This window comes from Passer domesticus, chromosome 4, assembly GCF_036417665.1.
Source record: "Passer domesticus isolate bPasDom1 chromosome 4, bPasDom1.hap1, whole genome shotgun sequence".
Classification (NCBI taxonomy): Eukaryota; Metazoa; Chordata; class Aves; order Passeriformes; family Passeridae; genus Passer; species Passer domesticus.
The window spans coordinates 69,117,664-69,219,695 of record NC_087477.1 but is presented as its reverse complement, the minus strand read 5'-3'; the positions used below and the strand labels follow the sequence as shown (position 1 = coordinate 69,219,695).

Genomic DNA, 102,032 nt, shown 5'->3' with positions numbered 1-102,032 from the left:
TAATCAAAGTCAATTATATGAAATGAAGTGAGTCACATCATTAAAGCAGAAGTTATATTTCAATATGGCCAAATGCAATGAAATAAATGTAGGTCACACACAAGATGAATAACTGCATTCAGCAGATCAGTAAACTTAGAAAAGGTACATGGGACCTCATGGATCATCGTCAAAATAGGAGTGATAAAAGTAGGCTGTTGCTACCATCCTTTGGATGTATAATAAATGGAATTGAAATTAGAGATGAATAGTGGTTATGTAGGAATCAATTACTTTGGTCAGTGTTTCAAAAATGTGAAAGTTGACAAAAAATGTTCATGCTTCTATTCATGGGTCTTACACAAGACATGTAACAAGGTCAATTTACTTTTCTTGTCAATGAGGTTAAGAGGTGATTTAATCACCACCTGCACCCATCTGGAGATAAAATATCTGGTAGCACCTGGCACTTCCCTCTATCAGATAGGAGCACAGCAAGGTCCATTGGTGAGAAACCATAACAATCCCCAGTGGAAATGAGGAATCCATTTTACCAGGGGCAGCAACCAATCATTGTAAAAATATCTAGGAACAATCATGAGTTCTCCAGCATTCAACACCAGTCAAGACTGGCAATCTTCCAATGGGTCCTTTTGCTTTCCAACAATTTAAAATCTTTTATTCATCCCAGATCTACAGAGACCTGCTATTTCTAACAGTTATTCAGATAATGTTAAATGTTAGTGGTCTGTGTAGCACAGCTCTGGAACCCACTTTAGCTATGACCAAGGCAGATGGAAATTTCTAGGTTTTTTCTGTGTACTTCATGGATTAAGAAAGTTACAATGGATTAAGAAAGTTGCAAGCAGACCAATTGACACAAAGATGCTGCTGAGGTTGCAGAACCAGCAGGATGGTGATGTATGGAACATCAGCCTGTGCACTGTGTACCCTTGCCCCCTCTTCCTCCCACATCAGCATTCATGGCTGGGAGTGCACAACTGCTGCTTTATGCAGTGAACAGGTGCCAAGCCCTGACCACAAATCAAACTGGCAATGCTTGTACAACCATTATGACACTGAGAGATGTCTGATAGAAGACAATAGTACATTATTTTTCTAACTAGACACCTAATTTATTACTGTCACACAAGGGCTGCTTTCTGTGAAAAATATGGAAAAGAACACGTGGAGATTCGGTTTATCACCCTGCTGTACAATCATTTATGCATCTGCAAATTAAGGACAATATGAGTGCAAAATGCAGTCCAATCATAATTTACAGTTATGATTGATGGCAATGCCTCACAGCCATCAGTGCCTCTCTGAGGCACAAAGACCATCAGTATTTCCCAGTGCTGCCTGCACTGAATTCCACAGGACAGAACAAGGATCATATCTAGCCCATGACTACCAGGAAACGTAATTCAATAAATGCAGGACTGGACCCAGAATATGTATCATGCAGAAAAAGCAACTAAAATAAATGTTTAATTATATGATTACCTTACAAACTATGGAAATAGGTTTATGACATTTGAATCAGTATAAAGTTAGGAGTAACATATTAGTTTTATTAGAATTAGAAAATCTGATAAACCCAGCCTTAAAGAAAGAGTATGACTGATTTTCTCCAGACTCCACAGAAATGTATTGTAGTTATAATACATCTGGAAATTTTCAGACAAAACTATTTTTTCTCAATTAAACAAAGAAAATATACAGCTTTATAGTGAAATATTGCTGGTTGCAATCCTAACTATAAGCAAAGTGCTCCCATGTAAAAATCTGTAAAAATGAGTCCAATATAAAAGAGGTATTTCAACCACACCCATGCTGAAAATGACACCATGGGAATAAGTAAACCAAGAGTTATTGCTTTCCTTTTCTTAGCAATTTTAGATTTATGTTTGTATAATTATAGAAAAGTAACATTAATTTCCCAAGGTTTTCCCATTTGGATTCTACACTTTTCTGAACAGTTTGATATTTTGGCATGAAGAGTTAAAAATAAGTCATTCTGCTGGATTATTTCTATAGGTTTTGGCAAGAAGGATACTTCTACTACACATATGGACAACATATGTATGCAAGTACCATGTGTCCCTGCCCTCATTAAGGGTCTCAAGACACTATCTTAAAGTAAATAATTGCAAAATAGTTGCTAGTGTATTATTTGAAAATATATCAATTTTGACAACATGATAGTGCATTTGGGGTATTTATCTGTCTAAATTTGAATTTATATGGAAAATACCTTGGGCTGATGTCTTCCCACAATTCATACCAGTACATGGGAAGGTCTGGTTGGTTTCAAAACATTGTGGGAGCAAAAGAGCAAAATTTCTTTGTGATCAAATTTGAAATTAATCAATGATTTCTACACAATATATTGGTCATTCTGCACATCCATAATGACATATAAAATTAGGCATCCAGAACAAATTTGTCACCTACACTCGGCCTACAGTCCCCAGAGAGCAATAAGTGTCACCAGGAGAAGCTGCCAGGAGGAAGCATGTCTTTACTGCAGTACCAACTCTTGGGCTTCCTCATCAAGGCTGCAAGAACTCATACAAACCTCAAACCATCAGGAAACCATCAAACAATATTAAGAACATCGGTATTCCTGAGATTCTTAAGTAAGAGTATATATATACTTACTTGGGATATGTGTATGTAAAGATAAATAAGCAAAAATAAAGTTATTTGAAAGAAAACAGTTCTCCACAGTCTTCTACTCTTTCAGACTTTCTTTATACTTGGTGGAATGTCATTAGGAAGAAGTTAGTCACATGTTCCACTGCTGAATATTTTTAACCTAGATAATTATTTAAACATTTATATAAATTTTCAAATTTTTATGAGTATGTCACATAGAATAAATACTTTCACTTTTTTGACTACTAGTATTCATGTTCATATGGTTAGGCTGTTATACAATTTCTTCAGGAGCAATAGGTCCTCAATGTTTTACAATGCTGAGACAATATAGAGGAAATAATTACTGATGGACAGTAATGTTCTCAGTGCTGAGAACATTATCTACATTCTTCAAATCTTTTTAAATCTACCTAACACCATTTAGGTATTATTAGGATAAGTAAAAAATGTACAAAACTGGAAGCAATTTATTTCATTTCCTACCAAGTATGTTACATTGGTTGTTGCAGTTCATTTAATACTCTATTTACCTTCCACACTCACCCACTAGGTTCTGTTCATATTCATACACCAAGATATTTGCTGAATAAATTAGTTTTCACTGATTGGTTTATTTATTGATTTATTTACCCATTGGCAGGTAATTAATACTCAGAATAATTATACTAATGCTGTACTAAGCAGCTTGGTCAGCAGGAACTTCAGCTGTGTGTGGAAATGGGGCTTGCTTTGGATATGTCATTCAGTAGCTGATGAGTCCCATCCAAGACATAATACATGAAAGTAAAGAGGAAAAAATAGAGTTGAGAAAGCAATATACCACTGTCTTTACCAATGAGTAATGCTTTCAATAAGCAAATTAATCCTTTCAGCATAAACTACCCAGACTTCAGCTCAGAGAGCATTTAGGGGTCTTATACATTTTTCTGTAATTCCTTAGGTCAACACTCCCAACAGAGATTATACCAGCATTTCTGAATTTCAGAGCATAATTCTTCCTCACATCCACAGGAAGAAATTTCAAAGTACTGTCACAAAATCCTTGGTCACTGATACCTGGTTTTGTCCTAGCTGCATACATCAGATCAATTAATGAAACTTACTACCTAAGGGAAAAGGGAAAAATCTATATATTATACAGATATATTTTAATAGCAAATATTCACAAAGAGAAAATGTCTTAGATTATTTGGCTCATATTCCTCAATTTTGAGTATAATTCTGGTATAATTTTGGCAGCTACCTGCTGGAAGAGGTAGAGATTTTTCCTCCATGCAGATTGCTCATGCAGCAGCTAGTATTAGTGCAAAATTTCTCTTACCTGACTTTAATTTCTAAAAGTTTGAATAACACTGGGTTAAATTATTTGTTGGCTCTCCTGTTACCAGTGCAAAGAAATAGGTGGGGCAAATCTCTGCTTGGGTGACCTTGTAATTTGACCTCGCAAATCTCTTGTATTAGAGACTTCTATTAAGAAAGAAGGAATCAGGAGGTACCCATGTATTCACCTGCATCTAAGTTACTAACTTAGGGTAGCCTCTAACTTGAGATGGCAACAGTTAAATAAGATGTCTGCTCCTCAAGAACAATCTGCTAAATGGAAAAAGTGGCATAATATAATTTGGCAATTTATATGTCTCAAAATTAGAAAGAAGATGTGGATTGATGAGAAGTACCCTGATAATGATGGAAGTGTCCTCTTGGCAGAACTACCATGAAGTATTGCTCAGGTTCCTCCTGGGACAACTTCAACTGAAGTAACCTGAACCTGGCTGGTCTCCAGAAAATTTTGCAATATATTAGGATGGGCTACTCATCCTCTCATACCTCCAAATTCAATACACATAAGTATATAAAAAATATTTACATTTTTAAGGATACTTAAGTGAATCCTGGAGTGATTCTGCTTACGCCAAAGTAAAAAATAATAAATTTGTTCCTTTTCAGCTTTAAAGAGTCTGTCTTAAATCCTAAGTCAAATAAAAAATATAAGGCAGAATTTGTAAAATCATCTCTGTGGTAGAATAACCTTGTTTATTACATCTTAACAAAGGGACAAAAATACTGAATTCTTAAAAAACACAAATGAACCATGGTTCTCAGTGGGCTCTTAAGTGATTTTTTTGCAAGAAAAATGTGTGATTTTTTAGAAATGAGTGAGTTGCATGAAGGAAATGTACCAGCAGTGATTTTTATTTCACTACTTCTAATGAAGTGTTATCTCTAGGCTCAGAAGAAAGTGAAGAGGACTTAAAACTTTTGAGCTGAACAACAATCGCTTTCATCATCTGAAAACTTTCCTACCACTGATGTTGATTTCCCTTCCATGCTCCACCTGCCTTCATGCACATTTTGTCAGACGTTCGGATGTGTGAACACAGACTTCTAAACTGCATGTGACAAATTACAAGAAATGCTGAGATTTCTGTCATGTTGGAATAAGGTGTTGTAAGTAAGTAAGTTTAAAAATAATTAAGATGAGCAGAGTTTGTTCTTTCTTGTTTGTAACCTCCCTGAAACTGGGATCACTGTAGGGTAGCACACAATACCTAAATTCCTACTCTAAGAATACAGCAACATGTACTCGTATTCTATAGATGCTGTATGTGGCTGGTAACACTTGCTGTTTCCCTTCTGGTTTTTTTTACAAATTTTGACTTTGATTCTAGGCAGGCAATAAGAGATGTGTATGGCAAAGCAAACGTTAGATTACCCTCAAAGCCTGAGAAATAACTCCATGGCTCATTGTCCCCTGTTGAGTTTTAAAATGTTTGAACTCTGAACTCTTGAACTTATGATGCCACTGCCCTCTCTGGAGCATCCTGCACCGTGGGCACTCCAAGCTGCCATCTACTGTGCCTGTTCTAAAAGCCAAAACAGCAATTAATGGCCAAGTGTGACATGTCACACCTAACACAGCAGAGCAGCTCACAGCACCTCAGTGCAGCACTAAGTCTGCTGCCCAGTGTGATCAATGGCATCAGGCTGGCCATTTTTCATAAAGCTGACCAAGATAAATGACTTGTTCTCCACCCCAGGAAACACATGTGGTTCAGATTGGGTATGTCTCCTGTGAGCAGAGTCACTGTACTGACATGTGTTTTTAAGCAGCTTTCCATCCTGTTAACCAAAGGACTGACTACTCCTTTAGGGTCCCATACTAATGTTCTTCAGATAAATGCTGCTCATGTTTGTCCACTATTTAAGCTGTTTGTACAACTGTTTCTGATACTGGAGTATATTGCTGGGACACAGACTTATTAGCAAAACAAGATCTTGAACCTGAGTTCTTGCCAAAATTTTGTATGAAGTTTCACCCACTGGATCATTTCCACAGTCCCACATGCAGTGATTCTTAGCAGATAAAAGAGATGTGTGCTGTGCATGTTGCCCTAAGAAACCTGTCCCCCTACTACATATCTTTCCCTTTTCTGAAAGCTTTTCTCATATCAGATTTTTCTAGCTATGACAGCTCCTCTTTTTACAAATAAAAATGCATACTCCTAATCTTTTTTAACTACTATGTTTACTTCTTCCCATGGTTTCCTTCTTAGTATAGTATTCAGAAAGGAGAAGCTATTTATCCATCTCTTTTCAAGTGACTCCAGCTACTAAAATTTCACAGTAATAGACCTTCAGATGTCATAGGGACTGTTTATATACAGACAATTATAAATAGGTCTAGTAACTCCATTTAGTAGTCTCAATTTTGTTTACTCTGATCATACTAGAGATATTAATACACATGTTAAAATAAGAAATTATTTTATTAATAATCCAGTGCAGCAGAAAATACTCTCCTCCAGACTTGACAGGAAAGCTACAAAAATTGTAGCTACAAAAATTAGGGATGGTATATAAGATAATCCACATTTTTACAAAGCATCTCACAGTGCTGACATTTCTGCCATTCCTAGTATCAATATATGCTGGTTGTGAGCATTTAACAAGCAGATAATCCATCTCTCCTCTGTTTCTCCAACAAGGGCTTCAAGACTGTGATTCCCTTTAAGCAGGCTCTAGAACAACTATCATAGACTTCATATCCTTTTTTTTTTCTGCTACAGGATTATTAAAGCATATTGATAACTCTAGAAAGTTATGATTTGTCTTCTTACTCTGAGAATTTACTAATAAATTTTTTAATCCTGGAGTGGCAAAAAGCCTGTTAGCCAATAACAGCTTCTGAGAGATGATATCTTTTTAACTCTGCCATGTTTCCTGTAATTTTTCCCCCAAATGACAAGCTAAGAAGTTTGCTGAGGCTGATGCTGATTTGTAAAGGTTCCCTGTAAAGAATAATGGCATCTGCAGTAGTTACTCCAAGTACTTTAATGCACTGGAACAAAGAGAGCACTAGGAAAACAACTGGCTACAAACCATCAACTTCAAGGATTCATCCTTAATGAAGTTTCCAGGGATTTTTTTTCAGAGTGAAAATAAGGGTTTCTAAACTAACCTAAAAAATATTTACTTGCTGGAATGCTGTCACATAGTCTGAATCAGAGATTTGACACCTCTCTGTAGTCAACAGCGTGAACTGGTCTCTTCCATAAATGATTGGTATTTAGGAATCACTGCTCTGGTTCACACAAGTCCCAAGAAGGTCTGTGCCACTCTTGCACTTACTTTAGAAGCAGTACACAGAAATTAAGGCAGATAATTTAACAAAGTTAGATGCTTAAAGTTAGGCTGAGTGACTATTTTATTTTATTTCAGCCTGAAATAACCATCCTTGACCGTGTAAAAATATACTGTGGATATTTGCTTTTTAAAATCACTGCAGTAACTGAAAAGGTCTGTTGGAGCTGCATCCTCTCCATATTTTTTTTATGATTTTCCTTTTACCATAGATGAAATTGTTTACAAAAAGAAGTTTGCCAGAAGTATTTTAGTGGTTTAAGCAGGAAATCTGACTCTCTCTCTTTAAAAGCACAGCTGGGGCATTGCTTTTAGGGGGAGTGTGGTGTTTGGCTCTTGTGTGTGATCCAAGAGCTGCTATACAAGAAAACCCAGGTAGGAAGCAAACATTTTCCTAAGCTCTGTTTCAGTGTCACTGCATTTAGTGTACTTTCATGAATGAGACAGATTTAAGTAACACAAAATCCTCAAAATCGTTTTCTAGGTACTTTTGATGCAATAATTTTTTTAAAGAGCAGTGTGAGAAACCTCTGTGTTACTGTTGTTAGTTTTCAGTACTAGGAAACCACCTCTGAGCTACTGGAGAGCTTTATAGTTCTTGCATCCAGTTGTTTATTACATTTTAAAGTGTCTGTTATAGTACTTAACTTCAAGAAACGCTACCAAATTGTTAAAGAAAGCTGCCATAAAGCACTTCTTCAACATTGTCAGTGTGCTACATTTACATGTGCCTTTAGGAAAGACTCTTTAAATTTGATACATAAAGCTTGATATGAAAAAGAGATTTATGTGCCAAGTGATAAAAAGGCTGCTGCTCCTTGCAGTGCTGTACTTTTTGTGCCGTGAAGAGGGTGTTTAATGAACCTCGCCAGCAGCAAGGAAATGTGGCCATTTTTAGATACATAACCCTTAGCTTGGTGAGAGACACTGAGGGAAGTGGTGCTGAGGCAAATGCACAGCTGGTTTGGGAGGGAGTTTCATTTGTCTGGGAAAGCCACTTGCTTAGGGTGAGTTCAGCTCCCTGTGCTAGTTGAGATATATTAGGAACTCTGATAATACTTGAGGCCAGCAGCTGCTGAAGCTGAGCCTCAGGCAGGAGAAAACTTCTACTTTTTCATTTGGTCCCTCCTGAGAGATAAGGAGGGATATGAAGATCACTGCATCTTCTAGGCTGGGCTGGAAGCACTTTCTGAAACAAGGATGTGTGAGCCTGTACACACCCAGTACAAAGAAGTGACAAGGAGACCACAGGTGACCTGTGTCAGCCTCACTTAGCCCTCTTGCCAAAGAACATTTAGCCAGGTACACAAAAAGGCCCCACATTTCACTCCCACAAGTTGTTTCATGGGGATTTTCATATCCAGAATAAACGATGCTGTTGTGATTTACTCAATCCGTGAGCACAGCACACCGGCCCTTGGGTTTTGCAGGGGTGCAGCCAGGCTGGCACAAGCTTTGTGCCAGGAACAAGTTACTGCCATGGATGGTTTTCCATCTGGGAAAGGCAAAGCAGGACAGGATCCTGCAGGAAGGGCAGCAACAAACTGAGTTGTGTAGATATAAATGTAAAACTTCCCCCAATGCTTGTAACCAAATACAGCTACTTTGCAGTGCAAACAAAACCAAAGTAATTTGGTGGGTAGAAGTGATTTCAGTCCAATGCTGAAAGCTGAGAGAAAAGGGATTGAACACATCCCTGTGATCTGAATATCTGAATATTGCAGTGGGCTTTATGGATGGGTTGTTTATGTAAAAAAAAAATAAAACAAAAACAAAAGTGTTCATACAGCAGATACTGGCCCACATTATTCATTATTATATGGAATTATATGTAATTCTCTATTATATAGAAATGGATACATATATTTTTAATCATTCCTTTATTAAAAAATAAAGTTTTATTAACATACTACACCTGTATGTTAAATAGTGTAATTTAAGTGGCTGGGGGAAAAACGTCAGGTGGAATGTCTCTCGTGATCATTATGCACATATTAAAGCTCATGTGTTATGAGTAACTCCTGTGTTGCTTGTGATAGTCAGGAATCAGCCACTGCCCAGGCGAACTGCAGTGAAGAATCCCTGTGATAATCATGGAGGTTAGTGTCCAGTTCATAGCGACATATATGTTATGTGATCATTTTTCACTGAGGATAATAGGAATATTTATATATATAGCTGTGAAAAGTGAAATAAGTAAGCCAAGACTTTCTTTTAAGCTATTCCCACCTGTCAGTACCATTCTAGTTCTTTCAGATCGGCACAATTAATTTCTGTGCAAATACGCTGCAACTCTTAAGTACCACTGCTGGAACTAGGTACCCTTAACGTGTTCTGGATTTGTGGGGTTTTTGGGGGTTTTTTTAAGGTTTTTTTGTGGGTTTTTTTGTTGTTGTTGTTGTTGGTTTTGGGGGGTTTTTTGTTTGTTTTGTTTTTGTTTTGTTTTAATTCTATTTCGTATTGATCCACACTTAGTTTAAATTACCTTCAAATTATTGGTTAAATATATTTAGCCGTGCGTAGATTTGCAAAACCACGAAGTTACTTTGTTTTCTCACACGCAGAGCAGCTTTTGAGGTAATCACGCTTAAACGGTAAAATGTCAGCAGGGGAAAAGAAAGCCCAAACCCCTATGCTGTGAGGAGATTACTGTAAAGATAAGGCAGATATATATAAAATATATCGGTGTGCAGCCCGGTGTCTCTCTGTCTGTCTGTCCCTCAGTCGGTCTGTCCCGGCCGGGGCCCCGCCGCGCGCTCCCGGCCCCGCGCACGCGCAGCCCCGCGCAGGCGCGCTCGCTCTGCCCCGCTCCGCGCCGGGTCCCGCTCCGCGCCGGGCCGGGCCGGGCCGCGCTGCCGCCGCCATCGCCTTTCCCTCCCCGCTGCCGCCGCCGGAGGCTGCGGGTCCCGGCGGGCCGCGGGCGGAGCGCAGCAGCACCATGGCAGCACGGCCCAGCGACGCCCCCGAGACGGTGCGCGGTGAGTGACTCCCAGCGGCGGGGCGCGGCTCCGGCTGCCGGCCCCTCGCTGTGGAGCCCCCGCGCTGCTCTCGGGCCGCGGCTCCGCTCCGAGGCTCCCCCCGGCCGCACAGGGCAGCGCTGCTGCGGTCTGCTCCTCGCAGGGCTGGGGTCTGTGCTTGTCACCGCCGGGCCAGCTCGGGCTTCGAGCGGACGGGCAGCGCTGCACTCAAACGACGTGCTCCTGTCGCGTTCAAATATGGTTAGGTTATAAAAAGCCCTTGCGGTTTTTACATACGAGGGGAGAGCAATGGGTGCTGTCTGTCTTGACTTGACAAGGGTTTTGCACTGTCTCCCATGGTGTCCTTGCAGGTAAGCTCAGGAAGTGTGGGTGAGGTGAATGGACAGTGAGGTGGGTCAAGAGCTGGCTGAATGGCAGAGCTCAGAGGGTCATGGTCAGCAGAGTAGGAGGCCTCTGGTCTGTGGCATTCCCTGGGAATCAATAGTGAGTCCAGTCTTACTCAGTTTGTTTCTCAACGACCTGGACAGTGGGATAGAATGTACCCTCAGCAGATTCCTGGTGGTACAAACTGGGGGAGTGGCTGCTGCTCCTGAGAGCTGGGCTGCCATTCAGTGGGACCTTGATAGGCTGGAGCTGGGCAGAGGGAAACTTAGTGAGGTTGAACAAGGGCAAGTGTAGGGTCCTGCACGTGGGGAGGAATGACCCCAAGTGCCAGCACAGGCTGGGGACTGACCTACTAAAGAGCAGCTCTGCTGAAAAGGACCTGGGAGCCTTGGTGGATGACTAACTGTCCATGAGCCAGCAGTGCTCTTGTGCCAGGAGGGCCAGTGGTATCCTGGGGTGCATCAGGAATAGTGTGGCCAGCAGGTCCAGGGGGTGACCTTCTCCCTCTACTCAGCCCTAGTGAAGCCACTTCTGGAGTTCCGTGTCCAGCTGTGGGCTCCTCTGTACTAGGAAAGACATGGAGCTACTGGAGAAGGTCCAGTGGAGGGCCATGAAGATGCTGAGGGGTCTGGCCTATTTCTCTCACACAAAGAGACTCTGGGAGCTGTGCCTGTTTAGTCTGGAGAGGACCAAGAAGGGATCTCATTAGTGCAGGTGCCCGGAGGATGGTGCCAGGCTTTACAGTGGAGCCTAGCGACAGGACACAGAGCTGTGGTCATAAACTGAAAAGTTTCACTTCAACATGAGAAGGACTTTTTTTACATAGAGGGTGGCAGAGCACTGGAGAATGCTGCCTAGGGAGGTCGTGGAGTCTCCCGTTCTGGAGATATTCAAAACCCACCAGGACACATTCCTGTGGAAGCTGCTCTAGGTGACTGCCTTGCCATGGGGGTTGGACTGGTTGATCTCCAGAGGTGCCTTCCAGTCCTAATGGTACTGTAAACCACATAATTTGTGCTTGAAGTGTTTCTCATGGGTATGAAGATGTCTGGATTTATTGGCAGGTATTTTAATGTCGCACATTAAATACTCCTACAACATAAGAGGGTGTAAGAGAGTGATGTGGTGGTGGGAAACTGCTAGAACTGGGTGTCTAATCTTTCTGCATGGGTTTATGGTTTACCTAAATAGAATGCATAAAAGGTCTAAATAAGAGCAGAATATTTCAGTGGAATAAAAATCTAATGAAGTCTAAATATACTTGGTTTTTCATCAATGTCAAGTTTTACCAAAATAAAATGTCCTTAAACACATTTTACTGTCCTTAAACACATTTTAACAAAATATGGTACAGACAAATTTTTAAAGACATTTACAATTTAGGGGTGTTTCCAGCTCTTCAGTGTCTGCCTACATTTCTTTAGTAAGTTTTTTGAGTCTCACTGTACCAGCTTGTGCTAGGAAGTGCTATGCTGTTGACAGATAGAGTCCAAACAATTTTCAGAGTTGATTGCATGGGGAAATGGAGGCACCCTCTAGTGATGGTTATTTTCTTTTACAGAAGCATATTTTCCAAGAATAAACAGAACAGCTCAGCAGTACTCTTCAGAAAAAAAACTAGTCGCTAGTTTCCATATGTGATAAATGTTTTGTTTTCCTAAGTATTTTGCTCTGTTACTTCTGCTTCCAAAATACCTGTGATTTTGCAAGCTTCCTATGATCAAGGGAAAAGTACAGCATGTGATATTCTGGATAGACTGTGGCATTGGTTTACTTAATTGCAGTATAATTTGTCCACCTATTTGGTTGGGTTTTTTGAAGTTGCATCTCACATTTTGAGAGAGACTACACTTTGAGCTGAAGCCTTCATGTATCTATTCAAAACTTATTTCACTTCCCCTCACCTCTCGAGGATTCAGTTTCACAGATTTATAAATAAATGTCCATGCTTTACATGTTATAGTTTTGAATATGCTGACAACTGCTGTTAGCTGTTGTGTTGCCCAGTTATCAAGTGAAAGTAGATTTGAGATTCTCACTCCTTTGTTGGAGTGATGATCTGTGTATGAATTTCTGATTCTCATCTTCTTGCCAAGTGATAACTAACAATTCAAAAGTAAAATAATAATTTCACCTTGCAGTTTTCCAGGTGTCATTGAAAAGTTCTACATTGTCTGTTTGCTCCACTATCTGGTTTTGCTTTTATTTTAGTGCCTGTGATAATACATCACTTCTATTCTGAGGCCTTTTTAGTTTGTCATAGTTGTCACCATATTATGTTAAATTTGTGGTGTTAAAAGTATATACACCCCCACACTGCCTTTTTCAGGAAAAGAGAACTGTATTTTAAAACAAGTGGGAAGTAGATAATTTTTCTGGAATCATCAATTTGTCATGTCCATCAAATAGGTGGTTTATTTTCTTCTAGCATGGAATGATTATTATTCTTGGCCCACCATGGCAAGCTTTTCTTTAAACATGTCCGTCAGCTACTTCTTCACTTACTATTCAGCATGATTTCTGTATTAGTCTTTCAAACATTCAGTCAGTCTCTACTGTTTTTTTACTGCAATCTGTTTTCAGAAATTCAGTATTTTACTCTTAATTCAATTATATGTGTGCTTAATGCCTTTATATCTTTCTTAAATGGAATGACATGGCTGTATGTCAGTCCACTAGTTAGACTAGTAAATAAGAATTTCAAAAGAAGAATTGCTTTAAATAAAAAGTCTGTGTCTGGCAGTTATTGCCTTGTGAAGCCAGCACAGCTGCAGAGTTGCTGTAAATTTTTCTTCGTTTTTGGGCTTGTGTCTTACTATGCATTTATGCAGTTGCATCCATGAAAAATGCAGCAGTTTTTCTAGGATCTGTTCTGGAAGTTGCCATCCCCTGTTTTCATTCAGGTAACTGATGCTCGGTCACAGCATTGACATCTGTCTTGTAGTTGAGACACTCCCAGAAGTTCGAGTGCAGAGTCAGTGCAGAGAGCTTTGAAGCCACACTGACATCCAATGGCTTTGGCCCCCTCTGAGTGCAGATGAAATCAAGGGAAAACACTAGATGGCATTTTCAGGTTCTCAGGTTTAATTCCAGTTTGACTATCCAGCAAACTTGTTAGATCTGCCTGATGTAAAATACAGAGCCACTGTAGGAGCCAAAACATGGTGTGGATTTTTTTCAGCCTTCTGATGGTGATCCTGCAAAGTAATGTGTTCAGGGATATCAGTTTTACTTTCTTCACTTCCAAGATATATTTTGAAGTTGAGCACAACTTGGTTGGCTGTAGAGCCCGCTGTTCACAACAGAGCAAAAGTGTATGTCCAGAGAAATAAAGTAACTAAACCATTTTTTAATGTGGTTAAAATTTTTAATGTGGTAATTTTTTTTCAATGACAGTATCTCACAGTATTTGATGCAACAACCAAAGCCTTAAAATGGTTTTCATTATGTATAGAAAAGACCCTGTTGTCTCAAGGAACAGGTGAACTGTAAAGAATTCTGCATACAGAGCATAAGTTCTGATGCTTTATGAGGTGCTTGAAGTAGCAGCAGATTTTTTCTGCCCTAATTTTGTATGTTTACACTGTTCATCTAGCTTGTCTGGAAATGTTTACAGACAATTGTAAAGGATTTCAGATCATCTGATCTGTTGCTTTCTAGTTTGCATGTATCAGAATGGAATTGAAATGACACATTTGTTGCAATGAAATAGAATATGTTTTTGCATGCTAACTGAACAGAATTAAATGGTAGAAAAAATTCACATGAGGAAAATCTAAAGGTAACTCTAGACCAGCTTCTTCCTTGAAATATTTTTTTCTAAGTCTTGATACCTGAGTTTGGTGGGGTTTTTAGCTTGATTGAGTTTCTTTGAGGGTTGAAGTTTATCTGTTTGTTTGTTTTTGTTTTTTTAACTTAAAAGCTTGTGCTGGTGAAGGTTCCATAACTGTTTAAGGGACTCAGTTCCAGTGCTAGAATAAAAAGTTATATTTTTTTCCAGTGTATACCCACCTTTCATACTACAATTAAAGTTCATCATTTCCATCTCCAGCAGACAGAGCCTTTTTTATGTGTACTGCAATCTTTCATGAGCCTGAAGTTTCAGAAATTGCTAGTTTTTTCTCAATTCCAAAAACTTTCAAAGGCCATCTTTGAGAAACATGTGACTTCCTGAGAATTCTTGCTTGTGTTTTCTGTACACAGATAAACACTATTGCACCATTCAAATTATTAATAAATCTTTTAAAGGTGTTAGATTGAAGCAGATGCTAAAAATTTGTGCAAAAAAGGGGGTTAGCACTTTGTTCATTCCTTTGAAAGTTTCCAAATACAATGAAATTTTCTTTTCAACAAATACAGGTAATAAATTGTATAATTTGGAAATACTAGAATTCCCCCAAATCTCTTGGTGATTCTGAGTACAATCAGTGGTGGTGAGGTTTATCTTAATGTATTTTTCTTTTCTGAATGTTAGTGGACTAAAAGTTGCTTAAGCATTTCTCACAGTGGTTCATAGTATATAATGAAAGATAGATCTGTTATAGTTTCAAGACATTTAAATTATACTTTGTAAAGACTGGATTCCAAAAAAATGTTTCATTCATTCATATTTTCTCATCCAAATTCTTTCTGTTGGAATGTGGGACTCCAGTATAAATGGTTTTATTTTCCATAAATTTCTTTCAGAAAATACTTAATTTAAACACCTTACCATATTTTCTCTGTTTCAGAGTTGCCACCTGTTCCTTCTACATCAAGAACAAGCTTTGCAGAGCTTTCTGTTAGACAGCGAATGAGAGAGAAACTGAAAGCAGCAAGGGTGAGAATCCTTCAGAAATCCTGTTTGGTTGACCTCAGTCTTATAAGGAACACCCACTTCATTTTACTTGCCTTATGCTATGTGGATTTGAGTTGGGATATTTGCTTTTTATTTCTGAAGCTGAAAGAGTCCTCAGTTCATCAGTACAGTTACATTCTGTATTGCTGTTTTCTAAAGTCTATATTTAATTTGTTGATAGTAACATAAAAGGTATCATTGTTTTGTAATTCAGATGATACAATAATTACAAGTTCCTTCTGTGTTGTCAAAAATTTTCTTACACTATTTTGAAAGCAGTGAATTTCTTTGTGTGCTTGCTGTACAATTTAATAAGGTGCATTAATATATGGATCTGGAAAATCACTTAAGCTGATTTTATAATTAGAGATTCTGTCCCTAACACAAATACAAGTAAGTGTTGAGTTCCTGGGAATCATTGTAGCTTTGATCTATTTCTGTTTCTGTTACAGCTAAACATTTTTTTCATTTGTTTGCTTAGACAAAAGCTGAAATTTCTTTATCACAAGAAGACCCCAGTCCACAACCAAGGCGCTTAAAAGGCATCAGAGAAAAAAAAACAGGAGTCAGACTGGATAAAACGGTAAAAATGTGCATTCTATCTTGCTATTATTATCAAAAGAAAGTGAGTGTGAAACATGTAAAAAATCAAAGTCTGCACACTCTTGAAGATCAGTTTCATTTAACAAAATTATGCTGCTGTTTGAATTAGTAAGCAGAAGGGAACCATTCTGATTATTGTTTTTGTTGTATGTATTTAACAGTAATAAGTTGCTTACATTATAGTATGGACATCATGGGAAAATTCTGTCATTTAGAGGTTTATGACTTCTGTTGCTTAAGATGCCTTGAAGTATTTGAAATTTACTATAACAGGAGCTTTATATAAATAAAACTCCCACTGTAATAGAGCTTTATATAAATTTGAACAGTGCAATTGCTAAATGCTGGGTATTAACTTTGTCATTGTATTTTATTGTATTTCCTTGTTACCATTTTATATTGATTGGTTTTTTTGTATAAGCTTTTTTTTTTGTTATGAAATTAATTTTGTATTAAAAAAAACAAGAAAAGCTCTGCCTGTGCAGAATCACCACTCATGTTCTTCAGAATTCACAGAAAGATTGTGTGCCTGTAGAAAATGTGTTCCAAAGAATGCGTTATTCCCAGGAAATAACAGCATATAGCAGTAACACCTTTATATGGAATTCCAAACAATATGATTTAGCCTGGCTAAATCACTTGTCTAGGGGAGAATTGCCATTTCATGTATGTTGTGGGAAGACTCTTGGCAATGTTATCTTATAATAAGTAATTATGACAGCTTTCAGTTAAGTAGTGCTGTTTTAATATATTTGTATTAGGAAAATGCAGAAGTGATATTCTTTAATTATAGTTGTTTATTAATTTTATATCAAGTATATGTGAAACCTACATGTTGGTTTTGTCTCTTGTACTTATTTATACACAAGGCATTGTTTTTAAACAATGGCCATCAGATTGACAGAGTCTGACATTTTATTTTGATATTACTATTTTGAAATATAGGTGTAATACAGGTATACTTAAGAATTGTCTTCCTTTAATCTAACAATTCCAGCCACAAAGAGGAAGAACAGATAGAATGGAAGAACTGATAGAGTGGTAGATGTGTTTTTGTTGGTTAAGCCTGATGAAAATCACTTTGAAGCACTTAAATGAACTTGCTGAAGCAACCTCAGAGCCAGTGACCTTTCCAGTGATCTTAGTGTAGGACGCATAAGCCTGGAGAGGACTGGGAGTGGATAAACATGATACCTCTTTTCTTGTAAAGGCAGGGGTGTGTCACCCATGGAGTTAGAGAGTAGCCTAGCAATAATTGTTTGAAAGAATAAAATAAATAATCAAGTGTGTATTTCAGCACCCAAGCAACGACCACACGTGTTTTAAACAATACCAGAGAGGTTTTTCCTGAGTGCAGCAGGGGTTGTCTGAGAAGTGCCCTGATTCCCTTACCTGGGCTGCAGTCCCTGGCAGCAGCTCCCCTGGCATTGCTGCCCTGCTGGGGCTGTGTGCCCGAGGGCAGGGCTTCCATTGCTGCCTCCCCACTCTCCCTTTGGACATCAGCATGTGATTGTTCAGGAGTGCAGAAACAATGATCCCATCAGCAGTGAGGACAGCTACTGTCATTTATGCAGTGAACCATTTCTTCATACTCTACAGTCTATTTCTTGACCCAAAGGAATTAAGTAATAGTAAGATGTACCCTTGTAAAATAAATATGGAATCCATTTGTTAGCACAGTGGTGATGGTTTTTTTGTTGGGTTTTTTTTTCTGTAAAAATGCAATACCCAATAAATGTAGTCAATTGTTTGTATTTTTTATGGTTCACTGAATGTATGCTAAAACTTATGTATATGTTTTTATGCAGTCTGATGATGATAATTTCAGGGAGATGCCAGAGGGTGAATCACACTTACCATCAAAAGTAAAGTTTCGTGATTCTGTAAAAAAGCTTAAGCAAAAGTCAACAGTAAGTACCAATTCCTCCATTTCAATAATGAATATTAATTTAATTTAGCATTTATATGGCTTCACGATTCTGTTTGAAGAAGGAGACAGAATTCAGTCGTAAGCAGTGGAGCTTTTATTTAATTTAAAAATTCACAAGCAGTATATGCCAATAATTGATGTATATAAAAGGAACCGTCATCAAATGTAAGAATGGTTTTGGGTCATTTGATTAAAAAACCCAAAAAGCTCTAGTAAATCCTTCTGGACACTACAGGAGTTTCCAGGAAAAATGTGTCTTCTGTTTAAATCCTTTTTATTGAGTGCCACCAGTTGGCAGTTAAAGCATTTTACCAACTAGTATATTGATAGTTATTAGCAACAAAGTAGTAATGTTAATTCTTTTCTTAGGGGATTCTTCCTAATGCTGAAGGGTCTGGGATCCTTTAGAGGCAAAAGGCCATTAGAAATTTCTCTTCATATAATTTACCTGGGTATCTGCAGTGTGGCCAGAACTTAAACTTTGGTGTTCTGATTCACAAATGGTTTATATTTAAAACAATAAGAATGTTGAAATTCTTATTGTTTTAAATATAAAAACTTTTAAATATATTTAATATTGTTTGAAATTAATATTGTTTTTAATTTTAATTAAATTTAATATTGTTTTAAATATAAAAACTTTTTTAAACAAAACTTTGCAAGAAATATTGAATGAATATATAGAAATAGGGAAAGTTTCATGAATTGTTTACAAATTTCAGTTAACTTCAGTATTTGAATGAGTTATGTTTGAGATACAATAACAATTACCTTGTTATAAATGTTTGCTATTTCATATTATTAATAGGAACATTTATTCAATTTATTCACTTGCTCTAATTTTCTTAAAATACCATCATGCAGTATCTTTGTCTTCTTTTTTTAGTTCCAGAATGATTTTCCTTCTGAGGAAGAAGCATATAATTTCTTTACCTTCAATTTTGATGCTGTACCAGAGAAAATGAAAGCTGGAGCCAGGAAAAAGAATGGATTAAGTGAAGAAGAAGAGGTGGAGGAGGAATGTGTCGAAACTCATGAAGATGAACAAGAGGAGGATGAAATGGTGAGAACTATAGGATAAATGTTAATATTTTTTATTCAGACTTTGTTAATTTTATTAGTCTATATAAAACAGCATCTTTGCTTTCCTTAAAAATTTTCAAAGTGTACTTTCTTAAGAAACTTTCTTAAGAAACAGACAAACTAACAGAGATGTTTGCACTTAAACTATAGGATGACGACGTACGCCTAGTGAAAGATGATGATTTATTCATAGGGCAGACAGATGAAGACCTTGTAGTAGTGAAACCTGTTGATTGTGAAAACTACACTGAGCAAGTGAAAAGGGAAAAAGAATTTCTCTTCATTCCCAGCATGTTAGCAGGTATGAAGATTGTGCTTATCCATCTAGTTCCTGGATTTTTGCATAGCATGGCACCCTGTGATCTGCTGAGTAAATCTTGTGTTGACTACCTCTGGCAGCAGAGAGAGATGTTTAATTGCAGCTCTCTGACACTGCTCATCCAGTTGAGTCTGAAAAAGGCTGACAGATGGATTAACTGGAGGCATGCACACCTCAGCAGGTCATCACCTGCTGCACTGGCAAGTGTACTCAGGGCCCCTCAGTTGGTTTGGGGTAATTTCCTCACTGCTGTCTGTAGGAAGTGCAAGGTGCTAGCCCCTCTTCTGCTGTTATTTAATGTATACAGCATAGATCATATCTTTGACTTTTTTGCTTTATTCCCACAGTAATTCAAAGTCCCAAAAAATTGCTTTATAGTATCACTTGCTATTTGATATTTGAACTGGAAGAAATAGAAACAAGTCTCCCAGTGTATACTGGAATGGTACCAGTACAGCATGCAGTGCAATGTCATAACATTTGACATTGTATGCCTCTGTTTTTTCATGTCTTGTACTTTAGTTCTGACTACTTCCTGTGTGATCCAGTGTGTTCTGATTTAAGGGAAAACTTTTGTTGTAACCCTCAGTACAATCCTTCCCTGTTTTGAGATTGCTTCTTGAAAAGTGCTGAATCCATACGCACAATGAAACAGCCTTGCAGGCAGGTCTTCAGAACAAATTCCACCTGCTGTCATTTGGCTAACATAACTCTTTTATGCATGTTTTATATTTTGTATGAGACTAGCTTAAGCAAAGTATTTATTAACTGAAGGTCTGATTAGTCTGAAAGTTTCATTTTCCATTGGAAAGGCTTAGAAATGCTTCTCTAGTCAGTTGCTGCTCGAGGTTTTTTACACTGTTCTGCAAGTAACCATTAACACTAAAGTAACTTGAAGTATTTTTTGTAAAGAAATTTTTAGTTATTGGTTTGTTAGAATTGTGACACTTGATGGTACTAATATGAGAGATCTGTCTTGATTATGATAAGGACCTGTTTCAATTCTATATTTATTTCTTTTTTTCCTATTAGTAAAATACTTCTGACAGCATACTTAATATACAGTGCCGATCATTTCAAGAATTAACAAACTAAAACTACAGTTACAAGATATTTTACATGATTTTCTTCTTAATGTCTCATTAGTGCCTGCTTCTGAGAAGATGCCTAGAAATATGCAGCCCAGGTACCTTGAGGATGAAGGTCTTTACACTGGAGAAAGGCCCATTGTATCACAGTCTAATCAAAATATTTTAGAAAACAGAATACTCAGACAGGACCAAGTAAGTCACTGCTACCTTTTTAGTTGTAACTTTTATCAGTATATTTTTATATCTTTATAAGTATCTTATTTTTGTTATAGTTAAGTAAGTGGATGGTCATGCTAATATGGAGCTTTCATCTTCAAAATGTTTAGCAGCATCAGATGTTGGGAAATACATATTTTTTTAGGAGTCTGTTTTTAGTGTAAGCTAAAGTCAGAACATCAGAGTGGATCTTACAAAACTGTTGTCTTTTCTTGGCTCTGCTTGTAGCCTGCTGGGGAACAGATCACTGATCAGGCTGTAAGGCTGATTAAATATTGGTATATATTATCAGAGAGGTTTTAGAATCCTTTCAGATTTTTAAGTATTTCTTGAAGACTTGGAATAGACTTGGGAAAGTAGCTTGGATATATTTTGTCCACCTGTATTATCATCCTATACATGGTAAGATGTGTATTCAGTATAGACTTAAACTCCTGAGCAGTAGCTGCCCTTTATTTTTTTTTGTGTGATTCTGTGTATTCTTCATGTGCTTTTGCTAATCAGATTGGGAACATTTGGATCTAAAATTTTTGAATGGGCAGTTGGAACCCAGTTAGTTTTCTGCTTGACTTCATGGTGTTACCACATCAACATTTGGCTCAATGATCTGATATTGAAAGTAATAATAAATATAAATACAAGGTATCTAAAACAGGAATGGAACTAACAGGGTAGGGCAGCATCCTTGGACAGCTGCACTAATTTAAGCTGTATTTGAATCCAGGTAAAGGGAGGAGAGGGATGAATGAGGGCAATGGTGAACATGTGAAGCCGTGGATAGCAATTGCTGTGTCAAATACTTACTGGTCTGCTTTTATAGGTGTTGTTTAAGTAGTTCAGGTTTTGGTCTAGAAGATTTGAGAGGTGCTTTGATGAATCATCTGAGCTGCCATTTAGCTCTTGTGTAAAACAAGACTTAAAATTATTTCCATTTTAGTGATTTAAGAAAATAACATTTAAATAAGTGACGTATTGATTTTTTTTTTCAAATCTATCAAACTGAATGTTGAAGGAAAAATAAATCAATATAATCAAAGTTTGAGCAACATCTTGGTCTTTTAATTTCAAAACTTACCTCTGGTATATTTGCAGATTTCATTTTGGTGTATTAGGAAAGTTTTGGTTATTTCAGTCACAAACAATCCATAGTCACTTTTTATTCTGCATTTTTTGCAAGAATTATAATTTTTCAAGAAATTCCTTTATAAAGTAATAAACAATATATAATTTTGTTTTCTTTTGTAGGGGAAAGAATGGTTTGGTGATGATGGCAAAATCATAGCATTACCCAATCCAATTAAAAAGTATTCTACTAGGCCTCCAATCTTCTCACTTGAAGAGGGCATTGCACCAGAACTTGAAACAGTATATAGAAAGGTAAGCATATTTCATATATGTGATTCCTGAGATTCAGTGTCCCAGTTCTTCTGCACCAGAAACCCTGGTGACCTGAAGGGTTTTGTGCTAAGAACCATGACTATTGACTGTTTTTTGTGATTTCATATCTGTTCTTTAAATCAGTTCTACTTTATTAAGTTTCATTAAAACCATTCAGCAATCTTGAAGCAAGCTTTATTGTTCTGCTTGTTAGAAGTCTATTACTCTTTGGAAAAGCTGACTTTTAAGACTTTTAAATAGAGTGCTCATTTGGGACACACAAATGTTTCTGACTGTTGTTGTTGATACAAATTTAAATGTGGCCTTTCATTTGATGTTGGTGATAAATATGCAACCCACAGGCTGCATCCAGTAGCACAGATCTGTGCAGGATGCTTCTGCAGGCAGGAAAAATTTACTGTTTAGATCATGTAAAGATAGGCCAAGAGAGCTCATGTTTCAGGAACACCATGTTGACATGGACAGTAACATGGAAATACCTAAGTCACAGTGGTAAGACACTGAGCTTGTCCTTTATGGGCAGAAAAATGGTTGAAGCATAAGGAATTCAAAGTTGCCATTTTTATGATACATGGTATCTTTTGATGAGAAGCTGAATGTGGAAGGATCAGGTGGATTCAAGTGTGTTTCATGGCCATTTATATCAGTCCTATAAAAGAGTTAAATAACTCCTAAATAAGTTCCTATGCAGCAGCTAAATTTCCTCCAAATCCCACTTTTTCCTGTTCTCAGGAAGGGACTACAACAAACACTACATAGCTAACAATCTTTTACAGTACCATAATACCTCTGGTGAATGTCTTCTGAAGGATCCTAATAAGGGAGGGAGCAGGAGTAGCCAAGCTGGAAGCAGTGTTAATTCTCTTCTGATTTCATTAACTTGAGGCTGTAAGCCATGGGTGTCTTTTTGTTGCATGGATTGAATTAGGTTTTTTAAGCTTTGTTTCTGAAAGCTTTCATTTGCCTTCATTGCTCTGAGTTGCCCTGGTATTTGAATGGGGAAGCAATATATAAAATATTAGGAAATATAATATATTTCCTAATCTACACAATCTACAAGGAGAGCTCCTTGTGTTCCTAATCTACAAGGAGAACTGTTCTGTGAGAGTTGGACTCTATCTTAGAGCTCAGTTCTAAGAGGAAACAAAGCAGTACTAAACCAGTGTGTCAAAAGAGAACTAGCAGGCTCTGCTTTTTCTAATCCAGTGTCATTCTCTTCATTGCTTAGCAAAACCTTCAGTACAGGAAGATGACTTCTTATTTCAGCCTCACGTGGGCTATAAAAATTCTGTTGTGTAGAGTATCCATGGTGATTTGGTACCACCCACTTGTCAATAAAGCAAGAGGTTAAAACAGTTTAAGACTCAGCATTTAAATGTAGGTAATGCTAAATGGGTCCTTTCTGACAAAGAAAATACTTGAAAGATACTGTTATAAGAATCTCTAAATCCATTTTATTCTTTTTTTTTCTTTCAGGCAATAAAAATGACATCTACCAATCAGTATTTTGTTGGACCTGGAGATTTTCAGGGACTGTTTCAATTGGATATTGATATTTCTGGACTGATATTCACCCATCATCCCTGTTTTAGCCGTGAGCATGTGTTAGCAGCTAAACTGGCTCAGTTATATGATCAGTATTTAGCAAGAAAACAGAAGAATCTTACCAAACTTCTCACAGACAAGGTATTTCTGTTCTGTCTTTATACTTTGTTGAGACAATGACATGACAGTTTAAGGTAAAAACTGAACTTGTCAGAAGTTAAAAACCCAAATATTTGACTGAGTTGCTGTGTGTTCAGTGCAGAATTGCATTTTTTTAGATAAAGAATTTCTTTGGTCTTTGAATTTGAATTAACTCTGAAGTAAAAGGAATACAATAACATTTGCATAGTATTCCTTAGAGTATCCAAAATGTTTCCCAGTGAGTGACAGATTAGACATTACAGGATTGTGTACAGCAGCTCTGACAGGGAGACAGCAAAAGACATTATTCAGTGATGGAGGGAAGTTAGTGAAGTTTAGTTTCAGTTATCAAATCAAAGTAAAAGGAAGCAGTTTAATTTCACCAGATTGTACAAAAGTGGAACCTGTTTCCAGGTGTGTATCTGTGGCAGATGCTGTGTTGTGAATGCATACTGCTGCCACATTTACTGTGGGACTCTTGTGACATGGCAAAACCCAAGGCTGGATGCAGGCTCCTCTGTTGCTGTCTTGCTGGGTGAGCTTGACAGGGCTGCTCATCCCCTGTGTACCACCACTCTTCCTCTGTCTCTACATTGAAAGTAATGGCAGTGGTTTCCTCTGGTGTAAGCATGCACATGAACATTAGGCATTGTCAACACAATTCTGATGTCATCAGGGCACACAAGAACACTTGTCTGTCAAAAATTAGTTGGATTATTAAATATATATACATTCAGATTTCCATAAACTGAAGGTCATTATTTTATACATTAAAGAATTGTTATAAGGGAAAAATAATCATTGACAAGCTCATTTTTAGATTAATGTAATGAGGGTCAGTAGGTGGTGTACAGATATTTCTGAATTTTTATATAAAGCATTAGATAATAGTTCTGATGATGGACAGATGTTTCATATGGTGTCTCAAAATAATTCCTTGGTATACTTTGTTCTGTTAGTACTTTTGAAGGGTTTGCCTTAGTGCTGTGTGTAGCAGAATATTTGAGTTATCCATGTCTTCATTATAGGAACCTATAAAGCCATAGAATCATTAAGGTTGGAAAAGACCTCTAATACCATCAAGTTCAGCCATTAACCCAGCACTGCCACATCCATCACTAACCCACGAACCCCCAAGTGCCAGTCTGCACATCTTTTAAATACCTCCAGGGATGGTGGGTGTCTCTGCACAGCCTGTTGCAGCTTCACAAAACTTTCAGTGAAGAAACTTTTTTCCCCAAGATCCAATCTAACCTCCCTGGGATGTGAAGCCATTTCCTCTTGTCCTGTCACTCGTTACTTGACGGAAGAGACCAAGATCTGTCTACACCCTCCTTTCAGGGATGGTTTAACCTGGAGATGCTCATGGGGGACCCTACTGCTCTCTACAACTGCCTGAAAGGAGGCTGTAGCCAGGTGAGGGTCAGTCTCTTATCCCAGGCAACCAGAGGCAAGTCAAGAGGATTGACTGGCCAAAAGCTGTGCCATTTTCAACCTTAATGATTCTGTGATTCTATTCTATGATTCTGAGATTTTCTAATCCACCAAGGATTACCTTTAGTAGCCCTTCATAGTCCCAAGAAAGGCTTTTGTGAAAGTTGGGGGTTTTTGCTGACTTTAGGTCTTTTTCCACTTACAGCTTTGATTCCTGAGTTTTCAGAATGCTCCCTAGATCTGTCTTCCCCTGATTAGATCTGCTGCAGTGATAAAAGTTAGTAAATCTCCCTCCTGTATCCAGGGATCCTAATTAAATTGTCACGCTGAGGAATCACCTCAAACATGGCAAAACCCTGTAAATGCCGAATCAGGATAGTTCGGGTTTTTCTGTCATTAGTAATTAGTTCTTTCCTTTCAAAGTGCAGTGCTCTGCATACCTTGTTAAGCCATCTGTTAAATGCTTTTTTCTTTGTTCAAGCTGCATGCTTTGAGGAGTGCAGTGCACTCTAGTATGGAAGGTGCTGGTGATGGTGTTCCTGTGGCTCAACAAAGCATACCTGAATACAAAATGGAGATCAGGTGAGTATAAATTCATTAAATTGTTGGTTTTTAAAATTGTATTCCTTTTTTCCTTTACATGTTGGTATAGAATATGATTCATATTAGACATTTAAATTCTACTATAAACAGCTCTAGAAGAATTTTGAGGATTTAAGAGTTTTCATTGAGAAGTTGCATAAAACATTATGAAGAAAATACAGTTTAGGCTGAAATTTTCATTCAAAAGTGGTCTAATTTGATTATGTTTATTAATTTCTTAGTAGCTATTTACTGGTATGTTTTGTGTAATTAAATATAATTGAAGTTTCAGCAGACTTCAGCTGGATGCACAAAGTTTTTACAATGCAATAAGGTAATTTTTTGAACAGACAAACCCCGTAGTTTTTTCCATCCTCTTCTTCATTACATGAATGTTCTTGATTTCCTTCCCATTCTAAGGTATTTTGGCCATGCTTTTGACATTGGGTTAATACAAATAAAGTGGTAGAATTTTGTTTTACAAGATTACAGTTATTGTTCTTGGAGAAAAGCTGGGTAGTAAAAATATACTACAGTTTTTGGCTCGGTAGTAACAGTTTGTATTATTTTTGGCAAATGGACAGTGATGAACTGTAAGTGTTAGCAGTATGATAAAAACGAAGTTATTTTGGATATCCATGCTGAACAGCCTTTTAACTAGTAGATAACAAAAGTCTGAAAGTTTTCCACAATCTAAGACTAGGCAGTAAGGTATTCATTGAAGGAAACAGAACTATAAATTGATATGATGGGTCATATTACACACAATATGAAGAAGAAAAATGTTTTTAATAACAACTCTACTTTCAGCCTTGAAATTTACATCTGCTAAACTTACACATCTACACACTCCTCTTAGAGAGAACATAAAGTAGTCTATAATTTATTATTTTATGCTGAAAGAAAAAGAATTCCTTCAATTGAAAATGGAATGGCTTTTATCAGTATCTTATTAACATATCTGCTAGGGGACGAGGAGCAGGAGGTGTGCAGTTACCATACTGTACCTTGGAGACAGGAGCTCTCACTAGGGAAAGCATGGGAATGGTGATGGGAAAATTCACTGTGGGAATGAGATTCTTGGGTTTTGGCACCTGAGGCTTGCTTGATGGTGAACTCCAGTAAGAAAGAATACATCTTCTGTGTATATGATGTGTTTTTCTATATCTTGAGTGCTTTAGTTTTATGCTATTGTGAATCTGGAGAAACTCAGCTGAAATCATTGAGATCAGTGTTGCTTAAGTAACATGAGATGAGTTTGGCTGGTATTATTCTAGAGCTTTTCATATCTGTAATTCATTTTGGCTACAGCTTTGTTACTGGAAGCTGTTACACATGTGAAGCTCAGATGGGCTCAGGAATTTTTGCTGTCATGGTATTCAGTACTAACTTGGACTACTTGTGTTGGTAAAATCATCTGAGCTGCCTTGTCTCTCTTTTAATGTTGCATTTCCCTGATGGTCAATGTAGAACACTCGAGAGAAGTTACAGACATGTAGCATGGAAAATAATCTAATTGTTTTCTCCACCCTGCAATAACATAACAGATGTATACCCTTTGCTTTCTGGAGATCAAAGCTGTAATTTTCCATTGGCTTGAGGAAGAAACGTCACCTGAATACAGAAAACCTTTTCAGATTAGGAAATTCATCTTCACTTCCTGAAGTAGGAATGCTGTGGATTCTATGTTTCAGGTTCATGTGGGTAATGTATTTTAGCAGAGATGATTCTCTGCTGAAAGGTCCTGCTTCCAAATCCCATACATTAGATAAGTGTGGTTACTGATCTCTATGTTCCTCATGCCTTTAAGTTTCAACTTCTGGCATCATCTGGTAGACAAAAAAGAAAAAGTTGCTACATGGATAAGTAATATGCAGACTGCTAGCTAATGAAGTGGAGAAGTTACTCATATGACTTTCTGAAGTCTGCATTTCTTCTTTGTTTATTGTTTTCCCTAAATTGGCTTATGCTGTTAAATGATGTATTATGTCTTTCTTCTCTCAGCTCTAACTCCATCTGTTTTCCACATTCTCTGAATATTACAAGTAGCAATGTGTTAGTTTATATTGGTTTATTTTTTAATCACAGACTTCGTTTTGTACCAGGATAATAGTGAAACAGCTTGTGCTTGTGCTGCATGGACATTTACATTGGAAGTGTGTGGTGGTCATTAAAAGTGCTAATGAATAGCCTTTTTCCAAAGAGATCAGAGGGTGGAAATGTGAAATACCAATTCTGAGACCAAAAAAAAGGCTATGTTAATTTTGTTTGTATTAAGAATCTTGAAGGTCTGTCAAAGGACTTATTACGTTACTTCATCTCTTCAGGTCCTTCTTAATGAAACTAGAAGCATATGAATTTTAAAACATCTTTCATAATGTACACATGTAATGAGCATTACTTCATAGCAGCAGTGTAGATTTCCCGGGCTGATGTTTACATGAATTTACTTTAAAATGTTTTTAATTATGTACAGCTGTAATAAGCATTTCCGAAAACTGTGAGATCTGTAAAGAACAGACTTAATTGAAGTCAGATTGTTCCAAATGAAAGAGACTGGAATATAGGAGGAAATAAAATCCTGCAATCTTCAAGTCTAGGTTTTATGTTCCTTGGATGTAAACCACTGCAGCCATCAATCACCCTGAAACCCCTATCACTTGGCTTTTGGTATCCCAAGTTTTCAATCTGTTCCACTGAGTGAGACAGTTCTGATTGATCTCGTGCTATGCATGTATATTTCTAGACAAACCAGAAGACTTCGTGATGCTGAACAAGAAAAAGACAGAATACTGCTTAAGACCATTATCAAAGTTTGGAAACAAATTAAATCCCTCCGGGACTTTCAGAAGTTTACTAACACACCCATGAAACTTTATTTGAGGAAGTATGTCTTGATAATTTGATACTTTTTGTACTTTATTTGCTAGCAGTGGGGTTGTAATAAGATTAGTTAATTTAGAAACTTAGAATTTTGGTATGCAGAAGTAAGACTTTGAGCAGTTGCAGGCACTTTTAGCCAGCCACTATTCCTTTTGAGTTTGGGAAAGAGGGAAGGTTTAAATAAGTAATAACTTAAAAACTAGCAGAAAGGAATTTCTACAGACTAATGAGTAAATAAAGTTACTATCTGGAATTGATATAATTATCTGCTATCAACACTTAAGAGTATCTATGCTAGTCTTTTTAAATAAAACATACTTTTGATATAATGAAGTTAATTCATGGAGAAGTAGATTTCTGTTATGTGTTACAGACTTAATTGAAACTCTTATGTAATTTTATGCAACGTGCTGCTAATGGTTGTTTTGAAGGGAAGAGGTTGATCAGAAATCAGATGAAAAAGCATATGAAGCAGAAATTCAGGCCGAGATAAAGGAATTGCTAGAAGAATATATGGAAGAATACGAAAAGAAAATGGAGGAGTATAAAACTGAGCTACATGACTGGAAATCCTGGAAGAAGAAGCAGGTTTGTTTAAATCATTCAATTTCACAGAAAAAAAATTACTAGTAAATGTGTCAAAAATTTCTCCTTCTAATAAGAAAAAAAATTCAGTTATGTATATGTTCTGATATGTTCTATCTACTTAGAATTTGTTAGGCAAGTAGTTGTTAATTAAAAAATTAGAATGTATTAGGTTTTTGTGAGGCATTGTTTTTCTGCTACTGATTTTCAGCACTTCAGTTCTTTCTTTCAGTTTGGTATTTGTGCAGCATTCCTGTTAAATTAATTTATTTCTTGCAAAGAAAAAACATGGATGAACTTTGTGCCTATGAGTGACAAAGCAGGATAATTAAGTTGTGTTTCTAATGAACTCGCAGTTAATGTCATCTCATGTAAATATATGTTTGAGAATGTCTCGCTATATTCAGGAATGTCTGGAAGATTTAATTAATATTCTAGCCTTTCACCTTTGCAAAGCTTTATTGCTAAATCTGTGCTGTAGTTAAGGTCTCGGTTGTGCTTCAGAGGGATATTGGGAAGTACAGCTGCTTCAGCAACACACTGCAAAAGGTTATCTTTGAAATCAACTGTGGCAAAATCAGGTTTGCTTTCACAGTTACATGGCAATATACTGGATTCCTTGGGGTAATGGTGATTATACTTTAATGTGATTATTGCTCAGCTTGAGCACCCTGGGTTTTTGGATATCAAAGAAAAATAAAGCTTAAGAAAATGCTTCAAATGCAGTTTTCAAGAATCTAGTGTGTCTGCTGATACTTTTATGGAGAGTCTTTTCCTGTACATGTAGCCTCTATGGAAGGCATTTAAATTATTTGAGAGGAAGCCAATATGCAGGAATTGGAAATTCCTGTTATCAAAACACAAGTGTGCACATGACTCATTAGCATCATGTAGGTTCACTTGTAGGATAAGGTAAGTGTAAACCTTGAAATGAAGGCAGGCAGTAATGAACATTGATCCTAATGCAAACTGTTCATCCATGCCTTCACAAATACCATTGTGGCATCTTTTTATTGTGCTAGTCACAAACTATATTGAGACTGAGAGGATTGTGGTTCTTTCCTTTTGGAGTGAAATTACCTTTCTTTCATATCCAGAAGTGCTTTATTTTATTTTACTCAAAGTACTTTTTAACTTAATCACTCCTCTTGGTTTCTTCCTAGTACAGGTCACCTGAGTCAAACACACTAGAGCAAGGTGAGACTAAATAAATTTAAAAGCAAATACAAGAGCAGGAAGGATAACACAAAATTCGGCAAAGAAAGAATATTTTTTGAGAAAAATATGTGAACAAGTTGTTTGGCTTACTACTTTAGTTAATGAGCAGAATCTGTTTGCTCTCCTTCCTCTTCTTTTGCTTATGATGTGTTAAGTTGTGAAGTGGCTTGTTGCTTCCAAGCAAGCTGTACTTCCAAGTAATTTAGAAATCTGTGGAAGGAGGAAGTGTTTTGCAGCTGTTTAAAACTGAGTATGCACTTAAACACTGGAGTTCTGTAGCTCAAGCGATGCTGAAAGGCATGTGTTGATCTGTATGTTTATTCTTGTTTGGCATGAGGAAGGGAAAGGATCATTCTGCTCATGGTAAGGATACTGCTAAGCCAAAAACACTTGTGCTCCATAGTTTGTGGCACATGTGCATTTGTTTTGTCAGTGTATGTGCAGACAGTGCTTCTCAAACAACTGTGTCTACTGGCTGAGCAGTCTTCCTTCAATCCTAACAGAATGTACGTGGTAGCTCAGGCAAATGAGAATGCAGCATCTAGCCAAAATGTTGAAGAAACATGCTGATTTTGAAAGTTGGTAGAGAAGATTAAGTAAATGTTTTGCTTGGAGCACATCATGATTTTGAAGCCATATGAATGGAATGAATTGCTGAATTCTGAAACTGCTGCAGTCCTTTACAATGAGAGAAATCTTTTATGTGTTTGTGTGTAGTACTGAAATTATACTGTCATTTTACTGTACATACACCATCTGTTTAGCACTTGTGAATCAAGAGAACAAGAGAAAAAATGGCAGAGATTGAAACACAATCAGAAACAATGTTATTGTTTTTATATGCAGAAGTCCAAGAAGAAAAAGAAAAAAGATACTCATGTAGATGAAGAATCAGAAGATGATGATTTTGGTGAGGAACGTATAAAACCCATCCCACCTAAAATGGCCAATAGCCTGGAAATAGAGCAGCAGGTTAGAGAAAAAGCTGACAACTGCAGAAGGAAACCTGGAGAGCCTATTCTAGTTCCTGAGCTGACCCTCTCAGGAAGCATAACTCCAACTGAGCAATGTCCTCGGTAAGACAAATGTTGGCCAGAAAATTACCTTACTTGTGAATTTCTGTAATTTATTAATTGCTTGTTTATACAATTTCAGATGCATGTTTAGCCTAGTGATGAAACCTCTGCTTTTGAAGGTGATACAGCTTAATTCATTTTCAAGTCACATCTAACCTTGTACATAGTGCACTTAAAAATGCATGTCTGCACAATTCCTTTGAACCCTCTGCTATTTCTCGAGCATCTGCACAGAACAGGGTGCAGATGTAAAAAATCTGGTTTCACTGTAGAGTCTGGGTTGCTGTGATAGTACCACTTTCACTAGCTGGTCCTGTACACAAGGTCTGTGCTGTACTCAACAAAGGGAACAGAAAAATTTTGTACTAAACCAGAGATTGCACTGTAAGAAATGAATGTACTTGTTTTCTGTTACTTTCCATATTTGCACATACAATTTAACATACATCTGCTGTATTTCAGTAATTTGAATACTGCTTTGTTTTGTACTTAGATCACAAATAGCATCACCAGGGAATGCTGCTTGGCTGTTGTACTCCCAATGACTGAAAACTTCAAAATTTTAGCTCGATATAATTTTTGTGCTTTGAAGGAACAGGGTGGAAAAGAATTTTTTTTTCCTAGATAACTTCTTTTGTATGGAGTTAACTTTTGTGGATCCAAAATTCAACTTGATAGTTTTAAAATAATTTTATATTCACAAAAAGATAAAACGCCTGTTAAGTAAAGGTTCTAAAGTCATTCCTGTATAGTGACATTTTTGGATGAATACCATCTATTTTTAGGTGGGTTCTGTCTCCCCATGAGAAATCAGATTTGCATTAAAAATAAATAATGAAAATGTTATTATAAATGATATGATAGCTTGTTTGACATATTTACAGAGGAGAAGTTTTGCGACGAGAGGATGTGAAGAAACGCTCAGCATTTATTAAAGTCCTTTTCAACTCCAAAGAAGTGTCAAGGACTGTTACCCGACCAATAAGTTCCGATTTTAGAGTTCACTTTGGACAGATTTTCAATTTACAAATAATCAATTGGCCAGAGAGTTTGAAACTACAGGTAGATGTTAATTTATTGCAATAACTTTTAAAAGATTATATAAAATGTAATTACTCCTGCAATGCTTGTGTTTTTCTCTATGATAGTGTCATAAAGACTGAAAAACCTGTGAAAGACCTTTTGTAAATCATCAATCTTATGCCCCTTCCTTGCTTCTGCAGTCTTTAACTTTTAACTTTGCTGCTATGTTTTTTATAGTTATGCTTTCTAGAAATATGTAGAAAAAAATAGTTTGGATGGGAAAAATTAAATAATTGGGACTTGTGATTAAATATGTTAGTGAATTGGCCTCTTGATTTGGAAAAATTGATTTGTGTTGCAGATCAGGTTGCTGACATGGTCTTCTTAAAACATTGTTTACTACACAGTAAAACCCTCATAATGTTTACTGGAGGGAATGAGAAAAAAAAATTCTTGTAATGTCCATAACTGCACTTGACTTGATCAGCAGTGCAGTTAAATCAAGCCACTACCACTCCCCCTTCCAAATATGAATTAATAAATGGTTCACATGAATACTTTTCAGTGTTAATCTGAAATACATTTAGAGGAAAGAGGATCAGGATCCTACTTTAGAAGACTCCTCTGGTTAGGCAAGACTGGTAGTTCAGGGAAAGCTGTAAAAACTCCTTGTCTGCTTATTTATTTAACATGTAAATTGAAAAGGAGAAGGAATACCATTTTCCTGGATTCAAAACATTTGCATGGAGAAACCACTGACATCGCTCTGAGCCTGCAGCTGGCTAGGAAGGAGAGAAGCAACCTGCAGTGCTGCCAGAATGGGGACTGTGTGCCATACCCTGCCTTTCATGTCTAGGGAGAATTAGTCAGGCAGAATCCTTCCAGAATCTTCAGCTGATCCAAGGGAATGTCACAAGAAGTTGCACATTGTACAGTGATGCACTTAAAAGCCTGGATTTGTCATACTTGTCTCAGGTGCATTAGAAAAGTGAAGAAGATGGACTTGTAGGAAGAATTCATATCAAGTAAGCTGCTGATAGCTGCTGAAATGTCTGCTAATTGGATATTTTAGAAAGTGAATTAATATAATTGCCTTAAATTATTTATTTCATGCTTAAGCCATAGTAAAACCTTTTCTCTAAATACCCTGCAATACATTTTCAACTTCTCAAGAATGCACATGTAAATTTTTTTTTTCTGTCCCTCATCATATATTTTTCCTAGATTTATGAAACTACAGGTATCAGCAGTACCACCTTGTTAGCTGAAGTGTTCTTGCCTGTTCCTGAGACTGCAGTTCTGACAGGCAGTGCTCCTCTGGAAGAAGTAGAGTTCAGCAGTGATCAGCGTGTGGTGTTGGATCATGAAGGAGTTGGGAGTGGTAAGGACTCTTGTTTTCCTTAGCTCAGTGTTTCTTGTTTTGCTGGAACCATGTAGCAGTAAGAGGCTGGAGGGGTTTCAGAGTAAATCCTGATAAGAGCCTTTACAGCTTCTGTAACTGAGTCTTCCAGAATAGTCATGATTCTTATTATTGAAGTTCGTTGCAGAATTTTTGTCTCTTAATAATTTTAAGCTCTGCATAATAAAAATTTGTCTGTTTATTATCTGTCTTGTTGTATTAGTGGAGTTTTACTAGCTATAGAAGATGTTTGGGATTTTTTGAGCAATCTGACACTGCAGAGCAAGCAGATATCAATCATTATGGCTCCAGTGATTTTAATGTTGTAAACCACTGAAAAACTGTCTGTAAAAGTGTATATGCAGAGTAATTTTTTTGTCCTCCTATGTGCTCTGTTGACAGCCTGCACACATCTTTTCCCTGGAGCTTTAGGCTAAAGATAAAACAAGGAGAGATAGGAAAAGGGGAAACAAGAAGAATACATAGTAGCATATGGAACTTGCAAGTGTGTGTAATGAATTTGAACCGCAGAGAGACTGACTTGCATAAATTTGCCATATATAAATACAGATAAAGCTAGAGCAGAATAGATAAAAAATGAGGGAAAAAATAGGGTAAAAAATCATTACAGTAAATGTGTGTGTAAATGTCACTGACTATGATGACCATATGTACAATTGTGTGTCAAAAGTTTTAGGACTGACTTTTCAATCATACATAATCCTTTTGACTCTGAATTTCTGGTTTGTTAATAACAGTATGCTGAATCTGAAAAGTACCAGAAATATTAAATGCTGTGCATCTGTGGAGGAAAAAATTGAGCCTTTGGCACAGCCTTTCCTTGCAGCTCAAATGGAAACCCTTCCTGTAGGTGTGAAGGAATCTTTCACTCGTTATTGTAGAACAGAGTTCTTCCCCACAGCACACAGCAGAATCATTCTTTCACATTAAACTTTTTATATAAAGGCACAGGTTATTTGACTACTCATTTTCTGTAAGTATTTTTTTAAATGCTAAGATATTGTGTTTGAATGCATAAATACATTACTTTGGATTTTTTTCTCCTTGATAGGTGTGTCCTTTTCATTTGAAGCTGATGGTAGCAACAGAATGACTTTCATGACCTCTGGGAAAGTATCCAGTAGTGTTTCTTGGGCAGTTGGAGAAAAAGGAATCCCCTTAATTCCTCCAGTATCTCAGCAAAACACAAGTATTTCAAGGTAATGAGACAGGAATTTTCAGTGATTCATGGGAAACTGATTGTACTATTATTTTAAAAAAATATTTCATAATCAAGACTTTTCATAATCTTTTTCCTTAAATTTATATGTTTTACTTTGTGCTGTAACCCTCTGCATGTATGTCAGGATACATGTTTTTGGTAAATGTATTTTAGTTAGAAATTTTATCTTTTAGCATATTATTTCTAGAAAATTCAAGCTAATTAATTCAATTTTATGGTTTTCTAATAGAAAGTGAATATATTGTCAGGGTACCTTCCTGTAATTATTTTGCTAAGAGCAGAATCTCCAGTTCTTTCTTATATGAAGTGCATTTGGAGAGGCTATGTCTAATTTGCCTTGAGGCTGCAAGTTGGTTATTGTAGATTATTTGTCCATTCTGTTGCTTTTATTTAATTCCATAAAGTCAAAGAGATGGTACATAAAGGCTGCTTTTGTAACATCCTTAGGTACCTTTGCTATAAACCCTTAAAACTTTTCCCATAGTTATTAATTCTGAACAAGTATGAATACTTCTTCCGGCTGATTCATTTGTCAGGTTTTTATTTATTTAGAAGCTAGACATTGGCTTACAAATCATTCTGTTACTATTGTTAACCAAGCTGCAGCCATTCAAGTACTTTGCTGATCAACATATCAGTACTCTGCTGACTTCAGTGAGAGTAGAATAGGTGAGATTAAAATGTACAGATCGATTCCCAACAGCTAACTTTAACTCTGGAGACTAATCACTGTAATAAATGGACAACTGAAGAATTTCAGAAGGAAGTTTTCTGTGAAACACTCTTCTTTGAAACACTGTGGAGATGAACAGCTCCCTGTGACTTTGCATTGTCTGTTGGGAAGGTCAGAGACAGGATTTTCATGACTAATGTTAGCTTTTGCTGCCCATGAGCTTTTCAGAACAATTGTGATTCAGTTGGCATTTGTTCAGGACTGATGCCTAAAGATAAGCTTGATGTTCCTGCTTTATCTGCTGCTCCAGTAACTGCTGGATATTTGGCTGATTCTAACCAAGCACAAGACAGACCTGTAAGTTTCAAAGCTTTTTGAAAATACTCAAGTAGAGATCAAGGACTGAAACTAGCACCCCTAACATGAGAAGGGGCAACATCCACTCCAGTGGTATTTGGCTAATAAATAACACACATGTCCTGGTGTATTGGCCTTCTGTGTCAAGATTTGAGTAGCAGTGGGCCTTCAGAGGTGGCTTCTGTGAGAAGATGCACATGGTGAGCAAGGCAGTGTACAAATGGCCTCCAGACTACCTACCATACTTCTTGCCTACTGTGAATACAAGAAGGGGAGTAGGAGCACCCAGAGGATAAAGGCTTGGAACTTGTAGTTACAGGAAGATCATAAGCAGTGCTGCATCACAAGAGAGAAGGCTGCAAGGGTTTCCCAAGCACAGGCAGTGTTCTCTCCAGCCAGCATGCAGTCTGGACATGGCAGGCAGAGCAGAGTGCTGGCAGCAGTCCCAGACATGGTGAGGGGATGATTCAGGCCCAGGGTCTATGCAGAAACAGCAAGGAGGAGGCAGAGACGAGGGCTGAAATGCAGGGCTGAAAGCACCATCCAGGACAGGTCAAAGACAGGAGCTAGGATACAACACAGGCAAGGACTGTATGTCTGAGAAGTTCTTTGTCAAAACTTAACCTTTCACACTGTGAGGCAATTTATCTTCTTACTTGCAGCAATGTGGAATAGCATATGAGGAATATATCAAAAAGCAGTTTATTAGCTGTATAAAAGTTCCACCAGTTCCTTCATGTTTCCCATTTACTTTGCTTTGCAACTGATCATTCCCTCGGTTCCATAGCTACAACTAAGAACTGCGAACTGGAATTTACTGTTCAGGTTGTGGGGAGCTTTTTGGGCTTTTCTAAGATTGTTTTAAATACTTTTTTTTAATATTACTAAATCAAATGTGCTTTAGGTGTAAGTCATGTCAATTCTGTCTTTTTAGTGCTTTAAAAAATATTGATGCTATTGCATCCATTGGCACATCAGGCCTAACTGATATGAAGAAACTAGCTAAATGGGCAGCTGAAGCAAAGCTTGATCCAAATGACCCAAACAATGCAGCTCTAATGCAGCTGATCATGGTAAGTGGTGTTTTCAGAGCTGAAGGGCTACTGCAGCTGTGCAACTCCTAGTCACCAGAACCTCCCCAGGCAATCTGCATGCATGCCAGGGAGGTAGCAGCGTTTGAATTCATGGTGGACATACTTGTGTGAATGTTAAGAAGCAAAATATCTACTAAAAATGTGATTAATGCATTTAGTAGTGTGTTGTTTACATATTAATGAATATGATTTATTAATCCATTCAGTAGTGGCAAAAAATAGGTGTAAGGGAATGCACATACAGATCAGATTTAATTAATAAATTAAAAACAAAATATGGATTTTTGAGTTTGTTTCTTTAAAGCGCAAGGGAATTTCCAGTGTACTTGTATGGTACTACATAAGAAGCTGCTCTTTAATGAGGATTGCACAGAGATCTTGGGTGTTGTAAAGGCTTCAGCTTTTCTGAACAACAAATTGAGGAGCTGTTTACATAGCTATTTAATTTACATGGCTGTTTATTTACATAGCTGTTTAATTTACATAGCTATTTACAAAGCTGAAGTTCTGTAAATGGATCTCCTTTACCATACAGTTTCCTAGGTTACTCTGACATGTTGTAGTTTTCATGCTCTCTGATCTTTTGTTTATGATACAAGGAAATAGAATTTTATTATATTCTGTAATGTATAATCTCATATGCTTTGCTCAGCAAAACACTGATACAAAATACTTGGTGTTTCAGTCTGTGTGATCCATCTTTATTGCTTTTGCTTAAAATGGACATCCTTGCAATATGCATGTACAATTTATAAAAGCTATTTTATGGATTTTTGTCACTTTGTATGAAAAAGTTAATATTTTTGTTACTAATTTAGATTGCTACAAATGGAGAGGCACACGTTCCTGATTTCTTCAGATTGGAACAGTTGCAGCAAGAATTTAATTTTGTTTCTGATGAGGAGTTTAATAGATCAAAGAGATTCCGACTGTTGCAGCTCAGAAATGAGGAGGTGGCAGAGTTCCGAAACTACAAACAAGTCCCTTTACATGAACGAGAAATCAGTGAGAAAATCTTCCAGGTAGAATGTTATCTAAAATACTTCTTTTCTACTTTAAATGTTTATAATATTTGACTTGCAGTTAAGTGAAGTGGTTCTTTAAAGAATATAAAGCTATGATGACATGAAAAACACAAGAATTTTATTTCTTCAGTCTTTTCTAGCATTACTTCCATCTAATTAAACTAGCTTCCTTCCAAGGCAGTATTTCCACAGCCATACTTTGTTAAGAGTTAAATAAAACAGTTTAAAAAAACTGCTGTAGACAAAACTGTTATAAGTTAGTAGTTTTCATTAAAGTTGAGATACTTTTTTAAAAAGTGATTTTAGATATGAAAAGGTAATTCAGAGATAATTCAAGCTTCGGCCTATTAGCTTTTGAGCCCTTTTTGGGGGGGGGGGGGACTGTTAGAAGCAATAACTCTAGCAAGAATTAAAACCTTTTTTTTGTTTTGTTAGAGCCTGTGTTACAGATATTCCTGTTATACTACATTGCTCCAATTAGCTTATCCTGTCCTTGCCTGTCTGTTAATTACCTTATTGAAATGCAATGTATCCATTTTTTTTTAAATTTGGGATATACTTCAGTTATTTTTATCTCAACTCTCCTGTTAGTGTTAAGTCATGCATTTTTTTTTTTCTTAGCAATTCATATAACTAAGGAGCATTTTAGTGTGTTTTTGGCTTAGGAGAATCAGAGTCACCTCATATTCTGGCAAATTCTCTTTCATCCCTACTTCTTCTGACATAGATTTATTTGAAAAATTACTTTTTTCCTTTCTATTGGATGACATATTTTTTAAAAGATATTTATTAATTCAGATGTATCTGTCTCTTTGCAAATTTTAGGTTAGTTTTGTATCTTTTATTTAAAGATGTACCACATGTTTGATGTACCTTTCTAAAGCAGTTCATTTTATGGGCTATTTTCATTCATTTTATGTTATCATTCAAAATTTGAAAGTCATAGTTTAAGAATTATTTCAATTGAGTGTTCTTGGTTTTTTTCCATTAAGGATAAATTGGATAAACCCATGATTGCCCATTCCAAGTTTATTTTATATGCTGTGATCTTCAAAACTAAGTTTCAAGTGATTTGTTCCTAGTTGATTTACTAGCTATTTGGCAAAAAGGTCTGGAAGTTTGTAGAATCATGGAAATACTATTTGGAAAATACTCTCTGGAGATCATCTGGTCCTGCTTTCCACTGAAGTGGTGGCACTGTTGCCAGCACTAGATGAGGTCAGCTGTTTATTTGTCTAGCCAAGTCTTGAAAACCTCTAAGTGGGAGACTCCAATGCCTTTTTGAATAACCTGTTCCAGTGCTTTGCTATCCTTCCAGAGCTTGTTCAAAAAAAAAAAAAAAAGAAAATAAGTCATGTCCAACCTGAGCTTTCCAGGTTGTGTTTAATGGCTGCTTTCCCTTGTTGTATTGTCTGGAGCTAGAGAGATGATTTTGGCACCCTGTCCTTTGTAACTGCCCCTCAAAGAGTTGTGGGCAGATACTGCATCACTCATTAATCTCTTCCTCACCAGACTGATGAATCTGAACACCTTGCCCAGTGCAAGAACAGCTCTGAAACACTGGAGTAAGTCCAGTACAGAGCTACCAGAATATGTGCAGTGCTGAAGCACATGACCTGCAAGAGAGGCAGAAAGGACTAAGCTTGTTTGTACCTAAGCAGGCAAGGCTTGAGGGGGTTTCTTACTGCATCCTTCAGGTACCAGTGGTGCAGAGCAAACAGAGAGACTCATCTTAGAGGTGAGATGATGATAGACACAAGTTACTCCCAGTGACTTTGCAGTTAAATATAATAAAAACATCTTTCACTAAGAACATGTTTAAGTTCTTGAATACATTGTCCATCAAGTTTATAAAATTATCAATTTATAAAATTTCCATCTCTGGAGATGCTGAAAATTCAACTGTCCAAAGCCCTGAGCATTCTGATTGGAGTTGTTCCAACTCAGAGTTCAGATCAGATGACCACCAGAGGTCTCTTCAAATTTACATTATTCTAGGATTCTGACCTCTTCTTGTAGTCATGTCCTCTAGGCCTCTTGCTGTCTTAGTAGCCCTTCAGTGGATCCCATCCATTGTCTCCACATGCTTCTTGAACTGGCAGCTGCAAACTGGCTGTAGTATTTCAGGTATGCCCCCTGGTGTCAGGCTGGAGAGGCTCGTAGTTTCCCTTTGTCTGTAGGACATGCTGATCCTTATGTATCCTGTGGTTTGCCTTTTGCCAAGAACATGTCACTGGTTGTCATTAAACCCACACTTATTTCAATATGGCTGTTATTCTTCTGTTTATTTCCAGTCTGTGCCAGTGCAAATTTTTCAACCCTCAATACAGAATTTTCCCTTTTTATAACTGAGGCTTCACTTGTCATAGTTTTAAGTCATAAAGAGCCCTCTGAACTATGGTTCATTCACTCTTATTAACCATTCTTCCTAATCAAGTATCCTTGGCTAAATTGCTGTCAGTGCATTGAGTTTCCTCATCCAGGTCACTTGTGAAGAAACTGAATATAATCAATCCCAGAGGCCCTTTGCCTTTTAGAGGACACTACTTAGACATTGAGCTGTTTGTCCCTACTGTTGGAGCTCAGACCTGAGGATTAATTTTACTGAGTACTTTTACATAACTAGCTGTGGTTCTGAAGCCAGTATGATTCTCAGATCCTGGGAGAGCCTCTTGGCTTGTAAGCTCTGGTTTTTGCTTGAAAGCTGAGTGTTAGCTCTAGCCTTTCTTAATTTATGAGTCACTTTCCAAAACTTGTGAATAGAAGTCGAATCACTCAGTAGAGCTTTCACTGTTAGCCCATCTATCTCTCACAGCCCTGAGAGATATCCCATCAATATACTTCTTCCTAAGAACCAAGTGCAGTTCTACTCACTGAGTTTTACACCCTGTGAAAAGTAATTACTAATTATTTGGGAAAGTTCTTACTAGTATTAAAACACAGTTCAGATTTCTGACCATCTTCCAAGAATCCTGCATTATTTCTGCGTGTAAAGGACTCTTCCTGTTAAAGCTGCAATAGGTAAAGCCACTTCCAGTTCAAATGGAATTTCAGTTTGTAACAGCAAGTCAAAATTCAGCTTTAAAAAAGGAGAAGGAAATTGTCAAGTAGTTGATTGTAATTTAAATCACATAAATCTTGTAACTGAATGGTATTCTTGTCTCTATTCATGAAAGTTTAGCATACATTGTATACACTAGTACTAAAAATAGCTTTACAAACTTCTCACATCTGCTATAGTTCACTGTGGTCCATACATTATTGTTAATGAAATATTTAGCATTTTTTCTTACATGTGATAAAGTACTGAATATATATTGAAGCACAAACTGTAATAAATATCTTTAGGACTATGAGAAGAGAGTGCAAGAGAGGGATGTGATTGACAGCAAAAATTACCTAGATGCACGCAGAGCAGTTGTTGCCAACTATCTCCAGAAGGTAAGATGCTAAATACGTGCTTCACCATATTCCTGTAGTCCCTATGTTGCTTCTGTACCTGGAGACTTTATTTCCCTAAATACTAAAACCTGATTCATCTCTAAAAATTACCTACAGACATCTTTAAAATTCCAAGTTAGGCCTGAAACTGGTGTAATTGAACAAGTGGAGGTCTGTGTTATTTAATGGTATTGAGAATGATGCAATATACAAAATTACAAGCCATTCTGGATATTTCTGTCAGTTCTGAAAATTCTTCTTTGCTTCAGTGCCCCAGAGATTTGTACTGTTGAGTCCCAGGAATTCAGTGATTTCCTTCCTCCCTGTTTTCCTTGTTGTGAGCTGTCATGCTAAGAGCTTAATTATCTCCATGAAAGTGGCCCTAATCACTTCTAAGAAATCATTTAATGTAATACACAGTGTCCTTTCCTGCAGCCTAAGGCAGAGAGCATATTTTCTGTCACATTTACCTTCATTGTGGTATTAGAGTAACTCTTCCCCTTATATTGATTTAATTATTTTTTCTAGTTTTCATTATATTAAGATGACATTCTCTTCAATCCTTAGGGGAAAAGAAAGAAAACATTCATCATCTTACCAAGAAAAGTTTACAATTTCAGACTGACAAAAAAAGCAAGAGTGAAACATGGCTACCAGTTTCTTACCAGTTGTGTAAATATCAAAAAGTGTATCAAATCCTAGCCTGCCAGCAAAACATGAAAGATGATGATAAGGTTTAATTAAAGCAGGACAAAATAAATTATTGGTTAGAAAGAAAACGCTTCATGAAAGAAGCGTAGAGAAAAAAGTGTTTAAATCTTCCAGGCAAGTGCCAAAGTCCAGATTCAGTATGAGTATAAAAATTATTTTTGACAAAGCTGTCATGTCTGTGTCAGCCCCATATGTTTAGCGTGGCATTGAACATATGGGTTTTGCAGCACACTGAATGGTAATGGAGTACTACAGAATAGCATATATTGTAGTACCTTTGTTTGCCTCTTTCTTAGGTTAAATACAAGTAGCCTTTTTTAAAACAGTACTTGGATACTTTGCACCTCAGTAAACTGTCAGATGGGCTAGAAAAGTAGGTTTCTTGTACCAGAACTGAAATTCAGTTCACTCTGAAATGTGATCTCTGTATGTGTATCACTTCTGATGTTGTACTAGCCCAGAAGATAAAGCCTCTCACTACTAGCATTAGTGCTAAGAGAAAAGGACAAAGGCAATATTCTTTCAGACTGCTTCCACATAGTGGTTAGGAGATGAGGGAAGACTTTTATCTCTGTGCTTCACTCTATGACATCAGCAAAGATGTCATATGGAACTAAGAATTTTAAACATTTATTTGAAATCACATTAAAATGTATTTTTAATACATTTTAATACAGGCTTCACCAGTTTTGTAGTCCAAAGTATTTCTTTTGATCCACATAACCAGTACCATAACTATTTCTCTACAGCCTTTTTTGCAACTTTATTTAGATGTGGAAAATTATGTCTGTTGGTGTCATTTGTTTTTGTAATTGTTTCTGATGGTGAGCTGCAAACAGATAAAGACATAATCTTTTGATTGTATGTTTTCATATCTTCTTCTTTCAATCTAGCCAGTATGTTTCTAGAGAAGCATTGTATTGGTAAAATGAGCTGCTCTTGCATTCTAAAGAAATAGCTGGTGGAAAGAAATTCTTCTTTCAACTGTGACCCTTGTAAAATTTGGAAAAAACAAAGAGTATGTATGTGGATGTTTTGTTTGTGTGAAGCAATCAGAATACAAACATTGGCAGTGGGTTTGGATTAGAAATGCACTTCTGTCTCTTCTCCCTCCCCGTTCACAGGTGCGAGAATCAGTAATCAACCGTTTCCTCACAGCAAAGCACCATTTCATCCTCTCTGACCTTGTCAATGAAGAGGAGATTCCAGGCCTGGGGTAAGAGAGCTATCTTTATTTGTTCCAAATAAAAAAACTAATGTAAAACCACCTGCTTTTTAAATTTCTATTTTGCAAAGTGTGTTGATCTGACTAACTAATGTGACTTTTCTATTATGTGTGTAATATAATAGATAAACTTCCAGTCACTGTGTACACCTCTTCCAGTACAGTGTATTGATAAACAAAGTGTAATCAAAACTTTTTTAAGAAAAAGTCTGTTTTTGATGGAAATAAAGTTACAGTGTGTAAATAGGATATATCAGGATGTGATGCATTTCTGATGAGCTGAGCATAGTCCTGCTGGTGTGAGATTGAATATTTCCAATTTTCAGGCAAGTATCAGAGTTAGTAACACTATTACTGACTGGTTCTGTAGGTGATGCCTCCATACAGTCAGTGCCTATACCCTGTAAATAATGTGCAGTAGATTTTTAACTGTAATTTTCTTTGTTTTACTTCCCATATACTTCTGATGCTGAATGTTCTCATATGCTGCTTATGTTCAAAAAATATACTGAGTTTGGAAATTACTGCTATTCTCTTCTTAAATATTTTTTTTTAATACTTGAATACGTTCTTTGGATTTTTGTTTCAAATCCCATACCTATCAATTTTAATATGTATCAGTCATCATAGCATAGATGGATCTTAGTGTTGCTCATTTAAAATCTGTGTACGTAAACAAGTCATAAAACTTATTTTTTTCTTTCATGTAGAAGTTGCTTCTGTTCACTCAAAACACAACACCCTTATACAGTCTAAGTGTTTTTCAACCAGCTGTATAAATCTAAACAGTCCCATCTGCTGGAGACACAGAGACTTGCTCTCTTACAAAAGACTTCATGCTTGGTTTTAGTTGATGTTTTCACATCACAGTAGAAAAAAATATGAACAAGACTACAATTAGCTTTTGTTTAGAATCAAATGTTTCATTTATATTTTCTCATCATGAATCCTAATTCATAATGTATTCTATTTGCAAAGATTATGGTTACTGAATTTAAAATACACCGTGGCTTTTTTAATATTCACATAGTGAGATATTTCAGTGACTCATGATTGTGTGTTATTTTAACAGTAAGTACTGTGGGGGCTTTATTACATATAAGAAAGAAATGCCATTAGCTATCAGTTTTTAAATGTGTTTTTTAAATGTCTGCAGTTGATATCAATGATGTAAACATTGCATATATCTGCATAAATGAAACACACATCTTCATTTTATTGTTTTCCTGTTTTTCTTTTCTGCTTTGCCTTGGGTTATAAGTTCTGAGGGTCCAGGGTATGTTGTGGTTTACTGATTCTGCTTCCTGTCTGTAGCCCATTACTCAGTGTACATAGCTATGTAGATAGATGCCTTGCCTCTTTTATACAGTGGTTATCATCATCTGCTAGATCCCTTGTTTATAGCACTGTAGTTTAGATCTGTCTTGAAGTAATTGTCTTTTTTGCACCTTACATAGTTTTGGGGAAAAAAAAAAAACCTCAAACAACCAAACTTTTTGCACATTGAAGTTATAATTCCTGAAATATAAGACAGAATTGGATTAGTGCAGTACTAAACAACTGCAGCATTTTGACATTTCAGGGAGTTTTGTTTGGCACTAGCAGGAGCAAATATTTCCTTTTTGTGTTAGTGCATAATTTTCATGTGGGTCATGATAACACTGGAATCCTGGATTCTATGCAAAACTGACTAAATACCTGGTTTATGATTATTAGCATTTTGGGACTCGGCCTCTTTAAACTGGCAGAGGCAAAACGACCATTAAGGCCAAGAAGAAAAGAAAGGAAGAAGGTCACAGCACAGAATTTATCAGATGGAGACATAAAACTGTTAGTGAACATCATCAGAGCCTATGATATTCCAGTGAGAAAGCCAGGGATGAGGTATGTTTAAAAGCTTGTTTCCAGTACAGATTCATTTTCTGGCTTCTTCTGTTTTGAGGACAGATGAAGCAACAGATGTTACAATTCAGCCATGTGTGTTTTGATTCTCATGATAAAAACATATATATATACATTTATCTTTTTACAAAGATGATAAAGGACTGATATTTTGTAAGTTTGTAGATTAATATAATAATTTTTCAGTAGCTGTGAAATTCAAGACATGCTTTACCAGAAACTGTCAGAAAGATCAGTTACAGCTTTGACAGCATTAAAACTCTCATAATACCAGATGAATTATCCCTTAAGGAAACCTCTTGATAATACTCAGGGAAATTTTAATTCATAATATCTTAATTAAATACCAAAAACAAATATTAAAAAATCCAGTTCTTCACTGTGGGATACTATATTTGTCTCCTGAGTGCAGCATGTTGATCTTCTCCTTGATGAACCATTTAAGTTAATAGACTGAGCCTAATGTGGCTCTAATTTTAAAGGTGACCTTTACACTCAGGCACATTAAGACAATGCCTGCACTGTGTGATGGTGTGTCATGTAGAGACACTGAACAGTCTGCTTCAGCTCCAGAAGCAATGTATTAATGCAGTGTTCACTCTCTCTCCCTCCCCCCCCCAAATTAATACACCTTGCATTTAACTCATTTAACTTTATTTCCAAGCTGGCCAGTTACAGAATTTAGCATTGTCGGCTGTTCTTTCTCTCACTCTGTTAGAGGTTGTGTTGCAGTCTGTAAATAAATTGACACTGAGAAAAGCAAATCATTGACAGGAAAAAGAAGATGAAAAATTCAGTTCATTACCAGAATTACAACAATAATTAAAACCCCATCCAGTCTTTTTGCATTATATGATATTTTATTTTGAGCTGCTTTATACGTTAATAGGTACTCTTATGGTCTATAACGTGGTCTTACCACAAAATGTTACGTGGAAGTGCTGTAAAAATAAATGTTTTTACATATATTGTTTTCTACTTCACTCATGGGTTGACAAATCTGTAATATTCATATGAATTCTTTTTTGCCGTAGAGGCCTTGCCTGAATACCATGAGATCTACACTGTTCATGAATTCTGCAGGGATTCAACTACTTGAATTTAAAAACTTGTAGCTCAAAGAGATTGTGTGGAGTAGGCAACAAAAAAGTCTGCTTTTTTAAAGTTAAAAAGTTAATAAACTCTCAGAAAAGAGAGCCTCCGGGCACAAAGTACTCTTTTGCAATGAGGCTTGTAAGAAGTATATTCTCAATACCCCTTTCTAGCATTTTATTTGTGTTATTTGAGCTAATAAATATCTTCCCAAGGTTAAAATTGCAACAAAAACCATCAGGAGTACTTCCAGTATTCTGTATGGCTAATAGACAATGCGAGGGATTAATATTTAGTAATGAATTCTCTGTCTTCCCTGATTGTTGTTGTCTGTTTCCTCTTGTAGCAAACTTCAGCAGCCATCGAAATCTTCAAGGTCCTTTAACGAGATGTTTGCAGCCTCCCCATCAGCTCAGAGCTCACCTAACAGCCCAGACTGGGCATTCAACCAGGTATGTTACAAAACTGACATTTTCTGTGAAGCTGTGAGCATTTTCCACAGACAGTAGCATTCACCCTCAGAAAGATACCTTATTGGCAAGGCTTCCTTGCCCACTCCTTTGTCTCCAAAAGGAGAGTAAAGCTGCAAAAGATTTGGAGAAGAATATACGGAATGGCTCCTGCCCAGTGAAAAATGGTGGGACTTTGAGCCAGAACACCCATAACTGTGAGTAGAGAAGGAGAAATATGGTAGAAAGGCACAAAATCACAAGTCATTGACACTGGATAAGGATTGACTATTTCCTGGCATTGTAAGTACAAATGTGATGGGCAAATGAAGCTGGTAGGAGTTAGGTTCAAAACAAACCTTCAAAGAAAGTTGTGATTCTTCATTCAGCAGTTGGTCAGTGCCCAGAGAAGTTGCTTACATGTATTGTGGATGGAAGAGGTTGGTTTGTGCTGAAGTGGGTATTGGGCAAGTATGGGAAGAGTGATCCATTGGGAGTTACTTAACAGAAAAATCATTACGGACTTAGGAAAGTCTTTCATCTGAAAATGTTTGAAGTCTGGAAGAGTAATAGGAGAAAATACCATCTATGCCTGCTCAGTTCTTACTTTTCTGTGTGTCTTGGCTGCTGGCTGTTTTCATAGGCTGCACTTTGGGTCCAGTACACTCCTAGTTTAAACCAGCACAGCATTCTTATGGCTGACACTGAAATTACAATTTCTTGCTATTTAAAACTAAATTCAGCATCCTTCTGAATGTAGATGAAAGACCTTCAGGGTTTTTACTGTTTTCCTTGTGATTTTCCTTCAAAATTACAGCTTTTTGAAATGTAGAAAAGCTTTTGCCATATGCATTTGAATGTTAAATAAGGCATTTTTAATCACATTAGGGGTTTGTTTTGTCTAGATGAAGTTGCTTATCTGTTATAGGAGCCAGTTTCAGGGACAACTGGGATTGTAGCTGGAGGCTTCTTGGATTACAGATAAGAGGATACAAGTGCACTGTTTTTCCACTGGTGACTGGATCACATGTTCTCATTCAGTTACTTTCCTTGATTAGATAGCCTGTAACTTTTCCACTCTCAGGAGAAAATGTGGTTTTGCCAGTGTATATAAATACATCAAGTATTTTGAATGCACATAAATTTTTGGAAATCCTAGTGTATAAAATATTTTTAAAAGCTCTATAAATACTTAGAAACCCATGAAGTGCAATATTTAAGGTCTATTAAATTTGTATCTGGGCTGAACCAGCCTGATTGCCCCAATGTATGTTTTTCTAAATGCATGAAATGTGTAATTTACTGTGCTCTGATGAATTTCCACAGAGGTGTGTTTCCTTTGTTTTGCTGTCTATTTCTAGGTTTTGGTCCGTCCTTTTGTAGAAGTTTCTTTTCAGCGAGCAGTCTGCCGGACAACAACAGCAGAAGGTCCAAGCCCCTGCTGGAATGAGGAACTTGAGCTTCCATTTAGGTATGGCAAAACAAAACCAAATTATTTCTGCATAATAATAGTTTAATTTGAGCATGTGAATTTTTCCTCATTTTCCTGTATTGTTCAAATCACTTTTTTGATTTATTTAACCTCTTCAGAGCTCCTAATGGTGACTACAGCAGCCACAGTTTGCAGTCAGTAAAAGATGAAGTCTTCATTAATGTTTTTGATGAAGTACTTCATGATGCTGTAGAGGTGAGTTCATAATTGAAGGACATTGTACACTAGAGAGCATTGTGAGCTTTTTGAAGTTGTCAGAACAAGACTTTTCCATGTAATAACTTCTCCCATCCTGTGCCCCTCTTTTCTCTATTTTGTCATTCCTTATGATTTTATATCTAGTCAACACTGCAAGGCTGTCAGAGGGAGCAATCTTTACAGTGTTAACCTTTGTAAAAATTCAGCCTGTGCCACATAAAATGCTGCTAGAGTTGAACACATCACATGTGTGTAATGTTTTACTGATACTTAGTGAAGTTGAAGATCCTAAAATTGAGAGGCATCATGAATTGTAATCTGAGTTCTGTTCTTAACCTTAATCAGAGCTTTTTACTTCATTCCAGAGGAGTGATCCCAATTCTTGTATTTTTTGCTAACTATCTTGTTATGCTTTAACTCATCTTGTTTTACATCTTTTTGGTGAAATAATTAAAAAAAAAAAAAAAAAGCCCAAACCATCTATTGGTTGTTTGTAGTAATTTTGAGCAAGAAATTTTTGTAAGCTCTCAGTGTTGGCATAACTCCTTCCCCTGTTGAATCCAATGAAAGCTTTCCTAATCAATTCAGCAGACACAAAAATAGCAACACTCAACATTCTTGAAAACATAACCCAGAAATAAATAATTCACACACTTCACTGGGAACAGAATTCTGTCCTCAAAACTGAAATGATACTTGATGAAACAGAAGGAAGAAAGCTACACACTGAAACTTGGATGTCATGCTAGAGGTTTTTTTAAAAATAATTCTAGGTTGATCATTAGAGATTTGAAAATATGATAGGCAGCACACATGAAAACAGTTTTTCCATTTCACAGGGTTTACTTAGATTTTTATACAATTTTAACTTCAAAAAGCTCTTCTAAATACTAATAGAATATTTCATTACAGGACCAGAGCTTCATTTACTTTGTCTGAGATGAGTGTTGTGGACTCCTTAATCAGTTTTAAGTTCTCCATCTTATGTTATACAGGACTTAAACCCTAGGGTGCAAGCACATTCTATCATGGACTGTAATATGGGTTTTCAGCATCTGGTGTGCTTGAAACTTGTGCAGAATTATTACTGCTGCACAAGTAATGGAGCTGATCAGAAAATGAATACAGAATTCTTTATTAATGCCTCGATTCAGTTGTTGATTGAATGAAAGGAAATGAAACTGTCTTACAAAGTGTTTTATTGGGCAACTTTTTAATAGGATGATCGTGAAAGAGGAAGTGGAATCCACACTCGTATTGAGAGGCACTGGCTGGGATGTGTTAAGATTCCATTTACTACCATATATTTTCAAGCAAGGGTAAGTGATTTTATTTGAAGTAAAATACAGAACTGAGAATGGAAAAGGGCTGGAAATGGAATGTCAGATTTAATTATATTCTTTGTAATTGTTAGTTTATTTTTATGGGATTGTTTGAAGATGTCTTTGAAACCACTGGGATTTTTTTGACTGATTTGAGTATTTCCCAGGAAGTTCAAGGTTTTGAAGGGAGCTGAGATAAAATATACTCAACAGTGGCAATGCAGCCTGACTTCCTTCAGTAGCAAGGTTAAAAGCACAGATTTTTTTGGGTGGTTTTCTCAGTGGCTTTTGAGGGCTCTGGTATTGCACAGCCTAGATGGATGAACTAGGAATAGAATCACCTAGATACATGAGGAAATTTGAACTTTTTTCCACCCTTTCCACGAATCACAAGATTTTGATCTTTGCCTCTCCCAATCCCTTCTTTCTTCCAATTCTAGAACTTTTCAAGAGACGCTTTCTTCAAGAAATAGCCACAGTTAGTCATGGGAGTAGTAGTAAAATATGCTCTTCTTCAGAGGAAATACTTTTTTTTGTCCAGCCATTCATCCTGGACTTAGTTTAAGGAAACTACTTCTTTCCATTGACAGTCCTATCATATTGTAATACAGTTTTAATGCATACTTCTACATGGCAGTTGCTTTTTCCTGTAGATCAAATCATCTGATCACAAAAGTCAGAATCTTCATGAAGTGAGAAACTCAGACATGAGTTGCATTCTTAATGACACATTCATTTAGTATTCTCTGGCCATATGGGGCACTTTTCAGAACATTAATGACTTCAAGGCATACTCTGAGCCTCCCAGATTCTTTGGGTGGAGGGAAAGTCTGTAGGAGTCTCATTTGTGTGCAGTGCTTGGTGATCAAAGTGGTTTTCCTGGGCTGTCTGCAAAGCGTTACAGAATGTGATTGTCATGGGATTCAGGAAAGCATGGGATACGTTTCATTGCTGAGGAATCTTGGACAGAGTATGTCTAACCAGGCTTAGTCTACCTGTTTCTGCTAGATATTAACAATATGCACTCTTCAACTTGAGAGGTTAATCAGTTAATTTACCTCTGAGAGCTGTGGTGCCCTGTAGCATGAAGCTTTCACTGATTTTGAAGAACATGTGAGTAGTAAGAGGATCTGACCTTCTTTTCATGAGTCTCTGGCCATCCTGTGCAGAAAATGTCACATAATGTGATCACCATTGCTATATGTCAACAAACAGGAAACAACATGATCCAGTGCTCATTTTTAGGGAATTGTTCCATGTTGAATGAATGAAATCCACCTGAGAAGTGTGTCTGCTCACAGAGGAACCTAATGGTCAGGCTTGACATTTTAACAGACTGCTTACCAATACAGCCACCATCCACAATCCATCTTTAAGGATTTCCCATACCGATGTCAACCTCTGCTCTTCAGCTTCTTGGTCTTTCTGCTGTAGAACCAGAGGAGCTCCAGAATTCCTGTCAGATACTTCCGAGTCTCTTTGAGGAGGTTGTGATTGCCTAAGCAGAGTGTGAGTGCTTGTATAGATCTTTCCAGCAGTAGAAATTCTTTGAATAGAATTTCATATGGAATTTGAAAAAGCCTGATCAGCAAAGGTGCATCTAGCAACTAAATTTCAGTAGCAAATGAAGCATTTCATCATCCTGTTCTAATACACTGGAGCAGAAATTTTGAGTGATATATTCAGTTTTCTCCTCATCAAAACTTAATTTTGTTCTTAAATGTTTGATGAGCCATGCCAGTGAGTCATCTGTTCATTTTCCTCATCCACTGAAGATACCCTTTCTGGTGGAAGTTGCCTCAATTGTGTCCAAATCAGGAGCTTACTCTTTTTGCTTTTCTTTTAAAGCTGGGTACTTCCACTATTGAAACCTGCCCAAGCAAGTGTGGGCCTGCCATCTCTTGTGTCACCCAGCCCTTCAGAAAGACCTTATTCTCTGTTTGTGGTAACAAAGGGAGCTGCCAAGGGCTGGAGGGTTTGGCAGAGCCATTCCATACAGAACTGGATAAATGGGCCCAGTTCCAGTTTCACCCAAGGAGCATCTTGTGCTGTGCATGGAAGAGGGTCCATCTCTGAGATGCTGGAGCATCCTTCCCACATCACTCATAGGCAAAGGCCTGTTAGGCTGCTGCTGCCTTGAGAAGCATAGTTGTGCAACCTGTATTTTGCCATTTTTTTCATTTTTCCAGGTAAAGAGGCATGTAGTTTGAAATAAAAGTAGTGAAATGCCAGCAGTCTTTCTTTGTGAACTAGTGTGTATGATTTCTATTTCATTAAATATTAGTGTTCATAATATGCAAGAGAGGCTGAAATCGAGTTGTGATTAATATATTTAACAATGAGATACCTCGTGGTTTCCCCACAGTTAATCAACATAAATGTTATATTCTCTCTTTTTATTATTTTGTAAATTAAACTAACAATCAAAAGAAGAAAATATGCAGACACAAGTAGCAAATTTATGTGAGAGAGAACTTTTGCTTTTTTGCTTTTAATGAGAAGTATTTCTCAGTGTTTTCTGTATCTGTTGTAGATTGATGGTACATTTAAGATCAATATTCCTCCAGTCCTCCTTGGTTACAGCAAAGAAAAGAGCGTGGGCATGGATAGAGGTTATGATTCCGTGAGAAATCTGAGTGAGGGCTCATATATAACACTGTTCATTACCATTGAACCACAGCTCATCCCTGGAGAGTCTGTCAGAGAGAAGGTAACTAATCACTAATTCATCATACTCTTGCTCTTTGTTTCCAGTGGTGCAGTTCTTCAGATGCATATTAATAGCTCTCCTTAGTGTACCAAAGGACATGAATGCAAGTACAGAAGGACATTCATACAAATTTGGGGTAGTTTATTTTAAATTTTTTATCTCAGTTCAGTTTAATTAGATGCACCATTAAGTGAGATGTGCACTTAATGCAGGAGAAATAACTTTGCCCAGGTATCTAATTTTAGTCCTACGAGAAAGCAAATTGGCATTCCTCTCTGTGAGCATGTAGTTTTTCCATGTATTTGTGTAAACAATAAAGCATTTGTGTGAGTATTTGTGAACAGTGGATGAAAAGGAGGTGGCAGGTGCAAAGAGTATTTTCTTGCTTCTGTGTTTATACTGTTCAAATGAGCATTTATTATTTATAGCTTCATGCATGCCTCGAGATCTTGAAGATAATAATTCCTAAACAGCAGCTGCTATTTTTTTCAGTTTCATTAGTAAACCAGAAGTGCCTTAGACTAACAACAATAGTCATTACAATTCTTGCTGCAACTCTCCAGCTGCAACACATACACCTATTATAGAAAGAGTTTGGCATATTATGAAAAAAAACAACCTAAATAATTTGCCATACTTTCTTCCTATTCCTGACCTGCACCTAATTTGAAATGCTTGTGTAGTGCTTTAGGATGCTAAGCATAATTTTAGTTTAATTTTATGAAACCTTTTTTGTTTCTGTACTTATTTTTTCTCTCTTTCCTGCTGTCCTTCCTGAACCTCTATTAGATGAATGAAATGCTTAAGAAGGTACAACATTAATAAATCAGTTGAGATACTCCTGTTGTTCCCAGTTTAAGATTTAGCTTGGGTTTTTGCCATTCAGCAGCCTTTTTGCAGATTGTGTTACTTGACTGTGACATAGTAATTGTTTATTTGCCAGAAATATTTGCAGTAAATTGCTACATTTAAGTTTACAACATGCCAGAGGCTCTACTTTCTGCTCTTAATTGTGGTGGAGAAGAATCACCACTGTGTGCCTTCTAACTTGGAGGTCTAGCTGCAGGGCAGTGCCCAGCTGTTCCACCTCAGGTTAGTTTAAGAGTAACAAATTACAAAAGTGGCTTATTTTAAATGAAAATATTAAAAAGGATGAACTTTAATTCTCAGCACCACTAGAAGTATACAAGGAATTCTAAATAGATAATTTTGACCAATCTTAATACCTTTTAAAAATGACATCTTAGGTATCATCATGAAATAATTGTCATTGTTATATAATTAATATGTGCTTTTAAGTCCTACATTTGCTTCTGAAAAATCCCATTTAACCATGTGGAAATTTTAGACACCTCTGAATTATAAGGATTCGTCTAAAATTCACTTGAACCTTCTCTGCAAATATTTTGGCATTGAGCAGTGTTGTTGCAGTATTATTTATATAAAAATCATTGAGATTTTATGCATAGTGTCAATTGTGGTTTTAATAGAGTGCTGTGGGAATAGCACATAGGATTAGTACCTAACCATAATTGTTTACTTTTGAATTAATATGTGGTGTTACATCCTCATGAACCCTAGTGTTACTTGGCCATAATTTTCACTACATTTTTCAGTGCTTTAATAAAGCCAGCTTATCTGTATAGATCCTTATGGGCATTTATATTAAGTGCAAATTACCTGATTTTCCATTGCCTTGACCTTCCTTTTATGTCTGTAAGCAAAACTTTATGCTACAAGGCAAGTTCAAAGTGCTGTTAGAAAAGAATTTAACAATCATTTTATTGTCCTCTAAATGATGAAATATAGCCAAATATGGTAAAGACTTAAGTCCAAACTATAAATAAAACTGGTTGTGTATAAATTCTACTGTCTTTTGAAGTTTGATACCCAAGAAGATGAGAAACTGCTCCAGGCAGCAGAAAAATATGAAGCTGAATGTACATCAAAGTTTCCAAGCCGCCAGTGCCTAACTACTGTAATTGACCTTGATGGAAAAACAGTTTTTATTACCAGATATATCAAACCTCTGAATCCGCCACAGGAGCTTCTTGATGCTGTCACAGATAGATCTCAAACAGCAGCAGTAAGTACTTAGAAAATATAGTGAAGTCTCTGGGATACAGATTTTAAGATGTTTGTTTGCCTTGGCTCATGCACATAAGCTTTTGTGTCTCTGCTGTACAGCTACACCATTTGCAAAGGAAAAACTACAGATACAAAATAAAAGTAGTAATGACTATGAATGACTGTGTAATACACAGTAAGTCCAACTGTAATGAGACTGTAAAATAGTACTTGTTTTCTCTGGGGAAAAAATAAGTGTATTAATGAGTATTGTCCTTTAAAAGACAAAGAATTATGGCAAATCTTAATGGCAGTAGATCATATCAGTCTTCTATACAAATTCTAAAATGAGCTAGCTGCTACTGTACTGAGGTTTCTCAGTGTTTTGTCATTGAGTAGAAACAGCAATATTCTTCACATCTGGTATAATAACACTAGAGCATTTTGAATTAAAAGGGGTGACCTGCTCTGTTTTGTTTTCTTGCAGGAACTGGTGGCTCGATATGTTGCTTTGATTCCTTTTTTGCCAGATAGTGTTTCATTTGCTGGAATTTGTGATTTATGGAGCACATCAGATGTAAGCAATGTATTAAGAAGAAGTTCTTTATCCTCTTGAATGTGATGGAACATCCTAGTGGACATGTTTTTGGAGGGAGGTTGTACTAGATTAGGTCTTGAAGTTCCTTCAGACCTAAATTATTCTGTGATTCTGTTATTGTGAGAAATATTTTTGAGACATTTATTTGAAAGAATAAGGACCCAAGCTTGAAAGAAGTTGCTTATTCTGATCTGAGACAAAATTTTATCCTTGGTAGGTTGCAATAATACATTAGGGCTTCAAACCATCTCCCTTTCTTTCTCAGTTATAAACCAGTCCATGTCATAGACATGCACAAGAGAAGGGATGCTGACTGATGGAGACTTTACATCTAGACTTAAAATGGGTCATTGTCATTCCAAGGAACTACAGAAAAGACATTACATTTAGTGTAAGCAGTAATGGGATATTTAGTATTCTGTCACACAAATGCTGTAATTTAGAGAATAACAGCAGACATTGTTTATCATAGATGAAGTTTTTATCATCTCAGAACTTTTCTGAAAAATGGTCTTTCTAAAAAAGACAAAGACCCTGGTTCTTGTGATATCAGATCTCATGTATTCTCACACTCTTCGTCCTGTGTGTTGAAGCAGTGACCAATAAACAGTAAAGACCAATTGCAAAGATCTGAGAGGACTCCTTGCTTCAGATGTGTTAAGAAACATTATAAAATATTCTAAGTTGATAACTGCCTAGAAAACCTTTTTTTTTTTTTAATACCTCAATTAGCAATTTCTTTATCTTCTGGCGGGAGATGAGGAAGAACACGCCGTGCTCTTGTGTAATTATTTTCTTGGTATGGGGAAAAAAGCCTGGCTTATCATTGGAAATGCCATTCCTGAGGTAAGAGGATTCTTTCATTTGGCCTAAGTATTAACTTTTATTTTGTGAAGTCTTTGGCCCCCAACAATGGATAATTGTTTCTTGCTGGGATGTTTTATCTAAAGATTGGTGCTGGGCACTGATTCTTTTCAGAGAAGTAAATAAAAAATTGAAAGTACATCTTAGTGTATGTCTGGGTTTTTTTCCTGGACCTCATGCTTAAACTGGTAGTAGTTGTCATCATAATACAGGACCAAGCGTCTGTAACCCTTCATTTGACTTTAGCTTGTATAAATGGTGTATCCAGAACCAATTGATGGAGACAGGCCCTTCACAGCATCTCAGTCATGGATACACGGGGTCTGACTGAGTTTGTGTGGGATTTGGTACAGGTTCAGAGGTGATAGGAGAGGCCTAGGGGCATGCCAGGGGTTCTTACTGGTCACACACATCTGCTGATTCTCTGGCTGATGGCAGAGCTGCAGCAATAGTAAAGATAGATTGGTTCAGGCTGGACGAGGGCCTCTCCCCCTGCCCACTGTAATGCAGGCAGGTGAGGTGTCTGCTCTGCCTTGGGCTGCTGGGAGCCACTGTGGCAGCAGCTGGGCTCAGACTGGCCCAGAACTGAAACACTGAGCTTGTTTTGCTGCTTGGGAGGTGCCTTTGTTCTCAGGGAAGCACTCAGATTTCCAACTAACCAATACTGCTCTTTTCAAAAAGGTGGTAACTGTTTATAATGCATATAATGCATATGAAAGGCTTTTTTGGTAAAAATTTCTGTCAAAGCTACTTTCTTAATCACATTCTGAGATACTGCAGTGACAGGAACAAGTACTCAGATATATTCCTTCCCCTCAAAATCTGATTGAGATGCTAGTCATTAATAAAATGTTTGTAAGGAGGGAATTTACTCCAGGTATTTCAAGATACCTGGAAAATATAAGGGATGACAAGAACACAGGAGAGCAGTTTAGGAATTCCTGATTGAGAATATAAAGAGAAATTCCTTACATGCCAGGGAGGGAGGCTGATGGCTGAGACACAGAGTGTGCTGCCTGGATGGGAATCCTTCAGCTCTGAGGTTGCCCCTGGATGAGAGCTGTGGCAGTAGCCAAGCAGGATGTGTTGAAACTGAAGTGGCATCTGGTAAACATCCCTGTATGTGGAATTTCACATCTGTTTGTAGTGAGACAAGACCTTTCAGACTCGATATGTTAAGAATGGCTCGGAGCTCTGCATGTCTGACATTTCTCTGCCACATTATTATATAAGTCTTGAACTGTAATGAACCTGTAAATTCTTCCAAACAGTTTGCCCTAAAAAGCACTATCAACCTCAACAGTAAAAATTTAGTATTGCAAAGAATACCAAGCATACTGTCCTTGTAGCCAGTTTTCAAACATCTTTCTCATACTTTTTTTTTTTCCTTCCTAGGGACCAACTGCATATGTATTGACTTTGGAACAAAGTCAGTATGTAATTTGGAATCCCAGTACTGGATGTTTTTATGGGCAGTATGATACTTTCTGCCCCTTACAAAATGTGTACTGTCTGATCAGTTGTGATAATGTAAGTGTGCCCAGTCTTGTCATATTTCTATACACTTGATTTTCTTTGTTGGCATCATTTGTTTTTATTGTAAACATGTTTAGGATATAATTTATTATAAATATAATCAAATTTTAAGTAGGTTTTTCACCTACTTTAAGTAAGAAAGATTTTTTTAATCAGCATTTAAGTGGATCAAGAGATTTGTTAATGTAATTTTCATTACTGAGTTTTACTTACATGTTTCTCAGAGTGGATGGGCTAAGATTACAACTGCTTAGGTTAGGAGTAGTCATTCCTCAAAGATAATAGTTTGCAGGTGAAACATGACTGAAAAATGAGAAAAAAAGTGTAAAGAGTCACTTGAGTTGCCCATGTGACATTATGCACAGCCTGAATGGTTCAATGTGCACAACACAGGGCACAAAAACAATACTGATTTTCTCTTGGCATCAAGTCCTCCCATTTATTTGAAAAGAGGCAAGTAATACTGGTGCATGTTCATAATGTATTATTCATTGTGTGGCTGCAAAATCTCTGAGGTGGGGTGAGAGAGGAGAGACTGTAGAGCTGTGCAGCTCTGGGCAGGTGAAGGAGCAGCCACAAGCTGGGGGCTGAGTCTGGGCTGGGAGGATCAGAAACCCTGGGAAGTGTCCTGCCAGCAGCATTCCCTGACTTGGTTGGAAGCCAGACCTCCCACGTTCTGGGGACACAAACAAGGAAATGATAACAGGGTAGAAAGATGTGTGAAAGTCTGAAAATGAGAAAATAGAAGGCAAACTTAAAAGAAGAACCCTAGGGCTTATTTGAATGGAAACTGGAAGTTGACTTTAAAAGTTTGCTCCTCAGTTTTTTGGAATGCCACGCATTATGAGTTTTGTTTTGTTATTTAATCTCCTATGTTCTATTTTAAACACAGATCCTAACTTTAGATGAAAATTTGATATTCTAAAGTACATTTATTTTAAAAGTGTCACTTCTTTCTCTGAAAGCATTTTGGGGAGTGGTAGAGTTGTTTGGTTTGGTGTTTTTGTAAGCAGTACTAGACCTACAGTTAAGAAAAATGAAACTTAGTTGTTAATTGCTGGCAGAAGCAAGGAAGGACTTGAGCACTGACTTGAACTTCAGAACACAACAACAGCTTCCAAGGCACCTAATTCTTGTCTCAGTGAGACTGAGCAGTCCCAGCCAGGAGAGCCACACCACCTCACACCCAGCTGGGGCAGAACCAGCTGTCCTAGAAGGCTCTACAGAGCCTCAGTTACAAAGGGTCACACACATTACTTAGTAAGTTGTGGTACATTTTGCAGCCTTAGAAATAGTTATTTAAAGGTTGCTAGAACAAGAATCCTACAGTGCCTGCATACTCCAGGCTAGGCACAGAAGCCAAAATGAATGTCTGTAAAGAAGGGGAGTGCAAGATACGGGTTCCACTTGCTGACCAAATGTGCACAGAAGCTGTGACTCGTGTCTGCAGTCTCTGCTTGTCTTCTGCAAGGTACACTTAGAAGAGCAGTAGTGTTGGGGTGCAGCAGCTACCAGGCATCACAGCCACAGCAGCACTGGGGTGGGCTCTTGGAGGAATTTAATCAGAATTCAGAAGGAATTGTGCAGCAGGCTACAGGAGGCTAACATTGTATAGTATTTTATTGCTGTGTAAGTGGAATGTGTTCCATAGGTGTTGATTATATGCTGAAAGCTAAACCAAATTTGCTTTCCTGTAGATTTGGTTTAATATGCAAGAATATGATTCCCCAGGAAGGATATATTTTGATATCAGCAAACCAAAACTTTGGAAGCCTTTCTTTTCAAGAAGTTTGCCATTCCCTGGTCTCCGCAGCATTCAGGTATTGATGGATCTATTGCCAACTCCAAAAGAGGGATTAGGACATCACAGACTTGGTATAAAGAAACAGATATTAAGTTATTTGGAATTCTTTGGTTAAGTATATTTATGTAATAGCATTGGTTTTTAAAAATATTTATTGGTTACTCCCTTAAAAAAATGAAAGCAGGAATACTGAAAAAAGTTGATTTTATAGAGAATTAATGTTTTTGCACTCTATCTAAGATCTCAGGGCAACAGTGAAGTAAATTGAATAAATCTTTAACACAAACATATCTAAAGTAGTAACTCAGTATTATAAAGAAAAAGTCAACTTTTGTCTCATTGCTAAAAGGCATTTTTTTCAAGCTGTATGAACATCACTAGTAAAAAGCCAGAAATTTCTGTACAGTGATGAAAGGTGTAAACAGTTCAAATTTACTGGGGGGGAGGAAACCCCAGAATTACACACAAATATCTAGTTAAATTTTAGATTCTTTTTGCATAAATGCAAACTTCTGTGAGCATCATCAAGGCAGAAAGTCCTGAAGTTACATTGTTATATGTTTAGAAGAGATTGCATGTTTTAATATTTATTTCTTTATTGCTAGCCTGAAGAACTAACTTATGAGCATTCAGATAAGGCTGCTGCACTGGAACTGCAGAGCAGGTAATGCTACCTCCAGAACAAGTGCCATCAGTGCTAATACCAGAGCATTCCCAGGTATTCATTCCTAGCTCCTAAAAATCTGATTTCAATGCCATGAGAATGGACTAAAAAATCAGAAGCTATTTTTTCAGGGCTTTTTAAAATTCTCTTTCTTCAATAGAGATTGCGAGGTAAAAAGAACTAATCAGTCATTGCTCCGCCATTTCACAAAGAACAAAATGCTGTGGGGGGATGAGAGGAGAGGGTGTAAATTAAAAGGGGTTGTAATTCCATGGCTTTCCATGCAGACATTGACAATGCAGACATTACTACACAGCTCTGTTGGCTTTTCTGCACTTCTAGTGAGCAGTAAGTTTAACTGAGGTCATTGTGGTTCTCAGAATCTGTACTGTCTGCCAAGGGAGATCAGTTCAGATGTCCAATACTAGAATTGTAATAATCAGTCTATCTTACTGCAGGATTGAAAAAATATTAAAGGATAAGATTATGGAATGGAGACCAACGCGCCCAACACGTTGGAACAGATACTGCACCTCCACCCTCCGAAACTTTTTGCCGCTGCTGGAACAAAATCAAGGCAAAGATGTAGAAGATGACCATCAGGCAGAGCTGCAAAAACAGCTGGGAGATTACAGGGTACACTTGTGAACATTAATGGCTTGTGCATAGAAGCAGGAAGTTAAATCCCTAGGTTTTAGAATCACCACTCTGTGGTGTAGAAGAGTGTCCATGGCTAGTTCTGTCTTCTACTACCAAAATTCACAAGAGATTTTATACAAAGAGAAACCATTATAATATTAATAGAGTGAAGGAGTGATGATCTGGTTTATTTCATTTGTATGTTGAAGATAAAACAACAATGCACCGAATTAACTTTATATTGTTATGTTCAGCAGAAACATGTATTGCTGCACAACAGCCACTCCTGCAGTACATCAGCACCAGTGCAGTCTCCCAGCAGCAGCTGCTAGGGGCTGATTGCTGCAGCAGCTCTCAGGGTCAGTAGGAATCAGCTGCTGGTGCTGAGTAGTGCTACACACAGTCTGCTTACAGGCACAGGAGCCCACACAACAAGCTTTTCTTCAGGTTTCTAGCCTTTGCTTCACTCTCTAAAATTGACTGATGTGTTCATGTGCAGCCACTGGTGTGCCTGTGCATTATTCCTCCAGGCTGGTTGGAAGGGCCTTTTGCTGTCCACATGGAACACCTGTGACAGTACTGGCAGCTCTGGCCAGCTCCAAAATGAGTTGAGGTTTTGCTTCCCGTTGAGCAGGAGACATTTGCTCAAATCCCAAGCCAGAAGAAGAGAGTGATTTAAAACCAGCTGCAAGGCAAAAAAGCAATGAAGCTCTACTATATGTGTTCATTAATGTAACTGTATTCTAGTGGATTCTAAAGAACTTCACTTTGAACTTAACCCAAATTAAAGAGGAAAAATGGCATAAGCTTGCCTGGAGTATGTGAAAAAGGGAGGTGTTATCAAAATACAAACATAGGTTCTTCTATTGCATCACCTCAGGCTGGCAATAGAGAAGATAATTTGTTTTACTCAGCATGTAAATTTTTTTAACTATGTATTTATTCAGGTGCCTCCATCTTTTCTTCTTACATGTTTTCTTTCTTTTCCCAGGTCTCTGGATTTCCTATTCATATGCCCTATTCTGAAGTGAGACCTTTAATAGAAGCTGTACACAGCACAAGAGTTCACACCATTGATGTTTCCAATGTTGAATTTGCTCTGGCTGTGTATGTTCATGCTTATCCCCAAAATGTTCTCTCTGTATGGATTTATGTTGCTTCACTTGTGCGAAATAGGTAGTACAGACCAGTCTGACTACTGCAGGAAATTTGCTTATATAGGTGTAAATATATGATTTCTTTCACTGCTGAACTATTCCAAGTATTTTAAAAATGAAATGACAACATGATTTTTAGTAGTTATTTGCCCTAAAACCACTAATTACTAAGGAAGAGACTGACAGCATAAATTTCCAGTACTAATAGGTGATTTTTATGTAGTGTTTTGTAGCTCCCTGTGGGACCTCACACTCTTAAAGCATTACACGTTCACATATAAGTGACAGTGCAGAGTAAAATGTTTCCTTGGTATCCCTGTAGTGAGGCAGTTCATCTACAGATGATCTTCCTCTTCAAAAGACACTTGTAAATAAAAAAAATTCCTGTATCTCAGTTTCTGAATTTTTAGCTATGAATAAATTTCATATACCTAAGAGCCATCAATGAAGAGACCATACCTCAGTTTTTGAGAGGCTGCTTCATATCCTGCTCTGTATTTTATGTCTGTATCATGTCAGCATCATTTAAAGGTGGAAGACATTTTCTTAAGAAGTTAAAGATGAAGGATTTAATAAATATTTTTATTAAACCTTAAGAAGCTCATTCCTTTTATACATGAATTACTTAGGAGTATGAAATCCTTGTCTGCAAGTTAGCAAACTTGTGAGTAGAGGATTATCAAAAGAATAGTTAACTAAAAATCAAATTCACTTACTAGTATGCAAGTAGTTGTGCTGTTAATACGGATATCCATATCCTTTTCCTGCTGTTATCTTGCTAATCAAACTCTTCAAGTAAAAATGACAGTGGGCTGAGTTTAGGAAGTGTTCAGCAGGACCTTGAACTTGCCTTTGTTGATTTCCAGATGGTTCCTTTCTGCCCATCTCTCCAACCTGCCCAGGGCCTTCTGAAGGGCTGCACAGCACTCAGGGGGACCAGCCCAAAGCTCCTCACAGCCTTGTGCTGTTAGTGAACCTGCTGAGGACGTGTCTGGACCTTCAGCCCAGTCTGGATTTATTCATGGATAAGTCTGAACTTATCCATGAATAAGTTAGCCCAGACTTGGACCTTGGGGGACACCACCACTGGCCTCCAACCAGACCTTGTGCCCCTAACTACAAACCTCTGGGATCTGTGTTCAGCACTTCACTGTCCACTCATCCAGACCACAATTCCTGACCCTGTGAGGAGGTTTGGGAGACAGTGTTGAAAGCCTTGCTGAAGTCAGGGTTGACAATGCCCACTGCTCTCCCCTCATCTGGCCAGGAACTTGTTCCATCATAGAGAAAGTGGGTTGGTTAAACAGTGAATCCATGCTGACTATTGCTGATCACCTTTGTCATCCATGCAAGAGATGCCTCCAGAGTGAGACACTCCATTGCCTTTCCAGGCATAGAGGTCATGCTGACTGGACAGTAGTTCCTTGGATCCTTCTTGTCCTTTTTGAAGACCAAGGTGACACTTGCTTTCCTGCAGTCCTCAGCCACCTCTCCTGATCTCCATGACCTTTCAAAGATGAGTGGCCTCACTATAGTGTCTGCCAGCTCTCTCAGCACTCATGGACTTGCTTAGAGTCAGGGGTTGTTGCCACCCTTCTACAGGCCCCACTAGAAAGTACATTGTCATCACATGATGCTGTGCTGAACACTGATGGCATCTCCCAAGCTTATTCCATGGTGTACCTGCAGCTCATTCCATCCTCAGCTGTGTCTACACTCACTAGTGTTTTTCTTACCTTACTCTTCAGTTTAGTATAACCAAGATGGTGGCAAAACTTGCCGTTTCCTCCAGCTCTGCCTGCACACTGACTTCCCAGACACCTTTCCCTAGAATCTTGAAAGCTACCAGGTCACCATGACTAGTGTTCTAAATAAATACTACTCAAAAGAATTTATCCAATTAGGAAAACAGGTAAAAATTACTAACTTTGTATTGTCAGTCCTAAAAATTAGGCACAATAGGAAAAAGAAAACAACCTGTTTGCCTTCTGCAAAAGCAGACACCTGCCCCTCCTCTGCTGCAGAAAAAAAACAGCCTGCAATTGTGCCAACCACAAGCAGGTGGCCACTGAAGTTTACAACTTGCCATGGGCTACAGTACTCATCCCTCACACAGTGTGCTCTCCTCATACCACCACACACACACACCACTCATCTCTCTTCCTAGCACATTTCACTAATCACAACAGAATTTCTGCTCCCTGCCAGTCTCTACTGTTCAGAGAGGAATCTTTTCAACTATGAAAGCAAGGGGGAAAATGTATTGCTGTCCTTCACACAGTTCAGATTAATGAAAAATTACTTCCCTGGAAGCTGTTTCAAAAATGCAACTTAGCAGAGTCATAGGAACCATAAAACCAAACCAAAACCCCCATACATACTGTACAGCTAACAGCTCTGCAACCATGACAACACCCTCCCACCTGCCCAACCTCTGCAGCTTCTGGCATGGCACTCTCAAAGCACAGATATTCAACCACTGCACATATTTTTTAATTGGTGGGAATGTTTTATTTATGTCTTTCAAGCCCAAATACAAAACCAAATGCAAAAGGAAGTTGGCAATTTCCCTAATTTTGCAATATAAAGAACAACTTCAGGATGAGAGGAAAGGGGAAGAAACCAGGCTCCTAAAGATGTATAATTGTTACCCAAATGCAAACAGTAAAATTCAAGTTCTCTGCGGAGGTTTATATTGTACTTGCGGATTCAAAATTAAAAAAAGAAAGTCACCTAACACAAAATAATTCAGTAAAGTACAGTTAAGTGCCAAAATTGGAATAAAGTGGCATTAAAAAAAAAACTGAAGATTTTCCCATCTTCCCCAAATTATGTAAAATAAAACCCAACACCCTTCAAGCCAAATGAGGTTGTGAGATTGTTACAACACTGTACAGTACACTCATAATTAAGATTCTGAAGTTGTGGGCAGGGTCAGGCTAGTATAACAAGTCTCACTCCAAGGATTGTTAACACAAGATGCGAGCTGTAAGTAAAGTGCATGAGAGGAAGCCTGCTCAGCTAAATGAAGTAGACCGAAAGATGAGACGTCAGCGGTCATTCGCCAGAGCGGCAGCAGGCCCGAAAACCACACTGCAAATTCTGGCATCCACTGGCGGTTTCAGCATGAGGACCTGCACAAAAACAACAGCAACGTGAAAAGAAGGAAGGGCCACTCATTTAGATTCATAACTGTCAATCTGGTAATTCAGAAAACATCTCATTTTTTACAATGCACTACACTTCATTCAGTACCGTGAAGTCCGAAACACTGCCGGTACTATCACAGTGTAAAAAACCTCACCTGGAACAGGTATTTTTCAAGAATTTTTGCTCCATAGCTTAGTCCCATGAAGATAACACATCCCAGATTACACAGAAGTACCATAAGCAACACTAAATGAGCAACTTACACAAGCTGCCACAGCTTCAGAACTGAGTGGTTTTGACAATGTATTTTTTAATTCCCATTTTTCAAATTCAGATGATCATTACCAAAGAAACCATAACCTCCAAAACTATGTCTGTGGTAATGGAAACAGCTTTTTAGCCAGGAAGTTGGGTTTTTTTTCCTCCATGAACTCTTCATGGTTGGCCAGTCTCTCACATACTCTTGACTGGAAATTCAAAAGCTAAAGACAATCACCTTAGCACCGCTGCAGTCATCAGAAGTCATAAGGCTAAATATGAGCCATTCAGAAAAAAGAATGAGTTGCAAGCACAGAAAACACAAACCAACATTGTAACTCTACCCACCTCCACTTACCTTCACTTACTCCTTTCATGTAAAATGTTAAAGTGACCATGAGATAAGAAATTACTGTATTTATTCAAATGGGGTTTTATTTCCTGCAGCCATAAGCCTGCTTTGAGACCCATTTACACTCAGGCTGGCTGAACTCTGGCACCCAACAAACACTGGAAGTGGATTGCTGAGCCAACTCAAACAAGCTGGTAACCAGGACAACACAAATTTTCCCCATTTGTATGAGAAACAAATCAACAAATATTTCAGGTGTTTTTAATGTATATAGAAATTCTAACAGCACCTTTAAATGAACTAGGGCACCATGCCATATCTGGCTTTTTTTACCTCCTTGAACAGTAAAGCCATAATTAAATTAAATTTCCAAGAATCTGGGGCCTTGAAAACAGCTTCCTACTTCATGTCGCAGACCAATAAGCAATACTTAAGATACATGAGACTGAAAAAAACTTGAAACTGTAAGGAAAGATTAGTTAAGTGAACTTTTCATTGGTCAATAATCTCATTTTCCTTTTCAAATCTTTTTATTCACCTGAACTAAATTTTGATCCTCCACGTCACTTACGAGCTAGTTTGAAAGCTTCTTCATAAATCCTTTAGAAAGGAGACTCAGTGCTTCTGAACAGCTGGTTCAGCAGAGCATGTTCTGTGCAGCAGCATTTTCCAAGTCGTAGCTGACCTTCCCCAGCACTGCCACAACTACACAGCACAGCAGTGATGCCGAAGCAACTGTCACATTTCCAGCAAAATGCTTGTTGACAAACCATAAAAGCCCAAGGAAAGGAATTCTCAGTATTATTCAATATTGTTTTCCATCCTTTTCTTGCTCATTTTGTGTTCCTCATGCTCCTAGCTGGAACATACCAATTTCAAGGTCTGACCAATGCTCCATCTAACACTAACTTCAGCACTGGTGACAGCAAGTGGTGTCTAGGGACATGATATAAAAGCCTATCATGCACACCTTTGGTGTTTTTCCAGCAACTCTAACTGTTGCATCAGGGACACTGAAGTCCATTTCCTTCAGTACTTGTTTATGGCTCAGTTGTGCATGCAGGTTTTTAACCTCTTTTTGAACCTCCTTTCACAATTCTCCACAGGACCAAGTTCCAAAAGTTCACTACACAGTGCATCTGTGTAAAATTCACCCAGTGCCCCTGAGCTCTAACACTGCAAAATCTGGAGAATTACCACTGCACATTGACCTCATCTACTGCTTTCCATTTCTGTAACAGTCATGCCCCCTTTTCAGCCATCTCATTCCCAGATTGAACATCCAGCCTTTTGCGTGTTCAGTTCCCTAACTTTTTGGAAGGCCTCTTCTGTATCTTCTGTAACTCCAGTGTATACTCCCCTCAGGATGGGGAGACCAAACCCATCATGCAGTGCTCCACATGTGAGTGCCCCAAGGCTTCCAGGACCATGCACAGCACCCTCTATCTTGCTGTCACCACCCTGACGATGGTAACATTGGTGGCTTTTTTGGCTGCTGCTGCAAATAGGAAAGATCTCAGAATTAGCACCAACAGCTCTCTGAAATCATTATCTCCACACTGCACCTGCCAGCTCTGAATTCTGTTTCATGCAATCACAGTTTGATTATTCCCAGCCACCCAGACCTTTAACCACACATACAGCTAACAGTGACACTTCTGGAAATCATCATCAGTATTATCATTACTTGAAGACCGCACAGCACCACTCAAAAACATGGAAATTACTGTGTGCATTTCTCACACCACAACACAAGGCAAATGCTGAGTAAGACTGATCTCAGCACAGAACTCCTGGGAGGGGAACAGGGAGAAAGCTGTCACGTCCCAGGTTCCCCTCCTGAACAATGACCATTAAGCCCTTCCTTCCTATCCTTTAGTTAGCTTCCAGTTTTTAAATTTAAACCACTCTAACAGCAACTTAAGATCTGAAAAACTTGGATACTTCTAAGTAAATTGGACCATCTGAAAAGCTTTTATATTTGTTTCCCAATTTATCAGGCACTGACTTACAAATTACATTAAGCATATCACATTGAAATTTCACCCTTCTTCCCACACTGCATTTCTTGTCCCATGTCTAATCCTCATACCACCACTAACTTTCCTTTATAGCCTGTAATAAAGAATTCTGATAAAATGAAACATTCAGGGTTCAACCACATCTGAAATCTGCCCTCCCAGTACTCTTTCTTAGCATATATGGGCAATTCCCATCATTTGGAGGGTATTTTATGCTCTTATTATAACAAGGTAGTATCATTGATGGTTGTCTTAACAGTAAGGCCATCTGGGTTTGTTATTTAAGGTTTGACATGTCAGTTGATCTCCTCCACCACAAGTCATTTACCTCCTCTATAAAATCCCTAGTGCTTCGCTTGTTCTTTTTTACATTTGGCACAGACAGCAAAATTCAAATACCTTTACTTTTGATAGCCACGGACACTGGGTTTGTTTCCCTGGCTTTATTTATGACCACTGACCTTTGGCTACATCACTTTGGCTTCATAACCTCTGACTTCCCCAGTTTTTGCTACCGACCTCATTCAGATTAGACTCTGCTTTAGAATTCTGTTTAAATTCAAATGGCCTCTCTAATCTTGCCAAAAGAATACTGTCTTCTGTTTCCTCTGTATATGAGGTGTCCAACTCCTCTCACCTCACTGATGTATTAGGTTAAGTAATATGGTAACTGCATATATTCCTCTCAGATTGTCCAGTGTGATGGTCATTTCAACCTAACAGTGGAGATGAATCCCTTCCATAGAATCACAGAATAGTTTGGGTTGAAGGGACTTTTAAAAGTCATCTAGTTCCAACCACCTTGAAATAATCTGGCACATCTTCAACTAGATAAAGTTGCTCACACACCCCTTTCAGCCTAACCCCAAATGTGCCCAGAGATAAGTCTAGCACCACCTTTCCAGGCAACCTGTTCCACCATCTCCCATCTTCATTTGCCCATTATTGCTTTCAGCACAGCCCAGTTAGCAATGCACTGTGTATCTAGGAGGACACTGCTCCATACAGCAATTTCACACACTGCATGCACACTTTGAGGACTGGCTGATGATTTGAATGAACTTTGACAGTTTTGATGGCCAGGTATAGCAAGCAACCACGGGGTGTTTGCAGTGTCAGGTTCTGGCTTATGTAATAAAACATCCTGACAGTGATGAACCAGATACCATCACTGCTGGACTTAATAAGGAGCCCAAAATGTAGTCTTTTAAAACAACATGTGATGGAAGTGTGGGGAAGGAACAGTACATGCAGTGGATCATAAGGAGAAGTGTACTTCCCTCTGTGAACACTTAGTAAGTGCTAGCAGTGAAGTGCTAAATTAAATGTGTTTTGGGTTCACCTGGGAAAGCAAAGTTAATCATCTAACCTGCCACAGTCTACTTTACTGGTTTAGTTGCTTCTAAACTGGATTACTGTAATGCTCTTTACATGCACATCTGATTACTCAGATGCTTAGGGGACAGAGTAGAGGTGAGGTCTGTTTACTTGTGGTGAACATACAAACACATTTGGTAATGTAGGAGAGGAGCAGAGCTATTTGATTACTCCATTTTGTTACATGTACTAGTAGAACAAAAATTAGAATTCCATAGAGTGAAGTTTGGCATTCCACCAAGAATCCATGATGACATGGACCAAGACCACAGTAAAAGAACCACTCCTGCCAAGGCAACTGGCTGCCACAACCATATAACACCCTTTCAGATATTTGTGAGTACACTGGTAATCTGTAGAATTTAGACTGAGACCTACACTTGGAACACTGTGCTCCCACGTAAGTCTGCACACAGTGGTCCGTACACCTTAAAAGAACTGGCAAAGTCTTGGCTTGACTACTGAAAGACAGAGCAATTGTGACCAGTGACTTTTAAATGCCAGAAGAGTGAATAATTAGAATCAAGCTTTATTTCATTAATGTCCTATTTCTTTAATTACAGAAACTGAGGATTACATAATTAAAAAAACTCTAGAAACTAAATCATACTTAAATGCTGAAAAGATCTACTGCTGCAGAAATTAAGGAGCCCCTTCTTTCTAATGCCAAAGCTGAAAGTACTCCAGGCTTTGAAATGGAGAAATTAGTCAGAAGAATGGACACATCTGGACAAAACAGCCTTAGGACAATAAGAACTCAGTGGCAAGATGTAACTCAAACATTAAACTCTTCTTGCTCAGTTTAGTGTGATCCACAACCAAATTTGTTTTAGACAAATGAAATCAGCCATTAAAAGCAATGTACATTGACAGATTTGTTTTCAGCTGCAGCTGAGGGTTATCTAACTCCAAGACTCCAGTACTGTGAAAAACATAAGAAATCCTAAACATTAGTATGCAAACCAAAAACTCAAGTGAAGATAACAATAAACAAAAAAAATAGATCTGGAAATATATGCAAATTCATGGTTTCTGGTCATAAAAACTGTACCATGTTACTGGTGTGCAACAGCAGTCAGATTTAAACCCAACTACTTCACCACAGCTGCTCTACTTTTCTAATCTTGCTCTACTAAAACGGTAGAACAGCACCTGCTGAAAATACAAAAATTGCAACCAAAGTGCCTACCAAACATGTGCAACAAGCCCTCCACAAAGAAATTCCAATGAAGCTGGGTTGTATCTAAGGGGTCCCATTAGGCTTAATGTTTGTAGGAAAAAAAAAAATCTGAAAATAAGCTGCAGGTAAAAGTAAAGCCCTTATTCATCAGCACATGACAAAGCTGTATCCTTATTATTCATAGATGGCTAAATTCCATGCTGTTGGCTCCATTTTTTTTTCTGCAAGACTGACAGGTTTTCCAATCTATGATCCCAGAGTACAACTCCTTCCCCGAAAACAACCACTGATAAGCTGGTGAGCAAAGAAAATTATGAAATTATTCTGTACATGCTTACAGATCAGTAAACTTTGTGCAGCAGTTAGTAATACAATCTGTAAATGTGCAAATAAACAGCTTCAGATATGGACTGATTTACATGAAACAGCTACTGCTTTCCCTAGTTACTTTAGAAACGCCAAATGATACAGAAAGAGCTGCTGTAGAAATCCTGCTGCCCACAGAATGGAATAAGGCATCAGTTTCACACTGAACAGCCTATCACAATCAAATTTGATTGAAAATACAAGGAACAAAACCCAGACAAAACTGCAGGGAATTCATTTATAAAGGCTACTTTCCATAAAGCCATAAACTTCTGAGATGACATTATTTCTCAAGAGATGTAAGAAGTCAGACCATTACAGGCTCACTGTCCTGTGCACTTCTTTCTACAGGAATAACTGCTGATCCAAAGGCATGCATGATGCTTTAGAGAACTAAGCAGAGCTTATAGGCTCACAGATTCCAGCAGGCAGTAAAAGGAAGGAAATAAACAGGAAGAGGATCAGACAACTTTACAGAATAATTAAAAAATATTCTGTTTAAATTTAAATAATTTCTTGAGGATACTATGAAACAGCCAAGGTTTAAAGTGGTGGGCTCAAACACAGATTTGGGCATTGTAAACTAATACAAAGACGTTATGGTGTATTTTATAGGGACAAAATGAAAACCAGAAATGTCTGAGGACAAATGAAGTCTGGTCTTACTGACAGAAGTATAAACAGAGGAAAAGTAGCAAGCAATCAGACGTAAAAGGAACAGGATTCTAACTGGTCTTTGAAGACATCTTTAAGCTTAACATAATGCAGGAAACAGAGTCAGTGAAGGATTAAAAAAAAAAAAAAAAGAACCGTAAAATTTCCAGGTGGAAATGAAAGACAACAGAAAATAGATTTTTAAATGCTGTAGTATAGACATAGAATGCAAGGAAGGAACAAAAAGTAAGTGACTCAAAAAGCAGTGTCAAAAAAGTGCATAAAGTGCAAAAATTATGGAAACAAGATAAGATTTAATACTTTCACTTCTAGTATTACAACCCAATCCAAGTGCATCATATTGTATAGATTTCAATGGATTGAATAACCAAATAGCAGTACAGATTTACTTGCAATACTAAAGCTCTGGCATCTGATACCCAGGCTGGGGTTGCATCTCAATACAGATGCAAATTATTGAGCTGGACACTGTGAACTACCAGGTAATAAAATTTTGGTTTTTACACAAAATTAGATGTATAGGCCTGTTAACTTGGTTATAATCGTCTTTTTCCCTTGCCTTCTGTTGCACTTACCTGTTTTAAATTCACATATGGAATACCAGTCACACTATGGCTCCCATCTCTAATGCTAGGAATACTTACTGGACTTAATAGACTGAGTTCCAGTTTGGTAAACACTAAAAAGACTAGCACCATGAACAGATGATGCATTTATATAGAGATCCTTCTCCAGCTTAGATCTAGCCTTAAGTTACTGACTCAAGCAAAACCAGAAAGAAAACCTGAATTACACTTTGCGTAAGGACATGTGATGATAGAATAAAAAATATCCTGTACCAGAACTAGTGCAATATGGGAAGTTTGCATGGCAAAACACACATCACTGGTTTCCTAAAAATCCCTGCTTTGGTACCAACCTAATGAAGCCTCTGTCTGAGGTTATGACCATACAGAAAACATACAACTGCATGATTTACAGTGGAAATATGGACAGGGCAAGAGCGTAATAGCAGCTATGGAGACTTACTTTCTACCCCTATTAATTATGCTAAACTAAATTAAGAGATACAGGCACTAAGAATGCTTTCCTACGTAATACAGAACTGTACTAGTGTTACAACAAAACAAAAAAAGGCAAAACCAATTTAACAGTGATAATTTTGTAATTAATCCATGAAACCCAGTGCTACACAGACATTTTAAAAAAGTGAGGTTTTGGTTGTTCTTTTAGTTTTAAAAAGTTTTCACACTGAGCATCACATCTCCCTAGAAAACATTACCGTTAATGTTGTCACAGTAGTAAAAGTGTTCATCTTTTAGAGAGGGGCATGCAGAAACTAACTCCTGCAGGCCTGCTCCAGTTACAGTGAGACAGCCCGAGAGGTTCAGGTGCTCCAAATGCGGCAGTCCTCCTCCCAGAGTCAGAGCCCTGTGGACACAGAAGAGACGCGTTAAGAGCGCGCACGGCAAGCACTGACAAGCCCCCACTGCACCACCCCATCACAGACCTGCTGCACCTCCTGCAGCACACACACCTCCAAGGAACCACCCAGGTTTAAACCTGCCACTTCTGTACTCTCTTTTAAAGGAGGATCACCCCTGAGCCACACAACAGGCCTGAACAGATTTCTACAGAAGGTAACAATTCCACAGACAGACTTTAGTGGGAAACCACTTTTTTTATGGATGACACCAGAGATAACTGACTATTTCAAAGAACTACAAAGCCATTCTTCTTCAAAATACCAATTATTTTGTCAGCTCTTCCAAGGTGATGTATACTCCTCATCTCACACTAAAACATGACACTCCCAAGCTTGGTGCATTATGCTTCCAAAGTTTGACCCTTTTTCTTGTTAAACTTATTTTGTAATTCAAATTTTTGTTTTTCTAGGACTGACAGCAGAGCTTCTCACTGCCAACACACCATCTAATTGTTCAAATGTAATTCTCTAGCTTTCTCTGAGTGCAAGAGAATTTGGCTGCTGATTCAACAGGCACATAGATGTACCACACCTGAGCAATTACTGCCTCTCAACCTGCTCTCTTCCCTGCCAGCCCACAGAGCAGCCACCCAAGTTCAAGAAGAAACAAGCTCACTCACCTGAAAAAAAAAAAAACCACCAGGCTTGAATCACCAAACTGCAGATTCAAGCCAGGATTTAAAACTGAAGATGCCTTCAGAGCATCACTGTACAAGCTTCTCCTGTCAGCAGGGAGAAGCAGGACTGCAGGCCACAAAACCAGCTATGAGGTAACAACTTACACAAAGCAAATGGACTGGCATGTGTTTGAATTAGGGGGTTTCACTCTTTCCCCAGGGACTCAAAGTATTCTTGTGACTACAAGAAGCACTTGTTGCAACACACTCTCAGCTCCTAAATACTTTAACCCAAAAAGCACCAATGGGAAACCAGCAATGCAATTAAACCCTTGCCGTGACTCAGTGACCAAATCTCCCTTTGCTCCCACACTAAGTAGTCATGAAAAACCAGACCAGTAACGTGTCAAATACACACAGCACAACCTAATCAGCACCTAACAAAATTTGTCAGGACAAGTCCACTGCAACACTTGAAGAGAAACAAGCTCCAACACAAAGCCCAGATATCTGAAGCATGCCCTGAGGAAGGGTAACACTGGTGAGTGAGTGTCAGAAGAATCACAGGAGACATCTGAGCAGCTGGTAGTTGTGATCATCAAATGGGAACAAAATCCTAGGAGAAACAAATTGACGCCAGCAACACCTCACACTATCCTCAGTTTACTACAGCAAACAGCACAGAAATGCATGAAATCTTCCCACTCCAAGAAGCTTTAATTAGCCCTAAGTGCTGCAGCACACCTGAGCAGGAGGCTGCAAATACCCCAGCCTCATCCCATTTTCAGTATGAAGCAGTAACTACATATTTCTGACAGTACAAAGTATCAGTAGCAAATAGCAAACAGAAAATTCTGTAACCCATTAAGCCATCTCAATGTTCAAGTCAAACATCTTTTCTCCTACTTCAACTGTTACATGAGGCTGTATTGAACATGTTGTTCTGCACATACAGAATCATCATAGAATCATCTGGGTTGGAAAAGACTCTTGGGAGAATCACATCCAACTGCTAACCCAGCACTGCCAAATCTACCACTAACAGCACCAAGCGTAACATCCTTTGCATACCTCCAGGTATGCCACTTCCCATGGCAGCCTCTTCCAATGCTTGAAAACCCTTTCAGTGAAGAATTTTTTCCTAATGGCCAATCTAAACATCCTCTGGTGCAACTTGAGGCCGTTTCTTGTTACTTGAGAGAAGACATGGAGCCCCACCTGGCTACAGCCTCCTTTCAGGTGGTTGTGAAGAGCAGGAAGATCACCCCTGAGCTTCCTTTTCTCCAGGCTGAGCCACTCCTTAGCAGACCTCTGTTCCAGACTCTCCCCCAGCTCCACTGCCCTTCTCTGGGTATAGTCCAGTCCCTCAATGCCATTCTTGCAGTGAGAGGCCCAAAAGTGAGCACAGGATTTGAGCTGTGGCCTCACCAGTGCCAAGAACAAAGGGACAGTCACTGGGAACACTACTGCTGATACAGGCCAGGTGCCACCTGGGCACAGCTGGCTCGTGTTCACTCACTGTCAAACAGCACCCCCAGGTCCTTTTCTACCAGGCTGCTTTCCAGCCACTCTGCCCCCAGCCTGCAGCACTGCCTGGAGTTGTTTTAACCCCAAGGGCAGGACCTGGCACTCCATCTCACTGAACAGACAACTGGCCTCAGCCCATTGATTCAGCCTGAGCCTAAATTATATTGTTATCCAGACAGGTTAATCAAGATGTTACTCCAGTTTCACAAACTTTCAAGCATACTGACAGGCATAATGAAAAAACTGGGGAATCAACACAATTTCTTAACAAGAAATCACTAGCAAATCTAAAAGCATTAATACTGTCTAGAACAACTTGACTTCAGAAGACAGATATAAAAGATTTTACTGTTATCTCCTGAAGAAAAGCTGGAAAAAGTTTTCAAGTCTAGTACTGTACTATTTAAGAGAGAAAGACCACTTAAAACTTACCAGTTTCTTCAATAAAAATGTTTCTACTGAAATGAGGCAGATTCATCCTAGAATGGCCCAACAAATAAAATCAGAAAAATATCCTGCAGTAAAATAGATCAAAAACGTCTCCTCACCTGAGAGCACGGTCTGTTATCTGGTAACAGCCTGACAGACTGAGAAACTGAAGAACTCGTGCAGTCTCTTCCTCTGTTTTTTCACTCCCAGAGTATGCAGAGTCTTTTTTCTCTGACTGTTTAGTCCTTATTGGTTTTCTACACAGTGCAGAGGACTCTGGAAGTGCTCGAATAGTTCTTAGTGCTGTCCCAGCACAACAAAACGAGTGACCGCAGTAAATCAAGTCAGTAGAAGCACAGTGCTGCTGCCACCCTCTAGTCCTTAACCCATAAATGTCTCTATTGTAGCACAATGCAGAACAATTAATATGGGATGTTGGTTCCATAAGACAAAATCCTTCAACATTCCTGTGTCTCCACTCTGCAGCATCTTCAATGTCAGCTAAATCATCTGCATCTAGCATCCACACATAAGAAGAACTGAAGTTTTCTGAGCCATCAGGTTTAGTCCAGTGCTGCTCACCATTTCCTCCCTGAATGAGATTTTCATTGCTGATTTCATGCAAACCATTATACTTCTGGCTGGACTGCAGGGTAATCTCTCTGTTCTTCCACGAAGTCTTAGTGTTCCTGTTCCTGCAGCTTTTCAGAATGCCTCTGGTATGATGAGTTGATATGATACCCAGTGCTCTGGAAATCCTCTCTATAGCCACATCTGTAATTTTTTCACATCCAGACAGATCAAGGTGGCGTAGATTTTGACAATACCCAACTGAACACCAACTAAAATCAGGGGAGGAAAAAAAGTGGTTTGGTTGAGAGGTGGTGGTTGAGGTTTTTGAGGTTTTCCTCAGAAATAGTTGTTAAGGCTAAAAATATGAAAAAACACTTCACAAATAAAGTACTTTTATTAATTCACACAGCATACAAAAAAGCTATCCCAGACAGATTAGATTTGATACTCCAAGTATCACCTAGAAAAATTTTGTCTAGAGAAACATGAAATCATTCATGAATCAGTAACAACTTCTATTTCTCCATGTACTGAGACTTAAAAGAAGTCCAAATTTGCCATATACTGAACAAATATTTGAATAATAGATCAAGACTGCAAACACTAAATACACATATAACAATTCTGAAAAACAAGTGCATTATACTCACCAGAAGCTACCAAGAGACATCTGAGTTACCAAATATCAAAGTTACTTCTCAAAAGGCTGAAAATACTGAACTAGCAAATTTCACCTCCCCCAAAAATACATCTGAGATTCCATATTCAGTTTGAAGTATTGTAACAGCTGTAATTTTAAGAATTTTGAGTTTCTCAAGCTTGGCTGAAACGCCAGTGTACTTAGATCATATGTCCTCCTGTCCTTTCCCATTTCTCCTAGGAATACTAGATGGATTTCTGAAACAGCACCTGTGTTTCTAATTATTCCATCATTAATTAAAAACCAGGCTTTTTCATTTTAACAAAAGCTTACTCTTACCTTTTAGCTTAGTCTTACCTTTTTCAAATGCAATAGAAATTTTATCTACAGTAGTATTTTTTACATTATTAGCTATAAAAGTATGTGATTTAACTGACCTTTACCTATCCATAGTTAATGTTACTATCATTTACTTTAAGTAAATTTACTATAAGTTAATTTATATTAAATTTTAATTTATATAAACATTTTAATTTATCTGATTTTACTATAAATTTTACTATAAGTAATTTACTTCTATAAGTGATTATTTATATTTAGAACAAGCCAAACTAATTTTCTGAGTTACAAATTGGAGTGTTGTAAACACAGATACATGATGAGTGGCAAATAAAGTAAATTTCACTAGATATTGACTTCTGAGCCCTGAAAATTCTATAAAGCTTCTATTTCAAATAAAACTTCTTATACAAGCTGCAGGGTGTTGCCACCAGCATCCATGCAGGTAAGATTTGCTGTGGTGTTCACACTACCTGAGAGCACTACATGATGTAAATGCAGAACACTGAAATACCCACTGAGTTTCAATACCACAGTAAGACCCACTGGTGCAGGTTCTGCATCCATACACCATCCCACTGACACCAATGACATTTCTGCAGGCCTCAGTAAAACTCAGGAATCCACAGACAATACAACTAAGCCTTAGAGCTTTGCCTATCATTTGATTTGAGTGTCTGAGATGGCAGTATTCCACACCCTACCAGCTGTAGCAGACCAAGAGAACTTCCTTAACTGAGCAACACCATACAAATCTATGGACAAGTTCTTAATACTAGAGCAAAACCACAACTATTGTTATGGGTAGGTACACACTGATAGGTAAGAAGCATCCAATAGTGAAGACAGAGAATTTTAAATGGCCACTACAAAGTTACATGTTTACTTGGTATTTTAGTGATCTGTTAGCCTGGTTTAGTTCTTAGTCAAAAGTCACATGGGAGATACCAATTTGATTTCTCTTTCTTTCTTTCATTCTTGGCAATGGACTAAGAAATGTTTGAATGTTTCCACCCAACACTCGAACACCTGGATTATAAGTTTGTTTTAAAGGAAACAATAATTATCTAACCTTTCAAATACAGAGTCTGAAATATCGGTTTGAGTGAGATCCAAATATTCCAAGTTGGGGCAAAGCTCCAAGATCTGTCTAACCTGAAAAAAAGAAAGGAAAATAATCAGTAAAGATACAAGCCACTAAGGCCACACATAGTGTCTAGAGATAACTTACAAATTAGCATTGCTTTGGACTGCAACCCACTTACACTACCCAAACACGTCAGTTATTAATTAAAGACTGCATAGCCATAATTATTAAATTCAAGTTTCAAATTACACACCATTTTGCTGGACACTGCAGAACTGTAGGCCAATACCAGTGTCTTCACTGAGGAGCCTACAAGCGGGAGGACATGATGAATTAGGCCATGAAGTAAACGTTTTTCCATTTGTGCTATATTAATGGCAAGTGAATCTTCAGCTGCTTCTTCTGCAAAATAAACCCAGAGAGAAAGACTTAAAATCATTAAAGAACTTGGAGAAATATTTACTACAGGTTATGTACTGCTCAGGGCAGCCCGGGGCAGCTGTTTCCACCAACTAGCTTTAGATATCAAAATACTATCTCACAGGGCATTTCATATATACATAGATATATCTATAGCTGTAATTCAACAGCTTGGGACAAGTTTTTAATCAAGTCTAGAGTGCATCAGGATGCAAGGTGATTCATCCAGACTTTCTGAAGAGATGAAGCCTAACCCATACCTTCAGACCCATCTCCATAACTCTTCTACCTCCTCTCATGTTTGCTCTTTCCTAGACAAATTAATTCCAGTCATTAAAATCAGATGCCTGCTTCTCTCCTACCAACCTCCATCTCCCTTTTTTCCACTCAGCTTGTTTCTTACAGTCATGTCATCTTCAGGAAAAACACCCCAACAATTTTACCTACCAGATTCATCTATGTCAGCATCTTCATCCCACTCCTGGAAAGCACGACTTTCATCTTTTCTGTTTTTCACCCATTCCTCATCAGGTTCAGTCTCAGTATCTGCTGCAGGACCACTATACCAATCACCTACTCACCACCATCCCCCAAAAAGAAGGAAAACAAAGTTAATAAAAATTTCTCACTACAGCAGAAATCACCACTGAAAGCTTTTCAGTATACTGTGACCTGATTTAAGGGACATAAACGAATTTTGAATTCATCTCAACTAAGACTGGACTAAACCTTAAAATAATTCTTTGTTTGATCTTTATCCTTAAGCTTCAAAAGATTCTTAGAACAGTTTCAGTACCAACCCAGAAGTCACAGCCTATTATGCCTGTCTGAGACATGCCTGCTGTCCTCACTTGCTTAGTAGGGACCAATATGATCACAAAACAACAGAAACACTCATGGAATATCTGGACTGTCTAGGTGCTCAAGTTCCTTCTGGTATATAAATTATTCATCAGCTTTTACTGTAACACTTGGTTGAAGATATCTTTTTTTTTCCTCTGGAATATTACAAATATACAGTTAACCAGCCTGGTTTTAGTCCCTGCATATGACAACTCCAAGATCACAAAAAATCAAATTCCAAACGTATCCTACTTAAAACAGCTACAGAATACTTGTAACACACATATGACTCAAATCAATACACAATCATTTTTTAGAACATCTGGATGAACAAGGAGATCAGCAACAGCTCTGCTGTTTAGCTGGTGGAGCACCCCTTTCCCCTCAAGGTCACTGCACAGGCATTAATTCACTTCTAGTTTGGATATTTGGCAGCACTGGCCTCAGGATAAGCTCTGCTGCCTCCCTTGATGCACCCATGCTGAAAAACAAACCACCTTATTGAACTGTCTTACAGGGGGGAACCTTACTCTTCCTACGGCAAGAGCAAACCTGTTGGGTAGTAGCTAAAAGAACAATGTTTCTTCTATGAATAACACAATGACAATGAAATCCCAATTGACTGTCAACCATTTAGTTCTGGTAACGTTTCTCATCATCTTTAATCCATCTTCATATTACATAAGAAGCGTCAGAGGCTTTATGTGTACTAGGAGGGGAAAAAAGCAATAAATTTAACTAAGCCTACATAAAACTACAATTCTTCTCCCCTCCCTGTGGCAGTAAATCCCACCTGAGAAGCTTCCACCCAGTTAGAGCACTTCTGTACAAACAACTGTAGCAGTACAAACAGTACATCATGAGAGCAGCTTCCTGTTGTGCCAAGCCAGGTTTAGAAGCACTCATTTTAAGCACCTGCCTATTATTTTTTTGTTGTTGTTGTTGTTGTTGTGTGTGTGTGTGCAGCACTAAATTATCAAGACAATTATGTTGCAAATGCAAATTTAAGAATTTTAACTTTGGAACCCGTCTTCTCAGTCTTGGGAAGCTACAGAACCAAACTATTTCCTTCAGGAAGATTTAGCCAAACAAAAAAAAAAATCAGAGCAAGAAATTATTTAATTCCTCTCTGCCTTGTACAAATTTTAGAAGCCATAAAGAAGTTTTTAGTTTTTATGTATCTCTAAAGCTAAGTTATATAAACACAGCTTTTTCTCTTAAAATCTTAAAGGCAGACAAAAGACTTATTAAACAGCACAGACTTTCTCCTTTTACTGAACTACACTGACGTGACAGCACTGTGAAGCCTGCAGTTCCATACTCCAGTGATTCTTTAATACTCACATCAATATGGACATAAGGCTACAAATACACTCTGATGACTTGTAACTGGCCTCACTGGAATACAGAGTATTTGGCATTTGAACAGAGTATTTGAACAGGTACTTTTGCAAAGGTCACACTTCTCAATAGGAAATTCTTATTAACAGAAGAGTTTGAGGGAAAAAAGTTTTAAAAAAACACTTACTGCAGTAGAAATCAGTGAAGTAATATACCTAAAGAATCAATACTAAAACTAAACATTCTTTCAGTTTTCTTTGAAGCTTAACTAGATTGTGAGGAAACATTAGGACTCCAATTATTTTGAACTTCCTTTCTGCAGTTATGCATTTCATTTCTACCTAGTAACCTAAGACAATAATTTTACTGATATAAGTGTAACAGCAGCATTTACAATTCAAAACTCCTTATATTATTTAATAATTTAGATGTTGTATTAGTGAACATATTATTAGCATTCATACAAGCAAAAAAAGGGGATTTTACCTCAGTAAAACTAGGTAAGCTGGATACAAAATATGCTCAGGAGTTTCAACCAAGGCAACTGCTAGTTTCTTAAGGCTGCAAAATTGATACATATCTTGGGGATTTTTAACATTCAATCAAGTTTCAGGACACTATCCTTGTCAGAAAGGTGCACCTCACATGCTCAGCTGTCAGGCTCAGCCTAAACACTCTTTTTTACAGGCCCAAAAATTCTGATAGCTGATGTGCTTTGAAAGGAGCTAAATGGAACTTACCTCTGGCCCAACGAACAGGGTAAAGATGTTTCCACAGAGATCCAGTTTTAGCCAACTGTGACCATTCAGTGCTTACTTGACTACACTGACATAACTCTTGGGGGTTAAGGTAACTGAAAATGGTCACCATTACTTCAGGAGGGAGATTAGTAATATTTGTGGTGTGCCCTGTTACTTCAGTTTCTGAAATACAGAAAGCATGTGTTAAGTGAAGCACAGACTCACAGCTTTAATAACAGCAGAACTCACATTTTTACTAGAAAAAACAAAAAATGTGTCTGAAAAAATGTTAACAACTGTTAAAGATAGGTATTGGTTTGGCTTTAAAAAGCTTTCACTGTAACCACACCTTGAACAACAACAACAAACCAGCAGTTTTCTGTTTGCCACTTTCTCATCTGGCTCACTCATTCAAAAAAAAAAAGTAAATTAATGCTACTCAACCACAGAAAGATGAAAACCATACCTGCTATAAATGAAATGCTTTAAGAAAAATGCCTTCTGTTGCAGATGGTATCTGTACCTGGTCTGCCACATTCCCAGGAAACAGTACTAGCACGCAGAACCTACCAGCTGGCACCACTCTCGCTGGAAGCACTCAGCCTCTTGACTGGGACACAGAAAAGTTCATGCTCAACTCTTGGCACCTGTCTTGAATTTTATTTCTAGCTTTAGCTGCTAGCACTGACAATTTTAACTTCTGAATGGTGATGAGCCATTCAGGCTGTAAAGTAATAAATACTAAGATGAGATAATACTAAGTACTAGATGAGAGACTAAAATTTGACCGCTGTAATTAATACTTGAATGGAAAGCAGTGGGAGCTATTTCCAACAGCTCTCCCTGATCGCCATACTGCAAAGAGAGCTGCAAACTACATAAAATAAATTCAGAGCTTTGGTTAGTGAGGCCTTTGGCTGTTTTAAGAGATTTTAAATGTTTTGTTTCAGAAAAATTTCCTTGAAAAAGTATTTCTAAAGCACTTTTCAGGAGTCCTTTGAAATAGCAGGCTTTACTAATAGTGGGGTTTTATTTCTAAAGTGCCTAGAACTTTTACAGAGAGAGAAGCATCAGATTTTTGTTTTGCAAAGAAGCTTCAAAAGTGAGCATAATGCAAACTTTATCACGTGATAAGTTGTTGCTACTTCAAAAAATATAATTAAATACAGTTTCACTTGATGAATCAATGTATTTATTTGTACAACTAGCATGTTGCTGCGTGAATTATACAGAATTTCACAGGAAAATGCAGTTAAGCCTGCACTAAGGACTGCAAACTATTTAGCTTTCTTCCTTTTCTTAAAAATTAATGAAAAACACATATTCTCCTCTCCCAAAGCGTAAAACACAATGATTGCAGAATTACTATTGTCCCAAAACTGCTATTTCAGGTAGATTTAACAGCAAGTAATGCCACAAAGCTACGTCTGTCACATTCATCTGTTAAGACTCAATAGTATTTCACAGAATGGACCATGATCTTTTCTGAAGGCTTCACCTGGAGGGCAGAAAACGACCAGTTGAGTAGTTCAGAGAAGTCAAGTTTTATCAAAAAAATCTGATTACAGACTAATTCATCAAGTTTTTCTAATGAGAGCAGCACATCTTATCAACATCACAAACTCAGTCCTGGAGAGCTCACTTTACATATCAGACTCACACCAGCATTACACTTTTGGTACATTAACTCTCCTTCCTTGGGGCATCAATTCTTTTTTGTTAAAGAGAGAAAACTGTAAATACTGACAACTTAAGCTGATTCAGCAGTCATAAAACGAGCCTGAAGTCTACTTTAGTAGTTATTTATTCTAAGTTTCACCAGAAAAGGTAGTTGGAGATAAATGCAAAGTAAGTATCCACTTTCAGAAAACACATTTCTCCTGACTTATTCACATGCTGCACAGATTCATTCACTTGCATTACTCACAGGTCCTTTCTCATTCCTGAGAGGCCCAGGAAAGTTAGGTAGAGGAGTTGGGAAGGTGAATGCTTTTAATTTGAAATATTGTCACCTTGATAACTATTCTGTGTTATTAAAACATCAACACAAAAAGCTTACAAAGCTGTCCTAAAAACCAAGAATGAAATGCAGAGTCTGCAAACAGAAAATATAATTTCAATGGAAGCATGAAATTAGAAGTTAATTACATTTTCCATCTGTTTATCATATAAAATATTAACATGGGAGGGAAGGGAGAAGACTGTTGAGAACAGGTAAACAGTGAAGTACTATCTACATTACAACCTGCCAAGATGCCCATAACAAACAATTAAGTTTCTGAAGTTTCAAAACTGGTTTGCAGATACGCCCATTTTATATGAATTACTCTTTCTGCCCATACATAACTAGGTACATCACTGGGTGTGGTTTTTTAGATAAAAACTGCAGTCTGAAAGTTACTTTAATTAGATACTTCACCTTGATCTGCCTTCTCATCCACAGAATACTTAAAGACCTTCTGAAGCTCTTCTGCTTGATTCCACTTACTGAGACCTCTGAATTCTGCAGCCTCTTTCTGTGAGCAGTGTTGTGCAATTACTTTCTTCTTAATATCTTTCAGCTCTTCATAAGTGAAGTATTCCATCAACATTGGCTGAAAAACCTAACACGAGGGAAAAAAAATCTGGTGCTGACAGGAATAGTCAATAATGCTACACAGACCTACCTACACAGAATTTCCTGTTTCAAGTTCCCTCAAAGTAAAACATGTCATGTATTAAGTGAACCTAAGGACAGGACCATGGAAATTTTAAATTCTACCCCCCTGCTTTCTAACAGAACATAGCACAGTATCAGACAAGCTGTTTTAATTTTTTTTCCCCACCAGAATAAGGAAGGGATTAAAGTTGCTTAACCTATATAACTTATCAAAGTACTCACATGGAAGGCGAAGTAGCAAGGAAGAAAAACATGAGAAAAGACTTCCCATGGACACACTTGAGAAGAAGCTTCCCAGTTTTTGGATACCCATAAATCATCAGACTGGCAGTACTAGTCTGTTTCAAATATAGGTCAGAAGCTGTTTGGGAGTGTCAGTTTGACTCATGAAGCACTGGTTTACAGGACGTCTCTTTTCTCATTGAAGTTTTGCTACATATCCATTTAAACTACTTGCTGCAAACAATCCTAGCCCCAATGGACTTCTGTTATTAATTTTTTTAAGAACTAGAATTTCAGCATAAGCTTCCTATATACTCAGTTTCAGAACATGTCAGTTTCCAGTCAGAGTACTGAACAATGACACTACAGTCCTGAATGTAAATTAGCAATAAAAACAGAGAACTGAAAAAACAATGGACCTCTGAGCCATGTGTCCCTATTCAGTTATTCCAAACCCCAAGGAAGATCTTCATCACATTTGAAGAAAATCTTTACCCACCTCCTCTTCCTCTTTCATATGAGGAAGGAAATCCCTGGTGAAGGCTTCCAATCTCTCCTTCAGCTGTTTCGCATAGTTTAGCTGCTCATATTCATTCTGAGAAGAAAGCAAAGACTTAATGGTTGCCCAATCTCATCCAGTCATCCAAGGAATGAACTGTCCAATAAAGTAGTGGTTCAAAGGAAAGCCCATTATGCCTTTCCCATGCATGCAGCACATTTGCTCTGTTTCATAGTAAGAATTTGTTTACTTAATGACACTGACACTGTGTACTGGCCTGTTAACAGGCAGAGCAAAGAATTCCCTTCCTGCCTGAGTCCAATTTATTGTCTTAGCATATATGAATTCATTTCTCTAATCCCATTTTTACTTTGGAGCAAAGACGGAAATCTGCCAATCTACAATCTCACACAAAGTTCAAAGTAGTAGCAGACTAATTTAAGTATTTGCATGGTTTGTATATAAAGTGTTCTATGATAAAACAGCTCTACTTAATCTTTCAACTGAATACATTTTACCTTAGTTATTCTAAAATTCTAACTTCTAAATTATAATCAAAATTTACAGTCAGACTTGCTATACAGATTTTTACTTTGGAAATTGAAAGAACTGTTAAATAAAGATGTAACTGACTTGTTCAAACTCATCCAACCTCATGTATCAATTTGTTAATTATTCTCTGAGTCATTATAAGAAGCTGGTTCTGAAATCTGCCCAGTAATTGCAACATACTGAAGTTCCTCCTAACTCTTACCATAAATGTTTTTCTTTTCAAGCTTCTACAACATCAAGAAACCCCAACTATTACAGAGACAAGATTAAGCCATCAGTTTAAATTAAACTAACCACTAAAGAAATCTGGTTTTGCACACTTAAGAAATCGAGTAACAGAATAACACTAACATCCTATCAGAGAAGGTGTAACACAAAGCCAAGTGTTACATTTCCTTCTTTCCTTCATTTCCTGATTGTTAATGGACACAAAAAAAAAAAATTAAGGTTTATTATGCATAGGGAAAAAATCATTTGTAGGGTTCCCAAGCCAAAGTGATGCCTAGATGGTAAAATGGAGTCAATCACCTGCATATTTAGTATTTTCCTTACTGCAAATCTGGACCACATATACTAGAAATGTAATGTGGGAAGTCAAATGACCACTGGAGACTATGGTTCTTATGGGAGAGGAAGGAGGAGTTGAGCTGGGTACCCCAAGAGACAGACATGGAAGAATTCAAGAAGAATTCTACTGGAGAAGAACTTAGGAGATAAGTCACTCTCAAAAAAGCCAGACACAGAAATAATATTTAGAGTTCTTTCACGACTAGACTATTAACAGGACTGCTGAGCCACAGATTACTGGAAGGAGTACACGAGCCACAGAATAAAACAATGCTGCTTTTTTTCTTAAGTCTGGGAATCATCTCCATTTGTCACAACAATCACAAAAAAAAAAGAACCTCAAGGTTTCCTAACAAATTAATAAAATCTCATCATTTCTATAGCCAGGAACTTCTGAACAGTTACCAGGGAAGTTTCAAGTATAAAGACTGTTTGGTTATCCCTCTAAAACACCTCAAATTATACAGTGAAGACTGCCTGCCACAAAACACATCTCTGAAAAGACTTTACTAGAAACTTAGTAATTGTGGTGAATGGCAAAAGAATTTGTGTTTCGGACTAGAAAGTATCAAAAAAACTTAAAAGTTTCTTCTTCCTCCTTAGTTTCATTCATAAAGAATATCAAGAAGATCCAAGGCAAACTAATATGTAAACACAGAATGTTTTCCTCAAGTCACAAAAAGTCTACTTACCTTTACATTCTTTAGCCCTTTCTCAAACAGGCTAAGCATCTCTGAGAGTTTGTTGTCCGAGTGCACATTGTACACTGTCCGGCTACGCTGCTGAAGCAAACCAATGATACACTCATTTTCAATCTGCTCATGCATTTTAAATTCCTTGAAGGTAGCATAAAGAGATTGTAGCAGAGCCCGAAAATCATTGTTGTTGGAGAAGTTGGTCTTGGAAAGCTAGGAAAAAGAAAAGTTCATTAAAAAAAATGAAAGTCATATCAAACTCAAGTTAAATCCTTAGAATAGGTATTATCTCCAAGGAATTCAATCCTCCCCTTACTTATAAAAGGTAAACACCTTCAGTTTTTAACATAAGAAAAAGCCATTAAAATCAAAGTTGTATTTAAGCAACATAAAGCAAATCTTGTGAAACACTGAGGTAAACAAATGTAGAAAGATTTCCTGGCGGAAGTCAATGCAATCTCCCCAGCCCAGCAGATTACTGACAGGACCTTTCCCAATCCACATTTTTGTCCATACCAAAAAGCCATTAACACAGGCCCCTGAGCCCATCCTTAGGGATGTATTACCCATAAGGAATATTGAGTCCTACCAGCAAATACAAACTATATTAGCTCTTGGAGAAGGTTTCCAATGGAGCAAAACCCGACAAAACAAGACAGATCGAAATTCTAGGTAATACAGTAGTGCCATTTTTACATGTGTACACCATGTATCAGCAACAATACATTTTAAAACTGCATTTTCCTTTGGTTAATGTAGAAAATCAGAGACTTCTCCATTCTTATGCTTTATTCCAAGAGCAACTTCAAGAATCATAGCCTACAGCAGTATACAAGACCAAGCACTCTAAAGCAGACTCCAATTCAGAAAACAAGCTACTGCAATATTCAAATGTAGCTTAGCTACAAAGATTCTGGAATCTATGAGTTTTACAAGAAATGGGAATCTGAGACATACATATTACTAACATCAAAAACAACTACAAATTGAGATATGCAAAACTTTTTTTCATTAAAAACCCCCAAATGTACTTACTCATTGTGACATTGCATTGCCACTTCCTGGCAGCCACCAGCAAAATGCAACTGAAACGTGCTGGACACCTGCCAAATCCTTATGTAACTCCAAGTCAGCTGTGCATACTGTACATTACATGCTGTACATATGAGCAAAATGACTCTCACTATGGACAGACAAAGTTACTTAGCCACAGAAGTGAGAGAAAACATGGCAAGGTTTAAGAGGGATTTTTGGCTTTTCTCTTTTTTTTCCAATATGCTTTAGACCAACTAGTGACAGAAGTCAGAAAAAACTGATGTCTGTAACACATTGTTAGGATTTGAAGCATATGTTGTTCTGTATTCCTAAAGAGGAAAGATCTTGGCTTCAAAGGCCATTTCAATTCCCCACTATGCCCAGAGAATGCAGCACTACAAGCAGTGGTACTACATGAAACTGAGGGCTTGACTTTCCACATTGAAAAGCAGAAGCCTGAGCCAGCAGAGGCAAGGGGCACAGAAGCAGCTCCTCAGGACAGCCTCCTTGCCTCCTGACACCTGTGAGTCACATCTCAGTAACTAACTGTGGTTTCTCAGGTGGCATTTCCTTTGATTAAGGACAGTCTACATACAGTTTATTATACCCATAAGGATCCACAAAGTGACTAGAGGCAGTCCCTAAAGACCCTTTTCCCTCCAAAAATCCCATGTGCTCCCAAAAGCTTAGCATTTTGATTGACTTAAAAAGTGTAAACAAGACTGCTGAAGTGGGAAACAGAAAGGTTCCACAAATCTACTGTACTCCACTGTTGACTTGAAAAACAAATCATGAAAATGGTTCTGATAAAAAACTAGCATCTTCTCATCATCTGGACTCAAAGCCTTTTTAAGACTCAATATGCTCTGTTGAATCTATCTATTATTATCCACAAATCTGATATAAATAAATAATCTCTTTGTGCATGCAACTGAAGAGCATCCGTTAGAAAGGGATTGTTACAGAAGCCACTGTAACATGAAGCACTTGTACAGTCACTTCTGCTCCTGAGGCTTCCAGCAGATATCCAACACATTAGGACCTATGGAGAGGATATTGAAGTTCAGTAACTACACTCGAATCAGAAATCACTGTATTAAAAAGGTCAGCCAAAGCTGAGAACAACTGGCTTTTCAGAGGACAGGTAGCCTAGCAACAAAGTCACTTGGTCAGACCTGTAATTTCATTACCAGGATTGATGAAGTCTCATGATGGGGGACCAAGACTGTTAGCAGACAGCAGCTACTCCATTGCAAGGTCCACTTTTCACCAGCTCTAACAAGGAAAACTAGTGCAGGAGTTCAGTAGTGCAAGAAGAAAAATCACACATCCCCAAATTCAAAAGAGAATGGCAAGGAGGAGGAAATGGACTGTATAATGGATTTTTTTTGATTCATCAACAATATAAAGCACAGCACATGTGAGAACCCTGAACAGGCTTAAAATGAACCACACTAAACCACAGCCACCAGTGTTCAAGAAACTTGGGATCTTTCTGGGCTTCTGAAGACATTATATTTAAACAGCTGTACATTACAGCACAACTGGTTTTGTGTTTGGAATGCAAACTCTAATTGAGGAGCAGTACCACAACAGCAACAGTTTCAGTGGCTCCCAAAATGTAAGAATTATTCAAAATCCAAACAACCTGAGCAACTGTCCAAACAACAGTCAGTCCTTTGTATTGCAACAACTGTTTGAAACACTTCAGAGACTTATGGCTGACACAGGCATCGTCTAGAAGTAGCCAGGAGCTTTTAAATTCACTTTATTTATTAAACTTTTATTAAAAGAAAATAAATTATGCAATTCAAGCATAGCCATACTTGAAAAATCTTCGTAGCTCAGACAAGTATATGCCAGTTTTAGGTGAGTGTCCACCTTATTGCACTATAACAGAGCCATTAACATGGCCATGATAAATGTACAGACTTGTACATCCCTAAAACTCACAGTTTAATTTTTGTGTTTTAAGAACAAAATACCAATACTGGCAATACTAACAGCAATTGCTCTTTAGTGCTTCATGTTCACAACACTCAGCTGAAATAACTCTACACTCAACTCTTGCATCTCCCTCATGGCTTTAGTGCATTCATTAAAAAAATGAAACTTTCTACCTGAGGAAGATGTAGACATTTCTATCCAAAATGTTGTGAATAAATAAGGAAGCTCAAAACTGCTAATTAAATAACCAAACAAAACACAGTATTTAACTTGTTTTCTGCAAGTGTTTTATACATGTGCCAATATGGAAAAATGTCTTCTTAGAAGAAGGAAATTAATTTTCCAGCAATGTTAGTTTACAGTAAGTAAACTGAAACAGTTTTTTCCTACTAACTCTGCCAAAAATACATTTAAGGAGTGAATAATGTTTGCTTCTTCCTTCCAAGCATACTATGAAGCGACAAGGAGAAAGCAGCAAAGAGGAATAAAGAAAAAGTACAGTGCTCCTATCAGACTAGCACAGCCACAAGTGAAGTCTAGGCTGCATGCTGACATTCCCAGTTACGAGTATCTCCATTCCCAACTATGAGACAGAAAACAACACAAATTTGAGGAAGGGGAATAGGAGCAGAAAACATTTATTTTTCCACTCTTCTACAGATTTCACAAATTTAAAATGAAATATTTTTAATCTTTTTTAACCTTTTCTCAAGGTTAAAAAGTTTAATGTGGCCACAAATTCACAAACTGCTTAATTTCAAATGAAGATTTTCCCTATCAGCATGTGAATTCTGAACAACCACTAACCTCAAAAATTCAGTCTGGAACCTAAAAAAAATTGAAGACATTTTTTTCTTTCTGGTCCTCTTGATCAATAGTTGTTCTTTTTCATGTGACATCCCAAGCTACATTTTTGACAGGTCATTCCTCTATATTCTGTTTTCCATGTATAAACCACATCAAGACAATCAGCTGATAGCCATAAAATAAAATAAAAGGATATAAAATAAAAGACATAATATTCCTGATAATCAATGTAGATTAGACTTCTACCACTAGTTAACTCATTAGATTTAAAATTAATTTTAAAAATAGTAAAATATTTTTCATTATGGAGCTGGTAGACCATTCTGATTAAAAGAAAAACGATATCAGGATATATATCAGGAAAGTTTTTCACCCACAGTGTGGCTGGGAACTGGAACAGGCTCCATAAGGAAGTGGTCACAACACCAAACCTGACAGAGCTCAAGAAGCTTTTGGACAACACTGTCAGGCACATGGTTTGACTCTTGGGTTGGGATTTTTGCACAAGGCCAGGAATTGGAGTCAATGATCCTGATGGGTCCTTTCCAACTCAGACTATTCTATTATCCTATTCTATGAAAAAAAACCAACTGATTTTTAGAATAGAATAGCACCAGAAGACAAAAGGAGTGGGCATTACTAGTCAGCTGTATCTTTTCACTGCTACACTCTCAGGTATTAGCACTCTGCATATGCAGTAGCACTAAAATTCAAAGGACAAATCTGGACTCTGCAGAGGTATTTATCTCAATTTCAGGCACAAGAAAATGGAGGAACAAAAACCATAATAAGATGTGCCTGTGTCAACAGCAAGAGCTTGCAGTTTCATGTCATACTTAATCAGCTGGAAATGAGGGCGTGGGGATGGAGGAGGAAACACCAAAGGAGCAGCCCTGCCTCTGACTGCACATTCCTGCTGCTTCCCTGGAATATGTGCTAGCAATGATGCAGCGGCAAGATGAACCCATCTGGTGTACTGATCCAGGGAGGAGCTCTGCCTTTTACTGGGTTCGTTTTCCACCTGGCTGGAGCACCAGTAACACCCAGTCACAAGCCATGTCTTACAAGGAATCCACAGCAAGCTCAGCTGATATTGCTCCCAAGGAAGAACTCGGGTGCTGGGGTAGCCTAGCCAAGAGAACGACTGTCCTCAGTGTCACTCTCCTTGGCTTGCTCTTTATGTAAATGAGGTGAACAGTAAGAGAATTAGCTAAACTGCTTCACACCCCCACCTGTTTATGTGTACGAAGCCTTAAATCAGGGGAGAAATCAGTTATTCTACCCTGGGCACTTTTCTTGGCAATGGATCAACCCAAAATAATAGCAATTAGTTAAGCAGGAAGGACAGAATGTGGCAGAACTCAGCAAGAAATCCAAAGCTTTCAAACGCCCTTTTTTCTGGTGTTGTCTTCTCAATGAAACCCCGTCCTCTGTGTAATTTTGTAGTTGTTTTGCAGCATCACTTTTTAAAAAACACAACTACTCAAAAAAAAAAACCAATCTCAAAACCAAACAAAACAAACAAAAAGCTCCACAAATCAAAACCAACCAACAAACAGCACACAGAAATTACAGAATTATTTTGTTCTCAAAGAACACTGGCAACAGGAAAGGTAAAACCTCATATTCTATTTTCAAAGGCTAAGATCAAGCTGATAAATGCCAAGCATAAGAAAACAGTGAAAAAAACTCTTGTACTTCCATTTTTATTGGTGTCTTCCATATCAGTGTCTTATACTATATCCACAGTCAATTTTGTCTAATGAACACCTATAGATCAGGTTTTGAATCATGAAGAGCATTTCACAATGAGATATGAATAACGATATGGGACTAACTCAATCAAGATTTTCAGTGATGCAATTGCTACAAATGTCAGATCCTCTTGGGGTTCACAGTTGAAAGCACAGCTCAAGATGCACTGATAAAATCAGCTAAGCCTCCTTCACCAGGTGATTTCCACAGGCAGAAGCTTACCAAGGCTGGAAGAACAAATGCTAGTACCAGGACTGTAGCAAAGAACCAAAAAGAATTTAAAAATATAAAACCAATGAAAAAGCAACTAAATATATGAGCTATGAGGGCCTTGAATGAAATCACGATGAACACTTGCAACTCTGTTGTTATTTATCTATCTGTGTCACACATGCCATGGAAGATTTCTTTCCTGGTTTATGCCCTCAAGGATACAGGTTCCTGCTAAGTCCTTCTGCAAGGTCATACCTGAAGCCCCAGGAGTGAAGTCTCCCACTGCAGTAACTCACAAAACCCAACCAGAGTAAAAATGTCTTTGCACCTCTGCATCAGTCTGACTACAAGTTCCCAGCACAATGGTGGGCACTGGAAAAATTCACCACTGCAGCTTAATCCATTTGGGCACTAACTGCAAAAGCAAAAAGCCAAGTCTCAAGAATTACAACTTGCAGCATTTAATCTGCAAAAAAAGCATATTCTAGGATAGCTGCACAAAACTTGTACTAACATTGCTACACACTAATTACAGTTCCTCAGTTCCCAGATTTGTAGAAGGCATCAGTTTCATTCTTTTTTTTTTTTTTTTTTGTAACACAGACCATGAGAGAACAAATTGTTGCAAAAAGGACAAAGGTGGATTGTTACCACTCTCCTGAGCAGAGACAGGATGAAAAATCAAGAGCAGTATGTGAAAGGTGAACAGAAATCTTTTCTCATATAATGCTGGGGCAAAAATAGTTAATAAGCAATTACTTCAGAGAAAAAACTTCTACCATGTCAGTCAGGCAAAAAAAAAAGATATAAAAGCATCTGGTAAGTAATAAAAAAATAGGTGTTTCGATAAACAAAATTAAAGAAATGAGAAGGTAACAAGTGCTGGAAGTGTCCTGAAAAAAAGTGAAACTGCTATACAGCTCTGAAAAAACTCAAAAAACCCCAAACACATTTTATCACTGTTGTCCCTCATTTCAGACCTCCTGTGGCACTCGAAACGTATTTATTTTAAAATGTAGATATTTGAAACACATTGGCACTTCCAGATTCATTTTCAAAATATTCTTCTTCAGAAAAAAAAAATCAAAGCTGCCATTACCCAGAAGTTATGGCAAAAAGTTACTGAACTATTCAGCACCCCAAAGTTAAGATGGAAAAGATAACTGGTACAGCCAGTTATGAACTGGACATAGACAACAAACTGCCCCTCTATCCCTGGATGCTAATGAGGAAATTTAATTTCCTTCTATGAACAAAGGAATTTCCTTCCATCTTTTGCCTGCAGTGAAAGCATAGCCCACCTGAATTTGCAGACTCACTAGGACTAAGCATCTCAAGTAGCTCTTTCATCCTAAACAGAGGTGAAGGCAGATGCTCAATGCTACAGCACATTAACTGGGAATAACCAAAAAGTATGAATTTCTAAATCAACATACACTTATTTGTGTATGTTGATTTAGAAATTCATACTTTTCAAGTAACACTGGAAAATGAATGACAGTGTACTGCAATATTGAAAAGGGATTTCAAAAGGAGAAAAAAGCTTTACCAACTTTTTTTTATTAGAAACCCAGATACACTTATCTTCTTGGAATGTGCATTTTCTGCTCTCAGGGGCATCAAGGGAAAGACATTTCACTTTGAAACAGTAAGTCCTAAGTTAATTGGTCCAGTTTTTCAGATATCAGTCTCTCCAGCTGCCAGAAAAAGTATGATCTTGATGTGGTCATATAATGCCCTGTCCAACGCTTTACAATGCCAAATCCACTCAATTCAGAGTGGATTTTTCGCTTCTAAGCTCTTCATCTACACATGACATAAGAAAATCACAAATTTAACATATGAAAACATTTCATTCTCTTCACAGAAGCCAAAGGTAAGTGCAGGTAACTTCAACAGAACAGCATTTAGACTTCAAATTAGGAGGACAGAGAACACAGATTATAAGAGAAGAAAAGAGATACTTTAAGTCAACTATTTAACAGGAGAGGCAGATGACAAAAGAAAAACTTAATGTCTCCTTTGCTCAAATCTGCATGAAAAAATTAACTAGGAAAAATATTTACGGCAATTAATTTTTAGCAGAGTCAGAAGTGTAGACTAGAAAAGAAAAATACTAGTTAAATATTTATGCAAGTTCAATGCATTCAAGTCACCAGAATATGACAAAATTGATCCAAATTTCCAGGAAGATCTAGCCAAAGCAATTACTGAACCATGAGAAATAACTGCAAAGGTCTTTTGTAGAAAGATGAGATCACAGGAGACTGAAGTCAGGCAAACAAAAGAGGACCTTAGATGCTTTTGCTCGAACACCCAAAGGTTTCACAATAAAGGCAAGCTATTAAAGCAGCTGTTCCCTCCTGCCATGGTTCATCCTGTTCCCTCCCATACTGACAACCGGGTTCTGGAGCTTGTTTGACCCCTTACTGAGCCAGTTTTACTGAATCACCTTTCGCTTCAGTTCCCTAGATGAACTAGCTGCTCATCAAGCGGCCAGACAAGCATAAAGGATATCATCAGCAATTAACCCTTCCAGCAGCAGCCATTTATTACATGCACTCACTCACAGTATGAAGTCTCACACTAGTTTTGAGAGGCAGACAGAAGGACGTGAGAATAAGCAATCAAACACCGATATCTTCGTTACAGCATTTAAGAGCGCAACCATTTTTCCGACTCCTAAAGCACCCTAAACTCACTGGGCAATTCTGTAACACAGAGATTTGAAAACATGCTTTGGCTGCAGTAACTCCACAAGCGAGCAGGAAGCTTGAAATCCCATACTGGAAGAACCGGTGTCTTGTTTCTGGGGAAGGCCCAGCCAAAATTTCATTGCAGTCTGTACGTAGACCAGAGTCTGCTACTTGAGTAGTCCCAGTCTTGAAGCTATAAGAAGTAACAACTGGCCAGCACAGATTTGTTTAGAAAAAAGAATCTGACTTCCTTTTCATAAGACAACCAAACCACTTAAAAGGAAAATGATACATGTTACAGACCATGATCTCTCTAAGATTTTTGGTATTGTTTTGCCTTACAGCAAAGTAACTGAGCCGGCAGGAAATCACAGGGTAGCTCCAACATTTGCAAAACAAGTGCTCTCAAACGGTGCTCTCAAACCCCAGTCTCCAGCCAAACCAAAATGGGATTTTAATTATCAGCTGAAATCTGTGTTGTTTTGCTTGTGACAGACACAATACTTTCAGACACAGCTAGGAAAGATGGTACTACACAAGTGGCACATTCTTGAGTGCAGAAAACCAAGACTGTAATGCAACAACAGAGACTGCCTCACTGGACATCAGCACACCGACTTGAATGAGTGCATAGTGCTCTCTCATACAGGACAGGAGTCTAATGACAAAAATGAAAGAGAATTTCAGCATCAGTCCTCAGGGAAGCATGAGATTAGAGAAGCACAAAGCATGTATGCTGCTGTTAAAAAAAGACCTGCAGAACAACAAATCTGCTCTACTTGACACCAGCGCTGTCCCGTTCTGCACAAGATTTCAGGAAAACACAGACATAATTAGGCTGAGGTTTCACAGTAGCTTCAGTCAATCTAGTCGCTGGCTGTCACAGTCCCACTCTCTGCCTCCCACTGGCTTCAGCAGCGATCTGACCGGTGCTTGCTGGCAGCACTACATCAACAGAAAACCTACCCTGCTTCAGAAAAAAAAATGTTTTCTGCCAGTTTGGAGCCTGAGTCACCTCAAGCACTGATGGGAGCTAGAGAGGCAGGCAATCATAACAGCAGCAGTCAGATAGCTTAAACTGTTAGAGAATGGCAGCTTAGTTCTGACAAAAGCAACAAGTACACTGAGGTACACAAGCGTGACCCACGTGATGAAGTAGAATGAATCCGTTTGCTTAAGCCAGAGAACACACAACTAAGATGGAGGACAGGGCTACAACTGCAAATCGACACAAGATCCTTCTGAAAACGAAGAACGGTTCACTAGAGATGGGAAAACAGAATCTGCTCTATTTGTAGCAAAGATGACGTCAGGCATTAGGACAAGCATTTCAGTTATAAAGACTGTCTGCTGTAGCACTCCGCTACCTACAGGGGGGACATCCTCAGAGCACTTAACAAATTTTCTTATCAGAGTAGGAGACAGATTTGGCAACAGTGTGGATCTCCTTATTAAACATAATTCTAATTACGCATATTATCCGAGTCCAGGGCAGTGTATACAACACAGGTAAAAATGCCATTCAAAATGCAGCAAAGGTACAGGGAGATCTTCGCTAGCATCGGCTAAAAAAGTAGGATAACTTTCCTAAAACACTAAACAGCGTAAATGTCCAATTTACTGCTCTGTCTCACATGAAGTCCTGGAAGAACAAAATAAACTGTGTATCTCTGTCCTGAAGGATTGTTTAAGTGCCTACGCACTCTATCCATCAGAAACAATGTAATTGTTCTCCTGAGAAGCAAAGATGGATGAGCCCATTTCACCCTCACTAACATTTGGTAGAATTTACCAAAGTCAGACACCAGCAGCAACTGAGTGAGTACAGGGAACCCAATGAACACATGTAATTCACCAAATTAAAGAGCCCTCAAGGTCAAACTAAACTCACCAAGAGCATGGCTTTGGACATTACACTTGCCATGTGAGCAGAACTACAGACTTATCTAATGGCAGCATCTCAATCACACAAGAAGGAAATTCAAACACTGGAAGTTTTTCTGGTGCAAAGCTGGCATTATAAAAAGTCACAGGCAAGGCACACACCTCAAGTTCTGCAATAGGGTTAAAGGATGTAAAATTGAACACTTTTTTTAAAAAGTGCTATTCATGCCTGCCCTTATTCAAAAGATAACAGGAGCAAGAAAATCCCTGTGTAAAAACTATTAGAAAATGAAAGGTTATGAACATTACAAACTGGATAGTTTTAATAAAATTTTCCAATACTCATGAAAACCAGTAATTGCTCCCCAGAAAGTTTTATCAGGCATGGTAAATTTGGTCGAAACTTTGTGGGAGGCTCAATAAAAGTGACAAAAATGCCTCTCCAGGAACAAAACCCAAATGACTGCACGATCTGGATGTTTAAATGAAACCTGTTCAGCTGCTGTCAACAACACACTGAAACAGTTACCAGGAGTCAGTGGGGGTGTTTGTTTCCATTTCAATAAAATCCACTCTGTTACGATAGCACAAATCTTTCTGCTGCTGCAGATTAAGCTCATTGCAAATGTACTCTCAAATAAAAGGCAAAGTGAAAGAAACTACACAAGGTCTCCCCTTCTCCTCTCCCCAGACCCTGTGCTCAGCCTGTCCAGTTAGCAAATCCTGCAAAAAACAGCTCTAGGTCTTCTTTAACCTATCAGCAAAAGAAGAGGCACACGGAAGGATCTGGTGAATTCCAGAGCAGTGCAAGGTGCCATGAGGAAATCGGGAAGCACGAACTCCCCCATGCTGCTGGCAGCAGTAAGCTATGATAATTGCCTCCCATGTAACTTCACCGCTCTTTCAAGTGTCTGCAGCCAATCTGCTTCTCCCAAAGAGCCATTTATGCCCGGAGATGGGAGGCAAAACTTCTTGCAGTAGGAGTGCTGGCTGTGAAGTATTTGCCTAAAACCCTCCCACAACACTCAAAGCTGCTGCAGGGAAGTTTGCCTTTCAGGTGACACACCAGCCTTGATTACTTAACTACCCTGATGCAAGAATAAAAATTATCTTTGTCCACGAGCAAAACCTACATCTATTTAAAACAGGAGAGCGTAACCGGGGTACCTTTACGCCGCTCAGCAGCAGAACGGCGAGCGCGGTCCCGCGCCCTGCCCGACCGGCGCACGGCCGGGCCGCGCTGCCCGCGCGGGGAGCGCCGGGCCCGCGGGCGGCTCTGCCCGGGCCGGGGCGCGCTCCCTGCGCCTCACCGCCGCCTCCGCCCCGGCCGCAGCGGGACACGGCGCCCGCCCGCCAGGGCAGCCGCAGCCCTGCGCGCCGGGAGCGGCGCCGGCAGCCCCTGAGGGGCTCAGGAGCCCCGCGGCAGCGCAGCGCAGAAGTTACCGCCGGGGCCGGGGCGCTGACAGCCGCGCACTCCCCAAACCCTCCCTGCCGCCCCGGCGCGCTACCTTGTCGCAGTAGAGCCCCACGAGCTGCTTCATGCGCCAGTGCGGGGCGGAGAACACGTCCACCTCCTCGGGGAAGGGAGCCATGTTCTCCCCATGGAGCCGCGCCGCGAACGGCGGCGCGAACGGCGGCGCGAGCATCCGCACCGCGCGTGCGCCCGCCCCGCGTGACCGCGCCCGCCGCCCCGCGCGTGCGCGGCCGGCCCCGCCCCGTCCCGCGGGCGGCGGCGGAGCCGGGCCTTGCTGGGCCGGGCGGCTCCTGCCGGGAATTCCCGGTGCGGGAAGCGATCCCGCTCGTGGCACTGCCCTCGGGTCGCCCAAGTGAGCTGCGGCACTGCGCGACTTGGGAGCCGGTGCCTTGGCAACGCCAAGGTCGCAGCTTGTGGATGTAAAAACCATTACAGAACGAGTTAGGCTGGAAAAGACCTCTGAGGCCATGGACTCCAGCCCGTGGCGTGCACCTTGTCTGCTGGGCCGTGGCACTGAGCGCCACGTCGCCTTTCCTTAAACACCTCCGGGACGATGACTCCATCACCTCCCCGGGCAGCCCATTCCGATGTCTAATCGCCCTTCCTGCTAAAAAATTCTTCCTAATGTCCAACCTAGAGCCTTCCCTGGAGCAGTGTAGGACTGTGTCTCGTCGTATTGCTCCTTGCCTGGGAGAAACGACCAAGCCCCAGCTGTCTACAGCCACCCCTCAGGTGTTTGTAGAGAGTCAGGCTAAACACCGCCAGCCCCCTCAGCTGCTCCTCCCAGGGCTTGTGCTCTGTTGCCCTTCTCTGGACGGGCTCCAGCAGCTCAGTGTCCTTCCTAACTGAGGGGCACAGAGCTGGACACAGGGTTTGCGGTGTGACCTCATCGAGAAAGGTCCTAGGAAAGCTATTTGTTTATGTTGCAGCACGGAATCTGCACCCAGCCTTTTGCAGCATTTGTGCCAAACAAGTAAAGTGAAGTGTGTTTGTTTAACATCTGAGGCGAATGGACCAGAAACACCTGCCTGTCCTACTGATCTGCTTGTGCAACTTTTCAAAGTAAACAGGAACACTGGGCCAAGTTGAGATTGCACATCGATTTGACAAAAGCTGTAACTGCCAACCAACATGTAGTGCTGCAAAACTGTTGACCAGCATTGCAATGTTCAGTAAATGTCACCAAAATACTTTGTCAAACACATAATAGGTACAGCAGGCCCTTCTGACTGAAAGCTGTACAAGGTCTATGTTGCAGATATTAAATGTATTAGAGCTAGCGAGGTCATAGGTGTAAGCAATTCATAGTAAATATGTTGAAATATTTTCAGCAAAGTCACGTGAGTTTTTCAGTCTAGTATTTCTCAACATACTAATGTTGGGAATAAAATGCTGGTAAAAGCAGTAAATAGTGTGAACTAAGCAGAAGAGCTCGTGTTGTGAGCATTACCTAGCTGACACTGTGCACAATAATCTTTTTATCTCTTTACCTAAGGAAATTAGTCTTAAGCAATTGCAGTACTAGGCATTTTCCATGAATCCTTTCCTCCTCAAAGGACTTTTGAATACACTGACCTACTTAGCCATGTTTGCAAATACGTACAAACCTCAGAAGGTTAAATTCTTACAACTTCAGGGTGGGAAAAAAAAAAAGCAGTTACATGGGAGGGAAGAAAGGAGGGCAAAGCCCAGGTGTCACACAGCTGGCTAGCCAGCACACAGCTGTGTTTACTGCTTGGCAAGTGAGCAGAGCTCTGGGCTTGGGCTTGAGCATGTCTTTCACATGGAGTGTGCCCTGGCACACAAGGGTGCAGGTGAGACCCTGTGTTACTGCTGTAGGTAGGCTTATGCACTGAAGACACAAACCCTTAAGAAACAATGTTTGAAGTTCATTGCTTACAGAGGAGCTTGTGAATATGAGGTCCTATTTCCAGGCCCAAAGCATGTGGTCATAGAGAATTGAGGTTATTCAGAAATTCATGCTTGAGTAGTAACAGAGGATTAAGGTTACCATCTGTTACACCTTCCTACTGCTGGAACTTACCACTCCTATCTGATAGAAATAACAGGAGAGAACATGTTGGTTCCTCATCTTCTGGGGTTCAGAATGTAAACATGTGCTGAATTTCATGGGGGTTTTTTGGGTTAATATTCAGTTCGTGAAATACAGTATCTCCAGAGCAGGTATGCTGCCAATTTTCTGACTTTTCTTCATGAGCAATAACATCTTCTAGGAGAGGAGAGAGAGCGAGGAGCAGTGATCTGCATCCACCATGAATTGCCAGACCTCAGGAGGCAAGATGGGCAGCCAGTTTGTGGCAGTGAATTACAAGTGAATTACTTGTGAATTAGTACAAAATAAATTACATTATAAAGAGACTAAAATACTGAATTTTCATGGACTAGTTTAAGGATAGACTTGGTAATTTTTTTACAAGAATTTACATGGAGAGATGATTCTGAGGATGGATTCTTCATGAGTGTAACAAAAAAAGATATTATGAGATTCAGTGACTGGAAGCTAAAAGTAGACAGGTTCAGGCCAGAGCTAAGGTTTTTCTCTCAAGGCTATCAAACCACTGGAACCTTGGAAGTTGTTAATTTAGACCTCAAGTGGAATATTTAGGACAAAACTAGGAACACGAATTTAAAATGGCTGTGCTGAGTCAGAGAGAGGCCCTTCTGGCCTGATGCTGTGTTTCTAGAAGATGCCAGTGAGGAAAGAAATCTTGACAGGAGTTGAAATGGGGATCCCAACAACTCTTGGATCCAGTTCCTCTGGGATGTTTTGACAGCTTATCTGTCTTTTAGGGAAGCCACATCTTCTTCCCCAAGGTGCTGCATCCTAACCTAGTATTTACTTGGAGAGTATCTGTCTGTGTGACTTCTTAACTTATACTGCATATTTTAAGCAAAAGTTCTAGCCTTAATGCAAAAATCAGTGCCAATTTCTGCACATTTATGCATAGAAGATCACATCACATTCTGGTTTCTGTTAGATTCTGAAATTACTGAGCAAAATTTTGTTGCAGCACAGTTAATAATAAAAGAAAATATTCAGTGGCTTACATGGATACTGCACTCTCTAATTCTGAATCCAAAGTATTGGCTTGAAACATTTGATTATTGTTCTGGCACCCTATTAGCATGGACATAGAGAGGTTAGGAAGAGAAATAGGAAGAAAAAGCATTAGAGAAGCAACAGGAGTAAAGTACATCATTTCCTGTGTCTCCACCAAATCAAGCACAACATTGAATATCCATTTCTGTGTAAATCTGGCTTTCCTGAAGACTCTGCTGCAGGTAGCAAATTGGCTATCTTTTATCATGTTTA

General features: G+C 38.3%; 2 protein-coding genes across 5 annotated transcripts; one reads left to right on the top strand and one right to left on the bottom strand.

Annotated features, from left to right (window-relative positions):
- Positions 1–10,083: 10,083 nt before the first annotated feature.
- Positions 10,084–62,694, top strand: CC2D2A (coiled-coil and C2 domain containing 2A). Of its 4 annotated transcripts, none has more exons than XM_064418614.1 (35): positions 10,084–10,262; positions 15,377–15,465; positions 15,965–16,066; positions 17,895–17,996; positions 18,903–19,079; positions 19,250–19,400; positions 20,565–20,701; positions 21,971–22,102; positions 23,600–23,809; positions 25,725–25,825; positions 28,572–28,712; positions 29,140–29,296; positions 31,358–31,587; positions 32,472–32,649; positions 33,835–33,991; positions 35,082–35,229; positions 37,217–37,355; positions 38,195–38,398; positions 41,750–41,842; positions 43,678–43,769; positions 45,495–45,662; positions 47,119–47,224; positions 48,583–48,692; positions 48,812–48,908; positions 50,132–50,230; positions 52,767–52,943; positions 53,733–53,753; positions 54,826–55,029; positions 55,498–55,587; positions 56,341–56,454; positions 57,868–58,002; positions 59,706–59,828; positions 60,418–60,476; positions 60,935–61,112; positions 62,107–62,694. In XM_064418614.1, exons 1-35 carry the CDS (start codon positions 10,223–10,225, stop codon positions 62,293–62,295), a joined length of 4,650 nt encoding a protein of 1,549 aa, XP_064274684.1. In that variant the 5' UTR covers positions 10,084–10,222; the 3' UTR covers positions 62,296–62,694. The 4 variants fall into 4 exon arrangements, with proteins under 4 accessions (XP_064274684.1, XP_064274685.1, XP_064274687.1 ...); XM_064418617.1 differs by lacking the exon at positions 10,084–10,262 and adding an exon at positions 10,466–10,612; XM_064418616.1 differs by lacking the exon at positions 10,084–10,262 and adding an exon at positions 10,670–11,639.
- Positions 62,695–64,758: 2,064 nt separating this feature from the next.
- On the bottom strand, positions 64,759–98,891 carry FBXL5 (F-box and leucine rich repeat protein 5). Its single transcript, XM_064418619.1, has 11 exons — positions 98,733–98,891; positions 86,885–87,100; positions 85,074–85,169; positions 84,113–84,296; positions 81,694–81,876; positions 79,217–79,342; positions 78,603–78,751; positions 78,335–78,417; positions 75,830–76,552; positions 72,934–73,082; positions 64,759–65,406 (listed from the first exon to the last, which is right to left on the bottom strand). Exons 1-11 carry the CDS (start codon positions 98,868–98,870, stop codon positions 65,330–65,332), a joined length of 2,124 nt encoding a protein of 707 aa, XP_064274689.1. The 5' UTR covers positions 98,871–98,891; the 3' UTR covers positions 64,759–65,329.
- Between the last annotated feature and the right edge of the window lie 3,141 nt (positions 98,892–102,032).

Excerpts from the sequence above, each read along its gene's own strand:
- CC2D2A (XM_064418614.1), top strand. The coding sequence starts at position 10,223 with ATGGCAGCACGGCCCAGCGACGCCCCCGAGACGGTGCGCG. Across the intron at positions 25,826-28,571 it reads GAATACAAAATGGAGATCAG|ACAAACCAGAAGACTTCGTG; the intron begins GTGAGTATAAAT and ends GTATATTTCTAG. Across the intron at positions 47,225-48,582 it reads CAGACTGGGCATTCAACCAG|GTTTTGGTCCGTCCTTTTGT; the intron begins GTATGTTACAAA and ends GTCTATTTCTAG.
- FBXL5 (XM_064418619.1), bottom strand. The coding sequence starts at position 98,870 with ATGCTCGCGCCGCCGTTCGCGCCGCCGTTCGCGGCGCGGCTCCATGGG. Across the intron at positions 87,101-98,732 it reads TGGGGCTCTACTGCGACAAG|CTTTCCAAGACCAACTTCTC; the intron begins GTAGCGCGCCGG and ends TCTTTTTCCTAG. Across the intron at positions 85,170-86,884 it reads AAGGGCTAAAGAATGTAAAG|AATGAATATGAGCAGCTAAA; the intron begins GTAAGTAGACTT and ends CTTTCTTCTCAG.